Below are 144,179 nucleotides of genomic sequence, written 5' to 3' on the forward strand. Positions count from 1 at the left end.
CAGGGAATTGGGCTTAATGACTTCTGAGGTCCCTTTGGGCTCTGCATCTGTGATCCGGCCTCCGAGGCCCTATCCAGGTCAAAGATCCTTTAACCAGTGTTTTGGTTTTTCCCCCCAATTTTTTTCTGTCAGAAAAAAAAAAAAACAACTTCGTCTTATTTAATCATCTTCTTCATTTTGGGGCCACGTCTGTCATTTGTATAGATCCTTCCCCCCCTTTTTTTAAGAACCTGTGGAAATGAGCAGCACGTGGCACAAAGACTGTTCCCTGAATTTCTCTCCAACCCCACCCGACTCTTGGATTACCCAGACAGAGACTCCCAGAAATGCCCGGTCACTATGGACACGGCCGCGATCACGCAAAGGCTGAATGGCAGGTGAGGAATTCCCGGTGGGAGCACGCCTTCTTTCCTGAAGATGACTCCGGTCCTTTGGCAATACTGACCACGTGGACAAAGAATGGGGGCGTTTCCTTCCTGGCTTGTGGCCGACCTCTGGGCACACCTCCACCTTCGCCTTTTAAGCCTCGCCCACACTGAACCCTGCAACCATGAGAGTATGCTCTTTGCCATAAGTTACAAAATGCAAACCCCAGCTGCCCGAGTCCCCAGTCTTTGGAAACCTCTGAACCCTTGCCTCCCGGAGCAAGTTTCTCTTGTGCCAGAGGTGAGCTGTTTCTGTTGAAAACCCTCCAGGGCTGTCAGCAGTTTGCTCCTTGGAATGGTTTTATTTTCAGAGGTGGGGTAGAGTTGCTACAAGCATGCCTGTGTGGGACAGGAAGCCTGCCTGTGGGTGGAGACCTTGGAAAGCTACCTGTGTCAGGACTGGAGCTGTTGACTTAGTTCTTCTTTTAAGCCCTAGCAAGGAACACAAAGAGGGGAATGCCCGCTTACTAAGTAGAATTGACCGCTAATGTTGCTAATGTAAGTACAGACCATCATTTCAAATGTGCCTCTCGGTGACTCGGTTTGTGTGTAAGCCTGTCTTGGCTGGACTTTCTCGTTTTGCTTTACTAGATACCAAAAAAGTTTTAAAAGAAAGCATGTATGTGGGCTGGTGAAATATACCCTGCCGCCTGTCAGTTTTTTTCTTTTCACTCCCATAGGACTTGGTTAGAATTATAAGACCTGAGTCTTAAAGTGGGCTGTGAAAAGTTTACTTTGCTGTAAAGTAGAAAAGTTAAGAAATGTATTTTAAAAATAAAAAATGGACCATTCTAGTAGAACATAGAAAGTCAAATTAAATTATCCATAAGAAAGCAAGCAGCCTCTAAATTTTTGGATTTTAGCAATGCAGGCAAACTGTTGGTATAATTCCATGTTTTTGCTATCAGGGTGCTAAATACTTTCTGGATTCTCTTCAAAGGGGAATTCTCAATGCCTTCAGCTAAGTAATAGTTCAACTTGTCAAGTCAGTAGAATTAGTCCATAAAAGTACATTTCTTTTGTGGCTTATTCAGATGAGCTGTATTGCTTGGTACTTAATATATGCTATTCAAGCCATCTAATTATTTATGGCATTATGGATACAAATGGGCTAGTTATTTGCATGAATTAGCTTTTAAGGAGTGATTTTAATGCATTATCTATCTTATCACCCCGACGAAGGAAGACGCTGAAATTTAAACATTTTTTCAGGTGCTGTTTTTCAACTCTAACCTTCTGACCGGGAATGATACCACTTTCAAAATAAGATGCCAACAGGTAATTTCTTGTAAGTTTATATTTTTTAAATCAAACGTGTAAAACGTTTCTATAAGCATTTGCTATATTTATAAAACTAAAAACATTGTCTTGAAATGAAAATCCACCTTAATCTGAAGTTGGTTGGAATAGCTGGAATAATGAAGGTTTACAAAATCATCCTAGGTACAGTAGGAATATTTGAGACTTCGATATTTTATTGGGTTTACTCATAAAAGTAACTTCTAATTTATTCTATCTCTGATACCGGCTTCCTAATCAGCAAACTAATGAAATTAGAATAAAACTAGATTCAGAGATAGTGATTCAGGTTAGATCAGTTTTCTTTGTCGGGAAAATATTCGGTGTTCAGACATGTCTGGTTGTGATCTAGGAAAAACAAGAATGCAGATTTTTGACTGAGAAATTGTATATAGTTATTTTCCACCCTCACTGGAATACTTATAGAACTTGGCTCCAAGGATTCCAAATTAATGTTAGCTCTACTATGCAATATTTCAGATATCTATTTGGGTTGTTAAGAACATTCAATTAAGAATTTATTTAAGAGAATATGATATCTTTGTTTAAAAATAAACTTGCTCATTTAGATTCTCCTCTTCTGGCTTTTAACTTTTGGGGTAACTTTGACCAGACAACATATACATTGTTTGTGGAATTGCTGATTTGACTTCTATTATTCTCTTCTTAAATTTTTACCCCTTTACACTCATAATATAATGAACCGGATTCTCCTCAGTGTTCAGGTCTAGGACTTTCATGTATTCTACTTTTAATTTAATTTTCCACCAGAGGTCATCCATTTTTCAAAACTTGGAAAGTTTTGCCTTGAATAATAATTATAAATCAGTTGACTCCTCAATAAGTATTTATTGAGTACTATTATGTGCTGGGTTCTAGGTTAGGCACTAAGGCTACAAACCTCAAAATGAAACAGTCTATCCACAGAGAGCTTCCATTCTATCAGGAGAGACAATAGGCACACCAATAACAAAATAAACTCAAGGTAATTTCAGTGAGGGTGAGCAGCTGGAGATCAGCAAAAGCCTCATGTAGGAAGGACAAAGTGTTGTTTGAGCTGAGCTTTGAAAGAAGCTACAGATTTTTAAGAGACAGCCATGCATTCCATGCATGGGCATAAGGATGGGAGATGGAGTGTCAAGTGTGAAGAACAGAAAGACTGGCTGGACAATAGAGGGTATAACATATAGGATGTTCCCAAAGTCTTGGAACAGTTTTGTGATTAAAGTTTACAGCTGCACTGAGACTTTTGGGACACCTGATATAACAAGCTTGCAAAAATATGTTGGAACCAGAACATGAAGGGCTTTAAATGACAGCAGAGTTGGTGTGTTATCCTGGAGGTAATAGGGTATTGTCAGAATTTATTGAGCAGGGAAGTGACATAGTCAGAAATGTACTTTAGGATAGAACTGGTGAACAGCGGATTGAGAAGGGAAAGACTTGGGGCAGGGACAATGATTAGGAAGTAGGCTATTGCGGTAGTGCGTGTAAGAGGTGATGAGGGACTGAATTAGGGTCTTATGAGTGAAGAGAAGGACGTAGATGGGAGATACATTGTTGACTGTAAACCTGGCAAGGCTTGGCAACAGACTGGATATATGTGGTGAGGGAAGTGAGATTTCCAGTACTGCAAACTTGAGAAACTAGAAGGATCACGCTGCCTTGAGAAATAGGGAAATTCAGATTGGGTGTTGGTTTGGGGGGGGGGGTGGTTAGGGAGAGTTAATGAATTCTGTTTCCTATTTCAGTCATGTTGAATTTGAAATGCCTACAGGACATCCAATTCAAAATGTCCAATAGGCAATTGGTGATGTGGGACTGGAGCCCCAGGGAGAAAATAATGCTGGATGTGTAGATCTGGGAGTCATCTGTGTAGAGGTAATTGACCCTGGGGAGATAATGAGGTCACTGAGAAAGAAACTTGAGAGACAGAAGAGAAGGGAGCCCAGGACAGAACTCACAGTTGGCAGGGAGGCAGTATGGATACTATCCTGGGAGGTAGGAGGAGAAACAAGACAGAGAAATGTTATGAAATTCTAGAGAGAAGAGAATATCCAGGGAGAGGCAGTAGGGCTGCAGGGAGGTTGAGAAATGTAGGAAGGGGAAAAGACCATCAGATTTGGCAACTAAGAGACGATTAGAAACTTTGGAGAGAGAAGTTTCGTGCTGAGGTCAGAAGTCAGATTGCACAGAGTTGAGTGAGAGGAGAGGAAGTGAAGCAAGCTGTAGCCCAATGTCCCTCCTCCCTTTTCTGGCCAACTCCTAGGAGAAGCCTACTGCAGATAGGGTCTCCACTCCCTCTCCTCACTCTGGCTTCCCACATCATGGATCAGCTGAAACTGCTTTATCCAAAGTTGCCACTGATCCTTTAATAGCCAAATCCTATGGCCTTTTTTCTCAATCCTCATCCTTCTTATTGTCAATCTAAGCTCCTGGACACTCCCTCCTGTCTGGGTTTTCAAGACACTACTCTCTCTTGTGTCATCATCCATTTCACAGATACTTCCTAACTGGGGGTGTCCCCCAAGGCTCTGTCTTGGACCTTCTCTTCTCATTCTTAGTCACTCTCCTGAGCTACAGTCCCACATCACCTGCACCCTATTGGGCATCTCCAACTGGATGTCCCGTGGACATCTCAAATATGACATATCCAGAACAAAGCTCATTATCTTTTCCCCCAAATTATTCCCTCTTCCTTATTGCTTTTAAGGGGACTGTCAAGTTCACAACCCTGGATCTGTCCCCAACTCCTTAACTGTCCTTCACTGTAGACTCTGATCAGCGGTCAGTTGTACATCTGCAATACATCTCACATCTGTCTCTCTCTCAGCTCACTCTTTCTCCTGATAGAATGTAAGCTCCTGCAAGACTGGTTCATTTTTGTCTTGGTATACTCCAGTGCCTAGTACAATGCCCGGCACATAGTAGGCTCTTAATAAATGCTTATTGATAGATTAAATGCTTAAATCTAAGAAATGGATTCGTTTTTTTTTTACCATTGTGTTCGGAAATAATTAATTGTCTCTCTCCCCCAAATGTCTTAACTGTCTCTCTGGGTTCTGTGTATGTTTCTTTTCCAGATCATGAAGAGCCCTGTGGCCTAAGTCACAGGTCATTTTGCCTGAATGGGGGCATTTGTTATGTGATACCCACTGTTCCCAGCCCATTTTGTAGGTGAGTGAAAGGTATTTTCGGAGTGCACTTTGTAACATTAGCTTTTACCTTTTTTTTTTTAAAGCAACTTGATTAGTTAGAGACTTGATTAGGAATAATAATGAGCGTTTAGATCGCAATTGGAAACTTGCACTCTAAACATCATTTTATTTGGTCCTCACAACAACCCCGTGGGGGTAGATGGCATCTTACCCATTTTGCAGATGACAAAGGAGACTGAGAGGCTCAGTGACCACCCAGGAACACATAGTTAATAAGTATCTTAGGGAGGATGTGAACCCAGGTCTTCTCCACTCCAATTTTAGTACTCTATCTGCTGTGCCAGTGTGCTGAAGGGAAAGAGCTTTGGATTTGGAATCAGGAGGCCTGATGCTTGCTAGCTTGTGTGACCTTGGTCAAGTCACTTCACTTTTCTGAGCCTCAGTTTCTTCATCTCTAAAATAGAGATAGTAATAGTTTCACGACTTGCCTAAAAGGGTTGTGATGAAGAAAGCAGTACGAACTTGGGAACTCTCATTTCTAATAACAAAACAAAGGCCAAGAAGGAAAAGTACAAAGGGTTACTTAGGGCATTTCTGTAGAGCAAAATGTGTTTTTTTGGGGGGGGAAAATCACACTTAATAATTATTTCCACCTTGCTATCACATGCTCTTTGAAAACTGGAGATGGAAAATTACCAGTACTATCAAATTTTTTTATCCTCAGTTACAGTGAAATCTCTGTAGATTTTGGCAGTTTCCAAAAGCCACACTATTTTGGGCATTAATGATTTTCCCATGAGAGAATTCAGCAGTGCAGACAGGCCCAGAGTGAGTAATTTTCCCATATGTTCAGTATTCATCAGTGTAAGTGCCCTCTGGTGGTCACTATTTATCAACACAAAAAGAAAGAAGCCTGTTTCAGAAAGAAAATGAACTGAGAAGAAAAGTAACTGCATCTCTGATCATCAGCAGTGTAGACAGTAGGCCGGTGCCTCAACAGCTAATGTATTTTTAAACAATAGGCTTTTCTTTAGGAGTTTTTTTAAAATGATGGGTGGGGGGCACAAACTACAAAGTACGGAAGGGCTTTCTGTGAACACAGTAGCAACAGGTTTAATTCGTTGACTAGAGAATATGATTCAACAATGGAGCACTGTTGTAAAAAAAAAAAAGTGAATGAAATAGATCAGAGTATAAATAAGATGATAGTAGCTAAGTGCCCCCAGGTTCTTTCGAATGCTCTCGTTGGTGGTAGACAAGCGCTTACTCGCATTTATTCTGTTTAGGCTTCCATTCCTGTACTCAGGGGAGCTATAGAGGGTTTGGTGTGGGTCCAGAAGATAATGATGAAAACTTTTTCTTTTAAAGTAAATCATGAAAATTTAAAGAAAGTGGCATTATTTAGGCTAGAAGGGAGAAAGACAGAGAAATCACCTAATCATTATCTCAATAATAGTTTAGAGTCTATCCTATGGATAATAGTGTCCTGTATTTCTAAAGAGAATAGAACTACAAAGAATTTTAATTGCATCTCCTTGGGTGTGATATTAGAAAGTATTTAAGGGGGGTTTTAAGTTAAATCTCATGGAGGAAGTTGTCTACCCTCCTTCTTTGAAGGCTTTATTAAAAATAGGAGAGAAGCACATCTTCCCAGAGTGGTTTAATTACTCTACAAAGCCAGGGTGACTTCCTAAGATTTCTCCCAGCCCTTTGATTCTCTCTATTTAAATGTCTCTTTAGTCTTAACTACTCTCATTCTAGTAAGTGTTTCGGTTTATTTTTAGCAGCTACTTTAATTGAGGCTTCTTGGAGAGGTAGAGAAATGTTGATGAAAACCATTTGGCCAATCCCCTCAAGAAGGATTCAGAATTAGAATAATGTAGCCATCACCACAATCAGGGAGGCAGATGAGATCAGCAGTGAGGGTGGGAAGGCAATAGCTACTGCCGCTGCCAGTGACCTCAGTGAGGGCACCAGTCTCTCCCACTCTCTGGCTGCCCATAGACAGTATGAAAGAAGCAGGGAGAGGCTTGGCTTCTTGGCTGATGCCCCTTAAACTGGCCTTTATATATACGCCGTGACTGGAGAGATAATGATGGTGGAAGAAAGCAGATAAAGAGGACTGGGTAAGATGTTGGGGCCAAACACCGCAGCCCTGTGGAATCTGGCTATGTAGATGGCTTTCCCTTTGTGTTAATTTTTATGTTCCCCGGTGTTGTTTGTGTCTGTATGGAAAGTGCTGTGCATCAGACTGGGCTCTGCAGTAGATGGGAGAGAAAATGGCTGTATGGTGATGGCTCTGTTTTATAAGGTCAGCTACCACTGCATCTTTGACAACATCCTAGGACCCCTTTCCTATTCATCTTCAATACAGCTGCCAAAGTCATATTCCTAAGCTGCAGGGCCTACTATGTCTTACCCTTCTCTGTAAATAAGTCCACTGGTTCTCTAATACTTCCAGGATCCAATACACTTTCCTCCTTTTGGCTTTTAATGCCCCTCACAACTTGGCTCCAACCTATCTCCAGATTTATTATACATTATTCTTCCTCACATCCTCTTTAATCCAACCAAACTGGCTTCCTCTGGGCCTCTGTCCCCCTAGATGTGGGATGCACGCCCTCCTTCCCCCCACCTCTTAGCATCCTTAGATTCCTTCAAAAGCTCAGCTCCATCTCCACCACCTGCAGGAGAACTTTCCTGATCTCCCAGCTACTAGGACCTCTTCCCAAAAAATGATCTTGTATTTATTTTGTAGGTGTTTTGCACAAAATTATTTTTGTGTGTACATCTGAGTGTGTATGAGGTCTCCCCCTGGAGAATTTAAACTGCATGAGGGCAGAGACTTTTATTTTTGTATCCCCAGCAATTAACATAGTGGATGACAGACATTTAGCACTTAATACATACTGTTGATTGGCTGATTCTACCAGAGGGGCCATCTTAAGAGATTATAGGACCTTTTCATTCAGTGACAGTAATAGGCACATTGTCTATTTAAATGAACATACTGTGGCACTTACTGCTCATTTAGGGGTAAGTCACAACCGTAAATGATGGGAGATTTTTGATTTGGCTTGTTTTTTCTGGCTTCTTGGTTTAATTGGTGTTAAGTGTGTGGAGATGGGCTCCTGATCTGTAACTGAGTGTCTTCTAGAACTGGGCAGGGGTACTAAGCAGGTAAAGAACTTGTTCATGGTTACATAGCTAGTATGCCAGAAGCAGGACTTGAAGCCAGGTCTTCTATACTCTGAGGCTGGCTGTCTTTCTATGCCGGGCTGCCTTTCTAAACAAAGTTAAAGGAAGAAATCTATTGAAATTAAACAGGCTTTTGTAAGTGATACTCAGTCACATCTGTGCCATTTTGTAATTAACTGAAAGATGTAGAGTCTACAAGATTCCATTATGATTATTGGTTTTTGATTATGAAAAAAGAACATTTGATTCAATAGAATGAAATGATACCTGCAGGCTCTTTTACAAAAAGGTTTCTGCCGTTCACTCATCAAAATCATTCAAGGTTCCTTAGAAGCTAGAACATCCGAGAATCCCATTTGATGAGTAAGCCTCTCTGCTGGAGGAGATCCATCATAGAATCCATGTTGCAGAGGGCCCCCAGATACTCCTTTTTGTAGATAACATTGTGTTGGGTGCATTGAGCCTCTGCAGAACTTCCTGGAAGAGCTCTAGAATCCCTTAAAGGAGTTTGGCCTGGCCATCTACACAGGAAAGACCACGTAGATGAAGAATGTCTATCATCTAGGCCTCAACATGCATTCAGATAGGTGCCCTATAGAGCTTGTCCATCCATATGTAGATATGGGACTGACAGCTCAGAAAGACATTGAGTTGGGTTCCAAGTTGAATAGAAGAAAAATGGGCTGGATTTTCTTCGGGAAATTGTAAGCCTTCTTCATTGACCTCAAGCCCTTCTTTTAAATGCCAATGTAGCTGGGTAGTTAGACTTTCCCCATAGGCAGGAAAAGACTTTGAAACTTAACTGTGAATTCTGGGAATTGCAGCCCTGAACAGATAGCATTTTCTTCTCATCCTGGGAGGGACTCTTGGCCTTCCACCACCCTGGGAGTTTTTGGTGGCTGAGATGACTCATCTGGCAGCAATGCCATATTTAGATGTGAACTTGGTAGGACCGGTGTCATGTTGGAACCGTGTTGAGTCTGAGTAAACTCTACTCGGAGTCTGAGTGGTATAGGGGAAAGTATGTCCCCCAACAGTAGTGAGGGGAAAGACGGGGGACAAATTGTTTGTACTTCTGTTCTTATTGTATCTTTGAAATAAATATTGCTTTGTAAAAGCTAACTGGTGTTAATTGGTTAAATGAAATGGACTAGCACCGAACAGGGGTAGGAATACAGCTGGAAAAGGGGCTCAAACCAATGGCAATAGAGAAAAGACCCTCAGACTTCTAAGGGGCATCCCTAAAACCCTAAGGGGTAGATGTGGCTGACCTGGCTCTCGAGAGAGTAAGCTTAAAGAGCACGCTCACTACATAAACTACGATCAGTCATAACTTCTTTGCGATTCCTCTCTGTTTAATGAGTGAATGAAGAAAGGCTGGGATGGAGGAAGCCAGTCGGTAGCGTGTGGTATAGACATTAGAGGGCAGAGAGGATGAACGTTCTCATCTGACTGTCAGAGACCTTCTTTTCCACCCTGTAAGCCCCACCAAGTTGGGGCTGAGCCGATTGAGAGAATCATACGGTATGGATTTTACTAATAACTCTTATAAGCTCATAAATAACAGGAACAGACAAACTACATGGCTGAGGCCGCAGCCCTAGGCTGTGCAGTCATTGGTCAGCCAAAGTCTGGTGACTTATGCAGAGCAGAAATCATTCCAATGAAACTTCTAGCATCCAGAGTGAGGGGCAGAATGAAGCCAAGGGAAGGTCACTCCCCCGCCCCGCTCCCTGTGTGGAAGAAGTAAGGTATAGCCTGGGAATGTTGGTATGCTGGAGCCAGCTCTAACCAGATCACAAAAGCCAATTGTTAAATTTTCAGTGTGAGCATTTATATTTTGAAAACCAGTAAACTCTACAAATCAGGGCATGATTTATTGTTTTGTGGACTGTCTAGAGTCTAGACTTAAGAAAGTGATGAAGAAAATGTAAAGGCAGTTTAAACTGAAAAGTATGTTCTGCACATATTTTTGGGAGAGCCAGTTGTTAAACATTTACCAGCACATCTCTAGGTAGGCCCCTCAAAATTCCAAGGGGTAGGTGTTACTCCTTCATGTATACTGCCAAATCCTGCCCCCATACATCCACCAAGAAGTTGTCAGTGTTACTGTATATCATTGAAACATGGAAACAGCCCCTGGGGAGTTAACATGAGTATCTCATAGAGGGCAATGGAGAGATGCGTGGTGGGTATGAGCAGGTTGCAGCATGTAACCACTGAATAACTCTGCTGAACAGGAGTAAAAGATGTAGTAAGGGGAAGGGATGACAAGTAGACAACTGGAGTGCTCTGCTAAATTAAAAAAAAAGGTCAGGAAAAAGTGAGAAAGGTCTCCAGCTCATGGTGTACCCCTGGAAGTGAATTTCAGTAAGGCTATAGACAAGAGTCAACCAGGATGGGGGTGTGTGTGTGTATGGGCCATGACCTACATGACTGGAAGAAACTCTTGACTGATGACATCATGGATTCATTTAAATCTATCTTAGCATTAATCAAGCTTATGCTAAGGATGCTTTAATCATAGAATCATCTTTGAATCACATAAATGTTTAAAATGTCACAAATGAACCCTTTATAAAAGCTTTCTTTTAAGATATATGCAGTAAATTTCTTTGGGTTCAATTTTTATATATTGACTCGTACATTACTATAATGCAGATTTCTTTGTGATCATCTTGAAAGCAGATTCTGTAATATTATTATAGTCCTATCCACTGTGGTATCAATGTATCAGTGTTTCAAAATGACCATGACTTCAGCGTTATTTATTCCCATTTTACTAAGGTCATGTTAGCAGTCAATAAGCTCATGCATGAGATTTTTATATAGTGTTAGCCGGATGACTGACTTATAGGGAAATGTAGACATTTCCAGGAATTAAAATTTTTCTTAGATTTCTGGAAGCTCCATGAACCGAAGGTAGACAACATGTTTTTACCTCTTCCATTTTGTCTTTTCCATGCATGAAATGAGCCCGTGTCCCCCATTTTCAAATGTATATTTTGAATTATATGTAGAAATCACAGAGGTGGTGGCACAGTGTGAAGAATGATAACAGCCAGCATTCACATAGTACCCACTGTGCCAGGACGGTGCTAAGCACTATTTTTCACATATTACATAACCCTGGGAGTCAGGTGCTGTTATGATCCTCATTTTACAGTTGAGGGGACTAAGGCAGATGTTCACAAGCTTGCACAACCAGAAAGTGTCTGAGGCTGAATTTGAGCTTAGGTCTTGAGCCCTCTATCCACTGTACCACCCGCCTGCCTAGTTTGGATAAAACGGTGGATAGATTTCTGAGCTTCTATTCCCGAAGATCCAGGTTCCAATTTTGCCTCTGACAATTATAAGCTGTGAGGTTCTTGCCAAGTCACTTGATTCATCTAAGCCTCTGGTTGTTATAGGCTACGGTCCTATCTGTAATGATGCTTTAATTCCGGTATAGTATATTTGTTGAATTCTCAAAGATGTTTTGGGGTTTATGTCTGGAGTATGGAGAAATGGCATCTGTTAGTTTATAAAGGATAGTAAGCTTTGAATAGATAAGTCTAGCCACTTGATTATGTCTTCCAAGGTATGCAGTAGGTGCTCAATTTTTGCAACATGTGTTTCACAGTTTCCACCATGTCCATTCCCCAATGCACATTAATTAATAATGCCGGGGATAACTCTTTTCTGTAATTTCTGGTGACAATGACCTGACCCTGAAAAGAAATCATAAACTTCTCCATTTCTATAAACAAATTCACATGACTCAGCCATTTGTCTGATGTTCCTTGGTCAACATATTGTTGGTTCAATTAATGATGATGTCATCTGTGAAGTGTCTTTTCCACTCTTGGCTTTTATCTATTTCATAGCTAGAGAGAAACCATTTTTTGGCCACTTTCAACCAATCCACTGCCATGTATCTGCTGTCAGCCTTTGCTTTGGCTTTGTGAAATGAGGTCTATCCATCCCAAATGTATTTCTACACATTTCTAACCTATTTATCATATGCTATGGGAACAGCTATTAATCTTTTAGATGAATGTGTTATTTCTCTAGAAGACACCTTGGAGGGATGAGCCTTGTGTTTTCATTAGCTTCGTACAGGATGAAAGGTAGCCTTATCAAGAAGGGCACAAGCAGCTAGAGGGATGAGGAAAGGTCCCCTCCAGGAGATGGTGCTTGAACTGAGTTTTAAAGGAAGCCAGGGACTCTAAGCATTGAAGGTTGGGGAGGAGAGTGTTGCAGGCATGAGGAAAAGCCAGAGACATAGAGATGGAATGTCCTTTGCGAGAAGCAGTAATCAGGCCAGTGTGGCTGGACCACAGAACGCGCAGAGAGGAGTAATGTGTTAAGACTGGAAAGGTGGAAGGACTAGCTTGGGAAGAGCTTTAAATGCCAATCAGGAGTTTATATTTGATCTAGACATAATATAAAGGCTTGGTCAGTTCTATGCTGTAGGAAAACCACTTTCACAGCTCTGGAGAGAAAGGATTTTAGCAAGAGACTTGAGGCAGGGAGATAAATTAGAAGGCTATCTCACTAGTCCAGGTGAGAGGTAATGAGGCCCTGAACTACAGAGGTGGCTGTATGAGTGGAGAGAAGGGGACATATGTGAGAAGTGCCATAGAGAAAAAAATGACCAGATTTGGTAACTACTTGGAAATGTGGGGTGAGTATGAATAAAGAGTCAAGGACAACACCAAGATTGTAAACCTGGGTCACTGGAAAGATGATGGCACCCTCAATAGTAACAGAGAAGTTTATTAGTATCACTGTATTTTTACAGAGTGTATTTAGAATCCTAAAAATATTAACTTTCAGTGGTATAAAACTCTCTTCTATCTTGCCTTTCAAGTGGTATGTGTTTCTATACAAAGTTAATGTTTATTCCTACTGCATAACTGAATCAGAATTTTTGACCTTCATTAAGAATCATTTCAGTGTGTTTTGCCAAATTGTCTAAAAACCACCAGATATGATATAGATAAATACTCCCCACACATTCCTGGAGTCTTGGAAAGAATGTTTGAAACTAATAGGTGGGTCCAGTTAACAATTATCCTTTGAGTAGAATTATTCTAAAGAATAATTTTATACAATAAAGTGATATACTGGAAAGTACTGTAGGAAAAAAGTATCTACACCCAGCATTAAATAGTAAGATATACATCAAACCATGAATACATGTATATATGCATACATGTATATATTTTATATGTGTGTATATATGTATATATGTGTATACACATATTCAATTCCTTCTTTGCTGACCAACAGTTTTGTCCTCCTGCTCCACTCCTAGATGCCTTGAAATTTGCCATGGGAGATGGAACCATGGTCTTACATGGTTGGGTGGATCACATAGGGTTCTCAGTAATCAACATCAGTGACTCTTCGAGAAGTGTTAAAATTGATTCACTAAATTTTACTTTGGATGAGCCATTTCATACATCTCCAATGGGTGTCCTATACCCTTATGATACTCATAATAAGTAGAAAATTCTTTAGGAAAATTTTAGATTAAAAATAGTAGAATATAGGAATTTTTACAGGCTCTTCCAAAGAAACCCAGAGCACCTTGCTCTCTTAACTGAAGCCAAGATGGCCCTGCCTTTGTTTGGTAACTACTAGGAGGAGGAGAACAGAGATGGAGTACGCAGAAAAGAGGCTGGTAAGAATGAATTTGTATGGAGTTTTGTTAATCTAATTAAATTTAAAAAAGGAAGCAATAATAAAAAAAAGTTGCACGTCACGCCAAGTTAAGTCTCCTAGAAAATAATTGTAATGAAGGATAAAGAACAGTAGTAAGGATGGCCAGAAAGTCAAAATAGCAATAAAGCCCTTGACCTCAGATGTCTGTTCCCAAAGAATGGGCAGGTTCCCATATACTGCAGTTCTATGGAGGAAATCAAACCCAAAGAGAGGATAAGCTCTGCACCTACAGTCAGGAAGACCTAAATTCCTATCTAGTCTCAGATACTTACTAGCTGTATGACCATGGGCAAGTCACTTAACTTCTGCCCCAGTTTGCTCAACTGTTAAATGGGCATGATAATGGGCACCTGTTTCCCGGGGCTGTTGTGGGGATAAAATGAGATAGTATTTGTAAAGTGCTTTGCAAAATTTAAAGTGCTCTACAAATGCTAGCTATTAATGTTATTATCAAAAGATGAAATTTTGAAGAGACAATTGTAAAAGCGGGAGTTGTCTACAGAGATGAGAGTGGCTGAACTCATCAGGCAGCTGAGATTGTAGAGATCCGGATGAGGTAGAAGCCAGGGCAGGTGACAGGATGACCACAGAACCACGGCAGGGTCTTTCAATAAGAGGGTCAGGGAAACTAGAGCTCATTCTAAGCTGAGGCTGGCGACGAATGCCAAGGACAACCAGAAAGGCTTTGAGCTTCATGGGGAAAAGAGGGAGAAGGTCAGAAAAGGGATAAGACTATTATCTCAGGGAAATAGAATGATAAGACAGAATCATTTAACTATGGTTTTGCTTCTCTTTTCTCTGGACTGGGAAAGAAAGAAAAAAAATGGCTGATAGGTGGCTCGTGCCCTTGATAGATAGGAAGATAACAGGGAATCACCCAGATGCCCCAAGTGAGTTCAAGTTACCAGGCCTCCAGATAAACACCAACTTAGGGGACCGAGGGAACTGGCAGGTGTGATGACTGAGCCACTGTCAGTGATCATCTACACACACATATACACACATATGTGTGTGTGTATATGTATACATGTATGTATATGTATTATGTATATGTATATTTAACTATAAACAATTTAATTCTGTAAACAGTCAGAACTGAATTTGAACAGAGCCTGGTTATGTTATTGGATCAAAGTCATCATGTAAGAGCCTGGGTCATACCCTAAGCACTCTGTGTAAAAGGGAGAAGCTGTTTCAGAATCAGGAAAGAAGAAATTCTGAGCATCTGGATTCAAGAGATTGGAGCAAAGAGAAGACTGAGTTGTGACAGAGAAAGGGGGAAATCAGGGGAGTCCTTGGCTCTATGGGTCTCATGGACAAGAGAATCAAAGCTGAGGAAAGCACCAAGAAAAGGGTCCTTGTTTCTTCAACTTCTCCTCCCGTTGCCTGGACATTTGCAGACCGTATAATATTATCTGCTCTTTCGTTACCCAAATGTTTCCAGTAAACTGAATTTTGCCCCAACCACCAAGAGGCCAGGGGTTCACCTGAGACAGACATAGAACTCAACAGTTTTTCCTCACTAGAGGCTCAGAGGGATTGTGAAGGAATTCAGAACTTTTCATTTAAAATAAAATTCCCTAAATCTGAAGAGAAGGAAACCTTAGGGGACATTTCTTGCCCCCAGGCTTAAAACGAGCTAATTGGTCTAACAGGGTATTGTGGTGTTCTATATGGCATTTTAGAGAAAGTCTGGGAGAGGAATGAGGACATGGCTGGCTTGGGTGTCCTTCTTAAAATGGAGGATCTAGGAGGGGTCTGTCAGAGGGAGGTGCCCAAAGGGCACAGGATACTTTCAGTGAGTGAAGTTCAGGGTTGGAGCAAGTGTCCAGAGTGAAGGTTTCTGGGATATTGCTGAGGAAGTCAAGGAGAATCAGGAGTGCAGGTGGGAGAGTAAGAATATTCATAAGATGTACATCTACTTTGCCCTCTCTCACAGACCATCGAGAGTATAAGCTGGCGGCCTTTCAACTTGTGTTCATGATCATTATGAGTGCCGTGTGACAAGAGACTTCTTAAATTTGTCTTTGTTTTATGGATGGTCATGACCAAAGAATTCATCTCGTGGCCAACCTGCTGGCAAACGAGCTGCCTTTATTAATGCCCTATTAATTAGGCCAGTCTGTTACATATAACTGTGTTTCTTTTTTTCTTTTGGGAATTTAAAAAGATGACCAGATTGTTTGCTGTAGTTATCTGTGTTTGGGTCTTGTTCTCTTGCTAGATTCTCAGTAGATTTTCCAGGTTATTTTTCTTAGCTAATCTTTGCCGTTCTCCCAAGTCCTAGCACTGTGCTCTCTTTCTGCACATGCCTAAGAAAACTATCAAATGAATGAGATGATTTTAAAAGAAACCAGAAAATATTTTTCTCTTATGATCTTGTTTTTTTAAAAAGAATTAATAATGCCATTTCCTGAAATACCCAAATCTGAATGATTTTGGAGGAATGAGCCATACTTGCAATTTTGGAATCATGGAATCATAGATTTAGAGTTGGAGGAGACCAAACTCTTCTGAGGGAACAAACTGAGGGAACCAAGGCTCAGAGACTTGCCTAGAACCACACAGATGTTAAATGACAGGGCAGCTAAGTGGCACAGTGCATAGATCACTGGGCCTGAAGTCAGAAAGACTCATCTAAGAGCTGATTGTTCAATTTTCAGTGTGAGCATTTACCCCTTGGAAATCAGCAAATGCTGCAAATCAGGGCTTGAATTATTGTATTGTAGATTTTCTAGACTTAAAAATATAATGAAGAAAATGTTAATGCAAATTTAAGGGAAAAGTGTGCTGTCCATACATTTTTTGGAGAGCCAGTTAAACATTTAATAGCACACTTCAGTGTTTATCCAACACCAATGTTCTTCACCCACCTGACTCCTCTTGTTGCATAGTTAGGTTGACTCCTGAGAGTAAACACAGAACTCATTTAGGAGGCTGCAGAGTTTGAGTCCATCATCATGCCATCTGAAAATAAAAAAGCATCTCAAAGAGCTCACCTTCGATAGGTTAACTCCTCATTTATCTGGATTCTGGAGGTGAATAAGGTGAAAGAATACTGGAAAGGTTGGAAAGGGCCAACCCGTGTCCTAAACCAGCATCGCCCTTGACTGGCACCTCACTGTGTGGCCAAGAAATCAAGCATTTGCTGGCTGAGGTGGTTTCTGAGCTCTTTTGTTCTCTTCAATTGACATGTATCTGTTAAACTTCCTTAGTAAATAGTCTATGTTGATGTCAATTCTTCTATGCATTTCCCCTTTTCAAATAAGCCAGGTTGGAGTTTCCTCAATCATATGCCATCTCTCAAACTTTCTTCTCTCTTTTACACATACAAGGATTTATTCGCTATTTTTCATTTGACAAAAAATTGCCACATCTACTTAGTGTAAATCAGGGCATCTGTAAAATATGATAAGAGGCCTGCTTCCAAATTTTGTGATCTAGAACTAGACAAACAATAAACGATTGGCCAATAGTAGAGTGAGTTATGATCATCGCTATCTGCCTGTTAGCGGAAACTTCTACTAACCTCACCAAGAAATGGGTTTAAACAGTCACTGGAAGGAGAGAGAAGCACACAGGCATACTGACGACTTTCCCCCAAAATTTAGAGGACAAAGAGTCTAATAAGAGGGGACAAAAAGAGCCTGGCAGAGACACGTGTGGAGCTGGACTGAAAAAATGTTCTGCGAAATGGCCTGATTACAAGAGAGCAATCACTTCCCCACCCCCCCGCCCCGATTTTATATGAGGGATCTCTGAGATTTTATGTAATCACCAAGATGTGTTTCGTAATACTTAGTCTAGCCGTAAAGGTCCAATGGGATTTTCTCTAAATTTCATTTGCCAATGTACTGTTTCAATATCCGATTAGCAACTAGCTTTTTTAAAACTTCAGGCAAAAAACTGGCCCTGATTAAATACAGTAATATGATTTGAAAAAATTCCATAATACTTAATTACAAGTTAACCCAGATGTATACTTGAAGAGCATTAAGCCATTAGAAAATGTCTTAAAGATACAAGTAAAGCTGTTGAGCAGAAAACCAAGATTTTCCTGTGATTTGGTTGGTATTGTAGCAGGATTGTCATGGTTAGGTTACAGGAATGATCTGCGTCAATCCTAAGCCTGTCTTTATCACTCTTCCATCGCTCCATTCAGAGCCCTTTGCCACCCTGATGGATTCTAGCCAGGAGGGTGCTGGGAAACTCTTAAAAATCAATTCTCTGGAGAAAAAAACACACACCTGGCACACCTTTAAGGTTAACCTGCATTATTAACGTTTTCCCATTACTTTTAGTCTAAACAATCCACAGAACAATAAATCAAACCATGATTTTTAGTATTAGCTGATTTCCAAGGTATAGAATGCTCAAACTGAACATTTAATGATTGGTTCTCAGAGCTGACTCCAGCACATCCACCCCTGATCCCAGCACATACTGGTGCTCCTTCTTTCATCATTGCTCACACTGAAAATTTAATGGTTGGCTTTGGGGAGGGACTTTGAGCTGGCTCCAGAACACTCCTGAATAGGCAGTTGGTCTATCAGCCTCTCTCTCTCTCTCTCTCTGTCTCTCTGTCTCTCTCTCTCTCCTCTCTCTCTCTGTCTCTCTCTCTCTCTCTCTCTCTCTCTCTCTCTCTGTCTCTCTCTCTCTCTATGTCTCTCTCTCTCTCTGTCTCTCTCTCTCTCTGTCTCTCTCTCTCTCTCTCTGTCTCTCTCTCTCTCTCTCTGTCTCTCTCTCTCTCTCTCTGTCTGTCTCTCTCTCTCTCCACACACACACACACGCGTGCGCACACACACAATTGTTTTATTAATTCCTCCTTCTTAGTAAAAATTGATATATGATACTCATAGACTTTCTTTTCACTGTTTTTCTCTTTCTCTGCCTCTATCTGTTCATCTATCTGTTCTTCTATCTATCTATATCTCTATGCATCTTTCTTTCTGTCTGCATTTGTCTCTCTCCACCTGTCTACCTCTATCCATCTATATCTATCTCTATCTCTATCTCCCTATCTATGGATCTGATGCTATATATAGGAAATTAGCTGAATCCAGAATTGAACAGGAGGGGGAAAAAGCAAGCCGGACTGTGTTTGAATTACAGAATTCTTTTAATGACCCCCAAAAGCTTCTCCCCTTTTTAAACAGTATTCTTACAGTGATACTTCATGGCCCCAAGTCACAGAATACCACAGTCTCCAGAAAACTGAAGTGGAGGGTCACCCAAAGTCAAGAGGCATGTGGAAGGATGAGTAGACCGGAATACATGGCCAATGAAGAGTTGCACAAACGTGGTATAATGTCATTAGAGACATTTGACCAGAAACAGAAGATAAATGTGTCATGTGGTATCACATGCAGGAAAAATCCCACGTGCTGACTGCACTGAGCTTCCTGTTTGTTCCTCAGGGCCTCCAAGATTCTGGATAATGTATGGTTAAAATGCTCTGGCTACGGCTTCCCTCAAAGATGGAAAGGTATAGTGCTAGACTTACTAATCCCTGCTAACATTCTCACCTCCTTGGGTAGCAAGTAGCATGCTCGTAAAACCTTGATCTTGGTCAGAGTGAACCTTGGCAGAGAAGCCATTCAGAGAAATACTTTTTATCCATGACCTTAAAAACAGTGGAAACTCTCTGGCTCCAGCTTGGTTAGAGCTGTGTGTATCGGATGAAATCGTAATGTCATCACCAGGAGATAGGTCAGGTTCTTATCTCTTTTCAGGGCTAAAAGCCTGTTGGTACCTAATCTCTTCAGATAAGCAAAAGGGCTCAGTTGCACTTTAAGTCCATTGGGCACAAGTCTTAGACTTCCTACAGATGCCTGTTGTCCTTTTCAGCCAGTAAAAAGGTATGACCAGCTCTCCAGAACTCTCTTGGCCCAAGCATCCAATTTATCACAGAATTCTTTCATGGATGTTTTTTTACATGTTTACGTTGCTCTCTTGGACCTTAGTCATGGTCTGATATAGTATCCCACTGCATATTGTCACCTTTTTCTCAACAGTGAGAGATGTCCTCTCAGGAACAAAGCTGGAGTCTGAAAAGTCACATTCATTTCTTGACCTTTGTTAATTTTCATAGACTTTTAGCATGCAGTTGTCCCTGTTGCCAGTCACTGAAGGACCAGCAGGTGTTATATCAATTAAGTTGGGACTTTTTTTACTCTTTTAGAATGATAAATTAAGTGTCTTTGATTGAGCCTTACTAAGTGCAAAGCCCCAGGCCCAAACCCCTATCTACTAGGTGCTAAGCCTATGTGGGTATGAAGCCCTCAGGGTCCTAAGGGGAGCTGCTAAGACCAGAGCCAATAGTAGGAGCCTGAGTTCTGGTCATTCAGATGACATTTGATGACAGCTAAAGAGTGTATAAAAAGAGAGAACAGAGCTATTTGCTTGAGGCTCTCACTTACTGGAAGAGTTTTGGCGTGGGACTCTGGGCAGCTGCTGTAAGAGCCTCCTGGCTAGTCAACCCAGACAGTTTATTGGTAACTATGAATTGTATTTGGTCTGTTTACAATGTATGTTTATAATTTGTTTGTATTTGCTCTGAAGTTCAGGGTGCTGGCTTCTTCCCCTGAACTAAGTGAATGATATTTGTATGTTGGATTGAAATAAGATTGTTAACCCCTTAACGTTGCTTTCCTTACTAACGCAGATCAAAAGAACCTGTGCTGGCAGCGTTCTTGTTGGGCTTGTGTTGGTCTTTCACCCCGCCAGCAGCTGCTAGCCGAATTGTTGGAACAGCAGGTGAGGGAGGAGTAGCCTGAAGCTCCAGAATTTAAGTTCACTGATAGCACACTCTGAAGGAGGAATTTCAACTTTCTGCTACAGGCTCATGTAGCTCAGCTGCCAGATCATATTAATCTCTTCTGCAAGAATCACCCTGGATTCAGTCATAGCAGACCTATAGGAGAGGGCATTGGCTTCCATGATTATCTCCTTTGGATGGCAATAGATGATGGACTCAGAGTTCTCTATCGCTGCTATCCACCTCAAGGTTTGTCACAATATGGTGGTAGATTGTCCACCCAAATTTGAAGTCACATGATATATAAATAATCTAGGAACTCACCAGGGATAGCCCATTTCAAACCAAAGACTCCAGTTTGTGGGTAGAATCACAAGTCACAATGACATTAAGTACAATAGCCTTCTGGTGGTCATCACTCTCCTGGCCTAAGAGTTCAGCTGTAGAAAGAGCATCATCAGGAGAATGTTGGTGTTAAAATGTCGTAGTAGGGTTCTTTTGTAGAAGCATCCAAAGCACTATGCAATCTCCCAGGTATAAAGCAGGTGGATACTCTTATCTTCTTTCTCCTCTTCAATCTTGGATTTGGTTAATTGAGTCAAAAGGCAGTGTGGTATGGTGAGTGGATAGAGCCGTAGGCTTGACGTCAAGAAGACCTTGTTTCAAATTCCACCTCAGATACCGGCTGTGGGAACTTAGGCAAGTCTCTTCACTTCTCTAGTCTCAGTTTCCCCATCTGTAAAATGAGGTGATTGGATCGATGATCTCTAAGACCCTTAAAGCTCTAATTTTATTGTATTGTATTGTGATCATTGCCCACCTGGAGTTCCTGTATATGAATGGATGGATGGATGTGCTCCTAGAAGTGTGTTTTAATCTAGACAACAGATGTTTGTGGAGTAAGGTTAACAGCCAGCCTGAGTTTTGCATAGGTACTCATGAAATACTAAAAGAATCAGAGGAAGACCTCCAGTGAATGTAGTGGATTGTCTATAGAAGATTTATGCAAACACAGAGATACTAATATTCCTGAATGAGAAGATATCATTAGTTGTGAACTATACCAGTCAAGGGAGTACCCCTACTGGTTAGAACATAGATCCTTGCAATTTTTTGAGACCATTTTCCCCAAAAGGATTGTACTAACCTGCTTTGAGCTAAATCATGCTGTTATAATTAAAGATGTATTTATTGTCTTTTGAAGTTAATTCTAGGTATTAGAATGATTAAAACTAGGTGAAGTCAATGAAAAAGAATTCTTTTTGGACTCAGCAGCCTGATCTAGTGTTTGAGTGTGAATCTTGTTTCACTACAGTTAAATTTTGTTCTGTCACTGAATTTGGCAGACACTTTGGGAAGCCCTCAATATAGGTCTTTTCAAACTTGCTTCCAAAAAGTTGTATCTGCCAGTTCCCTTGTAGGATGTTTTTTTTCTGTGCTGAGAATCATAGCATTGTCCTTCTTGGGGGCAGTCGGATGAGAGGGATAAGCAGCCATCTTGACTCCCCCTTCTTTGCCAGTTGGGTTGTCGGTTTGTGACTTTAAATTGAGACCAGATATTGAAGGCAAAATCCAAAGTTCAAATTCTTGGCGTGAGGTCAGGTAGGGTGAAGAATATCACTCTGTGTACTTGGGACTTTGGACTGCATTGTATGGGGGTTTGTTTTTTTGGCATTACCTGTAGTGTTCCACAGTATGAAAACAGCAGAACTCAGGCAGGTCTTTACTTTTCCTTTGACACAAAAATGTTTCAGTCTTGAAGGCTGTGGTGGAGTCACAATGACACACCTCCATTTAGCTGTGAGGTGTGATATCACATATCCTCTCTGTTTAGGTCATGCCTAATTAGAACCAGCAAATATGGAACTTGAGGAAGGTTTTGTATTTTGCCCACATCAGCATTCTCTTTCCCAACTATGTTGTAATAATAGCAGGATACTTTAAAGAACAGTGAAGACCAAACACTGACTTCCTTCATTCTGCTCATCCACCCACCAAGTCTCCAACTTATGGGTTTCATTGGCGTGTCTTAGAGCTCTAGGAGCAAATCTGGGGCATGATCAGAAAGGACCACGCTTCAAGGGATCCATTTTCTTCCTTTGCATTTGAACCAAGAGGTTTCATCAGCATCGGCTTTTGCATCTGGACACTGGCTGCCCACTTAGACAGTGACTAACCAACCACAGGACCACCCTGCTCCTCTCTAGCCTTTGAAAGCGGAGGGAGAAACTCTGCATTGTCTCACACCTAATGCTTGTTTCCACTACAGGAAAACCATGCAGAGTGAGAACTGTAACTTGCCCAGCTCTAATACTTAAACTTCTTTTGTCAGGAAGTGAACTGATGCTGGCTTCTCTTTGTCTTATTCCAAGCTGGGGCATGAGGTTTTCCCTGCATTAGAAGGTTGTGCGTGAAGCCTGGGAAGGTAAGATGCCAGCCTGAATGTTATCCATATCATCATTCTCTCCAATTGGTATCTATCTGGTGACTTGTTGACGAGCTTAAGTCTCTATTTGCTGATGAGCAGTCTTGGTCAGCCCTTTGGGTTTTACTAAAGAGCAGGAAAGGAGACACACCCATATTTGGATGATTCGGAAAATATCATTTTATACTTATTAAAAATCTGGGAATTGAAATTATAACTAAAAAGAAAAGCCGAAGCGACAAGGACTCTTTTCCCTCTCTCACTTACAGCAACATAGCTACCCATACCTAGCCTTTCATTCTCGTCAAATTCAGAAGAGCAATCTCAAATCATATCAATTCATGACGACATCAACTCTTTGCATATTGCGGTAGATTCTATAATTTCTTTACCAAGCTATGGTATGTCGTGTGTCTTGTAGAATCATGGAGTCATAGTGTAGGAAGAGACATGAGAATTGACTTCTGGATCAACTTTTCCATGAAGTATTGATCACCTTGAGAGCATCCCAGAAAAGTGACTGACCAACCAACCTCTCCTCAAATGCATACAGTGATAGCGACTCACCATCTGCAAAGGCAGTGAGCTCCACCCTGGGATAGCTTTAATTGTTAGAAAGTTCTCCCACATGTTGGGGAGAAAGCTATTTTCTTGTAAATTTTACCCACTATTCTCTATTCTCCCTTATGGAGCCAAGAAAAATAGAGTCCCTGATTTAAAAAAAAATAGGATTGAGAAATAGATGAAACTCCCTGTTTCAAGTTTTATATTATATACTTTTACAAATGCTTAGGATATGACATGTAGTTTGCTTAATGGAGGAAGATAGGGTTTTTTAAAAAAATATGAGTTGGACATGTAGCCTAGATTTTTAGAAAGCAGATTTCAAAGGGTTCCAAAAAAGGTTAGATCAAATCTCATGAAGAAATATTCTACAGGGAAGCTGAGGAAGGAAGGAAAGCTGTCAAGAAGGCAATTCTGATGAAATGATAATAGTAACAATAATAGCCAGCTTGCACAGCGTTTTAGGCTTGCAAAGCACCTTCCCTATATTATCTCATTTAATCTTCATAAAGCCCCGATTTCCTCTGTCTAGAAGAAGACACTGAGACTGACAGAAGTTACTCGGGGTCACAAAACTAATATGTATTCAAGACAAGTTTCAAACTCGGCTCTTCTTGACTCCAAATCCAGCACTCTATCCACTGGGTCACCTGGCTATCTCTAGACATAAAAAAAAAGAATTCAGTGAGGAAGAAAATGGAAGGGTTGTGCAAAGAAATAAATGGGAACGTGCAGGGTACTTATCCACCAACTTAGATCCTTAAAAGACATGGAACAGAGGACAAATGTAAACCTTTGGCATGGTCCTGTGAAAAAGAGAATGTCAGGGATGCTAAGTCTCATTCTGAGCCAAGGCTGATGGTGAATGTTAAGAAGAATAAAAAGTGGGTTTTAGTCATACATAAAGGTAGGTGCTGTCATTATCCCTATAGGTGCTATTATTTGACAGATGCAGAAACTGAGGCAGACAGAGGTTAAGTGACTTGTCCAGGGTCCCACAGTTAGTGTCTGAGACCACTTTTGAACTCAGGTTTTCCTGACTCCAAGTCCAGGACTCTGCCCTATGGCACCACCTAGCAGCCTCTGATATAGGAAGCCCTCCATCCCAGCGTGGAGTGTCCCTCACTCTGTGCACTATGGCACCACCTAGCAGCCTCTGATATAGGAAGCCCTCCATCCCAGCGTGGAGTGTCCCTCACTCTGTGCACTATGGCACCACCTAGCAGCATCTGATATAGGAAGCCCTCCATCCCAGTGTGGAGTTTCCCTTTAATGAGCTCAGTTCACCAGGCCCAGATGTGCTGTGTCCCAGGATACTGACAGAATTGGCAGATGTGATTGATGAGAACCTTTCGGGGGTCTTTGAAAAACTGTAGACCATGGGGGAAAGGCAATGGGACTGGAAAAGGACCAAAACTGTCCTGATTTTTAAAAAGGGAACAAAATAGAGTCTGCAAACTACCATCCAGTGAACTTGACACTGATTCTAACGGGCAAATTTTTGAATGATTATTAAAGGTCAATGGACAGCTAGAAGTCAGTGACCAAATAGAGCCAGCCAGCACTGCTTTATCGAGACCATGAAGGGTAACCTCATTTTCCTTTTTGACATGGCTGCTAACTCTTTCTTAACTACTACCCTACCAGGCTGACAGGTCTGGGTAATATTGTGTATATAGTTAACCTAGATTTTAGGAAAAAAAAAAGCTCAACAGAGATTTTCATGCTATTCTGGAAATAGGAAAGCTGTAGTAGGCTCACAAGTAGTACTATGAGATGACTTTATAATCGGTTATACAACTGGATCCTAAGAATAGTCATCAATGGTTCACCAACTCTGTATCTCTTTAGTAACATTTGTCCTGGTTTTTTTTTAAAAAGGGAAGAGAACAGAATCTGTAACCTATAAGCCAGGGAGCTTTGACTTTGATTTGGGGAATTCTAGACCAGATCATTAAAGAAACGGTTGGTGAAGGAAATGGAAGCATTGATTACAGAGAGCCAGCCAGGGTTCAGCAAGAGCCTGTGATGCCAAAGAACCCCATTTCCTTCTTAGACAGGATTACTATAATAGTAGACAAGGGGAATGCTGTGAATATAGTATGGCTAGGTTTTAGCAAGGCTACTGTTAAAGTATCTCATACTTTGGTTTTTTTAGTTAATTTATTTATTTTTAGTTTTCAACATTCATTTCCATAAGTTTTAAATTTTCTCCCCCTTCCTCCCCACTCCCTCCTCAAGACGGTGTGCAATCTGATATAGGCTCTACATATACAATATACATTCTTATTAAACATATTTTCACATTAGTCATGTTGTATAGAAGAATTATAGTGAATGGGAGAAACCATGAGAAAGAAAAAATCAAAACAAAACAAAACAAAAAGAAAATAGTCTGCTTCACTCTGCATTCCAACTCCATAGTTCTTTCTCTGGATGTGGATGGCATTTTCCATCATGAGTCTTTTGGAATTGTTTTAGGTCTTTGCATTGCTGAGAAGGGCTAAGTCTATCAAAATCAGTCATCACACAATGTGGCTGTTACTGTGTACAGTCTTCTCCTGGTTCTGCTCATGCCACTCAGCATCAGTTCATATAAGTCTTTCCAGGTTTTTCTGAAATCTGCCTGATCATATCTCATCCTTTTCTTGTGGAGACGATAGGTGTGGGTTAGAAGAGGATTCAATTAGATAAATTGAGAGCTGGTTGAGACTCATTTTAGAAATTAAAACCTTTAGGTGATTAAACAGTGTCAAGCTTTCTTGGCATAATATTTACAAACTAGAACTTCTATAGAGCCTGTCCCCAAGTGCTGCCAGGGCTATTCAGCTCTTAAAGTCCTCATTCCTTCTTCTCAGTTGGTCTCACACATGGTACATTCGTTTAGACCTCCAAAGAGTGATTTAATTCTGTTTTCTGGCTCAGAGATCATGATGGTCCCAAATCATTCTCAGGATGCTAGTTTCTCTGAATTACAGAGTCCAAGATGCCAGTCAGTTCTCAACCCCCTGTACCATTGAGAGGATACAAACTAAGTACCATCAGGGAGGATGGCAGAGGATTCTCCCAGCTGATATAGAGTTGTAAAGATGGAGGGAAAGGAAATACCAGACTTAGGGAACAGAGCAAGCTAAGGGGTGTGCATAGAGGCAGTACTGGACATATTTGAGTGAAGGAAGACTTATATGAAAGGGAAAATCATAGACAAGAAAGCAGAAAAAGTACATGGCTTAATTCATGGAAATCAAAATAACCAACATACAATTTTGTCTTAGCTGTTACCCTGCTAAAACGAGCAATGCCCTTTATCTTTCTCTTTACATCCTCTAATGAGAAAGGCTTTCAGTTAATAAAGGCCCTGTTTACACTTCTCTTGTGAACTTTAACAAATGGCTTGTAACCTTTCTACAGATCTCCAGTATTATTTATTGGCAATATATGTTAATTAATTAATTCATGTTTTATTGATTTTAATTAATTTTTTTCAAGTTTTAATTTTTTCAAATTAAATTTTTTCAAAATTTTCAAAATTAAATTTTTGAAATTTTTGTATCTTCAGATTTCCACTAATACATTTACATTTTAAAGCACTACATAGAAAGAGTAGCTGACACATTCACAGTTTCATATGAGCACTTATAATCAGGGAATAAGATCTCATTTTGGTGACAAATGATTATCCTCCACAATAGAACTACCAATAGTATCCTAATTAATGAATGTTATAATTATCCTGCCTTGTTATAGACTCTGTAATGCGTCTATGTACATGTTAAAAGTCCAAACTCCAACTAAAGTCAACATTCGGAGGAAGTACTCAGTCTTGAGAAAAGTAAACTTGGATTTCTGCTCATTAGCTGTGTGGGCAATATCTTACTAATAATTTCTGGGATTTAATGGTGCTGATTTAGGAATACTTCAAAAGAATTGTGATTTGTATTGGTGTAAATATTCCCTTCAGTAACACATGCTTTACTAGAGGGTTTCCTGAATTGCTATGGTCAAAACATCTATCACTTTAAAGCTGGACTTCTGATGAACCTCTCTGAAGTTAGCTAGCTTTGTATGTTTGGATGACAGTCCATTGTCTGATCACCCTTGATGCCTTTCCAGTTCAATGAGAGCTGACAGAGCTAACATTCCATTAATATAGCCTTGAAGAACCCAGAGTCACATCTGTATCATGAAGAGGCATCAGACCAAAAAAAATGCACAGAGGAGGAAGTGAAGGAAGTGAGCCGGTATACAAAGACAGGGGCTCAAAGACAGATTTGGGAACCTTCCAGAGGAGGAGGGAGCTTGGTGTTCTAAGGCAGAAAAAAATCTTCTTGTCTTCCAAAGAATTGTAAGAGTAGAGCTATGTACACTGTATGGGGCGGGGGGGGGGGGGGAGGAAGAAGGGTAATAGCAATTGGCAGTTCCTTTCTCTGGGATACTGAGGCTGGTGTTTATTGATCTGAACATAATAATCATAATCATAATAATAATAATAATAGAAGTCCTTTGTCTTCCTCCAGTATTGAAGACAGAACTCTCCCATAAGACTCCCAAGACTTACCAAAATAGATGACAATAGGTGATTCACAGGAGGCACAAATGAGACTGTAAGAAGGAATCTAAAAAGTATTGTCAATGATCATGAAGTCTTGGGTAAGAAACTAAAGACCACAAGGGCACAGGTGTTTTCTTCATGGATGTAAAAGAGAAAAATTAATTTGGGAAGTGAAAAGGTAGATAAGAAGGTGGTGTCTAAGAAGGTGATTTGGATTTCTGGACCATAGTTTAAAATATAGGTTTGACAGATTCCTGGCCAGAGATGAAGGATACCTAACTAAGCTTAATAAGAATGTACTTTCCTGGGTACTTGCAAATTTAATCAAAAGGGCTGTATGGGGGAAAGAGAAAACTGCCAGTGTGTATCCGAAAGTCAGATGCCATTGAGAGTAGCTACATAGAAAGCAGCTGAAGCATCTACAAGTTCAAAGGAAAAATCCAAGAAAAGCCAAGAATACCACCCATGGCCTCAAATGTCTATGTAGAAATATCTAAAGGTTAGGCAAAAAACAAGAACTAAAAGTCTCAAAGGAGCAAATGTGACTTCAAAAGTATGTATCACTGAGACTTGGTGTGATGAAGCCAGTGGCAGTGCTCTGGTTCTAGATAAGTATATCTTATTCAAAAGAAAATGGAAAAGTGAGAGGAGAGGGAGGAAGGGAAGGAACAGCATTGTATTACAAAAAAGCTCTACACGTGTGAGGAAACCCAGGAACCAGGGGAGGGAAATATTTGGGTGAAGGTCAATAGAGGGAGAAGCAGAAGTGGTTTTTGTCACTGGTATATACTAAAGACCACTGGACAGAAAGAGGAAATAAATGATGAATTCTGGGAACAGATCATAAGCCCAGCACAGAGGCATGGTTAAGTTCAATTATCCAATCATTAGCTGGGGCTGTCTCTGATAAATTTTTGGATTGCTTTAGCAATAATTTTGTCCCTCAAAAGATGGAGGAACCAAAAAAGGTAAATTCTATTTTGTATCTTGTTCTCACTAACAAGGAGAAATTGGTTTCTGGGATGGAAACTATGGGAACTCTTGGTGGGGGAAATGACTTTCTTCTAGAGTTTTTGATAGAGGAGAAGAAATCTGGGCAGAGACTGATGTGCTCCCTAGATTTTGAGAAAGAAAGGTGTTCAAAGGAAAGATAGGTAGAATTTCCTAGATGAAAATAGTACAGGGGAAGTCAGCCCAGCAGGTATGGGAGATGCTCAAGAGTAAAACTCTGATGCCACAAAGGGGATTAAAACAAGGAGGAAAAGTGAGATTTGTCTGCATTAGTGTGGATGCAAGGCAATTCACCAATAAGCATAGATGATAAAAAGAGATGAACAAAAGATGGAATCAATAATGAGTACGAGCGTAGTGCGGCGCTATAGAAGTGGCGTCAGGAATGGTGAGGGAAGCTAAGGACCACACAGAGGTTTGCTTTAGCCATATTAGGAGAAAAAAGATCTGAGAAGGAAGAGGACCTTTGATTGGGATGGCTGAGACAGTTACTGACAAGAGAGGGAAGGTGTTGCTCCTTCCTTTTGATGGGACTTCTGTTTTCTCTGGGGAAGGAAATGGTGACAGAGAGTGTTGGGCTAAGGAGATGGGAAGAGAGCACCCAGTTGTCCTGGATGACTTCAAGTCACTTGACCCAAATGAGCTACACCCTTGGGTTCTGAAAGAATTGGCAGCTGTGATTTTTTAGATATTCTCAGTGGTTTCTGAAAGATCAGAAGAAACAAGAGAAGTACCACAAGATTAGAAAAAAGCAAATTTCCCAATTTTCAAAAAAGGGGAAAGAGTGGGGTCTGCGTTCTACAGGCAAATGAGCTTGATGTCAGTCCTTGAGGAAATTCTAGAATAGATCATTAAAGAGATGGTTGGTGAACACACAGAAAGAGCCAGCATGGCTTCATCAAGAACAGGTCATGCCACATTATCGTGTTTCCTTTTTTGCATAGGAATACTAAATTGGTAGATGAGGAAAGTGCTATGAATATGATTTACCTAGATTTTAGCAAAACTTTTGTTACAGTATGTCAAAATATTCTTGTAGAGGAGATGGAGACATATGGATCAAACAAAACTGCAGTTAAATATATTCAGAATTAATTAGATGGCCAGACTAAAAGAGAAACTTGAAATGGTCAGTGGTGCAGAAGGTCTCCATTGGAGTATCACAGAGATCTGTACTTGGTCCTGGGCTGTTGGACATTTTTATCAAGGACTTGGACAAAACCATAGATGGCATGCTCACACAAAGCTGAGAGGAATAGGGAACAAACTAGACAATATTTGGGTTTCAAAAGGACCTTGGCAGACTGGAGCATCTAGTAGGATGAAATTCAGTAGAGATCAATATAAAGTCTGAACTTGAGTCCAAAAAAATCAACTCCCCAAGTACAAGATAGGGGAAGTATGGGGAGGCAGCGATTATGAAGATGATCTAGGGGTCTTGGTAGACCACATGAGTCAGCAGAGTGATGGAGCAGACAGAAGAGCTCCTCCTGGGCTGCATTACACAGCTTCCAGGAATTAGGTAGGGGAGAGTCCTTGTCAGTCCTCATCTGAAACACTGTGTTCAGTGCTGGGCTCTGAAGTTTAAGAGGGATGTTGATAAGTTTGACATTGAGATGCAGAATAATTTGGTGGATGGAATGCTGGACTTGGGGTCAGAAAGACTTGGGTCCAAAGAGCCTGAGACACTTATTGTCCATGTAACTTGAGGCAAGTCATTTAACTTTTCTGTGCCTCAGTTTCCTCATCTGTAAGATGAGAGGGTTGGACTGAATGGCCTTCTAAGTTACTTTCTAGCTCTAAATCCATAGTCTTGTGATCCTGTAAGCTGAGGAGTGTCCAGAGAAGGGCAGCTGGGGTTATGCAGGAACTTGGGTCCACATCACACAAACACTGCTTGAAGGAACTGGGCACATTGAGCTTGGAGAAGACTCAGGGGACACATGACTGTCCCATCAAGAGCCAATACCCCTTTCACCATACCATGCCATGCACACTATGGATGCCTTTCTCTGCTGAAGGGCAGGCCCAGGATGACGTAGTGGAAAGGTTATACAAAGGCTTTGTGTGTGTTAGACATTTGTACGATGCCTCGTCTTTCAGTGCCTGACCCTGCTTAGCACTATCTGGCTTCACAGGCACTTCAATCTCTCTGATTTCCAAAATGTAGTAAATCAATTGTGAGCTATCCCCGGTTTGGTATTTCTGCTGCAGCTGAAGTCATGATATATGAGCTGGGGTCGGAAAAGCTGAATGCATGGTTGATATCCTCAATCAGCCATATTTACTTGTGACTTTGATAGCATATCTGAGGTCTGCACCATTGACATGGAACCATGTCAAGCTTCTCTTTTAGTCTGGCCACCTAACTAATTCTGAATCTATCTAACTGCATTTTTCATTTAAGCCATATGTCTCCAACTCTTCAGCAAGAATATTTTGAGGGGGCAGAGCCAAGATGGTGTCTGGAAAGCAGGAACTTGCTTAAGCTCTTCCCCAGGTCCCTCCAAACACCTATACAAAATGACTCTGAACAAATTCTAAAGCTGCAGAACCCACGAAATAGCAGAGGGAAGCAGGGCTTCAGCCCAGGAGAGCCTAGATGGTCGCTGGGAAGGGTCTATCGCACAGAGTTGGGAGCGGAGCCAAACAGAGCCCAGTGTGGGCTGCGCCAGGGCCAACCAGACTGGGAGCCAGGCGGAACAGGCCCTAGGGCCCTGAATCATTGAGCTGTGGCAGTTACCAGACTTCTCAACCCACAAACGCCAAAGACAACAGAGCAGGTTGGTAGAAAAGACTGCTGGGAGAAAGTGAAAGGAATTCCTTGTTGGCCACTGCCCTGGAGGCAGCAGAGGTGGTGCAGCTCTGAGGCTGCTTCCAGAGCTACAGCTGCAGTTGCTTCCAGCCCCAGGCCCACCAGGTGGGAAGAATTAAGCAGTGGATTAGAGTGGGAGTGCAAAGCCTGCTTTGCCCTGCCCGGATCTGGGCCACAATCCTGGTTGACAGTTCTTGGGGGAGAAGGAGTGCTGGCATGGCAGAGCTTTCTGTGTAGAAGTAGCTCTGAAAACAGCAGTGCAGCCCCTCAAGGTTGGGACAAACTACTCTCTACTCTACAAGCAGTCGTACCCCGACAAAAAGCTCAAGGGTCAAGTAGTTGGCTGGGAACATGAACAGGCAGTGAAAACGGACTCAGATTCAGACTCAGACTTTGGAATCTTTTTTGGTGACAAAGAAGACCAAAACATACAGCCAGAAGAAGTCAACAAAGTCAAAGAGCCTACATCAAAAGCCTCCAAGAAAAATATGAATTGGTCTCAGGCCATGGAAGAGCTCAAAAAGGATTTGGAAAAGCTAGTAAGAGAAGTAGAGGAAAAATTGAGAAGGGAAATGAGAGCGATGCAAGAAAACCATGAAGAACAAGTCAACAACCTGCTAAAGGAGACTCAAAAAAATACTGAAGAAAATAACACCTTAAAAATAGACTAACTCAAATGGCAAAAGAGCTCCAAAAAGCCAATGAAGAGAAGAATGCCTTGAAAGGCAGAATTAGCCAAATGGAAAAGGAGGTCCAAAAGACCACTGAAGAAAATATTACCTTAAAAATTAGATTGGAGCAAGTGGAAGCTAGTCACTTTATGAGAAATCAAGATACTATAAAACAGAAGAATGAAAAAATGGAAGACAATGTGAAATATCTCATTGGAAAAACCACTGACCTGGAAAATAGATCCAGGAGAGATAATTAAAAAATTATTGGACTACCTGAAAGCCATGATCATAAAAAGAGCCTAGATATCATCTTTCAAGAAATTATCAAGGAGATCTGCCCTGATATTCTAGAACCAGAGGGTAAAATAGAAATTGAAATAATCCACCGATCTCCTCCTGAAAGAGATCCCAAAAAGAAAACTCCTAGGAATATTGTCACCAAATTCCAGAGCTCCCAGATCAAGGAGAAAATATTGCAAGCAGCCAGAAAGAAACAATTTGAGTATTGTGGAAACACAATCAGGATAATACAAGATCTAGCAGCTTCTACATTAAGGGATTGAAGGGTTTGGAATATGATATTCTGGAGGTCAATGGAGCTAGGATTAAAACCAAGAATCACCTACCCAGCAAAACTGAGTATCATGCTCCAAGGCAAAATATGGATTTTCAATAAAATAGAGGACTTTCAAGCTTTCTCAGTGAAAAGACCAGAGCTGAATAGAAAATGTGACTTTCAAAAACAAGAATCAAGAGAAGCATGAAAAGGTAGAAAGAGAAATCGTAAGTGAGTAACTGAAGTTAAACTGTTTTGTTTACATTCCTACATGGAAAGATGATGTGTGTAATTCATAAGACCTCAGTATTAGGGTAGCTGAAGGGAATATATATATATATGTATATATATATATATATATATAGACAGAGGGCACAGGGTGAGTTGAATGTGAAGGGTTGATATCTAAAAAAATCAAATTAAGGGATGAGAGAGGAATATATTGAGAGAGGGAGAAAGGGAGAGATAGAATGGGGCAAATTATCTCACATAAAAGTGGCAAGAAAAAGCAGTTCTGTTGGAAGGGAAGAGGGGGCAGGTGAGGGCAAATGAGTGAATCTTGCTCTCATCAGATTTGACCTGAGGAGGGAATAACATACACACTCAATTGGGTATCTTACCGCATAGGAAAGAAGGAGGAAGGGAATAAAAAGGGGGGGATGATAGAAGAGAGGGCAGATAGGGGGTGGAGGTAATCAAAAGTAAACACTTTTGAAAAAGGGACAGGGTCAAGGGAGAAAATTGAATAAAGGGTGACAGGATAGGAGGGAGCAAAATATAGTTAGTCTTTCACAACATGAGTATTGTGGAAGGGTTTTGCATAATGATACACATGTGGCCTATGTTGAATTGCTTGCCTTTTTAGGGAGGGTGGGTGGGGAGGGAAGAGGGGAGAGAATTTGTAACTCAACGTTTTAAAAGCAGATGTTCAAAAAAAAGTTGTTTTTGCATGCAACTGGGAAATAAGATATACAGGCAATAGGGCATAGAAATCTATCTTGCCCTACAGGAAAGTAAGGGAAAAGGGGGATGGGGGCAGAGTGGGGTGACAGAAGGGAGGGCTGACTGGGGAACAGGGCAATCAGAATATATGCCGTCTTGGAGTGGGGGAAGAGTAGAAATGGGGAGAAAATTTGTAATTCAAAATCTTGTGGAAATCAATGCTGAAAACTAAAAATATTAAATAAAATTTTTTTAAAAGGAATATTTTGAGATACTTTAATGAAAGTTTTGCTAAAATCTAGGTAAATCACATGTTTCATGTTGATTATTAATCATATCTCTGAGCTAGCAAATATTGAATATTTTGAAATCTGTGGTTTCTTTTCTTTGTGTCTTGGTGCAGTTGATTAAAGCAACAGGAGCTGCTTTTTACCTATCATGACTCTTGCTTACTTTACTTTCCTTAGTTGGATTCCTTCTTCTGGACAAAGAACAGACATAACATTTCTATTTGCTTTTGCGCCATCTGAAATCAGGGAACACCCTATTCCTCATTGGTTCTCTTTATGTGCCTTTGAATGTTTGATCAATTCTTGCTCTGGCTTTCATGGTTTATTTGTCTTCCATTCCCTTGATTTCTTGTAGTTTTTTTCATCTTTGTTGAACATTACTTACCAATAATTGCGTCAGCAAGGTAGAGTTTGGGTTGATTTTTTTTTGGCATGAGGTCATGTTTCTGCAGTTCCTTCAAATCTTTCCTAGACTTGCCCAGCTCCAAGAATCCAGTGTTATGCTTCCTTGTATATGTTGTAAGTCTCTTTCCCTGATGGGGTGTCTGACCCACTTAAGCTTTTTTAAAGAACTTTCTCATTATTAAGAACAACAAAAACAAATCTCTTTGAAGAAATGTTTCCTCAGTACTGATAGTTAGTGTCCTAATTGCCTTTTCAGTTTTGAAAATCAGCCTTTCATTTGAATCTTCCTTTCAGAACTCTAAACTTTTAGTTTAGTCTAAACTGTAGTAGGATTTTGTTTCAGTGGTTAATATATTTCTTTTAAAGCCCTTGAAAGTATAAATTATAACATTTCTGTATTTTCCAAAGCTGCTGTCTCTCCAAAAATTGTGAGAAGTCACTTATCCATTTTTGTTTTTTAGAGATAAACTTAGGCGTTTTCTCTTTGACTAAGTTTTTTTTTTCTCTTTTTTTTTCCTCTTTGACTAAGTTGACAACTCATTTCCTTCTTATTTGTTTTGTGGTGATAAGTAGTCTCTGAGGTCCCTTGCAACTCTGGGATTCTGTGTCCAGCAGTCACTCTGTAACTGTCTCCATGCTGACTGGTGGAATTTTAAATTTTTATCTTTCCCTCTTGGGGTGTCTGACCTGCTTACGTTTTTTCTTTTCTTTTTTTTTAACAACGTTCTCATTCACAAATTCTTGTTTAACTGACCTAAACTTATGTATCTCTCAATAAGCTACAGTACATACTTTTATTTTGGAATTTATTCTAGATATGAATGAATGGAAAAAGCTTTTATTAAGTGTTTACTGTGTGCAAAGCACCGTCCTGGGGATGGCCCTCAGTAACATTCTAATGAAGGAAACAATACTTATGGAAGATTCCATCTGGTCCCATGCTCTTTAGGGTACACCTGCAAAGCAGGTGGTCAAACCTTTTCTTTGTATCATTTATGCTGATAAGATCTTATCTGATGATGAACCGTTTGATAGTGCCAAGGACTTTGGGGGTAAAAAGTTTCTTTTCTGGGTCTTCACCTGCATAGATCCTGTCTTGTGCAGGGTTGGGGGGGTTGATTTTGGGGATGATGGCTGCTACAGAACTGATGGTCCTGGGCTGCTGCCATCCCAGGGCTCTTGAGATTCTCTGCCCATTGGTGGCAGTTGGTGTTGGTGGTAGGTGGTGTAGGAGGAAGATGGTCCCTTCTCCATAGATAATTGCCCTCTTGATGATGGCTGATGGGCCTGGACTGGAAGCAGGGGCAGTAGCACTGCTCTTCCCAATGTTCTTGGGTTCAGGGACTTGGTCTGTCTCCATTATTGTCTGGTAGAGAGGTGGTGGTTTGGCTTGCCTGGAATTTGCTGCCTCTCGTCTCTCCCTCAGGATGCTTTTTTGATTCAGTTAGGTTGGTCCAGTGAGTAGTCATTGGTTGCTAGTTGGTGGGGATGGCCCTGTGATGGTTATGTGAATTTAGCTAATATCGCACCCATATTCTACAAGCTCTAGAAATTAGATTACTTCCTCAGGAACAAATAGGACTGCTTCCATGACCACAGTGACTCTCATGGTGAGGAAGAGGCCTAAGCCAGTCAGTCCTGAGGTATAGCTATTTTTATATCTCTGTCAGATCTAAAAATCCCCTTTGGCTTTTATTCATTTAATAGGCTAATTGATACTCACTGCTTGTGTAGTGGGCCAGCACCAGCCAAGCTGCTTGTTTCCTCTCTGTTAGAACCTCGGGGCACCTGGGTGTCACCTATCCCTTAGTTCTTGTATCAGTAGACTTTATCTAGGGATATGGGGTTTGTATTTGCACCAGACTGTCCAGCTTGCTCCAGTCCACTGCTTAGCCATGTCCATTTATTCCTTCCCTTTCATAAGTCTCATCTAGCAGCTTTACCAAGGTCATCATCCCTTCTGGAAAGTGTTTCATGTGGAAACAGGATTAGAGATAGAGTGCTGGGAAGCCCTCAGAAGTGATCTGGATGAGGATGAAGAAATTAAGGCCAGGTGACTTACATCCTGATCTACCATAGGGCATATCACAGACCCTTGTGAAGCCCAGCTCAGCGCAGCTACAACGTCCCTAAGGGTGACAAACAAAATCCTGCAGGGTCAGTTCCTAGCTCAGATCCTAGTTGGAGTGACTCCTGGGATTCTGCTACCAAATGCCTGGTACCGTTTCCCAAAGCCATGTATGCTGAGGCAAGCGACAGGTGGCTGGAGATTATTTTTCCCCAGCTCCCTTGGCTGTCCATTGGTCTTCTCTCTCCTTGAAGGTTGGGTGTATGCATCCTTCTGAATTGATGAAGTCAGTTGGGTCCCCCAAACTCCCACAGAGCACTGCCTCTGCACCAGAATCTCCCTGAAGGCACGAATGGCCCCTTGTTCAGTGTCTGAGTCTTTCCCCCATCTCCAGGTTCTCTTTCCAGATGCCAGCCCCTGCCATGGGGATGCTCTCTCTGGTCATGAATGAGTAGAACCCCACGTAGAGAGCTTTGATCCTCCAAATGCTAGATTTTGATCAGTTGATCACCCTGTTTTCTTTAGCACAGCCAACCTCACAAGGATTTATTCAGAAAGCCCAAGGAAATGCCTTAAGGGGAGAGAGGGGACTTCGTTCTGGACAGAGGACAAGGACACAGCCTGCAAGACATTGCTGTGCAGCACTAATTGGCCACACAATTATCACCCAGTCTTAATGTCCCAAGATCCCCATTGTCCCATTCAGTGAATGTCTGAGGCTGAAATGGGGTGCTTGGTGGCCATCAGAGCTAGTGCTTGAGGTGATCATTCATTCTACAAACATTTTATTGCTTATTACATGCAGCGATTTGGAGTAGTGGCTGAAGAGCCAGCTTCAAAGACAGGAAGATCTGGGTTCAAATCCTGCCTGTGACATGTACTGGCTGCATGACCCTAGGCAAGGCACTTAATCCCTCATGGCTCTGGTCAACTCAAAGACTCTAAGATGAAAATCAAATGCCAACTTGTGTTAGTGGAGAAAATTTCCTCACCTGGAAGTTCCTTATAAACATGAAATCAAAGGCCGATTCCCTCTACCTGTGGACTGACTGTGCACAGAATACTACTCTATTAACTGCCCAAGCACCAATTAATGGCAGGTGTGGGTATGACTTGTTCTATGTATGAGGTGTGGCTGTGAAGTAGCCTCACGCCTCATTCTTCCAAAGGTCTCTGTTTTCATTGATAGGAGCATTTCCTCCACAGAGGGAGGATCTCAGAGGTCCAACCCCCTTGTTTACAGATGGGGAAACTGAGGCTCAGAGAAGTTAAGTGATTTGCCCAAGTTTATACAGGCAGTATGTAGCAGAGCAGCATTTGAACCCTGGTCCTCTGAGTCCAAATCCAGTGCTCTGTCCACATCACATTCCCCCAGCAGATCGTTCTGTGATCTCCCCCACCCCACCTGCTTCAGTCTTTGGGTGATCAGCCCCTTTGACTGGACTGGTTTTCAGTTGCCCCCCGACTAGTGTGTGTGTGTGTGTGTGTGTGTGTGTGTGCACTTGTGATCTCATTAGTACAAGGAACTGCCAGTGAAGCAAACTCCCTTTAGCAGGGCAGGTCCTCTTCTCTGAGAGAGGTTCCTGGGGACCTAAAGAACGGCCTCTGAGGTCCCTTCGGGCTCGACTTCCATGACCAAGTCAGTATGTGTCAGAGGCAGAATTTGAACCCACGTTGTCCTAACCCACGACCCCACCTCTTGCTGGCCTTAAAGTAAAAATCATTGCCTTGGACGTCCCGTATTTTACCGGGAACGTGAAAATCTGCCTGCGGGAGGGAGGACTGAACCTCAGAATGTGCCCCTTCTCTGTAGCGTAGCTGCTGGACCAGAGACGTCATTGGTCTGTCACGCTTTATTTCGCAGATGTGTTGAGAACTACACGGGGGCGCGGTGCGAAGAGGTCTTCCTTCCCAGTACCAAGACTCAGGGTGAGAGCGAGCTGTTTGGGGCTTTCCTGACTGTGGCTCTGCTCCTAGGCGTGCTGACCCTCGGGGCCGTCTACCTCCTTTTCAGGTAAGCCTGGCTTCTGCTTCTGGGCGGGGGGCGAGGATGCGGACCTGAGTTAGCCCAGATATCGATACCGATCTGTCCCCTGGCCCAGGGAACGGGATGATGTGATGCGTCGGCTCTGCCCCGACCCCCGGCCTCCTCTCGTCCCCAGTGTCTCTGTTGTTGTTCTTCAAGTTTTCTGTTATTTCAATTGGTTGTTTTTAAAAGGCTCTAAAAGTGACGGGGGCCATGGGCAGCTCTGCGGTCGGTGAATCCCGCTCCAGTCATTCAGCTGCCAGGGTGGGATCCCCGGACGGAGCAGATTCCCTTCTTCAGGACGCTGGCCTGCGTGCGTGCGTGCGTATCTGGCCCCAGACCGCGCATCCCATCCCTGGCGAGTTCTGTTACACTTTCAGAAGTTAAGAACGAGCTGCTCATATTCACGATCAAAATAATTTGAAGAGCCGGCTCAAAGATTAAAGAAAAGTGCTTTGCGTAGAGTAAAACCACGCACAGAAATTAGAATCGGTGCCTCCTTTCTTAGTGTTTTTTTTTAAATAATAACTAACATCTGTATAGCACTTCATGGTTTGCAAAGCGCTTTACAACTATGACCTCATTTGACCCTCACAACAACTCTGGGAGTCAGGGGTTATTACGATTCCCATTTTACAGATGAAGAAGCGGAAACAGACCTCAGGTAAGTGACTGTCAGAGGCAGCATTTGAACTCGGGTTTTCAGATCCAGCACTCTATCCATATACCTACTCACTACAAAATACTTGATTAAGGAAAAGTAGATTTCTAGAATATTCACAAGCATTAGCAATCTAATGCAGTAAAGAATTTTGGACTTGTACTTAGCCTGGGGTTCAAGTCCCAACCAACTCCATTGCTTATTAGCTTTGTGACCCCTAGAAAACTGACCTCACCCTTCTCGGTCTCCGTTTCCTAACCTGTAAGACGAGGCTACTACTTGCATGACCTTTCTCAATGCTTCATTTGTGGGTGAAAATCAAATGAGAAAATGAGTGTGAGAGTGTTTAGCAGTGTACAGCATCATTCAAATGGAAGCAGGGACTACGCCTTGCTCACCTTGGCATCTAAAGCAATATCTCACCAGTGGAGAGTCTCGGGTCTTCACTAAAATGTGTTGAATGAATGAACCACCATCACCTAAAATGTATCCTGTGCCCCCATTTGCCCTGTGCTAAGTACCCAAGAAAAAACTCAATCTGCAAAGAGTTTCAACTTTAAGTTTATATTCTAGGGAAGACAGACAGCATTGAAGGAAGGATACCTGCATCTTGTGAAAAAATGACAAGAGAATTAACTAGCGGGAGCGAGTGGCCTTTAGGCCCTGGGAGGACGTAGTTTGCTTTTTCAAAAACATGGCTACAGAAATTTCTTCATCAAGTATTTAAGCCAGTACGCTGTGTTTGTCATGATTTTGTCTCATCTTTTGGACTTCTGAGAGGGCATCTTTATGCAGTAGGATGTTTTACGAGTTCAACTTACTCCTGACTTGAAATACTTGAGAAGAAGATATTGTAGCTTATATACTATTATTCTTTGTTCTTTGACTAAAGGAAAGAAATGGAGAGATGTGGAATTCAGCACCTATCAGATTAGTTGAATAAATGGACCTGACCGTGCTGATTAAGGGAATGATGTCAACTTGGAAGGAGTCTCTAGTGGAAGACCTTGGCCCTGTTCCCTTCCACATTTTTGTCACCGAGCTGGAGGAAAACGTAGGATAGCATCCTTATCAAGTCTTAGGATGACTCGAGCTTAGAGAGATAGCTAAAACATTGGATGATGGAATCAGGGTTCAAAGAGATCTCAACAGGCTAGAACCACAGGCAAATATAATAAATACAGATCCAATACAGACAAAATATAGATAAAAGTAAAATTGTGCATTCAGAAATTGGTTGTCTAAGCCCATGGGATCATAGATTCAGATCTTAAAGGTTACACAGTCCTACCCTCTCATCTCACAGATAAAGGGACTGAGGCCTAGAGATGTCAAATGACTTCCAAGGTCACACATGAAGTAAATGTTCAAGACATGAGCCCTGTTCTGGATAGTCCCAGGCAGGCCAATGTACCTGAAGATCCAGGGCTTAACCTTAAAAACAAAACAAAACAAAACTTCCTGACACTTATTACTAAACTAGAATGGGTTGCCATGGAGAAAGGGACAGGATGTGGAATGCTGAGTGCCTGTCACTGGAAATATTTAAGTGGAAGCTGGGTGAAGTGGAAGTCTTATATGTTAATAAAACCATATATCTACATTCCTCATGTATCTCCCTGTTAATTTACTGGGAGAGTACCTTACAGGTGTTCAATAGTAAACATCCTAGCTGTTATCAAAGGGATTTTAAGGTAACCTAATATTTACACATTCAGACAGTGATTAGAATGTTTACATTCCCGGTGTTTTGGTGTTACTCTGTCTCCTTTCATTTGGAAACTTTCCCACCCCATTCTTCACAGTCAGGAGGCTTGTGTGGTCTGGACCAGGACTCCCCTGAGTGTCTTCAAGTCACCCACTGGGAGATGTAAGGTATAGTCAGGAGAGAGTCAGGGTGGTGGGGGCAAGGAGAAAAAGCATGGAACGAAGAGGAAAACACATGAGAAAATAAAGTAAAAAACCCTGCACTTGCTTTATTCTCTAAAGCTAGAAGGCTGTGTGTCATTCCTGCCTAACTCTAGAATCAAAGAATCCCAACACTAGAAAGAACCTCAGAAGCCATCTGGTAAAGCCATATGTGCCAAAGGAGCTCCTCTCCACGTTCCCCAACAGCTGAGCTCTGCTGGAATACTTCATGAGGGGGAGTTCACTCTACCTCAGACAGCTCTGACTGTTCGTAATCTTTCTTTGTTGCTGTTCAGTCATTTTCCAGTCCTGTCTGACTCTCCATGACCCTATTTTTGGGAATTTTCTTGGCTAAGATTCTGGAGTGATTTGTTATTTCCTTCTCCAGCTCATTTTACAGATGAGGAAACTGAGGCAAACAAGGTAAAGTGACTTGCCCAGGGTCACACAGCTAGTAAGTGTCTGAGACCAGATTTGAACTAAGGAAGATGAGTCTTCCTGACTCTAGGCCTGGTATTCTATCCACTGTGCCACTCAGCCACCCCAAATCTTTCTTTGCCTTAAGCCTAAATCTGCCTTTCTGGAACTTCTCCCCATGATGCTTGGTTCCACCCTTTAACCCCTCTTCCACATGGCAGCCCTTTGAATGCACCACCATCACCATCTCCTCCAACAAGTTTTCTGTTTTCCAGCTGCTTTCCCCAGTGGATCCCCATAGGACATGGTGGCTAGTCCTCTCACCATCCTGTTTGCCTTCTTTGGGAAACTCCCTATGTCCCTCCTAAACTATAGTATCTAGAATTAAGCACACCATGGGCAGTGTAATTATAGATGGGTACAATAAGGAAATACAATAAACATAGAATAGGTTTTCAAATGCTTTGCTGAAACCTATGGCTTAGTCTAAATGGTAGCATGTCCATATCACAAAGTGGTCATTGGTGGGTTGATGTTCACTTAGACAGAGGTCCCTAATGAAGGGCTCCAGCTTTATGCTGTTCTAAATGACTTTGATGGAGCCACAGGTATGCCCTGAGGGTAGGGCCTCTTTTGTTTTATCTTTGTATCTCTAGGACCCAAAACAGTGCCTTGCAGTAGGCAATCGATAAATAATTCTTGAATGAATGCATAGATGAACAAATGTGAGCAGTTGAGGAAGATAAAAAGGTTATGAACCTGGAGGACTAGAACAATAGCGGTGTTTTCAACACTGATAGGAAAGTTAGGAAGAGCCTAAGTTTAGAGAGAATGAGGCTTTGCTTTCCTATCTTGGACATGTTGAGTTTGACTTGCCAATGGAACATCCAAGTGAGGATGACCACCAGGCAGCTGGAGCTCAAGAAGGAGAACCGGGGCCTAGAAGTGATCATTGACGGAAAGTACTAATGACCACCAATAGAAAAGATATAGATTATCTTCATGTCTCCTCATTACCAGGCACAGTATATCAAACTTAGTAATGTTTGATATACTTATTCAATATAACTTATTAAAGGTGCTTATTACATGTATATTGAAGAAACTAATGAATCTGGGTAAAAAAAAAAAGAGTGTACTCAGGGATTTTTAAACTAGCCAAAACACCCCCCTCTAGGACGGCATTATTCCATTTGTCTGTCTTTTGCCTGTTGAGAAATGAGACCATTGGCTAGAATCTATTTGGAAATTCTTACTAAAGGCTAATAATTAAAATGTTGAGGCAGACATGAGATTCTGAGAAATGTTCTGTCACACATAGGGCAAGAAGAGGCAGACACTAGATGTATAAGGGCATTTCTTTGGATGAAGAAGGAACAACAGTATGTTCCTCCAAGGATGAGTGGTAGGGTGCCTCTAAATGACCAGGAAGAGGGTGTGCATTGTGACGGGAAATGACAGACTGAGAATGAGAGGACTGAATGGGGGTGGGTTTCACAAGTAGGCAAGTACAGGATGTGAGGCCCAGTGGGCCCCAGGCACCTTCCTCATTAATTTTCTCCACTCTTTTCCTCTACATAAAAGTTCCAGGACTTGGCTTTCTGGTGCCCTCTTCTGTTTCCTAGCTGTCATTACCTGTCCTTTCCGAACCCCAACCTTCATCCTCACAAGAACACAGTTCCATGAGGTGACTCTGGGTCAGGCCCATGAAGGCCGATGGAGTTTCTTCATTGGGAGTTCCTTATACCAATGAAATGACAGGTCCAGTTCAAAAGAAAAAAAGGGGCCAGGTGGGGTGTAACCATGGAGTACTCCAGGGAAACAGGGTGAGTCTAGCAAATCAAAGAAGGTTTCTACAGGTGATCCCAATGAATCCTCCTCTCGAATGCTCACTTACAGGGAAGTTAGTCTGGTCAAACTGACCTTTATCTTTGGAGGGTACAAATGACTGGGAGGACTGGGGTACCATTTGAGAAGTTAAGGGGTAGGCCAGGTGTAGGGGCAAGGTAAGTTCTGTTGAGTTCATGTTCTGTTGAGTTCATGTTGAGTTTGAGGCTGGAACCATCCTGTTGTGAATTTATGAAATTTTGTCTAATAATTCTTTTCATCTTACCTCTTTTAAGATTCAAATTTGGAATTTGACAAACATTCTAGGATAGGAATTTGACTACATGAGGGACTGGATCCCCAGAGAAAAAGCAGTTCTCACCTTTCTACCCAGAGACATGCCTTCCATCCCTACCCTTTGCATTTTTTCTTGAATCTTGTCCCTTTCGTGGGCCTGGATCCCTTGGAATTCTTATGGCTTGATACTACTTTAGAATAGCTTGGCTCCTCTCCCCTCTCCCCTCTCCCCTTCCCTAATCTCTCTATCTCTCTATGTGGTACCCTAACCATGGCTGGCCAGTTTGCTTGGAAACAAGGAAGAAGGATTTTCTCAAAGCCCGAGGGCCCTATTGGTAGAGCTGAGAGGACCTTGGCTACACATTTAAGGCATCACAGGAGCTAGTGCTGGGACCCTAGGAGTCATCAAGTTCAACCCTTTGTTTTCCAGATGAGTCTATTGTACAGACTGTTCTACAACTTCCTCTTCATCTCTTTAGTAACTCAATGACTTAGACAGATTCTGGGATGGACCCACTCCTATGGAATTCTGGTCAATGGCTCAATGTTAAAGTTTTAAGGTTCCAGGGCCTGTAGAGATAATGCATTTCCTTTTGCTATAGGAAATGTGGGTTTAGGTCCATTTTCATTAACTTAGGGTCATGTTTCTTTGAGCATTCAGACACTGATGGGACGTCCACTAAAGCCTTCTGCCAATGCCTCTTTATGGTGTTCTGGTGACTCTGGGTTTTCAAAAAATATGCCAGTGGAGTCTGTCAACCTGAAATTGTAATGAAAATAGTCAACACAACAAAATGGAGGTCTTTAATTGGGACAGAGAACTTGTAGCTCACTGGAGTACCCAAAGAGGAGGGCTGGGAACTGTGTTTATATAGAGTACTAAGGCAGAGAGAATGACTAGGTTGCTGGTGGGAGGGGCTCTCAATTTCACCAGAAAATGTTCTGTATACCATGCAAAAGTCCATAAAGAAAGCTTGGGAATATGGGGTGGAGACAGTTTGGGAGATTTACAAAATAATCAAAATAATTTACAAAATGACCAGAGTGACAATCTCTGGTCAGCTAGGCAATTCACTGGCCTGGAAACAGAAACCAGGTCAAGATTAGTAAGTTCTCAGTCAGTTGTATTTGTCAAGTCCAAGCTCTGAAAGGTCCCACCAAGCTGGAAAGGCTCCAACCAAGGGCCCAGTAGTATGTCAGACTGGTTGTCTGATCCCTGAGGACCAGCCTAGTGAAGTGAGAAGGGCTCAGCACTAAAGGTTTGGTTACGGGATGATGAGTTGGTTGGTTGGTTGGTGTTTTCTGGCCATGGTGACTCATGGATGCCATCTTCTAAGATGGGAGTTATTAACCTTTTTTGTAACATGGACTGCTTTGGCAGTAAGTCTAGTGAAACTTATGGATCCCCTCTACTCAAAGTAATGTTCTTAAATGTAAAAGTAAAATACATAAGATTACAAAGTAAATCAATTATACTGAAATATACTATTCAAAATATTTTTTAAAAACAAGTTCATTGATCCCTGTTTAAGAAACTCTGGGTTAAGTGGTACAAGAGTTGAGATTTATATTAGTGGAAAGATGACAAGATCACAGAAGTAGATGCATGTAATAAAAATAATTTCAAAATTAATCTATTCAATTCAATAAATGTTTATTAAGTGCCTAGTATGTGCCAGTCACTGTGCTAAGCACTGGGGATACAAAAAGAGGCAAAAGAAGGACAGCCCCTGCCCTGAAGGAGTTTACAATGTAATGGGTGGGGGGGAAGCAACATGCAAATAAACATATACAAAGCAAATCATATAGAGGATGAACAGAGCTATGTAGAGTTAAATGGATCACTGACATGTGAACGGTGGGTTGCAGAGTACAGCTGGAAAGAGTGCTCCTGCCTCTGGCTTCACAACCTGCCTCTGTCGCCTACTCCCAAGTTGCTTGGGATATCTGGGCCTGTTTCCTTCGCTGTAAAGTGAGGACGTTGAACTAATGGAACCCCGGGGCCCCTTCTAGCTCTAAATCTCCGTCCTTCTAATTGTTGTTTCTCCCATTCCCCAAAAGGGACCAGTCCAGCAATCTGAAGCAACATAATACAGTCTCTTAGAGGAAACAGAGGCATCATTATCAATGTTTGAAGACCCCTACATGGAGGCTGATGGGTGGCCCAGTGGATGGAGGAGTGGGTGTAGAGCAGGGGTGGGGAGTCAGGAAGACCCGAGATCAAATCCTGCCCCTGACATTTACTAGTGGTGTGACCGTAGTCTGACTCCTCCCTGTGCCTCAGTCTCCTCAGCAGTGGGATGCCATTGCCTTTAAGGTCCGTTTCAGACCTAAATCTATGGTGAATTTTCAAAATCGTGTCATTCATCCAACAACAACATTTGATGACCATTAAATGCCTATAACGTGGTCGGCACTGTGCTAGGCCATGGGGACGCACCGAGATAGTTAAAACCGAGTTCATTCATCGAGGGCTATATGCAAGGCACTTTGTCATGCTATAGGGCATACAGAGAAGAGAGACACGGAACCTCTGCCTTCATAGAAGTTACAGTCCAGTAACGGTGTCTTCAAGTATGGACAATTTCTCAGTATCTGGTATTATTAACTCTTAGCAGTTGAGGAGGGACGTCCCAAAAAATTCAACCTAAACTTTTCCCTCTCATTTCTTTTTTTTCCTTCTCTTTCTGGTTAGGAAAGGCCACCTCCAGAGGGCTAGTTCAGCCCAGTATGACGTTGGCCTGGTAGAGACCAGCAGCATCAACATCTACAACAGTGAGTAAACGTAAAGTCTGTTCACTGTCCACCTGCATTTAGATCTGCCCTGTGTGGTACCCACTGGGAGTGTTTGTGTTTGTGTTGTGTAGTAAGCAGTGAAATCACTCACGTTTCTTGGGGATATATTTATTGCTTCAACATAATGCCTCAGACAGGAGTATCTTCCACACCTTCATACTCTGTCATTTAATCTGTGGGGAGATTTAGAAATGGGGGGGGGGATTTTAAAGGCTGCAAAAGCTAAGGTCTGTAGAGGCTCAAATACAGATATTCAACGGTAAAAAGCCCACAGGTAATAGACACCCTCCAGCCTAGAGGCTTAAATACCTTAATTGAATATGAAGAGGCTAGGGAGCCGATGAAGCAGCCTCCAAAGTATCAATTTCCTTTCCACAGAAGTCCCTGGACACTCATCAACATAAGATTCCCAAAGGAGTATGGGAGGTGAAAAAACACCCATCACCCTAAGAGAACAAATCACTGTTTACAGAAGGCAGAGCCTTTTAAGGAAGGAAATATTTGGCAAAAAGGGAAAACTCTCCAGGTGTGAAGTCTTTAGGGTCATCTCTAAAGCTGGCTGAGGTGCTCCTATACGTAAAGGGCCATCGCCCAAACCCTGCTCCCCATCCTAAGCAGCAGCTAGAGATGGAGACTAGCGGCTCTCAGAAGGCTCAGCTCCTGCATTTCACTCCTGTGGCACTTTGGGTTTCTGCCCATCCTTTCCTTCTCTTTGTGGAGAAATATGCCCCTGGTGTCAGGAAGTGATTTGTAATTCCTATTTTTGCTCCATTGGTGAAAGAGGTGGTAATATTGGCACCTTTGATATGTGCTAAATTCATCATCTCTGGCCAACCTTCTGATGATGAGCCTATCTCAAATTAGGTAAGATAGGACCAAAACCAAAAATAATTCAGTCTGAGGACCCATAGCTTGAAGGTTTTTGTTTGCTTGTTTGTTTTTTTACTTGGTATTATCTGTTGACATAGCCTTTGTGACTTTCTATACCATGATAAGATATCACAGGAGAATTTTAGTGGAGGATATACATGGCGTCCCAAAAATCTGAATGCAGTTTTAAGCTACTAAAGCCTTAAACTACACTCAGACTTCTGGGACACCTTGTAGTCAGCTTCACTCCATGCAATCATGTTCAAATCCTATGGAATCGACTACTCTCTGAACTGCCTTCAGTTTTTGTTGGTTTTGATTTTTAAACAAAACTGCTAGACCAGAGCTTCCAAAGAGTTGACATTTCCTGTTAGAATTGGTTACTTTACCAAAGATCTGGCAGCCCTCTCCAGATCCCAGGGGAGTAGAAGGCCTCCTCATTCCAATGATTATTTATTCTAGGATGGGTTTGGCTGGGGCACCTTAACTTGCCCAAGAGGCTTTCAATCTATCGATTGAAGGCATTTAAACTATAAAGCTTGAGTAACTTTTATGATCCTTTTAAATTTGTAATAACTCTGTCCAGATTCAATCAGTCGATAAGCATGTATTTAGTCCCATGCTCAGGGTATTAAGACAGCTAGGTGGTGGGGCAGCCAGGTGCAGGGCGGATGGAGCTCTGGGCCTGGCAGTTGGGAGGGTCTTTGTTAAAGTCCACCCTCAGACACTTACTGGCTGTGTGACCGTCGGCAAATCACTCAACATCTGCTTCAGGTTCCCCATCTGTAAAACGGGGATAATGATAGCACCTGCCTCTGAGAATTGTTGTGAGGAGGAAATGAGATCATGTGTGTAAAGCGCTCTACAGTAATAGTGACACCCCAGCTGTACACATGTAGCTAGACTGTGAATCCACTTTCCCGAAGCAAGACTGGATACATGTCCAGCTCAAGACTCCGGGGTATCTTTCTCTAATGCCATCAAATCTTCCTGACTCCAGGTCCAACACTGTCTCCTGGGCCCTAAGTAGCAGTCTACAAGTAAAAGAAAAGCAGAGAAATGATGATTTGAGAGGCAAAGGAAATGCCTTTGAGCAATGTAATGTTGCTTTTCCTAGAACATGGAGAGAACTGAAGAAGCACCAGCCAAGTGAACCAAGATATTATGTCTGAGCTACGGGGGAATAAACGAAGCCACAGAAGGTAGAGGGTGTGTGTGTGTGTGTGTGTGTGTGTGTGTGTGTGTAATTAAAAGCTTCTTTCCTCTTCCTTCATTAAAGGAACATGTTGCATTATGTCACCTGACAGGAGTAACATATACAACTGGTTAGGCTTTTCTATCTTTCTTGATCTAATCAGGCATCAGCAGTTAGGAGAGAGGAAGGAGGCTGTTTTAAAATTCTAGAATTTCCTGTTAACTCCTTAAAATCATATTGAGATGCAGCTGATGGCAAACTTTATTTCAGTACCTTCTGTGATCATCTCCCCAGCCCACAGTGGAGTGGGTCCTCATGAGCTTCTGGGGCCATCATCACCCTCCTGCAACCAAGCTGGGGAAGAGGAGCCCAGGACTTGCAGAGTAGACACATAGCCATCCCGAGACCCAGACTCAGGGCATTTCAGGACCCAGGGTACCTGTACTCCTCGTTGAGTCATCATTGTAGGACAGGAGTATGATACAGAAAGGGCTCAGGAAAGGTTCTCTGGAATGAAGGTCATTCTTTTTGACTAAAGGTTTGGACCCTCCGTGACACTATGACTTGAGTTGTTTTGCCAAAAACAGAGCAGCTGATAAAGTCTTGCCTCACCTTTGGAATAATCTCATCCTCCCCAAATTGGAGGAAGCATGAAGGGCAGCTGCGGTACTGGACATGATTCTGACCCACTGGCTACTGGCTCTGAAAGGATGGAAACCTTTGTAGGGAAAGTACAGCAGGAGAGTCTGGGCTTATCTGACACGGACCTTAGACTTCAGGAGAGCAGATTTCAAGGGGTTCAGTCAAAGGATTCCATGGACTAAAATTCTATGGGGAAAGTCAGTCCAGGAATGATGGAATGCAAACACAAATGGACTTCCAAAGTCCCAAAGAGAAACTCTTCCAATGGGGAGGAAGAAGACCCAAAGGGATGTACAGGAAGGTAAATGAGCAATTTACATTTTTAAAATGACATGTACAGAGAAGCATGGGGAGATTTATATGAATTGATGCAATGTAAATAGAACCAGGAAAAATACATATGCGTATGTATATATGTACGTTCGCAATATATAGTGACTACAACAGTGGGAATGTAAAGAACAACAAAACAATCGAGACTAAGTACTGAAAAACAATGATGAATGACCAAATACGGCCCCATTGAAGAGATATGAGAAGGCTCTTTGCCCTACTTCTCTGCAAAAGCGGGGGACTATGGATGCGAAATCTTGTATATAATACCAGACTTTTTCAACATGCTGGTTAGTTTTACTAAACTGCTTTTTTCCCTTTTTTTTAAATTCTTTGTTATAAATGATTATAACAAGGGGTGGCAGAGAAGGGATATAATGGGTACATGTAAATGACGTAAAAACAAAAGATATCGATAAAAAAAATTTTTTTAAAAAGACATATAGAAAAGATACCGCACAGGGATGATTTTCTAATGCCTTGTCATGATACAGATGGAACTGACGGTTCCCAAAGGCCAAGCCAATGAAATACAAGATGTGGGAGGTTCTGTTATACTTGAAAGACTTGGGGTATAGACCTGGCAAGAGACTCTGCATTCCAAGGACCAGATGAGCTAGATATGTAGAGGTTAATCACTGGTACATGAGCTATTAGTAAATTGCTTGTCCATTGCAACCCATGAAATAAAATGGTGCCCAGACCTACTGTGCCCCTCTGCTTCTTCAATGATGGTGACAGAGTGGTATAATGGGAGAAGAGAATCCTAAGAATCACACCATCCTTAGATCCCCTATAAACATTAACTTGACCATTTGTATTCTAAATGTGAGATCCAATGACTAGTGAGTGGGCATACTCCTAGGGGAGCTAAGTTGTGTCAATATTGACATTTTTGCTATAAATGGAACCAGATGGTAGAAGGAATCTACAGACAAATGAAGGATGATTCACAGGTTCTACTTGGAGAGGCAAAGAAAGAAGTTGGTTTTACCTTGTTCCCAAAAGCAGTGTAGAAACATTTCATGGGATGAACTGTGAGAAGAACTGTAGTTTGTGCAGAGGCTAGTGGGTAGAGACATTCCACAGACAACTCATTAGGACCATCGAAAGTAAATCAGCATATGGCTTTAATATTCAGTGGCATCTGGGCAAAGGTAATATAGGGAAAGACAGTAAAAAAAAAATCATCACTGCTTGGCCAATATGGTGATGAGCTTATCTGAATTTGACTAGACTTGTTCTTAGATGACAGACATATTCTAATCGCTGGACACAATGTGAAATTCAGGCTTGGTTCTTTGGATGTTCATTTTACCTGTGTCATTTTCCCCACTTCACTTTGGAATTTAGCCAAAAGATTTGGGCAAGGAAGAAACAGATGTAAGTGGTGTCTTTTTTTGAGTTTTCAAAATAGACCTGAGGGCAAACTCCCCAGAATGCCTTTGAGCCTGACCTGGGGTGGGTGAGAGGAGGGAGAGGGAATGGGGAGCTGAACTGTGGGCAAGAAAGGCAGAGGCCAAGCCTAACAGGACAAGGAGAAAGCAGAGACTGTGATGAGGAGATGGGAGACCAGCAGCAGCTGAGAATGAGCCCTGAGCCACGGTACTAAAAATGGAAGCGTGAGCCATGTCTGGTGGCAGGCCCTGGACTGCTGTTCTAGCCTGGGCTGAAGACAGTGATCGATGCCTTCTTCTCCTTCCTTTTTCTAGAAGCTAATGGAGCAAACATGGAATAATCTTACTCTCACTTTCAAACCACCAGAGAGCCATCATTTTAAGAACGCAGAGGGCTTTAAACCAAACTTGGGAACTTGGAGAGAAGAGAGCCAAAAGACCTTCCTCCATGAAAGGAGGGAGACAGTTTCTCTTCTTCCCTTCAACCCCTGAACCTTCTGACCATTCAGCTTGCCTTGCCACCAGATGCTTATACATCCACATTCTATGTTCACAGCCCCTGCCTCTCTGGTCAAGGAGGGGGATATGATTTGTTATCAATTACCTAAAACCTTCACTAGTTTTCAATTATTGAAACAATTTTTATTCCGAATCTCCATCTTTTATTCATTAAAATAATGAAGTAATGTCAGTAGAGATTCTAGGAAGGTGCTGAATAGTGTATCTTTTAGATGAGGGGTTCTTAACTGAGGGGTTCAGACTCCCCAAGGGATCCATAGATAGGTATCAGGAGGTAAACTGGGGTGGGAAAATACATCTTTATTTTCACTCACCTTTGGTTTCCTTTGTAACCATAAGTATGCTACGTTATGCATTAAAAATCATTGAGAAAGTATGAAAAGTATGAAAGTATATTCTAAAATATACAGGGAACTGAGCCAAATATATAGGAATACAAGCCATTCCCCAACTGAGAAATGGTCAAAAGATATGAACAGGCAGTTTTCAGAGGAAGAAATTAAAGCTATCTATAGGCATATGAAAAAATGCTCTAAATCACTACTGATTAGAGAAATGCAAATCAAAACAACTCTTAGATGCCACATCTCTCCTGTCAGATTGGCTAAAATAACAAAACAGGAAAATGATAAATGCTGGAGAGGATGTGGGAAAATTGGAACATTGTTACATTGCTGGTGGAGTTGTGAGATGATCCAGCCATTTTGGAGAGTAATTTGGAACTACGCCCAAAGGGCCACAGGAATGTTCATACCCTTTGACCCAGCAATACCACTTCTAGGATTGTATCCCAAAGAAATCACACAAGCGGGAAAAGGACCCATATGTACAAAAATATTTATAGCGGCTCTTTTTGTGGTAGCCAAGAATTGGAAATCAAAGGGATGCCCATCAATTGGGGAATGGCTGAACAAGCTGTAGTATATTAAGGTAATGGAATACTATTGTGCCATAAGAAATGGGGATGATATGGACTTCATAACAACGTGGAAAAACCTACACGATACAATGCTGAGTGAGCGGAGCAGAGCCAGGAGAACATTGTACACAACCACAGATATATGGACTCCGTGAGGACCAACCCTGACATACTTCGCTCTTCTCAGCAACGTAAAGTGCAAGGACAACTCCAGGGGACTCACGATGGAGAATGCTATCTACATCCAGAGAAAGAACTATGAAGTTTGAATGCAAATTGAGGCACACTTCATGCTCACCTTTTTTTCCTTCTCTTTTGTTTTTGGGTTTTTTTTTTTTTTTTGGTTCTGTTTCTTCTTTCTCATGATTCATTCCATTGGTCATAATTCTTCTCCACAACGTGACTAATGTATAAATTAATTTAATGTGAAGTTATATGTGGTAGTTAAATGAGATTCCATGCCGTTTTGGGGAGGGAGGGGAGAAAATCTGGAACTCAAAATTATGTAGAACCGTGTGTTGTAAACTAAAAATTAAAATTAAAAAAAAAATTAAAAAAAGAGAAATACAAAAAAAATCATTGAGAAAGGGCCAGTAGACTTCTCCAAACTGGGCCAAAGAACTCCATCAACACATAGACACACAATCTTAGTGTGCCACATGTAAAAGTTGTTCATCAAGCATTAAGCCACAAAACGATTACTAATCTAATCTAGGAATAGCCCACATTTAAAACAATCTCCTCACAGATCTTACAAGGTAACAGAATCCCTAAAATCATCTCATTTTACAGCCCAGAGTTGCATGCCCATGACTGCACTAAGTGCTGGGCTTGCTGATCTATTTGTAGGGATGGGGTTTTGCAAGGGACTTCACTTTTCTAAAAACTCAAATTTCTATAGCTCTAATCTCCAAATCAGAATTGATAAGAGACCCGAGATATTTTCTGATATGTCATGTTCAGATGGAAATACTGGTGAGAAACATAAGTTATTTTATTGTGTATCAGAAGACAAGATTCTTTTGTTCTGATTCTTCCTTCATGACATGACTAATGTAGAAATGTTTAATATGATCGTACATGTATAGCCTATATCAGATTGCATGCTGTCTTGGGAGGGGGGATTTTGGAACTCAGAAGACGACATGGGTTTGAATTCTGATTATGGTGTTCACTACCTATGTGCTCTTGGGCTAGATATATGATTGCTCCAGGCCTCAGTTTACCTAGACATAAAACGAGGCTCTTGAGCTCAATGATTTCTAAGATTTCCTCCAGCTCTATTTGTGCTCTGAAGAATATTGTAAATATCATATGGAGAGAAGCTATTCATGTCCAATTCTTATTAAAGTTACACAAAAAAAAATGCTTTGGGGCTTCCTCTCACCCAAAAAACTGTCCATCTTTAATATTTGCATCTGTATATATAACAGGAAAATATTTTAGCTGACAAGACGCATGAAAATTTCTTTTGTATTTTAAATTATTTTTAGGGGTTTTGCTGAAGCAGGTCCTGAGCCAATCTTCAGTGCTTTATAAACAAGAGCTGACTGCTTCTATCATCTCCTGCTCCTCAAGTGTTTGTGGCCACATGCATCCATCTGTAAAAACAAGGCTTACCACAAGGTCTCTTTTGGCCAAGGACGTCTGGTGGACACTAAAACCCACAAAAGCTCAGTTTTATCCTTCTGGAAGTTTTCTGCAGGTTTCATGCCTCCTTGTCCTTAGCATTGGTCACAACTTTCTGTGTTGGCTCCCTACTTCATTACGTGTAATAGCCTAAATTCAGCTGATTGGGGGTGGTGGGGTGAGGGGAGGCTCCCATCTGGCAGTGACCTGGGACCTAGTGGGCTTGGTCCTTTGAGGAGTAGAGTGGTGATGGAAAAGGTCTTATTTGCTCATACTTCTCTAGCTCCTTGAGGTTCCCAAATCACTGCTGCAGCCCTTGGAAACAGGACTGCATGTAGCCCCATTTGATGGAAGGGAAAGTGGTGACTTGTCCAAGGTCACCCATGGTAAATGGCAAAACTAGGACTCTAGGCCACATTTTCTGATTCTGAGTCCAGGACTCTGGTTGCTTTCTGACAGTGCTTCAGGCAATGGCATTATGAGAAAGATTCAACCAAGCAGACTTTGGGAAGAAAACCCACGGGTGAAAAAGAAAGTAGCCAAATGGATCAGGTTTGATTAAGTAGTGAACAGTCCCACAGTAAGTAAGTAGTCCTGCAGAAGAAACACAGCCAGCAGTGTGGGAGACAAGGCTTTACTCCTGCAACTGTTACTCAGCTGTGTTCTCACTGGGCTTTCTTCACATTCTCTATACATGGGTAAGGATTTCATTTTGGCTTCTGACTTTGAAAGCAACCTAGGCTTGGCCTAAGCCCAAGTCCAAGGTCCGCAGAGGGGACCTTAGAGACTTTCCAGGTCCATTTGACATTTGACAGATTGGCCAAAAAGAACAGTTCACTCATTCATTGTTATGGCCAGGTTCAAGATGAGGCAGAGGGTGAAAATGTGACTTATCTGTCACACGTAGCTGATCCTTGAGCCCAAGCCCTCCAACCCAGAGTTCAAAGCTCTCACCACCACCTCCCTAATCTTCCTCCCTGTGTTTGTCCACAATTTCTTCATACAAACATTTGTGATAAGCAGTGTCTATTCTTTAGCTGAGGCAGTACGAGTTATTCCTTTATTGGCAATCTTTCTTATCTAAGCCGAGGGTGTTTCATGATTGCAGCCAGCCAGCCAGCCGTCCTAGCGTAAAACCAAGTGTTACATAATCACTGAACTCAGGGCTAGTCCTCTCTCAGGAGCAGGTAGGCAGTGGTAATGCTCTCCTGAAAGCTCATTTTCTTTCCAGTTCAGCTTCCTCTTCTATCTTTGGCAATCCTTTCTGCCCTGGGACAAGGCTATAAACACACAAGAAAGAGGTTTAGTCTCAGATGGAAAGGGATCCTCTGAATATCCTATTGCTAGTCGCTGTAACAGCAGAATGAATGTCCCATATGCTGATTTGTATAAATAAAATGACCAATTCAATTCTTGGCCTTATTCCTTGTATAGAATTTCCTAGGTAATAGAATCTGCTAAGGGTGAGGGGTTGAGTTTCATGAAGATGCACTCATCTGATAGAAGATACAAATAGTCAAAAAGGTCAGGGAGGAATGTGTGTGAGACACGATGCTTGCTTTGGGGTAGAACAAATTCACTAGAATCATCATAAAAATAGTGTAGAAAATTAGCAAGGGTATCGGCCATACCAATATATTGGCCAATAGAGTTAGTAACTGCAGAAGCCAGGGAATCTGCAAATAAACTCCAGACCCATTTTGTAGAATCTGAGCTAGCTAGAATGGAAATGAGAAGTCACCTGGGTGGATCCTTCTCTTAAAAGGAATCCTTTGACCGGTGGTCATCCAGCCTCTAATCAAACACCTTCAATGATGCACAACTCACTACCCTACAAGATAATCCATTCCATTGTAAACATTTCTCCTCCTGGTTTAATTTGAAACCAGTTTCCCCAACTTCCTATTGGTGTTAGTTCTGCCTTTTGGATCCAAGCAGTCTGGAGACTCCCTTGGAGCCTCTTCTCCAAGTTAAACGACCCTCATTTCTCCAGCTAATACTCATAGGTGATGATGGTCCCCCTCGATGAGCTCATCCATCAGTGTCCTTCACCGAACGTGGTATTTTGACATGAGCTGGGCAGAGTAGTCTTGGTCCTTCCAGAAAAGCAGCTCCTTGGGTTGGACATGCCACTAAAAATGAAGCCTGTCCTCAGCCTAATTTAATCAAGGGGGCTAAGCATGGGTTCTGAGGACCCCTAGATATCCCTTTCTAGATAGAGTTCATCAGGATTCAGAAGTGGAAGGAACCTTGTCAACCTAGTGTGAAGCCATTATCAGTTACAAAGCCAGACTGCCTCAGGTGGCCTTTGAAGCCAGTCTCTTTCCACTGTGCTGTGAGCTTCCTCCCACTGCTACTGTCCATGACCATGGCTCTGCTGCTGCTCAGTGTTTGCTGTGGAAGGTGTGGGTACTAATCTCCCCTTTCTCCCTAATGGATTATACCATCTAGCTGCAAAGCAGTTATGTCCAAGTTCATTTCCAAGAACGGAAATGAGAACTTATTCTTGGGTGTCTACTGTTCAAGCTACAAAAAGAAGGGGAACAAAAGAGCGTTACTCGTGTTTTCTTTATTGACAAATGGAAAGGATAGCTTTCATGGATAAAGTAATACTGTTGATGACTCTTGCAAATTTGTTCTTCAGGCTGAATAATTTAAACAGACCAACTACCACCACAAAATATTTTATTTTAACTTATGCAATGAGTAAAAATAATGTAATAACTTTATTAAAGTGTCTGAAAAACAGGTGCAGTTGAGAAAAGGTCTCCCTTAAGGAGACAACAGACCAATGTTGTATGTTTTTGAAGAAAACAAAAAACTTCATGATTATGGCCCCAAGGTGATCGCTTATCTGACAATAATCACACGGTTCTGTAGCACTTTCAGGTTTACAAAGAGCTTTACACACATTCCATTTTAGCCTCACAACAACCCTGTGAGTTTGGTAGTGCAAGTCCATTATGCAGATGAGGAAGCTGAGGCTCAGAAAGGCTCTGTGCGCAACTGCTGAGTGGCAGCAGGGGGGCCTGGACGCCAGTCCAGTGCTCTCCCCTCTCAGTCACCCATCACCCTGGCCCTCCATCTCCCCCGAGCTGGCCCAGTGATGCCCTCCACACACTATTTATCTTACACACAAGTTCTGTTAGACCTATTCCAACATTATCTTGAGAGCATTAAACAAAGTTATAAAACAGATACTTCTAAAGGTACTTTCATCTGAAATATGTACACACCCCCAGGTGCTGGGGGATAGTGGGTGTGGGCACCCCAGAGCATGAGTGCCTCACTTGGATGGGCCGAGGTGGATGAGAATCATGACAGTGGTGTAGCTATGGAGCAATATATCCTCTACCTCACTACACTCCCTCAGGATGAAGTTCCCTGTCACTATTCGATCACACCCTATTTCTCCGTTTCCAAAGAAGCCAAACAAGGGGACATTCGGGAAGAACTTCCGGAAGGCATCCGCCTCTACGTTCCGGCGGGTCCGGTAGTACTGGAAGCCTCTGCCCACGCAGGCGAACATGAAGCCAAACGTGTTGTACTCGGGGATGTTGGCGGCTTTGAGGCGCTGCATGGCAGCCTCGGCGGTCTTCTCATCGTTCACATCCTGGTTCAGCAGAACAGACGCGCTCTGGATCTGCGGTCCACTGAAGGAGAGGCCGACCACACCACAGGCCTCATTGGTGGGGGGGTTACTGAAAAGTAATGGACACGTCAGCACAGGCCCCAGCACCGGGACAGCCTCCAACTTGCAGGCAGCCAGGGTGGGCCCTGGGGCTGTTGGCTCACCTGAGCACCCCCTACCCTGCCCCTGACTCTGGTAGTACTGAACAGACTTGCAAGTGAATGTCCAAACCTGCCACCGAGCTACACAAGGGGGTGGAGGTGGGAAGTTTCCTGAGCTGCCACCTCAGGGCCAACCTACTTAGGTGAGGAGCCTCTCTGCCATCAAGTACGGCTGGCCCAATTCTGAGTCAGAAAAGTGACACGGCCCCAGCTGTTAAGCTCTCACAGGTCTATGGTTACTTTTGTGAGAGGGAAAGAGGAGTTGAGGAAGCATTAAAGACTATCACTGATGTTCTTTTTCCTCATGTATTGAGAAATACTGAAAAGGCAAAAAAGGGTGAGCACGGGAAATCCAGCTCCTGCCCCTCAAGTAATATTTTATGTCATAGTACTAGTCAATTTGTCTATTCTTGGGCACCTCTACAAATTATCCTAGGGAATGAGAAAGGTTATTTTGTACCATTTCTTACTGCTGATCACTACTTCCCAAGATCATTCTACAAAGATTCACAAGGGAAATAAAAAACTCTCATAACATTCAAACAATAACATTAATCTTATAAATCAATGGTGTCAAGCTCCTTGAGGGGAACATACTGACTTAGAAAACCACAAATTAACATTATCTATGGTGTACTGTATCATTTTGTTAAAATATTTCCCAATTACATTTTAGTCTGGTTCTACTGTCACTACTGTTCCTTCCCCACAGAGCGTTTTGACACCTCTGTTCTAAATGGCATTTCTGCTAAAGAAATCTACAGTCTGGGATACCATCTGACAAAAAGATTAGTACTGTAACCTTCCCTTTTAATGACACACAACACTGGAGTATGAACAAGTTTCACTGTAGGTTTTTACACAGAGTATGTATAAAGAGTAAGTTAAACTTTGGCCTCAGAGGTCAGCAAGACTGGCAGAAATTACCTCAATTTTTGAAGTGGAAGTAATGATCACATCTGGACAACAGTAACCAAGAGAATGGATAGACTGGGGTAAAGCAGAGACAGCTACAGGGAGCATGGAGGAAGACCAGCAACAGTAGCGATCAATAAAGGTACATTCTGAACTAGCGTCTGGTCCAAACTCTGCCTGCCCAATGTTGGGTGAGTCAAAGAATTGGGCTTTTGAGATTCTATTATGTAGAATTCGTTACCCTAGGCTTTCTTCTTCCTTCCTGTCCACTTCCTTGTGAAGTACTGGCTATACCCCTCCATTCAAAACTGCTTTTCCATCACTATTCAAACCATAGGGGTCATCAGGGACACCACTTTTGTGTAAGGGGAGGAGAATATAACTAACTCAGTTAATACAATCTTTTATATGCAAATAACAATTATATTCAAAACAAAACTGAAAATTAATTTTAAAAACTCCCATCTCTGGATGGATGCTGTTCTGAAATTAAAGTCTGAATTTGCTTTTTCTGGACCCTCAACTGCTTTGGGATTGTGCAGAGGCTATGTGGGGGATGTAATCCCAGTCTAACAATTGCAGTGAGTTCAGAGGTCGTTCTAGGCTCTGTGAACACCCAGCATCAAGGAATATGCTCACATGGATCACTCTCTACCTGGTGCATTATAACAAAACAAACAGGTATGGAATGGTTCCCACAAGAGAGAAGCAAATGCTGCCATCTCTGAAGACAAATAAAAGCTTATAATAATGAAATGTTCTTGATGAGAACCAAATGAAGATGTGTCCCTAGGGAAGAAAATCTTTCAGAACCAGGATGTTCTGGTTTTTAAAAGCTTGTTATCTTTCCCCCCAACCCATTCCTCTTCTGAATTTCCCTATTCCCAAGGAGGGCGCCACCACTCCTGCCAGCAGCCCAGATCGGCAACCTTGCTGGGACCTTCAAAGCCCTCCTCTCACTCATTTGTATCCAAACCCTGTCATTTCTGTCTGCACAACATTTCAAACAGCCCTCAGCAGCTGTCCATCTGGTCTCCCCAACTCCCTTCAGCCAACAAAGCTGTTTGCCTAAAGCTCAGTCTGACCACATCAGCTCCCTTTTCCATAAACCCCACTTGCTTCCCGTCATCTCTAAGAGCAAATACCAGGTGTCCCAAAAATCTGAGGGCGGTGCTAAGCTATGAAAGCTTTATAAGCTGCATCTCTACTTTTCCAGCGGACGTACTCCTCGATCACCCCCCTCCATGCTCTCTAGGGTTCGGCCATCCTGGCCTCCTCACTATTCTGCATCCATGATACCCTCCACCTCCCCAGTGCAGGTCTTTCCATGGGCTAGCTTTTTTGGTCACTCCTATACTCTGCTCCTTCCAGGCTCAGCTCAAACACTGCCCCTTTCTACATGAAGTATTGTCCGATCCCACAAGCTCCAACTAGTATCCTCACACCACCTGCCACCAACAGACCTTCCCTTTGGCAGCTGAGGGTAGAGGAGTATTAGAGCGGAAGGAAGCTTGAAGCAGGAAGCTGTCCAGAAGGTGGGAGGTGACAGAGGGCTTGTAGCAGAGTCGAGGCTGGGTGAGTGGAGAGCAGGCCAAATGCCAAGATGTGACAACAGATTAGAAATATGGGGTGAGTGGTGGAAGAAGTCAAGGAGTCTAGGTGAGCAGGAGGGTCATGGGAAATAGGGAGGATCTGTGGGGGAAGAGAACGTGTTTGACTTGTTGGATGTCCACAAGGCAGTGGGTGATGTGGGACTGTAGCTCTGGAGGAAGATGAGGGGGCAGACAGAGATCTGAGAACCATCTGCACAGAGAGGGAGGAGAGAAGACGGGGGCAGAATCTCCATGGTTAGTGTGCACAACCTGGAAGAAGAGTCAGGAAAGGAAGCTGAGGAGGAGCAGGCGGACAGCAAGTGACAGAACAAAGGCTGTCGAGAGGTCAAGAAGTCCAACGGGGACTAAACAGAGAGGAGGTTCAGGTGAATGAGGAGGTCAGAAGCCAGGCTGCAGAGTGTGAAGAAATGAGAGGAGAGGAATGGAAGTGCTGTCTGTGTACAGACCATTTTGTCAAGGAGCTTTGCCTTTCTTTGGTTCCTGAGCACTTAGCACAGAGCCTGGCCTACAGTAAGTGCTGAATACATGCTTACTGACCACTGACTGACCCAGCCTCAGAGTACTCTATTTTCCTTTAGGAGACCATGCAAGCACGAAGCCCTTCCTGAAGCCTCTGACTGCAGCTCTGGGAGTCTCTCCCAAATGTCCTTGACTTTGACCACTCTGTACAGATGTGTGTGTGTGTGTGTGTACTCTGCATACTTCATGTGCCCCTAGCAAGGAGAGATTGTTCCCGTATTGTTCTTATAACCCCAGTTCTCAGCACAAAGCCCAGGGCAGTCAGCAGCCAACACTTGCCGACTGGCAGGGATGGCTGTTCAAGTGATGTCTTTTTAAGGCAGGGGGAGACACAGGCATGTGTGGGATGAGGCGGGCAGTCTGCTGGGGATGACGGGATGGAATAGATCACTTGTGCACGCTGAGGGCTTTGCCTCGGCAAGGAGGACTTCTTTAAGTGAAGGATAAATGTAGTATCCACCCATTCGTAACTACCCAAGTGGCAGGAAAATGTTTGAGTGAACCTGGAAAAGGGATGACCCGCAGCAGTCCTGTAGTGAGGGCACACCACTGACCTTTGCTAAGTGACCTCCCAGAACTAGAGCGGGGGATAGCCAGCCACCACTCCCTAGGCCCCGGTTTCCTCACTGGAGAAATACAAGACGACCTCTCAAGGCTCTTCCAGCTGTGATCCCAGAGTCCTCTCCTTTAACAGATGGGCAAGTCAAGGAATCCCCTAAGCTTAGGAGCTGGGAGGTGAAACTGGGTATGGAAACTGATTGTTCTTAGGCGGGTAGGTGGAACAGCAGTTAGGAGTCAGGAAGCCCTGCGTTCAAATCCTGCCTTAGACTCTTACTAGGCAAGTCACTTGACCTTTCTTACACTCAGTTTCTGCATCAATAAAATGGGATAACAGTAGTACTGACCTCACAGGACAGCATGAGGATGCAAACCTTAAACCACTACATAAATGCCAGCTGTCATCGTTGTTTTCTTCAGTCTATCAGCCTCCCTGTCTACTAAAAAACCAGGTCAATCATGCCAGCAAGTCTGGAGGTGAGGGCCGACACCACTCCCCAAAACTCCCCCGAGAGTGCCGAGATCTTGATGCTCCTCCTCCCCTCCTCCCACCCGGGACAGAGCAGCACGAGCACAAACCTCTCTGACGTCAGCGAGGTCAAGCGGTCCACCTGGCCACCAGCCAGCATGACGCTCTTCTCATTGAGAATGTTGACTACTTTTTGAAGAAATCCAGCAGCTCCTATTTTCCAAGAATTGTAGCCAAAAATAAGGACCACCCTGAGTTCAGGATTGTTTTTAAGACCTGTGATGGACAAAAAGAAAACCAACTGTCAGTCAGTCACAGGCCTGGGACGCTGAGAGATCACTTAGTCTTACCTTCTCTTCTCCTTTTACAGATGAGGAAACTGAGGCCCAGAGAGCAAAAAGGATTTTCCCAAAGTTGTACTAGAAGTCTGTGGCAGAAACAAGGCAAGACCCTCCCCTCCCCTGCCCCATATCATCATCTCCTCTTATCAGCACTCTTTTCAGTTCAAGTGTTACCTCTCCCAACATAGAATTCTCTACTCCTGTGGAAGCCTGCATGGGGGCTTGAACTGAACTGGCCTCTGAGATTCAAAACAAAAAGATGTAGCAAATACTGGAGACCATTTTAAGTCTAAACACACAAATACTCCTTAGAACAACAGCAACCAAAGTGCACTCACAATGGATTTAGGAGTCAGTCGTTATTTGAAAACCCCAAGTAACATACAGGGAAATTGGACCAATTAGATTGTCAACCGTCTTCTGTCTGAAACAAAATGACTTTCAGATTTGGCTTTATATGTATAGCTGAATTTATTTAATAAAGTGGTAGAACTTCAGGATTCACCATTAAAAAATAAAATTGCTGTACACTAAGACCATATGCAGATTTAGGAAGCCAAATGAAAAAGTATTCCTATGACGGCCAGGCCTAAAGTGAAAGCACGAAGTTACTGACATCTGGGAGAATGTATATTCTTTTTAAAGAAACAATTCTGAAGTTAACTGCTCAAGGACTCATTTTGAAGTTATGTAACCCAAGCATATGGAAAAGAGTGCTTTACAGAAGACTTTCATTAAATAATTTAATCATGGTTAAATAATTCCTAGCACAGTTGGTGCTTAATGAATGGTCTAGAGAATTAATTCATCAACCATGGAAATGTACATTTTATATCTTTACGGATTTCATCCTCAACCCCCATCCTGTTTGTAAAGCTAAAGCTACCAAGATCCCAAAGGGCTTATGGGAGACAAATGAATACTGGTCAATCCTGAGTCTGATAGGGAGTTCTGGTTAGCTTGAGCCCTTAAAGAAGAGGCTATTTATCACTTTAGTCCTACTGTGTGCCTGGTACCAAGAATACAAATTTAAAAGTGAGATAATCCCTCCCCTCAAGGAGCTTTGTTCTACAACGAGCTGTAGCTCTTCCTCAGACTCCCTCACTTCTTTTGAGATGTACCCCCAAATGCCAATGACCCTACATACCTTGTCTTTCATTATTTCAAATTCATTTTGTATTATGTATGTGTGTATATGCATGTGTGTGTAGGTATATATATGTGTGTACGGGGAGATATGTATATACATGTGCACGTGCATACACACACACACTTCCATGTTGTCTCTTCTAATGGAATAGAACCTCTTTGGGGGGAGGGGAGATTTTTTTTTTTGTCTTTATCTTCAGCACCTGATAGGCAACAAATAAATGCTTACGGATTTAGGGTGTGGGGACACAACATGTTCTGTAAATTCAGAATATTTAGGAATAGGGCCTGGAGCCATGAATCATTACTGACTTGCCCATTTAACACATATAGAAAAGATCAAGGCCAGAGCCTACCAGCACCCTCAGCAGCACCCCATGGAGAGTGTGGACTTCACTATCCACTGCCACTTATTATTACTCATCTTCTCTGATTTCTGTCCCTATCCCTGTAATAATCAAAATCTGGCTTCAGACACTTTTCAGCTGAGTGACCCTGGGCAAGTCACTTAATTTCTACTTGCCTCAGTTTCCCTCATCAGTCAAATGGAGGTGATAATAACACCCACCTCCCATGGTTGTGATTAAGATTAAATGAGATACTGGTAGAACACTTGGTATGGTGCCTGGCACAGAGTAGCTGCTAGTATTATTATTATTATTGAGGAGAAAACCATTTCCAATCCCCACATGCCATTCTCATGCTCATCTTCCCTAACCCAACCCCACTCACGCCCCATTCCAACCCGAGTCTTCCCCTCCACTGTGCCCTCTGAAATTCCCATTCTATAATGAAAGACTTTCCTTCATCCTGGATCTTTCTGACAATGCTATCTACTCTTTCTCTTATTGAAATCTGGCTCCCCTAAAGGACAAAGCATTCCCAGATATTCTCTCTAGCTCTGGCTAATATCTTACGAGACTGAAGGAGACACAATACACTGACACTGGACAGAGAGTCTAAGGCCTCCTTCTGCTCCTCAATTTCCATTACTCAGCCTCTCCTCTTCCGAAGCCAACTCACAATTTTCTGCCCAACCCAAACCACGTCGGCTATTGTGCACTGTCCCTTCTAGGTTGGGGGGGCTGCCTTTCTCAAAGACTTAAAGCACTTGGATGACCACCATTCTTTCCTCCACAATTCCTGCTCTGAGACACACACACAAAGATGCTCATGGAGGGACTTCCACAGTCACAATGATGGTACTCCTTAATCTCCCGATTCCTCTTCAATTTCATCCTCTACTCCTTTACGCTGTTTTAGGAACATACAGGGATGGTCCCACACTGGATCTCATCGTTATCCACAAGTCTTCCATTTCCTTAATTAAAAATTCTGACGTACTCTGTATGATCCTAACTTCCTTTCATCTCATTTCTCCCTATGCCTCTGCCCTCCTAAACCTAGTCTTCCCCTTCAGTGAGTCCTCCAAACCTGCCAGGTCTCAGAACTTTCACAATTAGCTCTGCTTTGACTTTGCTTTCCTCCCTTGTCACCAGTGTTAGCTATCCCTGTTTTCCAATCTCCCTCACCCCTAATTGTCCTGTCGCAGCTCACCGCTAATCATGTGATTCCTTCTCTACTCCTCCCACGCTGCTGAATGGCACAGTACAGAACAGGTCAGCTAGCCTACTTCAGCTGGGCCCTCACTGCTGCATGGCAGTCCTTTTGTTCCTCCCTAACTGGTTCCCTCTCTCACCTCCTACAGATGCTATTTCAGGTCACTTCCCTTCTTGAGCCTCCAGTTCCTTCCTCTGTTAAGGGAGCTGGACTAGAGAATATTTTTTTTCCAACTCTGACATCCTAAGAGTCCACTCGCCATCAGAATGACAGAATCAAGGCCCAACATGAATTCCCAACTAGACTGTAAACTTCACAAAGACAAGGCTAGTGCCTCAACTAAACTTTTTATCATCTCGTTCCCCTCCCTCCTCCATTGCTGAGCTCTCTGCAAACTTAAAAATGTTTGCTGAATTCAACTTAAGAGATATACATCTTCAAAAAGTGAAAGAACTATCCAGTTACATGGCCCTTAAGTGTTGGGAAGCTGTTAATGTGGGATTTTTTTGGGGGGGGAGGGTTAGATCTGTGATTCATCCATTAGACTCAGTCCAAATGGGGTCATGATCCACCATTAAAGAAGCGCTGAAGGGGTTGCGAGTGGAAAAAAGTCTAAGAAGCCCTGCGTTGGAGGACCTCCCTCTATTCATGCAGTCTTACAATTCAGTCTGTATTGAAAGGTCTTAGAGGGCTGCTTATGGCACTGAGAGGCAAGACTGAATTAGAATCGTCCTGACTGCAACGTGAGCCTCCTGGCCACTATGCCCTGCTACCTCTAAAGGACAGACATTAAAAGAATTTAGTACTGCCACTGAAATGCCACTGTCTCTCACTTGATTATGTTATAGGAAAATATTACTTTCTATGATTATATTAGATGGAATTCACTTATATAATCTAAAACCTTATTCATCCAATTTTTAAAAAACCACATTTAATAAGTACTAAAAACCAAGTGTGTTTTCCCTTCCCTCTCCACACTAATGCCCTCTATTGAACAATTCCTTCTCAACCCTCTTCTCTGGGTCAGACATCCTCTAGTTCCTTCTGGCTTTGAAACTAATTATAGCTGATTTCCTGAATCTGAACTTTCACCTCCACAAAAAGAACAGAAACTTAGAAAGTCACTTCTTCCCAAAATTTAATGTTACAAAGCAAAAAGTTGATGTACTAACCAGAAGACTGTCTTAGATAGAATGGAAGAACATGGAAGAATATAGAAAAAGGAAGTACTAACAGATTGCACAGTAACAAATCCTAAGAGCAAGAAATATTGAGGACCTGGATAATATAAATCTGGATTATTTATAGCTGAATAATTGAGAACTGGGCTGAGCTGTGACTTGGTTTAGACATTCTGGAAAGCAATTTTGAAGTCACTAACTTGTACATACTATTCAACTCAGCAATACCTCTAACTAGACCTATATCCCAAAGGGATTAAAGAAAGAAGAAAAAGGCCCATGTGTATAAAAATATTTGTAGCAGTTCTTTTTGTAGTGGCAAAGAATTGGAAACTAAGGGGGTGCTCATCAATTGGGGAATGGCTAAACAAATTCTGGTTTGAAAATGTAATGAAATAATACTGCTCTATAACAGATTTGGAAAGGAAAAGAAACGTCTGTATAAATTGATAAAGTAAAGTAAGCAGAACCAAGAGAATTTATATAACATTGCAAAGAAAAACTTTTTGAAAGGCCTGGGAACTCTGATCAAGGTGATGACTGATAATTTAGAATTATGATAAAGCATGCCACCCACCTTGTGAAAGAGGTGACAGACTTGTGCAGAAAAAGACATGCAAATATGTGGATTATGCTTGTTTTAAGGTTTGTGTTTTTCTCTTTTCAAGTGTGGAGGACATTAGGAAAGGAGAGGGAAGCTAGCAATTAATGTTGCGAAAGGGAAAAGGAAAAGGAAAGAAAAGAGGGCCATTAAAGCATTTTTTAAAAATGCACAGAAGAAAAAAGAAAGGAAATAGCTATGTATAAGCAGGATGGTTTCAAAAGTAACAGGTTGTTCATTTTCTTATTTATACCATTTAAAAAAGTAAATTGTGTGTAACAAAAAATTTGCAGTTACATATAATCCTCTTTCTACTTGGTGTAAGGAAATATCCAAGGGGAACTGTGTTTAACTTCAGAATAAAAAAAAATAAACATTAGGGAGAAACCCCACTTCCCCTGAGAAATGGCTATGCTATTTCACTAACTACTCATCATCCAAAAGCTATTTAATTAACATTTTAAAAAACACATGTTCCATCAGACACACCTACAAAATAAAGATCCTGTCAAAGGCCCCAGGCATAAAATAAACATACTTGATTGTAAAATTGTCAAAGAGCAGTCCAAATGGGTCAAGAAAAACATACTCCCCTATTCAAGGATACAAAAAGTAGTAAAATTTTTTGAAATTGCTTTCCCTATTAGAAAACACAATCACAAGAAGTTATCACTTTAATCCAAATTTCTGCTAACTAAACAAAATCTAAGAAAGTAGCCTCCTCTAATGTTGGAGAAAAAGGAGGAAAAAGCTGGTTCAATCCAATCATAGAAACATCTCAGATTTGTTGCAGTATGTGCTGAAGGGCACCAGGAATAGAGACTGATAGGTACATGCCGTACATTCCTCAAAAGAAAAGGGCCTGGCTTAGTCTCAATGTTGGATCCATGATGTCCTCCTCACCTCTGTGGGTACTAGTCCCAACTCCGTCCACCAAAGCCTTTCCAACCCAAAGGATTACTGCCCATATCTTTCTATAAAACCTCTAGAAGTCTAAGATTCACCAAATGTACTGGAGATTTTCTTCTTCGGAGTCTTCTTAAAAAATGTAAATAATTACAAACTTAACATTATATAATATTGCAAGCAAATATATCTGCTTTGAAACAAAAAAGGATTTTTAAAGCTATGTTGTGAGAAAGAGGATCGAAGGAGAGAGAAAGCAGAACTGCTTAACTCTAACTTAGCCTAGTCTTCTCTGCCAAGGACGGTGATACGTGAACTTCAAAGGACAGAACAAAAATGGCTAAAGGGGAACTGAAACTGAACAGGAAACTGAAAGATATGTAGGGAGATAGGATGCCCTTGATTAGATCAGGTCCTCAGGGCCACACAAACCAAGGCACTGATAGGACTGAGAACTCTAACTCTGGAGTCACTTGCAAAAGAATGGAGAACGCGGTGTCCTTGTGCATCACTGATATTCTCAGGAGGGCAGGGCTGTGTGCCCTGTGACTACAAACTTGGTCTGGTCTTGTCTGACCCTTTGTGCACATCCCTTTCCTCTCCTTGTCTAGCTCCTTTCCGTGGTCAATGTGTGGCCTACTGCCAATAAATGAGTCTATTCCTTTTCTTTCTAGTCTACAAAGTAATTTTTGCTCTGCACCATTCTTAGTTACTAGAAGGCTGACTGTTGTCCAGATAACAAAGGCTGAGTGCACATTGAGATTTTACCAAATGTGAAAACATTGATATAAACAACAGCAGCCAACTCACCTGCTTCAATTAATTTGCTTTCATGGATACATTTTCTCAGATCCTTCAGAAAATGAAAAGTCTCAATTTTTACTCCATCAATTTTGGGGAACAATATTGCAAAGCCGGCTTCTCCGTCTTCTATTTCTTGAGGTCGATTGCTACCTGATCCCATCGGAGTCACTGCAAAATAAACACGATGCAGAGCATGTCCTCCCACTTAGTTTTAGTCCAACCTTCAACTACAAACCCCACCTTCTGCAGAAGGTCTTTGCCAACCCATCTGCACTACACTGAAGTAGGAAAGTCATTTATCCAAAGGCCTTTTTCTGCCTCAGTTCAGTTGACAATCACTTCTAGAGGTTTCATCTTCACTCTCCCCCAAACTCTACTCAGTCACTTTCTTTTTGAACATCTAAAATGAAGCCAAGACAGAACGAACTAAATTCAGCAGCTTACCTGAATGCATTAACAACCCTAAGCTCACAAATGAATGCTCACCTCCCCCCAAAAGGGGAAAAGGCCGCAGCACAGAAGTTAACGGTTGTTCCAGAGATAACCACTACATTTAAAAGGCATCTGCACACCTGGATTAAACACACCCCATTAAACCAGGCTGTTTAAACTGTCTTCTCTGAGGGCACCCAGACAGCTGACGTCAAGTCTATCCATCTATATCGAGCTGTTTCATTTTCTATGTGCAAAAGACCTTAAATTCTGCCATCTATTTAGAAGAATGTGCAGCATTAGTCCAAAGGGCTAACCAATGTTACTATTTCACGAGAAAACCCCAAAGTTCAAAAGGGAGCTCAGTAAGCTTCTCCTCACGTTGAGACACAATCTGCCTCTCCGTACTGTCTCCCACGGCTCAAAGCTTCGGCAGTCTGAGCCCACTGGGGGTTATTTTCAAGTACAATTACGTAATTACCCAGAGAGTGAATGTCCCGTATGAGAGGGATTATAACTGGCTGCAGAAAAACCTATGAGAGGTTGCTTAGAAGCAACAGCAGAAAGTCAACGAGGCTAAGGCTAAGCTGACTCTTTTTTTTGACAAAGGGGTAAGGAGACGAAAGAGGGAGGATGAGAACAGAAGAGGATGCATCTAGGTGATGTGTGATCAGATGCAGTCTGACCAGGGCAAAATACCTCCCCCTTTCTTCTCACTGCATCTCTGTTAATGAAAAAATTAAGCCAACCACTGTGTTTGCTTTTGCTGCACGGCACACTGTTGATTCATACTAAGCTCAAAGTCAACTAAATCCACTAAAATCTGGGCTTTTTATACCTCTGTCTTGTTATCCTCACATATCTGTATCCTCACTCTGTACTTGTACAACTCTTTTTTGAAAAAGCAATGGGGCTTTATATTAAATTCAGTGCATTACAGCTTGTCAAAGACAGTTTTTGGATCTCAACTCTGTTGGATCATCTCCAGATTTGCTAAGCAGGACATCTATGTCTTGATCCAAGTCACTGATTAAATATTTCAAGCCAGCATTTTAACTTACACTGCACATTTACCAGTCCCTCAGATTAATTTTAGAAATAAACTGATTTTTCAATATTAGCCATAATTTGAAATACTATTTATGACAGACATAACTACCATTTTTAGACCCAAATAATTTTGCTTTTAAAAATCTATACATCTCCCTAGCTCCATCAGAACTAATGACCAAGAACAGAGAAGGAACGATGCCAAGTGAAATACACAGAACCAGAAAAACAATAAACCCATTAACCACAACAATATAAAGACTCTCCCCCTCCAAAAACAGCTCCATGCTACGTAATGAGAGTGATAAATAAAGCCCAAAAGATATTTTAAAATGAGCCTCTTCTGCCGAGGTGGACAGAGGTCCTCGGCACTGCCCACAAGGCGAAGTGCGGCAAATGCATTCCTTTGGCTGAATTGCTTCTCTCTTCTTTCCTGTGATTCTGCCATGGGGAAGCTCTTCCCAAGGGTGAGGGAGGGGAGAACATGTTTAGAAATGAAGGGATTGTAAAACCAAAAACACTCAATCATAGATTTTCTTTTAAGAAGAGAGTCAGACATGTTTGTCCCACCTCGGTGGGTTCTCTCACCTATGACTCCTGGGGTTATGACTCCGAGGACATGGCAGCGTTTTGGAAACAACTTCTCAATGGCACGTGCAATTTCCTGGGGGTTTCTCTTTCGTGCTGTAACAAAATGATAAAGAAACTGAGATATGAAGGAATCTTTGCAAGTTTTCATTTAATGCAGTATGGTTTTTTAAAAAAGAGTTTATATCAGGAGCCAAGATGGCGGCTGGAAAACAGGGACTTAATTAAGCTCTCCCTCAAATCCCTCCAAACACCTGTAAAAAATGGCTCTAAACAAATTCTAGAACTGCGGAACTCACAAAATAGCAGAGGGAAACAGGTCTCCAGCCCAGGAGAGCCTGGATGGTCGCTGGGAAGGGTCTATCACATGGCACTGGGAATGGAGTGCAGCCCAGCGTGGGCCGCACAAGGACAGACCAGACCGGGACTCAGCTTACCAGAACAGGCCTTAGGGCCATGAATCATTGAGCTGTGGCAGTTACCAGGCTTGTCAACCCACAAACACCAAAGAGCAGGTCACAGGGAAAATGTGGGATCAAGTTCAGAGTGGTCTTATCACCAGCCCTGGGGGTGGCGGAGGTGGGGCAGTGGTGGTGGTGGCAGCAGCAGGAAGCTCCTGAGGCTGCTTCCAGAGCTACAGTGTCAGCTGCTTCCCGAGTCCCTGGCTCACACAGTGGGAGGAATCTAGCAGCAGATCAGAGCAGGAGTGCAAGGAGCATTTTGTAGGCACAAAGGTACATTCCCTTGCTGTGCCCTGCTTGGGTCTGTATTTCAGTCCTGGTTGGCGGTTCTTGGGAGAGGAGAAGCACTGCTGTGACAGAGCCTGGGGTGACAGTGTAGAGTAGAAGTAGCTCTGAGAACAGCAGTGCTTGGACCCTAAAGCTTGGGACAAAGCACTTTGTACTCTATGAGCAGTCATATGCTGATAAAAAGCTCAAGGGTCAAGTAGTTGGCTAGGAACATGAACAGGCAGCAAAAACGAACTCAGACTCAAACTCAAACTCTAGACTCCTTTTTTGGTGACAAAGAAGATCTAAACATACAGCCAGAAGAAGTCAACAAAGTCAAAGAGCCTACATCAAAAGTCTCCAAGAAAAATATGAATTGGTCTCAGGCCATGGAAGAGCTCAAAAAGGATTTGGAAAAGCAAGTTAGAGAAGTAGAGGAAAAGTTGGGAAGAGAAATAAGAGTGATGCAAGAAAACCACGAAAAACAAGTCAACAACTTGCTAAAGGAGACCCAAAAAAATACTGAAGAAAATAACACCTTAAAGAATAGACTAACCCAAATGGCAAAAGAGCTCCAAAAAGCCAATGAGGAGAAGAATGCCTTGAAAGGCAGAATTAGCCAAATGGAAAAGGAGGTCCAAAAGACCACTGAAGAAAATACTACCTTAAAAATTAGACTGGAGCAAGTGGAAACTAGTGACTTGATGAGAAATCAAGATATTATAAAACAGAACAAAAGAATGAAAAAATGGAAGACAATGTGAAATATTTCACTGGAAAAACCACTGACCTGGAGAATAGATCCAGGAGACATAATTTAAAAATTATTGGACTACCTGAAAGCCATGGTCAAAAAAGAGCCTAGACATCATCTTTCAAGAAATTATTAAGGAAAACTGCCCTGATATTCTAGAGCGAGAGGGTAAAATAGAAATGGAAAGAATCCACTGATCGCCTCCTGAAAGAGATCCCAAAAAGAAAACTCCTAGGAATATTATCACAAAATTCCAGAGTTTCCAGGTCAAGGAGAAAATATTGCAAGCAGCCAGAAAGAAACAATTTGAGTATTGTGGAAACACAATCAGAATAACACAAGATCTAGAAGCTTCTACATTAAGGGACTAAAGGGCTTGGAATATGATATTCCGGAGGTCGAGCTAGGATTAAAACCAAGAATCACCTACCCAGCAATACTGAGTTATCATGCTCCAAGGCAAAATATGGATTTTCAATAAAATAGAGGACTTTCAAGCTTTCTCAGTGAAAAGACCAGAGCTAAATAGAAAATCTGACTTTCAAACACATGAATCAAGAGAAGCATGAAAAGGTAAACAAGAAAGAGAATTCATAAGGGACTTACTAAAGTTGAACTGTTATGTTTATACTCCTACATAGAAAGATGATGTATGTAATTCATGAGACCCTTCTCAGCATTAGGGGAGTTGAAGGGAACATACACAGAGGGCACAGGATGAGTTGAATATGAAGGGATGATATCTAAAAAAATGAAATAAATTTAAGGGGTGAGAGAGGAATATATTGCGAGGAGAAAGGGAGAGACAGAATGGGGTAAATTATCTTGCATAAAAGTGGCAAGAAGAGGGGGCAGGTGAAGGGGAATGAGTGAATCTTACTCTCACTGGATTCAACTTGAGAAGGTAATAACATACACACTCAATTGGGTATCTTACTCCACAGGAAAATAAGACGGGGATTAAAAAAAGGGGGGGGATGATAGAAGGGAGGGCAGATAGGGAGGAAGTAATCAAAAGCAAACACTTTTGAAAAGGGACAGGGTCAAGGGAGAAAACTTAATAAAGGGGGACAGGATAGGATGGAATTAAATATAGTTAGCCTTTCACAACATGAACACTGTGGAAGTGTTTTACATAATGATACATGTGTGATCTATGTTGAATTGCCTGTCTTCCTAGGGAGGGTGGGTGGAAAGGGAAGAGGGGAGAGAATTTGGAACTCAAAGTTTTAAAAGCAGATGATTAAAAAAAAAAAGTTGTTTTTTGCATACAGCTGGGAAACAAGATATATAGGGAATGGGGCATAGAAATCTATCCTGCCCTACAAGAAAGTAAGAGGAAAGGGGATGGAGGGGGTGTGGTGAAAGAAGGGAGGGCTGACTAGGGAACAAGGCAATCAGAATATATGCCATCTTGGAATGTGGGGGAGGATAGAAATGGGGACAAAATTTATAACTCAAAATCTTGTGGAAACCAATGTTGAAAACTAAAATATTAAATAAAAATGATAAAAAAAGAGTTTACATCTTAAAGATGACTCTATAACAATTAAGTAACATCTCCACACCCCGCCTACCCCCGCACCCCCCCACCCCAAACTAACATTTCGGACTTTAAGCTCTAAACGTTTTCATGAGCCATTTCCCTTTCCCTAACATACTGACAAAAACTAGGGAAGCCACAATGAACTTGAAAACAAGACCTGCCTTCTCCCCCTATCTGGCTGATATTACAGTGGAACTACTTTTTTGGCTAAGTAATCACTTTGGAGAAATACTCCATTCTATTGGTAAAACTCTATAGTTCAATATGTGTGTCATTCAACACAGAGAAGTAATCACAGCATGAGAGACTTCATGCCTTAGAGCACCAAAAAGAATGTATTAGTAACTTCCACCAAGAAAAGAGAATCAATGACTCAATCATTAACAGTTCTCCTGGCCAATATACATCCAGCATTGTCACTACTAGTTTCATCCATGCTAAGTTACATGTAAGCTATTTCAGGAGAAAAAAAAACCCTTCAAATAACTTGGATGAGCTATATATTACTGGGCTTTAAGTTATCTGAAACCAAGTGGTACATACATGATGACTTATTAATGCATTATATGACACACCCACAGGGCTGCAATGCTGTCAACAGCTCTCAAGTTCAGTTTAATATTGAGAACCACTTGGGAAAGCTATTCCCTTATGTTCTGATAATCACCTTTCTTGTGTCCATGGCCATCCTCCTCGCCAACAAAAGTATCTTCATCAGCCATGTAGAGGACAGTCTGTGGTAACGCATGAACCTTCTGCAAAAAAGCAACAGGAGAACTCAAGCTGGAACAGCCACTCACAAGGACTGCTTAGGGCACTGAGTTAGCTGACTCATCTTCCGGGTGACTACATTACTTCAATTCACCTTTGGCCTTCCACAATGATCTTCCCCTAGTCACATTATTCCTTTTAGAACAGAGATTTTCCTGCTAAAAAACCTGTCACCCAAGGATACAACTCAGTTGTTATCAAATAAATCAAGAACACAATGGAACTTGAATATGATCTATGAATATGTATTAAGTGCTGACACGCATGTGGCACTGTGCCAAGCATTGGGGAAACATACAGAAGTGAGACAGTCCCTGATTCAAAAAGCTTATATGCTACCACAATTAAAATAAGTTTATCAAAAGTGGTGAACTTCCAGTTTGTCATTAAGAGATTTTTCCATTAGTAAGGAACAAAACACATGTCAAATGAACACATGGTCACCATTAGTTAAAATTTAAGTTAGAATCCATTTAAAATATCTTATATTCGTTCCTATGAATAATTTTATTTTACAGTAAACATGGGAATGAACTTTTTAGTTTCTTTCCTATTAGACAGTTTTCAAGTTTGAATAGACGAGCATAAAACTCTATACACAGGTTTTTAGACTGAGATCCATGAACTTTTAAAAAAAATACTTTGGTAACTATTTTCAATATAATTGGTTTCCTATGAAATCCTATACATATTATTTGATAAATTTAAAACATTATTCTTAGAAGGGATTTCTGACACAAAAAGGTTAAGAACCCCTGCTGTAGAGAATCTATCCACATATTACCCTTACTTTTTAGTTCAAAAATGTAATTATGGAGATGGGATATTTTTATAGCTTTTGCACAGATACACAGATAAAAAGGGACAAGACAGAGAGAGGGAGAATCTTGGCTGAGCATTCTTCACAAACTCACATTTCATGGCACCAAATCTGAAAAATGGAAAGTTACCACTGCATTTCCAACCTTAAATCTTCATACCTAACCTTGCTTTATTGCTCAAAACACAGCCATCAGTTCATACAAACCTTCCCAGGTTCCTCAGAAACCATCCCTTTCACTGTTTCTTAAGGTACAATGATGTTTCATTAAACTCGTTCATCCCTTTAGCCATTCCCCCAGCTGACGGGCACTGCCTTAGGCCCCAATTTTTTGCCACTACTCCTACTATGTTTGTACACAGGGTCTTTCTCTACTCTTCAGGGTATAGGCCTAGTAGTGGTATCTCTGTCAAAGGACATGCAGTTTAGTAACTGGGTTCTAAAGAGAGCCCTAACGTCTTTCAAAGTTATTTTCCTCTAACTTGTACAAATTGTTCTAGCTCCGCTGACTCTCCTCTGCACCAGTTTCCTCTGAGACTGTCCATTTCATCAATTCCTGCGGCACATGAGACATTCTATTAATTCACATACTTCGATTTGTTTCAACTGTTAACATAGGATACCTCTGTACTTTACAACTTTTGGCTACCAGGAAAAGAGCTCCCGTGAATCATTTTTATAGAGGTCTTTTCTCATATTCTTTGATGTCTTTGGAATACAGGTTCAGAAGTGGTATAAACAAGCCAAACAGTATGCATAGGTGAAGAACTTTTGAAACAGTTCCAAATTCCTTCCAGAATACAGTAGCTGGGCCTATTCATAGCTCCACCAACAATTAAACACTAACTAGCATACTGGGCTTAAGTCTCTCCCTTCCCCCTCCCTTTTTCTCTGAAAACTGCTTGCTTGTTCATATCCTGTGACCATCTAACTCTGGGGAATGATTTTTAATCATATAAATGTTTCAATCTTACCAAAGTCCATTTTAAACTTAGATATAAGATTCTTATCAGAAAAATGTTTCAGATTTTTTCCCCTAGTTAACTGTTTCCCTTTTAATTTTTAGAATTTGTGCAAAAAATTTTAATTTTAAATAAAAACCATTCATTTTATCTGGTATGATCCTATTACTTACTTATCCATGAACTCTCTCCTTTTCCAGAGATTCAAAGTTCATTTCTTCTTCGTTCCTCTATGTGCCACCTCTTGTGCCTGAGGCACGTACGTTAGTTTTTCTTAACATGAGCTGCTGCTGGTTTCTGTCAATCTGATGTTCAGTTTTCCCAGAAGGTTTTATCAATTACTGAATCCTTTCCCCATTAACTGAAGTCTCTGGGTTTGGGCCTAGCAAACATTATACTATTTGCTTACATACACTGCAAGTCCAATCCACTCCATTAATCCTTTTTTTTTTTTAAATTAGTACCAAGTCACTTTAATTACTGCTTTGTAGCACACTTTGAGATTTGGTATACTTTTTTTCATCATTACCCTTGAGAGTCATCTTCTCTTCTGCCATCTGAATTTCATTACTATTTCTAGCTCTCTGAAATTTTTCTCTCCAGTACACCACTGAGAAAGTTAATTCAGGTATGGCCATTTTTATTATCTTGGCTTGATCTACATGAGTATTTAATGCTTCTCAGATTATTTAGGTCTGCATTTCTGCAAAGTGCTATCATGTTGGATTCCAGTAGTCTCTGCATGAATCATGGCAGGCGTATTTCCAAATATTTGTTTCTGTATTTTAAATGAAATTTTTAAGCTGTCCCTGATGACTTCTATTAATTACATGTAGGAATACTGATGATTTGTATGGACATATCATGTATCTTCATATCTTGCAGCTGTGCTTGTTAGTTCAATTAATTTTGTTTGGTTCTTTAGGATTCTTCAAATACACCATCAAATCAACTGCAAAAAGCATCGTTTCCTCTTTTTGCATTGATTCATTGGTGACATTGGTCTGTAGTTTTTGTCTCTCCCCAGCTTATCAAAACACTTTTATCATAGAAAGAGTGCCATAGTATTGGAGCTAACTGTTCTTTGAATGTTTGAATTCATGTGCAAATCCACATGATTCCCGAGTTTTTTCCTTTGGGTATTCATTTATGGTTCATTCAGGTTTTCTGATACTGGATTATTTATCTATTTCTTGTTAACCTAGATTGTTTTTAAAGTAAGTATTCATCCATTTCTTTTAGCAGTTTTGTTAGCATGACTGAACAAAACAGTTTTTGGCATTTCTTTTATTCCTTCTCTGATTATTTTTACATTCTTTTCTAGTTTTGATATTTTTTCTTTCCATTTAAAGAATCAGTTTAGTTTTTTTAAAGTGGCTTCTAGTTTATCAATTTAATGGTCTTTCTGCTTTCAATTTTATCTATTTAATTTTCAGAATTTCTACTTTGTTAGTTGAAGTTTTTCAACTTGCTACTCAATTTTTTTTATGCCCAATTTGCTGATGAAAACTCTTAGATATAAATTTCTCCCTCAAAACTTAGTTACATTTCCTAAGTTTTAGTGCATTTAGTTCTGTCAATTTCTTTGGTGAGAATGTTTATATAATTTGCTTTGACTCAATAGTCTCATTTTTAAAACTTCACTAATGGTCTTAATGGAATTTTTATTGCATTGTGATCAGTAAATAAATGTAGTATTTATTTTTCAATTTTTTGTTTTTATTGCCCACCACCCCCACACATAGCCAAATCTTAACGTGCCTTGTACTGCTATAAATTTCATTTTAACCCCATTCACTAATCACAAGAGAGCTATTTCCTCTAATTTTTCCCAAGTTCTATTCAGATCCACAACTTCTTTTCTGCTTCTCTTACGGCTAGATTTGTTTCAGAAGGGGTACATCATCTTCCCCGCTATTATCATTTCTACAACATCTTCAAGATAACATAAAATATTGGTTTGTCTCTTTTAACCACAAGAATATTTACTATAGCCTTACCTGAAATTATGCTGTTTTAAATTCAGCTGAAGCATGACTTTGCTCCAGCTCATTTTAATCCTATGTGAATCCTAGTGTTTTAAATGTGTTTCCTGTCAGCATACTGTTAGATTCTGCTTTCTAAATCATTGTGCCAGCCTCTTGAGTTTTGTGTGAGTTTAGCTCATTCAGTCATGATTGTTAGCTATTTAACTCTCATCTGCCCTCTTATTCGTCTTCCTTTTGGTTCCCACCTCCCTCTTTAAAATGTGGTAGAAGAAAGGAGTACGTGTCCAACCCTTGTCATCTTATGTTTCCTCTATAATGCAGCTCTTCTCTTGACCTTACTTCATTCAGTCCTAACATCAAGCTTTGACTTTCTTCCCTTCCTTTTTATCTCCTACCCCCCAATTTTCCAGTTTGTTTTGCTTATGACTGCTCCCTTGCTATCCTGCTCTCCCTCTCAGACTCTTTTCTTTCCTTCCCCTTCTCCCTATCTTCTATTTCCCCTCTGAGTTTAATGTATATCAAAATCTGTTACGTGTGGATATATTGTGTTCTATATTTCTTTATCATGTTCAGATGAAAGCAAAATTCATAGGATGCCCATTTCCCTCACAACTTCTCCAGGAGAGTCCTCTGTCTCTCTCATTTTTGTCGTCTTCTAGGACCTTTAGAATGGAAGAATATCACCTATGGACCATCTACCATTTTAACCTTCTTTATAAACCTTTAAAAATATTAGGATTCTGAGAAGACGTTTGTTTCCTGTCCTCCTACAAATATGTAAATAATTCATCCCCACATATTTTCTTTCCATTTTTATTTCTCTTGGACCCTGCATTCTCATTTAAAAATATCTACATATTCAGTTCTATACTTTTCACCAGGAATGCTTAGAAATTTTCTATTTCATTAACCTCTTCCCCATTAGATTATATACATAGTTTTTCCAAGAAAAGGTTATCCTTGGTTATAAACCTTTTATCTTTTTACTTTCATAATACTGTATTCCAAATTCTCCTCTCCTTATCAGTCTTGTGGGAATCTTATTGTGGTTCCTTGGTACTTGAACTCCTTCTTAGCTGCTTGCAATATTTTTTCTTTGATGGAAGCTCTGAATTTTGGCTATGCAATTCTCATAATTTTTTCATTTTGGGGTTTCTTTCTAGAGGCGACTATATTGTTTCTATTTCCATTTTTCCATCTGGTACTGAGAGTTCTGGGTTGGTTTGCTGTTTTTTTGTTTTTAATATGTTATCTAAGACATCCTTTTTCCTAATGATGGTTTTCAGATATGTTAATTCTTAGGTTTTTTTCTTCTTCACCTGTTTTCTAAACCAGTTGTTTTTGCTATTACACTTCTTACATTTTCTCCTATTTTTTCTATCTTTTGGTTTGGGTCTTCCTAATTCTTGTCTTCATCAGTCCTTGTTTTCTGCCTGACCTATTCTAATTTTCAGGGCATCTAGTTCTTGGGTGGAGATGGTTTCCCACCATCTCTATGCCAATTTTCCTTACCATTTTTTCCTTTCTCCCTTTTCCATTCTATTTATCATTTTATTTCTTCTTCCTGGTACTGCTGCAGTCCCTATAGCCAAGATATGTTTGTCCAAGTTTTACTTTATGTTGGTCAGGGTGCTATTTTCCTTGGGGTTTACAGATGTCTCTCTCAAACTAAGGTAGTTCTCCCATGGCATCGTCATTTGCTCATCTCATCTAAATCAGTATTTAGGTTGAGGGGTGGGAGGTGAAGGGTACTACACCTGGTCAAGCTCCACAAATAAATGATCCCTCCTTCAAGGGATTCTAGAGCTGCTCTAATGATGGGTTGAGGCAAGGGGGAGAGGGAAGGAGAAGGGGAGTGCCTCTTGTGACAGGGCTCTAGGACCTCTCACTGCCATTGATTTTGACCAGTCTTTCCCCCTTGTTGCTGGGTTCCAGGAAGGTTTCAAGGTCTGCTCAAGCTGAATTTTGCCTAGGGTCTTTCTCACAGATGGCCTCCGGAACACCCCAAGGCTGCTCCTACAGCCACTGACTTTAGGGAAAGCCTGGGAGTGATGGACTAGCCTAAAGCTACCAGGGGTGGCCTGGACTCCTCACAACCACCTGGATCCCCTAGAGATTCTGGGGTTGAATAGGAAAAGGAAGTTCAGAGGCGCTTCTTTTCATTTCTGAGCCCCACTGGAGTGTTTGACAGATCTGTGCTCCTCTGTATCTTAATACGCCCCCATCTCACCATGCTTTAGGACTTCAAACAGTCAATTCTCTTACATTTGTTTTTTTTGCCCAATCGCCATCGTGTCATTCTCAAATGTGCATTCAGACCAACAAAACCTCACCGGAAACGTGTCACCAAGACCGAACTCCCACTTCAATGACCTGCAGGGAGGTATTTCACACTTAACTGGTCAAAGGATTTCCACAAAAGCTAATTTTGTAACTAACAGTGACCATGTCGCAAATAAGAGCTCAAGAAGAAATGAGACAAAATTTAAGCACGAGCCCCGCAAGGAAGACGCCATCCTCCGCAGAGCGCCAATGTTCAGTGTGTCACAGACTGACCACAGGGAAGGCGGAGCCTCATTACCGGCTGACCAGCACTTGCCTCAAGCTCCTTGGCTAACACCTGGACCAGCGAGTGCATCTCTGGGGTCCCAGGCTCCATCGTGGAGATCCAGGCCATGCTCTGCTGGGTCCTCAAGGTTCTGCGCACACATTCCTTCCACAGCCGGGACACGCTGGAAGAAGAAAATCAGGACAGGTTCCAAACTCATCCCAAGCCCCCATTTCCATCTGCCTGGTGTCAGGCTGGGACTTGTAGCTCTGAAGTGTCCACAAGTGAACTCGTCCAAAAGCTCCTCACCCGGGAAATGGGAACAACACAGCTACTTCTCCTCGCATCAAATGAATCAACCATACAGCACTTACCACGTGCCGGCACACCGTAAGCACAGTATAAATGGTGACTATCAATCCTCCCCAAACCCTCTCTCTCTCCACACAAACTTGTCTTTTTGTACAGAGAGAGCACCAGTCACCAGGTCTTGGAACCCCAGACTCAGCGCTGACTCTTCTTTCTCCCTACATTCAAATGCCAAGGTTTGATTCTTTCCTTGCAGCATGTCTGATCCCGTCTCTCCACAAACACTGCTAGCACCTCCTCCACGGCTCACTTAACAGAATTCCAATCTTAACTACTGCTGATGCCTCCAGAGTCTCTCCCGTCAGAAAATTAAATGTACCTCTACTACTGATCTCCCTAATAAAAATCACCTTTGACTCGACAAGAATCTCCAACAGACCCCGCTATCTGCCAAGCAAAGTATACGCGGCTGTGTCGCAGGTTCCCCACGATCTGGGCAGTTTCCAGCTCCCTGTGTCATCTACACTCCACGAGCCCGAGCTCTCTGTCCCCTCCCTGCACCAGCCCGCTTCTTTGATTCCCTGGTCACTCTCCGTCCTCCATGAAGAGCCCTGCCCACTTCTCCTGAACCCCCTCCGCCTATGCTGCCCCCTCCCTCGGGAGGTCATTCGCGGTCACCTCGATCTGCCACCTTTAAGACTGGACATGATGGCATAGGTGGAGGATGGTCGGCCCCCCCACCCCCGGGGGCCTGCGGGGAGCCAGGTCTGCTAGAGGCCGGCCTTCTGCGCAGATCGGGCCAGGCTCAGTCCCAGCTCACCCGGAAAAGAAGCCTGCCTCCTCCGTAAACTGGGGGTGAGGAGGGGTCTGCCAAGCGCTTTAGGCTCTACACAAATGCCAGCTGTTTGTTAAAGTGGGCCGGGTGGGCTCCAGGGCTCCCACACACTACCCCCGGGGCGGAGGAGGCGGCGGGCGTCAAGGCGCTGCGGCGGCCCTGGGGCCCAGGCTCCCAGAGCGCGGGAGCCACGCGGGCCGCCGGTCACGTGGTGGCACGGCCCGCCTTCCTCCCCTCCCCCAGCCCCTCGGGGCATCCCTCCCTCCCTCCGGCTCTCGGGCTCCCCGGGGCCAGGGCCTGGAGCGGCTGGGGGAGGGGAAGCGGCTATCGAGCCCCGTGCGCACGCGCGGCGGCTGCAACATCGCCAGCGACGGCGGCGGCTCGGGTGGGGGGCGGGGCAGGTGCAACCCGGCGGGGGTCGCGCGCGCCCGCTCAGGAGGAGGAAGCGGCAGCGGCGGCCAGGGCCCTATGGGTCTGCAGGGGAGGAGGGGCAGTCTGGCGGACCGAGGCCGCCGCGCGGGAGCCCGGCCCTCCCCGCGATCCCCGGGGCTCCTCACCCGGCCACCCGCAGCAGCGCTTTGGTGGGCAGGAAGGCGAGGACGCGCTCCACCACCTCAGCCAGGTTGCTCAGCACGAAGGCGGCCTGAGAGTCCACGGAGGAGGAACCGCAGCTCCCCGCCGGCTCCATCGCTGCCTCCGCGCAGCCGGCCCTCTCTCTATACCGCCGCGACGACGGCAGCCGCGAGCGCTCCAACGCACCGCTTTGAACGCCCAGCGCGGACACACGCAACTTCCGCTAGCGCCCGCGGGGGGCGGGGCTACACGGGGACGCGCACGGAGGCCCTGCCCCCTGCCGGCCTCACTTCCGGTGTGAAGTCTAAACCGCAGCCACGTGTCGCCTCCCACCCTCCCTCCCTCCGGCCGTCCAGCCTTGGAGGGGGGGTGCGCTTCTTGGGGTGAAGAGGGCCGGCTTCTCGGAAGGCCTGGCAGGACAGTTGCCCTCGGCCTGGAGGCAGGAATCCCTGAGCCCAAATACGGCCTCAGACCCTTACCAGCTGGGTGACCATGGCCTGCCTAGGTTTCCCCTCCTGAAAATGGGGATGACCAGAATAGCATCTCCTTCTAAGGGGTGCCGTGGGAACCAAATCAGATAACCTTTGCAAAGCGCCTAGCGCAGTGGGGGCACTGGGCGATAGAACCCTAAATGGACACAATTAAGGGTGTGGCTTTTCTGATAAACTGTTATCACTGAGGGGGCAGGGGTGGACCATAGCAGAAAGGCCCCGTCTGTGCCAGGCTCCTCGTCCATTTCCGGGGTACAGAGACCTGGCAGTAGTGAACAAGCTTCTAAGCTGGTGTAGCGATGGGCCCACAGGGACATTCCTAGTGACCGCGGGCCTTTGGGTCGGACTGAAACGGTTTCGGATTGCTCCTTGGGACCCCAGGAGGCTGAAGGACCTCGAAGCTAAGACCATAAGGTGGCGTTTGACTGACTCTATCCACTGGCCTGCCACGTGGCTGGCTGCCCCGCACGCCTCCACCCTAGGCTGGTCCACACCTGCTTTGTAACTCTGGGGGTACAGAGGGTAGAAGTGATCTGTACGGGGCACCTCCAGGCCGGTCCAAGGCAGAGCTGGAACCCGAGGATCCCTGACTCCAAAGCTGGCTCTCACTTCTCGACAGAACAGGGCCTCCCATCGTTCACTGACATTTAATTTTTAAACGTGATTAAAAAAAAATTAAATCCCATGCTAATGGCACCACTGGATGCCAAGAATTGGAATCCAGAGTCTGGATTCTGAGGGTAAGTGGGTAAACGGTGTGGTGTGGTGTGGTGGATAAAGCATTGGACTTGGAGTCATCGAGACCTGAGTTCAGATCCGATCTTGAACATTCCTGTGACCCTGGACTAGCCCCATAACCAGAGCAACTGCTTCAGAGGGTCCTGATGACAATCAATAGAGATGATGTGTGGAGAGTTCTTTGCACACCTTAAAGTGATATGATTAGTCAGCTATTGATTAGTCCAGGGGTTTCCAAACCTTTTCCTTCCTGCTCATTGAATGGTATTATCCTTTCATGTGGGAACTCAAGGTTCTAGAGACTAAGAAAAGTAAAGTAAAACAAAAGAATGTCAGAAGATGTGAACACCAGGGTAAGTTCTGTAAAATTCTTGGGGCAGCAGAGAACTGGTAGCCCAAGAGTGGACCTAACCACACCTTTCAGGAGCCACTGATCTGATCCAACCTCCTCCTGTTGGAAACAAGCCCAGAAAGGGACCTGAAGGGGAACAGCAGCCCAGCAACCTCCTCAGGGTGGTGGTGTCTGTGATCTCACAGATATGGGGATTCTCTTCAGCACACAGAGTGCTTGTTGATTGAGCAGTCAACAACAGAAGGCCCCCAGCTTGGGGAGTGGGGGGTGTGATCTGCATCCCTGGAGCAAATACCCCATTAAGATATATACACAATAAATTGGAGGCAATCAGCAAAGGCATTAGCACTGAGAGGGATTGAGAAGGGCTTCTTGCAGAAGGTTTTAGCAGAGACCTGAAGGAGCCAGGGCAGCCAAGATGCAAAGGCGAGGAGGGAGAGGGCTTGCAAGCAGGGCAGACAGCCAGTGAAAATGCCCAGTCAGGAAAAGGAGTGTCTGGTGTGAGGAACAGCAGCAAGGAGTACATGGGGTGGGGGTGGGAAGGTTTAAGGTCAGAAGGCAGGAAAGGGCCAGGTTTTGAAGGGCTTTAAAAGCCAAACAGGATTTTGTATTTGATCCAGGAGGCGATAGGGAGCCACTGGAGTTTATTGAATGGGGACAGGAGTGACTGTCAAACTTGCTCTTCAGGAAGCTCAGTTTGAGAGCTGAGTGGAGGAGAGAGACAGGGAGACCATCCATGAGGCTATTGGAAAGTCCAGGCATGAGCTGATGAGAGCCTGTACCAAGGTGGTGGCAGCGTCAGAGGGGAGAAGGGGATGCATAGGAGGGATGCTGCAAAAATAGATACCACAGGATCTGGATATGGAGGGGTGAGAGTGAGGAGTCCAGGAGGATTCTTAGGTTGTCATCCTGGGTGAGGGGGAAGATGGTGTCCTCCATCAAGTTAGGAGGAGGGGAGAGTTTGGGGGAATAGATTGAGTTCAGTCTTCAATATATTGAGTTTAACATGTCTAAGAGTCACCCAGCTTGAAACTTTCTGTAGGCAGTTGGGGATGAGAGACTAGAGAGGGAGAAGATGGAGATGGAGTTAGAGATGAAGAGATCAGGAGAGAGGTTAGGGCTGGATCAATAAATCTGAGAATCATTTTCAAAGCGATGACAATTGGATCCATGAGAGATGATGAGATCATTAAGTGAAATAGTATAGAGGGAGAAGAGGGTCCAGGACAGAGCTGAGGGGAGGGAACAGGGAGATACCAATGGCTAATGGATGTTGCCTAGATGAAGATCCAGCAAAGACCAAGAAGGAGCAGTCAGATAGGCAGAAGAACCTGGAGAGGATAGTGTCTCAAAAACCTAGAGGAGAGTATCAAGGACAAGAGGATAATCAACCATGTCAAAGGCTGCAAAGGTCAAAAAGGATGAGGATTGATTAGAATTGGTAATCAATAGATCATTGGTAACTTTGGAAAGAGAAGTTTCAGTTGAATCATGAATTCAGAAGCAGACAGCAGAGAGTTAAGGGATAAGAGGAAAGGAAGTGGAGGCATCAATGTAGATGGCTTTATCAAGGACTTTAGCCAGAAAAGGGAGAAGAGATACATGACAATAGTGAGGATGGATGGATCAAGTGTGTGGTGGTACAGGAAATCCTCAACACTGACCCTGGCACCGGTAATGCAGCCTCCTAGTGATTTTACTACTGATGACCCTCACCCTTGAGGAGATTGGTGACTGTCCATAATCTGTGCTGTTCCTGGTGCTGCTTTTGCTTATCCCCACTCTTTTACATCACGACTTTCAAGATGTCCCAAAGGCAGTGGTTTATGTGAGATGATAGCTCAAAAGATAGACTTGGGTTAGATACAGAAGTGCAGGAATCTTTGGTAGGTCCCAGCACAAGAAGCCCAACATCCTGCCTCAGCAGTGGCAGCACCAGGCCAGCAGAGAAGAGGGCTCAGGCCCTATCAACGGCAGCATCATCATCAAGATCCTGGATTTGGTGCTTCTGAAGGAGGGAGGTGAACGTAGCATTGGATTTCTGGTCTCTTCTCTCTTTCTCATTCCGACACTGCTTATTTGCTGCATGTTGTTGTTTTTGCTTGTTTGCAGTCCTTCTGTTTTTGGTTTTTATTTTCTTCTTCCAAAGGATTTTTCACCCCTGAAGTCAGGATTATTCATTTACTGCCCTAAAGGCAGATTTTCCTTAAGAAGTATTGAAACTGCCTTTAATGGGTTCAGGGGGTTATGGCTCAGACCATCGATATAATAGCTTCCTTGTGTCTTATGTACAAAAAAGTCAGGGCATCAGGACAAGAGCTCCTCCCTCCAGCATTGGTCGCTGAGCATGAACAACACTGAGGTGGGGAATGCATGCCTAACTGAACCAACGATGCATCCCCCAAATATCTTCTCATTGCTAAGGCTAAGTAAGCCTTCTTTTGTTAACTATTAGATGGACTACACGCAGTGGTATGCAGAGCCAGTTAAATTTTCAGGATTTTTGTGAGCCACTTGTTGAACAGAGCCATTATTTAAAGTTATGTTATAAAGGTAATAAACACTCAAAACTCATTACTTCCTAACAATTTTACTATTCTTTATGCTCTCGACATGATTTATGTCTACTGTACCTGCACAGTGGAAATACTAGATAATGATGTTACTTTCCCAACTTTGCACTCAAGTGATGTCATGTGGGTAGGTTGACATCCACCATAGTGGGTCTGTTTACAGTATGGAAATCGGCAAATGCTACAAATCGGCTTGGTTTATTGTCTAGACCAGGGATTGACAAGCTACTGTCTGATTCAGTGCTGCCTGTTTTTATGCAGCCCAGGGGACTAACACTGCTTTTTACAGTTTAAAAGACAGTGAAACTTTATTTAAAAATGTAAAAACTATACTAGCTGTGTGACCTTGGGCAAGTCACTTAACCCCAATTGCCCAGCCTTCCCCCCTGCAAAAAATAAAAAAAAAGTAAAAACTACTCAGCTTTCTGACCATACAAAAACAGGCAGCAGGCTGCGTTTGGCCTGCAAGCTGTAGTTTGCCAACCAGTCTGGACCAAAGATACAGAGAAAATGTTCTGGTATTCCAAAGCTATCATTGAATCCAGCAAAGAAATTTGTTCATGGGAGTCACTGACCAATGAGTGACGGTCTGCCAAAGGGCAGTGTTGTTTCACTTTTGTCTTACTCGTTACCAAGAATACTCAACTAGGAACTACACTTGTTCATCAATGACAGTGAATGGCTTTTCTGCTGATCTTCACGATAGTGACTGAGCATTTGTGCTGTGTCTGATTTTGTGATACTAATCATGGTGATAGAAATACAAAAACTGATAGTGGATTTTGCAAGAAATTCAGTCACACTGAAGGCATAGGTACAAATGGAAAAAAATGAAGCATTCTAGGTTAAAAATTGTTATTTCTAAAGTTATATAATCAAATTTTTATGGTTAACCCTCAAGTGTTAACTGTTTTACTAATGTAATGGGAAATTATTTCTTCAGATTGTGTTCCCTAAAATGCCAAACTTTAGGCATTGTGATCCATTAGGATTTTTAAACATGAAAAAAGTGAAAACAGGCACAGAAACTGTGAACAAAAATAACTGTGGAGTGCCCAAACCTATAGAACCACATTTTGAATCTGTTGAACAATCTATCACTGAAGAAAACCCATCATATTTCTCAAAGAGTTTCTCTTACACTTCCAGTTTATTAAAATGACAAACTTTTCTTTTTATAGAACAGTACAGGACGTAAGGATTGTTTGACAAGTTAGCACTTAGGAGTCATAGCAAAAAAAGCATCTGTCCCAGGTACGGAGGACAGGTTTAGTAACCCTGAATGGCGGAAATAAAACTAGTAGGCAAACTTCTCCAGGGGAAAAAAATAGGGAACATGATGCTTCTAAAACCCATACTAGAATTCAAGATTTGTTAAGAGTTGACTAATAACAATTTCCAGCTTAGTGAATAAATAACAGAAATACTGATCCTACAAAAGCTTCATTATTGTCTACTTTAAATGAATGCAGCCTTAATAATATTTGAAAGCAAATTTAATTGTATTTTATTCTCATGGTGCTAACACAACATTGGGAAGAATTGCTATAAAGTTGTTAGGATATTTCCCCCAAATCATCATTTGGTGCAGTAAAATGCAACGATCATTTGATGATTCAGTATTTCAAGGTATCCTTTTCATTTTCCATCTGGCTGTGTTCCTTTGGATTTTTCCATCATGACCCCTGGAACCTCTCATCTTGCAAGATCACATCAGCCCTAATACTCAGAGGTCATCAGTACCCTCTGTCCCTGGGCCCCTCTGACTGGAGGGCTGAACAGAGAACTCCTCCCCAAACTTCCATTTAAGAAATGTGTCCAGACATCTGTTCATTTTCCACTTGGCTTTACTCCTTTGGACTTTTCCATGTTGCCCTCATGCTGGATACTTTCTCTCCCCAACCAACCTCTAGCTTCCTTTTGTGTGTTGTCTTTGTCCATTAGATTGTAAGCTCCTTTAGGATAGGGGCTATATTCTTTTCCTATCTGCACCCCCCAGCACTTAGCACAGTGCCTGGAACATAGCAGAAGCTTAATAAATGTTTATTGATTGACATTTGAAGTTAAAAAAGTTAATTTTAAAATATTTCTGGATAAAATTTATTCCCTTTACCACCAAAGTAATAAAAAATCAAATTGAATTAAACCTTGTAGTTCAAAGAACTTAAAATTGAAATTATTAAAATTTGTCAAGTACTTGAACTCAGATGGGTGGCATGTATACTGTTATATGGTGTGCATAGCCCATGTTATATATGCCTTTTTCTCTTTCTTATTCTGGTTTGGTAAAGAGATTAGCTAACATTAATTTCTTGTAAGACCTTGTGTTAATGACTGACAGACTTGAGGAATTTTCATTACTTTCCACCACACTGCAGAAAAGATCAACTGGCATTCAGAAAGTGCAAAAATTAATCAAATGTACCATAAAAGCTTCAGAAAATTTAAAGATTGGTACTGGAAAGCATACATTGTTAGATAATCTAAGATTTGAATAAGTCAGATAAATTTTAAAACATTCCATTTAATGAAAAAATTAATTTTATGCTCTTCCTAGAAAATATGATTCAATACAAGAACACGTATCATTCATTGGATCAAAAAAAGTGCCAAAACTTTTAATTATTTTGATTAGAACCTCAACATGGACAGCTGATACAATCTATATCTACATACATATTTAAGTGAAATTTCAAAATGTGAAATTGATTTGAATGATTTTAGGGATTTTGTAGAGTAATAATACAGTATCAATGTTCCAACCTCTACAACTATACAAAAGGCTAAAAAAAATGGTAATTAACACTGTTGCTACCAATAGTGCTAAAGCCAAAAGGTTTCAGTTTAAGGAATATAATTTGTGAGAGGGTAAGGAACAGGTGATCATATATCAGATTTAATGACAATAAATTTGTTGAAGAACTGGCAGATTTATCAAACCATACTTGAACTGCAATTGTGACAAATCTGGCACAAATCAACAGAAGTATTCTGTGACAATCAACTGGGTATTCGGAATTTACAATAAAGAATGCTGTATATTTTATTATTTGTAAATTGTGTGCTACACATCCTTTGTCAGAAAAATTACAATAAACTTATGTACACACACACCCCTACATTCCCCACTACCCCACGCTAACAAGCCAGTTGAAAAAACACTTCCCAACACACCACTGACTCCAAGTGTCTCCTTTCCCTCTAATCTTGAACCTTAATTACCAGACTGACCTGAGTCAGACCTGGCCTACATTTCCTGACCTGAAGTCCAGCCCTCATTCCATTCTAACACAGTCTCTTCAAATATTTCTAAAGCAAGAAAGATGGAAACATGGTACATTACAAAAATACATAACATTACCGGCATATTCTAGGCTCTACATAAATGCCCCTTCCCTCCTTGCTAAATGAAATCACAGGGGAGGGTTACATCTCCTGTCACTTTGTTAAAATAAGGCCTGTAGTAACCACTTTTTCTTATCTTCAGACACTCGAGTATCAACTAATCACCAGAACTCCAGGGATCTCCCTCCCAAGCCCGGCATAAATGAGCACTGTTCTAGGACCCTGAGCCTACACACTAGGTCTGGGCTTCTCCCTCCCACCCTGATGCCTGGTCCTGTCTGAAGCCGCCTTTAAAAACCCAGCAGATTTTTCCGGTTCCAGCATGCCTGACAGTACCATCCCTCCCCCTCTGTGATAACCCCCCAGCAGCCCTGTTCTCAGCCTCCGTCTGCCCACCTTTACTGTACATAAAAGCTGGCTTGGTTTCCTTTCTTGCCGGCCCCTGTGCCATACTTCCGATCCTGAACCTCACTCACTCAGGCTGCATTGAGACAGGGATGAATCAGCAGTGTGCCATGACAACCGAAGCCTTCAGCTCTATTATAAGAGGCCTATCATCTAGGCAGAGGGCATTAAGCCCACTGCCCCCAGCTGGCTGTCAGCCCACATGTATAGTAAGTAATGCATTCAGAACGCCTGCCACATTAGGCAGCACACAATGACAGGGTCAAGATTTTCCAGAGAAGGACAGTGAAGGCTCAAAAAACAGGCCATGTGAGTCTTTGGGAGAAGGAAAAAACAATGTTTAGCCTGATGGAAAAGATTGAAGGAGTGTCTCATTGCTGGTTCTGCCTATTTGAGGGGTATGTCCAAGGCAAGAGGGATTAGACCTGCTCTGTCTGTGCCCACTGGGGGCAGATCTAGGGGCACTGAGCGGAAGTTGGCAGAGGAGAATCTTGAGACAATCTAAGAAATCAACTTCCTAGGACAGCTGTCCAAAAGAAAGGGACTGACTCAGGAGGAGCCGGGTTTTCCGTCAGCAGCCATCTTCAAGCAAAGCCTGTTTGCCTTGCTAGATGTTTCACAGAAGCTTCTTTGGGTTTGGATTGGGCAAGCCTTGGAATTATAGTCCAGTCTCTGCTTATTACTTGCTATGTGAGCCTAGCCAAATCCCTTCTCTTCTCTGGGGATCATTTTCCTCATCTATAAAATGATACTTGGTTAAGTCAGATCTCATAAAAGTTGTGTCTTTTTATGTTCTCTGAATCTGTAGAAAGTAGCAAAATCTGTAGATGTGAATTGACAATGGCATGGGACTTGAGGGGGTAGATGGAAGCTAAGCAATACACTGCTATGTTTTGGCCAATCAGAATCTAGTAAGGGATCAATCACAGAAGGACAGCAGGCATATTTCACTTCAAGCATGCCCATTAGGATTTCTGGCTTTAACAAAGACATAGGATGATTCAGTTTGCAAAATCTTTATGGATTTCTTCAAATCTGTTTTTGTCTTTGCATCCACAGAGGTTAGTATGTAATAGGTCCTTAATAAATGCTTTAGTTGAAAACAATACCATTTACTTGTGTTATGGAAAAACCATTATCAGAATGGCTGCAAAAACTTCAAGTCTACTGTTCAAATCAATGATTGTCAGTCATGTTAGGTGCAGAAAATTGCACCTCCTGCCACACCAGGTTGCTCTTTTGGTAGACTTTAAATTTTTCCTTGTTACAGTGTAAAAAAGCAAAGTTATTGATTACACTATTAAAAACACTACTTAAAATTCTATCACTAATAAATAGACAGCTAATTCTCTGCAGGATAACAGACTAGCACTTGTGGGCAATGTTATAACCAGGTGTTTTTGGTCTCCAGCTGGAGATCTTACAAGTAGTTTTCTTTTATGTAACTGCCGTAGAGATGCCTTACTTTGGTCAGTTCTCTTGGTACAAGCAGATGAAGAGTGCTTCACAGTCTTGTGACATTATCAGCACCATGGCCAGGGATGAGTCCAAATGCTATTCTAGGAATAGGGAAGTATAGAGTTAATATGACTGGCTGTTAGTGACCATCCTGAGTTGGACCATGGTATGCCCCTGCTCTGGGATCAAGTACTGATTCCCCTGTGTGGTACTCAAACTTTTTCACAACCTGGCCCCAACATAACTTTCTCGGATTATTCAACCACAGCAATCTTCAGTTGAGCCGAACTGGCCTTCCTTGAACAAGATGGCCCTTCTGCTGCCTGGATGCCCTTAGACAGGCCATCATTCCTCTTGTCCACGGGGTGCTCCTTCCTCACCTCCAGCCCTTAGTATTTCTAACCTGCTTTAAAGCACTACCAGCAACATTCCACGAGCTGCTGAGTGATCTACCATCCCAAATTATCTTGTGTCTATTCAGCATATGCGCATGTGTATGAGTTATCTCCCCTCCAGGGCAAGGCCTATTTCGCCTGCCTTTATGTTCCCAGAGTCTCCCACAGTGCTTGGCACTTTGCAGATGATTAACAAATGCTTGTTGGTCCAGATGGCTTGGTTGTGGGCACAGATCCAGGAAAGCTCCCAGCTTCTGGAAGGGCATGGCAGTTTTGATCTTTGGAGATTTTCCCTGACATGCATGCTTCTCCATCTCTCTCCTGGTGAATCAGCCCTCAGGAGGGTGTCCGTGTGTCCCCCTAACCATGGCACCTCCCCACTGCATTGGGGAACATGGACATGACCTGGTCATAAGGACTTTCTAAGGCAGTGTAAGATGCATTTCTGATATTACAACTGTATGACATTATTCTTCTATCTTGGCCCAAGTCTGAGAGTTCCAGACATCAGAATCTTAAAAAGTTAACCCCTTGGGGGGGGGTGAAGCCAAGATGGCAGCTGGAAAGCAGGGACTAGCATGAGCTCCCCACCGAGTCTCTCCAAAAACCTATAAAAAATGGCTCTGAACCAATTCTAGAACTGCAGAACACACAAAATAGCAGAGGGAAACAGGGCGCTAGCCCAGGACAGCCTGGATGGTCTCTGGGTGAGGTCTATCCCACACGGAGCTGGGAGTGGAGCGGACCAACCAGACCAGGAGCCGGGCGGAGCATGCCCTAGCCCCCTGAATCAGTGAGCTGCAGCAATTACCAGACTTCTCAACCCACAAACACCAAAGACAACAGAGAAGTTAGTGGGAAAAGCTGCAGGAGTAGAGGGAATAGAAGGAGTTCCTGGTTAGGCCACCCCCCCCCCCCCCCCCCCCCCCGGGCAGCGGAGGTGGGGCAGCTACAGAACTACAGCTGCAGTTGCTTCCAGCCCCAGGCCCACCTGGTGGGAGGAATTAAGTGGCAGATCAGAGCAGGAGTGAAGGGCCTGCTGAAGATCTAAGTACAGTTCGGGTTGGGGGTTCTTGGGGAAGGAGGAATACTGGTGTGGCAGAGCTGGCGCATCCCCCCAGGCTTGGAACATAGTTCTCTTAACTCTACAAGCAGTCATACCCCGCTGAAAAACTCAAGGGTTAAGTTAGTTGGCTGGGAATATGGCCAGGCAGCGAAAATGCACCCAGATTCGGTCTCAGACTTTGGAATCTTTCTTTGGTGACAAAGAAGACCAAAACATACAGCCAGAAGAAGTCAACAAAGTCAAAGAGCCTACATCAAAAGCCTCCAAGAAAAACATGAACTGGTCTCAGGCCATGGAAGAGCTCAAAAAGGATTTGGAAAAGCAACTTAGAGAAGTAGAGGAAAAATTGGAAAGAGAAATGAAAGTCATGCGAGAAAACCATGAAAAACAAGTCAATGACTGGCTAAAGGAGACCCCCCAAAATACTGAAAAATATACTGAAGAAAACAACACCTTAAAAAATAGACTAACTCAAATGGCGAAAGAGCTCCAAAAAGCCAATGAGGAGAAGAATGCCTTGAAAGGCAGAATTAGCCAAATGGAAAAGGAGGTCCAAAAGACCACTGAAGAAAACACTACCTTAAAAATTAGACTGGAGCAAGTAGAAGCTAGTGACTTTATGGGAAATCAAGATATTATAAAACAGAACCAAAGGAATGAAAAATGGAAGACAATGTGAAATATCTCATTAGAAAAACCACTGACCTGGAAAATAGATCCAGGAGAGATAATTTAAAAATTATCGGACTACCTGAAAGCCATAATCAAAAAAAGAGCCTAGATATCATCTTTCAAGAAATTATCAAGGAGAACTGCCCTGATATTCTAGAGCCACAGGGCAAAATAGAAATTGAAAGAATCCACTGATCACCTCCTCAAATAGATCTCAAAAAGAAATCTCCTAGGAATATTGTCACCAAATTCCAGAGTTCCCAGATTAAGGAGAAAATACTGCAAGTAGCCAGAAAGAAACAATGAGTATGGTGGAAACACAATCAGAATAACCCAAGATCTGGCAGCATCTACATTAAGAGATCAAAGGGCTTGGAATACGATATTCCGGAGGTCAATGGAGCTAGGATTAAAACCAAGAATCACCTACCCAGCAAAACTGAGTATTATGCTCCAAGGCAAAATATGGACTTTCAATAAAATAGAGGACTTTCCAGCTTTCTCAGTGAAAAGATCAGAACTGAATAGAAAATTTGACTTTCAAACACAAGAATCAGGAGAAGCATGAAAAGGTAACCAAGAAAAAGAACAAGAAAAAGAAATCGCAAGGGACTTACTAAAGTTGAACCCTTTTGTTTACATTCCTACATGGAAAGATGATGTGTATGATCCATGAGACCTCAGTATTAAGTAGCTGAAGGAAATATGCATATATATATGTTTATATACATATATGTGTATGTGAGTGTCTATGTATGTATATGTGTATGTGTGTATATATATATATAGAGAGAGAGAGAGAGAACAGGCACAGGGTGAGTTGAAGATGAAGGGAAGATATATAAAAGAAATAAAATCAAATTAAGGGATGAGAGAGGAATATATTGAGAGAGGGAGAAAGGGAGAGATAAGATAGAATGGGGTAAATTATCTCGCATAAAAGTGGCAAGAAAAAGCAGTTCTGTAGGAAGGGAAGAGGGGGCAGGTGAGGGGGGAATGAGTGAATCTTGCTCTCATCAGATCTGACCTGAGGAAGGAATACCATACATACTCAATTGGGTATCTTACCCCACAGGAAAAAAGGAGGAAGAAGACAAAAAAAGGGGGGATTGATAGAAGGGAGGGCAGATGGGGGTGGAGGTAATCAAAACGAAAGGGGACAGGGTCAAGGGAGAAAATTCTTAGAAAGGAGCAAAATATAGTTATATATAGTTAAAATATAGTTAGCCTTTCACAACATGAGTATTGTGGAAGAGTTATACATAATGATATGCATGTGGCCTATGTTGAATTGCTTGACTTCTTAGGGAAGGTGGGTGGGAAGGGAAGAGGGGAGAGAATTTGGAACTCAAAGTTTGTTCAAAAACAAAAAAAAAGTTTTTGCATGCAACTAGAAAATAAGATACACAGGCAATGGGGAATAAAAATTTATCTTGCCCTACAAGAAAGGGAAAAGAGTATGGGAGGGGAGTAGGGTGACAGAAGGGAGAGCTGACTGGGGAACAGGGCAACCAGAATATATGCCATCTTGGAGTGGGGGGGAGGGTAGAAATGGGGAGAAAATTTGTAATTCAAACTCTTGTGAAAATCAATGCTAAAAACTAAATATATTAAATAGATTTGAAAAAAATAAAAAAAAATTAAAAATAAGAAAAATAAAATAAAAAGTTAACCCCTTATATAAATAAGCTCACAATATTGTACTCTAAAATTAGGAAAGGATGTTTTATAACTCAGGGAAAAATCAATGATTATTTGAGATATATTATCACATAAATATATTACTACATCTGAATATATCGTACTCAGTTTCTGAAATCTGAAAGGTAGGTAACACTGTAGTTAATTTAATGGTCTTGAAATGTCATATAATGAAGATTTATTTAAATTTACCTTTATCATGAACTCAACCTTATATAAAGCAGCTTATCTTCCAAGGCATAAATGAAGAAACTTTATCATTTTTAAAATGGTTCTTTATTCATAAACTTGATGCAAGTTTACAAATTGACTTTACATTGCCAAATAATTCTGCAATGAAAAATGAAATCCCAAACTAAGCATGCCAAATGCACAGCTGTCAACCTGTTATCCATCTGAGTATTAAAGAATTCAATAATGTATTCAATATTTTAGCCTCAGGTTTAAGGAACTTTAAAATGCTTAAAAAGAGATCTGCCTTAACACTTAAGGCTGTTATCTGAGCAACAAGATATCAGGACTTTATACAAATAGAAGCAAATAAGCAAGGAGGCTAGGACATCTTCATCTACCTTTAATTTAAAACAAAGAACAAACAAACAACAAACAACCTAAAAGGTAATTAAAAACAAGATATCAGAAGTAGTGCCAAGTCTTTCCGATGTGGTTTTCAAAGTGAAAAACTGGATCTTAAAGCAATTGCCTGGTAAGAAAAAAACCATTTCATGTTTCAACTGACAGGTATGGAATACGAAGATGTGCTGCTCCTGGGTTTCTTTTAAAAAGTGCTTAATACTTAAATTACACCTTTAGTTTAAACCTGGGGTACAAAAGGTCTGTTAGTAATCAAATACAACTGGTCAAGTAAGGCAATAAAATGAAGATATTACACCGATTCATACCATCTTTTAAGAAAGAGAAAAAGCGTTCACATCATGTGTATATTCCCACCAGTCTTTCAACATCAAACCTACGGCTATGACTCTGGCAACATTATTTTAAGATTCTTCAGAAGTGATGTCTTTTCATTCTCTGATGTACTAGAGAGTTTTTGCTCAAGGACTGAGTTTTCTTGTGCCAATCACTTTAGAAGTTCATTAGTTTACAAATGATTGCAACACCCCGTTAATAAATGGAACGCCCCCAACGGCTTTTAGTATTTTAAATAACTTCAAGCTTTATATCGTGGTTCCTCTTTGTAAGGTAAATTGAACCAACAAGTAGCAGGCACAGCCCAGCAAGACTGAGGCCCCAGTGGAAATGTCGAGTTCCAAGTTTTTAATCGGCACAGCCTTGCTCTGCTCAAATACAACATAATCCAATTACAAGTATCTCTTGGAGAAACAGTTCATATATTCATGTAGCCATTTTTAAACAGTGTAATGACAACATATATGTGGGGTTTCCTAAGTCATTAATTTGGCAATACTATAAATGTTTTAATTTTAGACCAGGAAAAAAACCAAACCTGTGATTTTACAAGACCTAAAATGTCTAAAACAGTATTAAACAATGATTGAAATTTTACTGGCTCTAAATGAAACCATATATTGCAAGTCTTTGTAGTCCGTTATCCTAGGAAAAGTAAGAATCTCAAACTCCATTACAATTCATCTAACGTGTGTGTGTGTGCGTGTGCATGTGTATGGGTGTTTGTGTGGGCAAGTGTGTGTGTGTGTGTGTGTGAGAGAGTGTGTGTGTGTGTGTGTGTGTGTGTGTGTGTGTGTAACTTGATGCTGCTGACTTGCCTGCTTTCGAGGTTTCACTTTTGATGAAAGGGAGATGGGAAGAAATGGACCAATAATGGCCCCAAACTGCTCAGTCCAAGATACCTATAAAGAGCAGAATGGAAAGGCTGCAACCTACACTGGATGTCAAGTAACATTTTATCACTAACACATTTAATAGCTAGTCTTCAGCACGGCTGTTAGAGGGGCACTTGTAGCTTATTGTCTGCTGGCAAGAATGTCATTAGAGTGACATCGGTCCAGGCAAAGAATGGTCCACCCACTTATCCATCTTCCTTCGGAGGTGTGTACCAGCCTGAGAAAGGGAAAAACAAAGATGGTTTGATGAGCTGCTGCCTTCAACAACTCAAGGCTTCTGCACAGCCTTTCAGAAAAGAAAGCTTAATGCTGTCTTTACCTTTCACTTTAGTGTTTAAACTTGCTATAAAACTTGGAGAAACCTTCGCCTGTATTGGTAACAAAAGCAATGCAAAGTCCACATAATGTAAGATAGTTATCAGCAACTGACTTTAAATTATAATGGAAAATAAAGTCTCTACAGTACTCAAGTTCCCAGCAACCAGGAGCCCTGAATGTCAGCCCAACGTCTCTCCAATGTCATCTCACTGCTACTGAGTTTCACCCACCCACCCACCCACACACCCTATGGGCTTTCAAATAATCGAAGTATAATCAATGCTGTGTGCTTTCTAGAACTTATATTTATGGCTGTTATCTTCACCCCCACCAAAAAAAGGTAAGAATACCCACTGGTCTAGATAATTAATACTGGATCACAACTGTAGCAAAATGCAAGATTTCTGAAGTATCTGAATAAAACATTTGGAAGGAATGGAGTCATCAAGGCTGAGGTGTTTGGGGACCACAGAGTGGGGGGAGAAGTCATTTTTGGTGTGTTACACAGTAGGGGCTGGCAGCTGAGGCTCCTTCCCAGCCTAAAAGGTTCAAATTATTTCCTCACCTACAGCAGAATTACTACCTGTTTTGTAGTCTTATTTTCTGTAGAATGACCGTAGTCACTATGTAGGGAGAGGTCACAATAGGTAATATCTGTGACACAAGGGAGGCCATCACTTCTCACCAAAGGCCTAGATTTTTGTTTAGGATTCACAAAAACCAGTTATGTATGAAAACAAAATGGTTTACTTTGTAAACACTAAACAGCCCTCACTTAGACTAAGGCCAAGAGGAATCAGTAAAAGGTCTGAATTACAGAATAACTTAGACATCTCAGAAGCTTTAAGCCAATCTGTTTACTTAAAGTGGATGGGAGGGCCTAGACCTGAAGGGGACTTGGGGAGAGAAGTAGCTAGGCCACTCTCAAAGAGGGGAAGGTGTTTGCCACAAGTGACACGAACATCAAGTGGCAGAATCAGGACATATTAACTGCCACCCTTCATTTATATGGCGCTTTGCTAATCTGTCTCCATTTTAAAGAAGAGAAGACAAGAGTTTTAAGTGGCAGGGTCAGGATTTGAACTCAGGTCTCCTGGCTCCAGATCTGGTGCTCCCTCCTTCAGTTTCAGTCCTCTTCTGAAAATGGCACTGTGACCTCCAGGAGCATAGAAACTCTCTGAAGACACTGATGGTGTCTCCCTCTTCTCTGTATCCCCGGAGCCCAGCCAGCACTTGGTACTTGATGAAGGGAATTTTGCTTTTATCATTAATGTGCCTAACAAATGCTTTTTTTTTATCTGCAAAGGTAAACAATGGTTCAACAGTTATTCTGATTACCACAAATACAAAACTGCTACAGTCTGAGTTAAAAGATTTTGCTGAAATTGCTGCAAACCATTTGTAAAATCCACACGATGAACGCATTTACGACCACATAGCTCCAAAATGACAATTTAACATACCATTCTTCTCATGTATCTGTACTAGGGATTTATAGGACTGTTGTGCTCTTGCTAGATTATACTGATTCTGAAAGGAAGAGTTTTAAACATATTTTAGACCAAGAAGTTATTAGGACATCACTTATTATAATACAATTAATTACATATAACCAACAGTGCCTATGATCCCCAAAGAACAGCTGGCACTAAGAGTTCTTTCACATTCACAAACATCTCATCTGACTCTTCAGACAGAAGGAGTTCCCAGGACCAGTAACCTGAGGCTTCATCTCACAAGCTACCCCATTTCCTCCCTTGGTTTCACCTTCCTCCCGCCTCCTCAAAATGAGGACATCTCAGGATCTCCCTTTGCGAGGACTTCTACCTCATTTGCCTAATTTTACAAAGTGCTCTCCCTATTACAGCCCTGAAGAGTATGTTGTAGAATTATTATTATCATTCCCATTTTAGAGATGGGAAAACTGAGACCCAACAGTTGATGTGACTTGCCTGCATTCACACAGCTGGGATTTGAACCCACGTCTTTAGACTCCCAGTCCACCACAATGCCCTGCCTCTGCCACTAGACCAGTACTGCCCTGGTGTCCTTGTTCCAGAGGCCTGAGTCAGGGCAGGCAAAGACTGTGGGTGTAGACACAAACTCTCATGTTGGAAAGGGTCCAACTCCTGGCCCAGGGATCGCCTGAGCATCTCTTGTGCCAGGATTGGCCCTGCCAACAGGGGAAGAACAGCCTGTCACCAGGAGGCTCATCCCCTTCAAGGTGATCACCTTGAAGTCATGATGACATCAGAGATCAGAAGGGGCTGTGATCTTTGTGGAGAAGGTACCCACATTCATGAAATCACGGACTCAACACAACTTTTCATTTAAAACAGTCTTTTCTTCCATTTTAAGTTATTGCAAAAAAAAAATCTCTGAAAGAAACAGGGAACATGGGAAAAGGCTACTGCATTTTATTTCTCCTGAAAAACTTACTATTTATGACCTTTTCCTTATCTTTTGCTTCTAAACAAACCCTTTGTGCAAGCTTACTTCCCCCTGCTACCCAAATACCACAACTATGAAGGCTTCTTTCCCAATAATCCCCTTATATCACAACTTGATAACATTTAGATGAAGGTAGAGGCAGCTAAGTGGTTCAATAGATAAAGCATCAGGCCTGGAATCAGGAAGACCCGAGTTCAAATGTGACCCCAGACACTTCCTAGCTGTGTGAGTCTGGGCAAAGTCACTTGTCTCAGTTTCCTCATCTGTAAAATGAGCTGGAAAGGGAAATAGGAAACTGCTCCAGTATCTTTGCCAAGAAAACCCCAAAAGGAGTCATGAAGAACAGGACACGACTGAAAATGACTGAACAACAGTGACAAGATGAATACAGAAAGACAGTGTGGGTCAGTAGATAGAAAGCCAGACTTGGGAGTTGGAAAAATGCCCTTCAAATCCTGCTTTTGACACTTATTACTGTATGGCCCTGGGCAAGGCCCTAACTGATTTGTGCCCAGAAAGACTTGCAGACTCTCTGGGCAACACTGAGCAGGGGTGCTCCCCACCCCACTGGAGGCGTTTCCTCATACAAGGACTTCATAGGTCTGCTCCAAAATTGTTCTTGTTAGAGTAAGAGCTCCTTGGACTGATGTTTATAAGAAATCCAAATAAAAGCAAATTTCCTACAAACCCTCTTTTACAAAAAAACAGTATGTGGAAGACCAACTTTAAATTAGAGGGTGACAAAGTGATTCATAAAGACTCTTCTCTTTATGGAATGCCTTCCTGAAAAGTTACTTTAAATGGGCACTCCATCCCTGCCCCTCACTGACTTGTTTAGTCGTGGCTTAGTGGAGAGAGCACTGAACTTGGGAGTCCAGAAGCCCTGGGTTCCAATCCTGCCTCAGGCACTTACTAGCTGCAGAATTCTAGGTAAATCTAAGTCTCAGTTTCTTCATCTGCATTAAGATCTACCTCACAGGCTTGTCTGGAGGATCAAATGATAATAAGACTTTCCTCAGAGGGTTGTTTTGAAGATAAAATGAGATAATTAATGAAAAACCACGTAACATATAAGTAACAACAATGATAGCTACTTGACAGATTTCAGTAGGGAAGAATGACAAAGTGCACAGGCCTAGTCAATTAAAACCAATCTGAAATAAAATCTTTCTGACGGGAAGGTCAAAAGGAAAATTATTCAACTGACAATTTTATCTACATGTAACTTTCCAGAACCACATCCGTTATTTCTTATGAAATAGGTTCATTTTGTATTCTGCATTTGGTGGATAAAATTACCTTATTAGCTCCAAACTGTACTCTGGCTTTTCCTTTGACTAAAGTGGCGTTGATCTGCATGATGACCGACTCTATTGAATAGGCACTACTCCAGCCCTAGGAGAAGAAGGAGAGATGTCTACAAACATGTGGCGGTTCACTTTGGGATGTCTAATTGGACAGACATACCAATTACTGTAAATTCCTTTTGTTATTCACCAAGGAGAAGAGGTATAAATGAAGTCTGTCAGTTTAATAACTGGTTAACACATGAAGTTTGTAATGAAGAGGAAAAGGCCAATTTGGACACATTTCCACACTTTCACAAGACAAGAAACTACACCTAAACAGGTGACATTTATAAATAACTGAAAATTAAAACTCGCCTTTAAAGCTAACTTTTTACATATGATTCCACAGTCCTGCATGAAGGTCTGAGGCCTCATTCTTCTACCTGAGGGAGCATAAAGACTTTCCAGGTTAGGCCCAGAGGAAGGCCCCAGGGGTTTGGCTCCACCCTCGGGGCCCAACAAGAGGCCTTCCTTGTTCTTGGCCACCAGGCTGCCAGGGCAGAGAGGTCAGAGATCGGGCTGCACTGATTTAACCATGGGCCCTTTAGGAAGATGGCTTCAAAGCTCTTCCCAGGGTGTCAAGAGGGCCCACATTGATCACGATGGAATTTATCTGGGGCTATCTCATTTAAAACTACTCAAAGCTTATACTGCATGTGACAAAGAAACGGAACACGAAATACATTCATTTACCTGTTTTGTGAGAAGTTCCATGCATAACGCACCGCCACCCAACACATACCTTAAAGAGAGACTCAGAGTCAGACTGGATTCTCTACTTGCCTCCATTAAAAATTATCTAAAATCCCTTTTCCCTAAGGTCTATATTATGTCACAGCCTAAGACTTTAGTCAGAACTTTAGGAACAGGCCAAATGTTGGCATTATCTAATGAAGTTTCAGTGTTCCCTTTTCACTATTAACATTTGTCCTCTCCTATACCACATTTTCTTTTTACACTCAACTCTTCTATTTACTTTTACAAAGCTCAACACATATGGATAATTAAATTTAAGGATGGGAAGCCTGAATTTTCTTTTAAAAATTCTGAGCAAATCAGTATGTAGCACATGACTAACTTAGGTAGGGGAAGTTTCCTAAGAAAATGGAAAAACAAAACCAGATCTGATCCAATCATCCCTCACTCTCCCCTCACCAATCAAAACAGAAAAAAAACAAACATAAACAAATCTGAGCCATCTTTTGAGGGTTAATGACAAAATTTGAAAAAACTTGGGAGTTTTGTGAAAACGGATGTGCTGATCAAAGACAACTGAGCGTTACCAAACCTATTCTCTGCCTCTCCTTCCCTGCCTCCCCTCCTGCCAGCAAGTTACTTTGTGTCATTCAGAATTCACAAGTTTTAAGTGAGATGCAAGGCGGAAGTCCACTTGGTCAGGAAATAGCATCCAGAGAGATTAAGAAGAAAAATAATCAAACTCTTCTCCACAAGAGGGAGCACTGGGCCTAGTGTCTGGGTTTGAATGTTACTTCTTATTCTTTAATAGCCACATAACCATGGCATGGGGGCCTCAGTTTCCTTTTCTGTAAAATAAGGAGGCTGAGATGAGCAATTTCTAAGATCTCACCCTCTAACATTTTAAGCACTTCTCCCATATAAATGCAGAAGCCCCCAAAGGGCTGAGTTTCAGCTTTGCCACTTTCTAGCCAAGTGCCTCTCAGCGAGCGGCCTCCCCCTGCCCACCCCCACCCCTCCACCCCGGGCCTTGGTTCTCCCATGTGTAAAATGGGAGGTGGAGAGGACCTCGTGCTAGGGCCCAGGATTCTCCCTGTGACCCCCTGCCTAACCAGGAGTTAGAAATGCCAGATGAACCACCAAAGAATGCAAGGACAGTAGAAGAGGAGCACAAGTCCCAGAGTCCCCTGCGTGGGTCAGCTGTATAAGACCCACCAGGATCCCCCACAAGAAGAATGAAAGCAGCAACTCTAAGAGGATCCAAGCTCAGCTAAAGGGGTTAAGACATTCCTTTTAAGAGAGATCTGTGTTTCTGAGCAATTTTTAGGGAAAGGAAGAGCTGGCCAGCCTTGCCCCTCAACCTGGAGGACAAGTTGCCTTGGTTTAGATGAGTGGATAATGGAAACCTTGACTCAGTGCTGGAAGTCCAACAGAACACGATTTAAAGTAAGGATGATAAGATTATTTTAGTCCACAACACCGCAGAGCAGCAAAGTGGGCCATCCAAATCTTTTATGACACATGGCAAGTGGATCCCTGATGGGGCTAATCACCATCCCTGCTCAGATGGCTGGAAGGAGCCTGAGCTCAGTGACAAGGCCACGCTCTACCCACATGGCCTCCCACAGGGAAAGCAAAGCCTCAGGCCACCGGACAAGTCCAACAGCAGGTCACTGAGGATCGTCTGCTAAGCTTCTGATCATCTACACTGCGGAGAATCAGGTGACCACACTGCAATAATGATGATGGCGACAACCTTCAAGGAGTGCACGGAGATCAGCAAAGTGCTAATCATGGTCATGTTCAGATGAGCGCACTAAGGCTCAGGCAGACCAAGTGACCCGCCCAGCATCCCCCAGTTGGAGTGTCTGAGGCACAGGGCGCACCCAGGCAAGGCCTGCCTGACTCCCAGTCCCCTGCACCAGACTGAGTGAGGCCCTGTTCTGCCGAATAGTTACATATGTCACACCATCCTCACAATATGCCAATGAGCTGGGTGTGGAAGAGTTAATATGCAAAATGTTCTGGGTCAAGGATTACTGATACAGGATCCAAGGCAGACTGTGTTCTGGGGTCAGGAGCAAAACCATTTCTGGTCAGTCAGCAAAGCCTTTGTTGAAGATGTAGTTTTAAAGTTAGATTCTGAAGTTGAGATAGTTGTGTACTAGTATGCAGAGAAAGCAAGCGTGGCTCACTTAAAGCTGAGGAAAACAGGAGTCAGGATAAAACAATGTGCTCCCCGGCTGTCCAAAGGTCTGTGTTGCAGAGCCAGGACTGCCCAGCTCAGAAACCAGCAATTAACTCCTTCCTGAAAAGGGGGGAGGGGTGCAAGTCCTGAACCTGGCCACTAAGGCCCTGAGCACACTCTTCTCTCCTTGCCTCTGCTATTTTCTTACATGTATCTCTACTCCAACCTGGCCTAGAGTCTTCTCCAGAGCACGTGAAGGTAGAAACTACAAGATCTGGCAATAGGTTGGGTATAGGTGGGCTGGTAGATGGTGCCATAGTGCATAGGTGGCGGGGCTTGGAGTCAGGAAGACTCTTCTTGAGTTCAAATCTGGCCTCAGATTCGTACTAGCTGGGTGACCCTGGGCAAGTCACTTCACCCCATTTGCCTCAGTTTCCTTGTCTGTAAAATGAACTGGAGAAGGAATGGCAAACCACTCTGGTATTTTTGCCAGGAAAACCCCAAATGGGGTCATGAAGGGTGGGACACACTGAAATAGCTGAGCAACAACGGATATGTAGAGTAAGAGTGGGGAGGTGATACCAAAGTTGGGGGTCTTTGTGACCAGGAGGTTGGTGATGCCCTCAAAAGTACAAAGGGGAAAGGTCTGGAGACACCTCTTAGACACAGGGAGTTTGAGATTCCTACAGGACATGCGATGGGAAGTGTCCAAGAGGCAGGTGAAGATGCATGACCGGCTTGGCAGAGGCGCTAAGGAGGGTACGTAGATCTGGCAATCATTTGCACAGAGATGATGGCTGAATCGGGGGAGGGGTGGGGGGCTGATAAGATTTCCAAGTAAGGGAGCCCAGGGCAGAGCCTTGGGGGACAGTCATGTCTAGTCCACATCTCTTCATGTTTTCCAAAAGAAGAGTATGAAATACTTGACCAAATTTTTCATTAAAAGCTAGATTAACTCATAGGCTACAGCATTCCCCTCACCTACCAACTTAGAGCTGGTGTTTAAAAAGGACTCAGACAAGCCTGGCAGTAATAAGTAAAGAGTGTAGGCCTGCCTTTAATCAAGTCTCCCTTAACTGGCCCCACCTGAGGTCTATTGAATGGGTGGGAAGGATCTTTAATCACTGACTGACATCACAGTGGGGCCAAGCACTGTCTCAATTATAGAGCATTCAGTTCCAGTTTGTTGTTGTTTTTTTTCTATTTGATTCTCCTTGTGTTCGCAGAAGTCTGCCACATGCCTCCCTATACTCATATTTCCCAAGTTTTTACTGTACAGCAGTACTCCGCATTTGTATACCACAATTTGCATAGCTTTTCCTCAGTCCTTTGTTACTTTAAAAAAGTGTCACTATAAATATTTTGGCATTGGTACATTGGACCTTCTATATTTTATCACCTTGCAGCTTCTCCCCCAACACTCAACCCAGAAATTTGTACATAGTAGATGCTTCATAAAAGTGAATTTTCAGGGAAATGCTGTGGTGGGGACACTTAGAATCCTTCTGCACCCTCCTAAAAAGGCTAATTATAAAGCCCAGAAGCCTGGAAAAGCAGGGCAGTTGGAGAGCCTAACTCACCAAAGATTCAGATCGAAGATGGAGTTTTTAATTCTACTTTGAAGGATGGAACATTATGGTATGGTGGACAGGGAGATTGCATAAAAGGCCACAGAAGTTAAAACAAACTGATATTTAGAAGTGTTATAATTAAAACTGCTACAGCTGTCGAAGTGTCTGGAGGACTGGGGTGAGGCCAGCCTGGGCAGGAACAGGCTTTGGTCCAAAGATGCAAAGTCTGTTACCACAACTTCAAACTTAAAGAAAACTGTGAAGACTTTTCCCCTGGCTCTGTTCCTTCAAAACAGTCACAGAACTGAAAAATACAGGAAAGCTTTCTGTAGTGTATCTATTGCTCATTTAAACTAAATATTCTCACAATATTTAAAGGCAACAAAATGGAATTTAGAGAAATTATGCTACCTTGAATAATCTACATGACATCAGATGGTTGCTGCTTTCCATTCTGTGGTCATCTGTAGAAGACTTTTTCTTGCCATGTCTTTTGATTCCTCCATTATATTGTCAATGGCAGACTGACCTTTTTTTAATTTCTTATGGCTCTCCTGTATGGCCTATGCAAGAGCTATCCCAAATTGGAATCCAACTAGAACCAGACTGCAGCTACAGGTGAATGAACGTTTCAAAAAGCAATGCTATGTCGTCTTGCACTACTTATTAAAGGAGAAACAATACTGAAGGGACTCTGCACAACCATGCCCCCCACCCCCTTAGCTGAGCCTGAGTAGACACCATGCTCAAACAAGTCCAATATCATGTCTCCAGAACAGCCCATAATCTGAACATAAAGTCAAAGTCTACAACATGCTAGGATCTCCTCAGACCCAGAGACGGGCAAGGAAAGTGCACGTGCTGAACACCTCTGCCCAGCAGGCTCCAGAAGCCGTTACATGAGACAGTGGGGAACACACTTAGGAGAGAGCAGCTGGAGTCCAGGTGCTGATGCTCCCTGGCTACATAAACATTCAGGTCAAGGCAATCTCTTTGAGGCTTAGCTTCCTTATCTGTAAAATGTTTTCTGAAGGAAATCTTCCCATTCCAAATATAAACTGTTAACACAGTCTTTCAGCAGTCAAGAACACCACCCACATAGTTTATATTATACAGTACTTTAAGGCTAATATTTTTTTGCCCTTATGCCAACACTATAAGGTGAATAGCTACAATTATCATTCACATTTTATAGGTGGGAAAGTTGAGGCTAAGATAGGATGAGTAACTGGAGTCCAATAACCCAGCCAGGAACTGAGAGAGCAAAGAAGAGCCTAAATCTTTCCATTCTAAGTCCTCTGGTCATTCCACTACTTCATATTTAAGTAACTGTTGACATTCCTGAAGAATTATATGCAGGGTTCACAATTCAAAGCAAGCTTAGTAGATGGAAATAATTCTCCAAAGACAGCATAACTGTTACTCCTCTAGGTCCCCCCCCGAAAACTCTTCAAAAGCATTAATGTCATTAAGTCAATTCAGGAACACTAACTTTCATGACCTTCATGTAACTTCTATCTGCAATGCTGAAAAGATAAAAATTCTGACCAAACTGAAAAGGCCACATTTGTGGGGTGACTCAAGCACAGCTCCTGAGCCTCATGGTTTTTTTTCTCACAACCCAAAGCACGAGGCAGTAGGAGAGGACGTGAGGGAGCCATTCATTCACTTTCAAGTTACTCCCCAACTTTTCCCACCCTCCACATCACAAATGAGTGAAAATGTGAAGCCCACTGAGTCTTGACAAACGCACACAGACACAGACACACACACATTCTGAACCCTTTACAAAGTCCAACCCTCGACATGTAAGTGAACCCAGAGAAACTTACCCTCCTGAGAGGACAGGAGCCACCACTCGGACAAAAGGTGGATCAAAAGGGAAGTTATCCTAAAAAGGAAACACAAGCAAGGGGAAAATTGGGCTCCTTAAAACACTCACATTACAATACAGTTTGAAGAAACAGCCACTAGGGGGCCTGAACATTTTTTTTTTTTTAAGTTTCAATAATGGTGTTTAGAGCTTTGTCAGACTCTATTTTCTGGTAAGTGAAGGCCAGACAAAACAATTAAAGATTAAAATACTCTAAGCCAGATACTAAGCCAGCAAACTCTGTGAGGTGCTAGTGCACAAGGTGTATCAAGAGAGGAAAATGAGGTTTTTCTTCTCCAATTAGTTATAAACCAGTATCTGCCACCTCCCCCCACCCAAAACAAAACAATTTTGCCTCAATAATTGAAGGGTCCGATTTTAACTCCCAGGTATAAAGAAATGTCTAAGACTGTGTGCTTGAGGATTAGGGAACAAGAGAGAAGAGTGGAAAAAGCCACGGCCAGACATGAGGAGTCTGCTTCCAGGTGCATAGGAGGCCAAAGGAGGTTGTCCCTTGCTTCTAATTAAGGCTAGGTTTAATTGTTAAAAACTATCCCCAGGAAATTCTCTCAGCACGGATTTCTTAATCTCCCTCCTGATTCTTGCTTTATCATACAGAGGTTTCCTGGTGCTCTTTCCCCTTCATCTCAGTCTCTTGAGACTGGCTGGGGACACTGAAAAGAAAAATTCTAACATAAAATACAAAGACTATTAACACAGAAAGGGATAACAGTTTAAAAAAAGTTTAAAAACAGCCATAATCTTGCTTGTTTGACTAGAGGAGAAAAACCATAAAACCTGTTTACAAAACAAGCCCCTAATGATGTAACTGCATCAGTAATTCGGGTTGGAAAAGCCAAAGTCCTCATGATCCTGAGAAACCATCTGTAGGTCCCTGGCCATATTTGTCTGGTAATAAGGCTCAAGTGAACACACACTGAAAACAAAAGGTAAAAACAGGGTAGGGGGTAAAACACCAGTGTCTTCTGAAGCTACAAACACACACCCCAGTAGGAACGTGTAAAGACCTAGGTCTGAATTCTCCTTCTGCCAATTACTAGCTGCATGTACAATCTACGTCAAAAATAACCTTCCTGTGCTTCTCAACCTATAAAATATGGATAATGATATTGGAACTACCAGGAAGTTCTGAGGATCCAATGAGTTCATCACATTAAGTATTTGTAATCATTAAATCACCATATAAATGTCAGCTACTCTGAGAGGGTGAATGTATTGAATTTAAGCCGTAGATTAAACTATTAAAAGATGAATCTTACTCAATGGAAGATAAAGGTAAGTACATCAAAGACAAATTGGCCCCACAGAACTATCTCAAGTTCATGTAAGTCAAGGGTGTGGAGCTGTTGACACCTGACACCAGGCGATAGCTTCACAAACCTTTATATCTACATAGCAACAACCCGAAGTCTGCATTCCCATAGTGCTTTGGCGTTTACAAAATGCCTTCCTCACAACCACTCTGTGAGGGAGATGGGATGAGTACTGCTCCCACTTTACAGATGAGGAAACCAAGGCTCAGAACAATTAGATGACTAGAATACGGTCATACAGCAAAATGTTACTATCTCTATTTTGTATCAAAGTACTGACACTGATTTGGATTCCAGTGAGATTTTCTTACCTTAAAAGAAAAGTTAAGCAAAATGTATTCTACACCTTCTTTTTCTTTTAAGACCTGAAGATCGTGATGTAATGGACTGTCAGGATCAACCCTAAGGTGAAAAGACAGTCCATTTCAGTTAGGAATGAATCACAGAATTAGTGAGCTGCTCATCCAATCTGGCTTCCTGAGAGGTGGTTATGAGGGTGAGCTGGAGGTTTTCAGCCTCGCTCAGACAAGTGGCCACAGCGTCATCCAGAAGGTCCAAAGTTGTCTGTGGGAGGCTGAGGAAACTGTGGCCATCAGCTCAGTCTCACTGGTTAGAGCCTATCTACAGGTCACCATAAAAGGCCAAAGGGTGGCATCCTTCCTGCCTCTATCACAAAGCGCTTGAGTCTTGTCAACTCCTCTGTCTGCATCAGCAACTGGCTATTGATTAATGGGAAGTTCTCTAAAGCTGCTGACTACCACTGAGAATTCAAACGTCATTTGTTTCGCACACAACTTTTCTGTATCTTATTTTACTATGTCAAAGTAATAATATTAATAAGTCACTGGCTTCCCCTTCCCCCAAAAGAGACTAAAACTGAAATAAACAATCTGAGGAAGACTACAGTTATAAGGCTAAATTAATTCCATAAAATAACTTGAAACATTTAGCATTCCCTACTAACATTTTATCTGGTACTGCTTAAAAGCACCTTCGATGGCCAAACAGTTTTTGGAAGGGCTGTGTTTTAACCACAGAAGGGGCCACAACCACAGAGGAAGTTCAGTACTTCGTGTAATCGAAATCTACATTGGTGGAAGGTGATCTGACAGCAATGAGATCATAGGTCCAATCTCATCCCTAAAAGTGCCTACAACTGCTCTCAGGGTTGCCAGCTCCAGAGCACACTTGCTTATGGCGGTATTTTGATGCTCCTGTTTAATCTTATTAGAAAGCAGGTGATCCCATACATTGGCTTTTCAGCTCTGCCCCACCTCCCATCCACTTCCTCAAACATGAATCTTGTCATGATAGTCCATTCTCTTTTTCTTCATCTCATGCTTTGCTGGGTTGATTTTGAGAAACAAATTCTTTTTCAAGTGGTAGGAGTAGTACCAAGTTCCATCTACAGCACAGTTTTGGTTTTTAAGGAGAGGTGATATAGGATTATATTGCCTTAAAATTAAATATGGAAAGCTACAGGGCATGGCATTATCATTTAGTATTCAAATAAATGAACATTTAATACGAAGCTACTGTGACCAAAGAACAGTGAGCCAGACACTGGGAATGCTATAAATAGAGCTAGATAAAACACAGTCCGCTGCCTTCAGGGAGCATACAGTTCAATGGAGAATAAGAGATGTACTTCTTTTCAGCACTCTAAGCTTTTTGGTTTTCACACACAGCACTCCATCTCCTATCCCCACATTACCCTGGCCTGGAATGCACTCCCTACTCATCTCTGCCTCAAAGAATCCTCTCTCCTTCCTTTAAGACAAAAATTCAAACACTACCCTTCCTCCTACATGACCCCACCACTTACTAGGGCCTTCCCCCTTTTCTCTACCTACCTTGTATTGATTTTGTACAGATGGAACAGAGAGAGAGAGAGAGAGAGAGAGAGAGAGAGAGAGAGAGAGAGAGAGAAGACAAATAGACACAAAGACACATATACACATTGTCTCTCCTCATAGACTGTAAGCTTTTTGAGAGCAGACACTGTTTCATTTCTTACATTTGCATCTCTAGCACTCAGGATACTGACTAGCACAGGGTGAACATTTACTAAACACTTGTTCATTTACTGGAATGATTAAAAATAAGACATCACAAATTGATTGGTGAGGTATAAGTCAAGTGCTTTACGAAATCTAGGGTAGAGAGAAAGGTTACTGTTGACCGGGCAAACAAAATCAAACAAAAACACTTACTTGAGAAGTTTAATATGCCACTCATATAAGCTGTCATTTACAAGTTCCACTGAATAAATTCCTGTAGAGATATTAAAATAAATTCATTATTCTTCATCTGATGAACTGTATCCCTTGACAGAAGTTAATACTATAAACATTCATCAACTTCCAAAAGACTGCAGTTCAAACATGGGTCAGCTACGCCTTATACCTCTATTCCATTATAAAGATAATTAGGCCCGTCTGATTAAGAATGCATTCTTTCAACCTTTATTTACTATCAAATCAATAGCAAGTAAATGGAGAAATGGAATGAGAAAGATTATGAATACACGGTCGTATTTGTTTCTTTATCAGTTTTTTGGCTTTTGGTTTTCAAACCAGGTAAAGTGGCAGCACTGCACCAGGAAGACACCAAGCACGATCTGATGCCATGTTTCTATTCCCTTATAAAACAGGAGTAGGATTCACCGGAGGCACAGGTTCTGAGATCACATCGGTGAGCTGCAAACCATCAAGGAAACTAAAATACTGATATCGGTTGGGTTTTTTTTTTTTAGAGGATTGGCCCCAAGACCCTAAATTTAGAGGCGACGCTCCCTAACACTCTACAGCAATGGAGTGTCTAGAGCGCCCATGCTGACCGACAAGGAGGCCACGCTCGCTGAGTCGCTGTCAGTGACCTTGAAGGCCCATAAGGCTGGTACTGAAGAACTCGAGATGGCCAAGGGGGTGTAGCAGCAATTCAAATTTGAAGATCTTTCCCACCCGTGAATAGGCCATGGACCTGCTTATGTCACATGTGGTGGGAGGAGCTTCCTGACAGGAAATGCTGAGACAGCAATAATGGCCGCTCATGGCCACCCTCGTGAACACGCTGTCTCAGCTGTACTGTGAGCTCATCTCTGGGAAGGCCCCGCAGGGGGTCGGAGCGGTTTGCGCTGGCAAGGCTCCATGTGGTGATACTGTGTGTGGAGTGTGTTCCTGCTGTGTAGATGGCACAGACGGCTTGTGGTGCCTGAATGAACGGCGCACTGCTTCTCCCTCCTCTGTGGGGAGCCTCGTGCACTTTGTGACACAGAACCACACGGGCGTGTTGACAGCTGTCATCTACGATGTTGTTACTGCCTCACTGTTACAGGGGCCCTGATTTTTTTAAGAGGGGAGAAGTGTGGAGTCAGCAAACCATACGGGTCAGTCAAAGTCAATTCCTGGAAAAATTTTAGAGAATATTATTAAAGCGAAATAGTTCCAAAAGATGAATTTCATACTATTGACAATTCCATGAAAGCCAGTTCCAAACTACTAATAAGAGAAACAGAAATCAAGACAAATCTGAGGTCTCACCCCATACCCAGCAGATGGTCAAAGTGACAAAAGCTGGAGATAGTTTATATTTGGGGTACTGGAGGAAGTAGGCATACTAATAAAACTGTCGGTGCACCTACAAATTAGGTCAACCATCTGGGGAAGTGATTGAGCACTGTGCTAAAAAAGTGACTAAAATATCGTATCCTCTGCCTCAGAGATTCCACAGTCAGGCACGTACCCAAGATTGAAGACAGAATGGTCCCACACAGACCAAAATATCTACAGCAGCACTTGGACAAGAAACACAACAATGAACAAGTCAGAAAAACATACAAAGATTTCTATAAACTGATGCAGAACGAGGTAATCATTACCGGGAAAACAATACACGTGACAACAATATAAATGGAAAAGAACACAAAACTCAAAGTTAACATTGCCATTAAAACAACCAAGTTTGGCCCTAGACAAGAGTTAACAAAATGCACCTCCCTCTCTTCACTGTAGAAGTGGAGGACTCCGTTGTAGAAATTTGCATACAATGTCAAATGCAAGCAATGGGTTGGTTGCTTTTGCTAAACTGTTTCTTTTTCCTTTTTAATAAAATCTTTGTTGAAAGGGAACATTTACTGGGTAGGAGAAGAATACAGTCATAAATAAATCTGATATAATAACACAAAACATCCATTAAAAAAAAACTACCGTAGTGGCTTTGATTAAATACAGGCCAAGCCAAACCAACTTTTAATAGGGTTATTAATTTGATAGAACATGGAAATTTCGTAGATGTAGTTCACTTAGATTTACGCAAAATATCTGATAAAGTCTCTTGTGCCACGTTTGCAAAAAAGCTAGGGAAATGTGGGCTAGAAGTTTAGATGGATTCAAAACCATTTGAATGACAAGACCAAAAGAAGAGTCTTCAACAGTTTGATTAGGCCTCCATTAGAATGCCACAGGGACTGGTATTTGGCTCTGGCCTGTTTAACATTTTTGTCAATATCCAGGATAAAGGCAAAAATGGCTGCCTTAAGCAAAGCTGAGAGGAGCAGCTATGTTACAAAAGAGGATTCAGAAAAATGTTGAACGTTCAGAACATTACACAAAGTTGGATAAAGTTGAAAAGGGATACATGTCAAATCTTTCAAGAGGATTCAAAAAATCAACTTCACCAGCACAAGATGCTAGATGGCAGAATGAAACAACAAACAGGAGTCAGAAATAGGAAAACAGCCTGGGTGGAAGGAAAAACTTCCATGACAATTAAAGCAGTTCCAAAGTGGATGATGCCTCCAGGGTGGTGAGGTCTCTCCCTCCCTGGATGTCCATCAAGCACAGGTGAAATGACCACTTGTGAGCTCTAAGGCAGGGGGAACTCTTCTTCAATCATGGCTTGGACTAGACTTTGACAGGGATGGGGAACCTGTGGCCCTCTCTAGGTCCTCAAATGCAGCCCTTTGACTCAGTCCAAACTTCACAAAACAAATCTCATTAATGAAAGGATTTGTTCTGTAAAACTTGGACTCAGTCAAAAGGCTGCACCCAACAACCCAGAAGGCCACGTATGGCCTTGAGGCCACAGGCTCCCCACCCCTGGACAAGATGGTCATGGAGGTCTTGTTCACTTCTGAAATTCAGGGAAAAATAACTGAATTATATAAATGATTCTTTAGCACACCCATCTTTGAAAGAGCAGCAGGTAATTGCACTTTCTCTTGTGAAAGATATTTCCTAGGACTTCATCTAAATCCTTTAAAAAAAAAAAAGTTGCTCAAAAATTCTAAGCCAAATGTTTCTCAGTAGCAGTTTTAAGTGGGGGGTGGGGGGGTGGGGAGTAAGAAGGATGAAAGGCCTTGTATTTTCCCAAGACAACGCACTGAGAAGTGAATCCTTACAATGGGAAAAATACAAATGCAAGATAATTCAGGACACAAATGCATTTTTAAGGCCTCTATAAAGCTTCCTGTAGAAAAACGGATCAGTAAATTCAAAATGCTAACCCCAGAGAGGTGATGGAAAGCTGATCTGATCCTTTGCTGAATAGGCTTTTTTTTTTTTTAACAAAAAGTCACATGATTTACATCTGGTCACATGGAACTTTCTGAATGTTTCAATCTTATCTTCACATAACTAAAATTACAATTCACTTCTGCTTTCTGATCCTTAGTGTTTTTCAGATTTGCTGTCTCTACATTAGAAGCAAAAAATGTCAGAACAGAGTTTTTGATATAGACTTCTGCAAACCCTTGCTGGATAAGACAAAAAATGGAAAAATTGCTTTGTAATTGATAGCAAGCAGAGAAAAAATGCTTAATTCTCCTAAATGACTAAGCAATATATCAAGATCCTCTTCTAAATGATGTGGAAAAAAATAAGTTAAAACCTCAGATGTCAACTTATCTGGACAGTACACAAAACAGAGCCAGAAAAGTTAATGACGTTTTACTTGCTAGATGATGGAAGGATCATCCTTTACGTAACAGTCCTTCAAGCAGTTTAATCCACATTAGGATTAAGATAGGACACTGGAGCAATATCCATGAAAATAACACAAGAGTTTAGCTCATACTACTCAATTACCTTTATCTGCTGGTAAAATATTTAAACTTGGGTTTCACAGACTTAAACACAAAGTTAATGAAAACGTCTAATCTGTCATCTTAGCTTATCACAAATACCACAGAAAGGGCAGCAGGAAAGGAGTGACATGGAGGGGTCCAGAAGGGCCATGGAAAGTTCTTTACCTGTTTTATAACTCTGTGATCGGTATATATCCCTGAGCTCTTTCATGAGTCTGTCAGAAGCCTGCACTGACCCAGACACTGCGCCCTGAAATGGAAAAATCAAATGAACCTTTATTGGGACTAATAATTCAGAACTCTCACTTTGAGACTGTTAACAAGAATGTACCATAAACATATGTGAAGATGGAATAGATCAATGCTAACAAAGAAGTCAGAAATTAAAGCAAATGTCAACAGGTAGACGGCCCTGGGAACGAGGTTGAGTCATTTAACGTTTCCTATATTAAGAAGGCAGCCAATATTTGCTGAAACATAATCTATAATTGCCTAGAACTTTGTATAACACAGGTCTGCCCTATACCCTGTACAAAGGCTTTCACTTGCAGAAATACTAAAAAAAGCCTTATTTAACACATTCTGAAGCCCAAGGACGGTGTTGAATGACATTCTAGTGGGAAAACAAACCAACAAACACAAAGCCAGCTGTTTTGTGACTACTGTAATCCATTTGCTATAGTTTGCTCACATACATGAGGTTAATATTTCTCTTCACAACATTTCAAGGACAGGTGACTTCATCCATATGGGTATGTCCTCCATAAAGGCTCCTTGGCTTAGAAGCCCATTTTAGGTTGTTGGAGCCACAAAAAACAAAACCAGAAACACACATACACACACACACACACGCCCACTGAGCATATGCCTGGTGGTCAATCCTCTGGTGACTAGCCGCCAGGCAGCTTGGCTATGACAGCTTTTACAAGGCACACCTGGAATCCATCATTAGGCCCACACTTTACAAAGCTGAGCTGAGGCTGCCAGAGCATGTATTCCCACAGAATGCCCAGTGAGGTTTGTCAAAAGAACTTTGGGGGAGAACAGCTCTGCTTAGCATCAACCTAAGCTCAAATACTACCAGCACACATCAGAGTGGCTCAGTTTACCTTTTGATCAAAGACGTTCTTCCCACTTAAGAAAGACACACATACATGCCACGAGTCTGGCAGAAAGAGAAGATACGAATTACAACCCATTTTAAATCTGAATCTGAAGCAGGGAAGGGCCAGTCAGAGATTCATACCCCACTATGTACAGTTTTCTTATAATCAGCCAGGGACTGGGCTAAAATGTACACTTTCACAATGAAAAAAGGGTTTGCTGAATAAATTAACATTGAAAATAAAAGATTCAAGAGGATATGCCTAACTTAAAAGAGCCAACTATTTTCAAGTGTCCAACACCCAAACATAAACACACACACACACGTATGTATTCATAATTCTTTGGAACATGTCTGCCTAGTTATCTGCTGGGCAACATTTTGTCAACCATTACTGTGCTTAACTCTATCCCTGTGTATGTATGTATGTGTATACGTACACGTATGTACATGCAAGTTTTAGAAAAAAAATACACTTCTCCAAAGGGATTATTTAAAATTCTAACTTTCCATAATTTGAACTTTTTTCTCCCAAATAAGTGAGCTGTTCCTTGCTCTAAGCTGTGCTTATTGTTGGTCCAGTAAGTTGTTCCAAGAAATAAGTATGGATAATAACAACTTGCAGTCATCAGATCTGTTGCCTTCACTTTATAAAATCAGGAGAATCCAGTCAAGAGAATGGATGTGACTCACTCAAGGTCACAAGGCTGGTTAGTGGTAGAGCCCAGAGGAGACATCAGAAGCAGAGTAAACCAGACAAGACGGAGCTGGATTGTGAGTTTTGACCCAGCCTTTTTAAGCCTCTGTTTCTTCATCTGTAAAATGGGGTTAAACAATACTTCAAAAGTTCTGAGGATGAAACAAGACATGGCCAGGAATGCATAAAAACACATTCTGTACAAACTACAGAATGTAGGCTATTTTAACTTCTTAAGTCATCCTCTCTTTCTCTAGCAGAAAGCATGGTGATCCCCTATCCTCTGGCAATTCCCCTGGCTTCACCTGCACTATGCAAAGTCCAAAACTGCCACCAGTCTCTCCTTTCCAAGTCCTCTGTTCTTTTCTTGGCAATGACCAATGTGTCTTCATCATTCCCAACTGGTTTCATCCCCTCCAATCCTCTCACTTTAATCTATAGCTATGGACAGAGATACATGAATTAATCTGGCTGCCTCTGACTACCTTTGGCCAAAACCACAGAGCCTCTCTTTCCCTAACCTTGCCCCAAAGGCAGGGAATCAATTTCTAGTGAAAAGATAGTATGTACAAGGCCTCTCACATCCCCCTCCCCACGCTGGTGAAAAGTTTTTTTAAATTCAACTGAGAGCAAATGAAAGAAGCAAATCCTCTACCTGATTCAGGTCTTCTTGTGCTTATACAAAACCTTTCAGTGATTCCTTAGCAGCCTTTAATTAAAAAGTATAAATGACATCTGTAAAAAGTGAACTGTGTGTCTGTTTCTATCCTAGTCTATGATCTATGATGTTAGCAGGATCTTACCTCAGCAATTGAATCTGTAGGTGGACCCCTTGTGCTTACGGAAGATTAGATGGTGATTTTTCAAGGAAAAGTTGAATACAATACTCTACTGTAAACTGATTCTTGAAACTGCTTTTCCTAAGCCTATCCCAATCATTTACGTCTCAAACATCAGTCCCTGTGTGCTCTATTCTAGGGGATAGCACTCAAGAGAAATCCGAAGGCCTCTGGGGGGACTGTACATTTACAGTACTAGCTTCCAAGTTAGTATGATATTAGTGTCAAATTCCTAGGTAGGGATGCAAATCAAGAAGTTTCAGACATTTCCAAAACCTAAATTAATTTTTCTTATTTATTTAGAAATCAATTTATATATATAATATCAATCATATATTTTCAGTCAAAGAAAAAAAAGACAGTATAGCTTTTGTGTTGTTTCAACTGAACAAGTAAGGAATTTATCTGGTCAATTCTTTTAAAGTAAATTTGCTTTAGAAAAGAAAAAAGGCTCAGACCTTCCTGAACATGAAGTTGGCACACCACCTTGTATGTCATCATTGCAAAATCGCTTTTCTCCTGTCTTCCCAAACCCTGTTTTGATCATTTATTTGCTCCCCAACATGAAACCGCATATAAGCTGAAGTGTTCACATGCAAAAGAGAAGAGCTGATCAACAGCTAAGGTCAACACTATTAAGCTAAAAAGAAGCATTTCAAAGTTCTAAAACTAGAGATTTTTGTTCCAGGATGCTAAAATGACGCATTTAGTGCTCAATAAATGCTGCTTTTTGACATGAACACAGGCCTAGGTGCCCAAAGCCCTGGCCTGGCAGCTGGACTCTCCCTCTCTCATGTACTGTGTGATCTTCTCTGCACCCAATTTTCTTGTCTCTAAAACAAGATCACCAGGCCAGTCCTCTGAGGGAACTCTTGACTGCTGTTGCTGTACACAAATGTTTGCCTAGACATCTGACTTGTCCTATTTCAGGGAAGACATTTAAAAAGCTGGAACATGTCCAAAAGAAGATAAACAGGATGGTGAAAGGACTGAAGACCATGTAATACAATACGAGATGAATTAGGCTTTCTTTTCCAGACTGAAGAAGTAATTGAGGAATCGTGAGATCATATATTTAGAGCTGAAGGGGATCTCAGCAGCTTCACTTTAAAAATGAGGAAACTGAGGCACAGATGGCTGTCATGTGGAAGAGAGATTAGATTTATTTTGCTTGGACATTAGAAGCAGGAAAAATGGGCAGAAGTAACAGAGGCCTCCCATAAGGAAAAACACCTAATGGCACACCAAAGTAGAAGGGGGTGACTAAGTAAGTGGGATGAAGATCACACAGAAAAAGCCTGGGATTTTGGGCTTTGCATCAATTAAACAGCCTCTTCCACTATTCATCAGTGTGAATCCTCCAGTCTAGCCAAACACGCCGTGCTAATTTCCACCTCTCATTTCTGGACCCTTTCCTTCCTTGCCTCTGCCTCTCCAAATCCTATCCATGTACATGGTTCAGCTCAATTCAACACTGACCACAGACCTACTATGCACAAGATAGTGGGAGGTACAAGGAATTAAAGGGTAAAATGGACGAGTCAGCAAATGGGAGGGGCAGGAAGGGAGAAGAATTCCATCCCAGAGGCAGACGTAAGAGTGTCAGAGCCAAGACTGGAGTAACAGCGGACATCATGACAGTCTGGCATCAGGATGAAGGCAGGATTACCAAGGGAAGTGATGAGAGGATGTTCTAAGGATTAACGAGGAAGGTGTTAGGAGGACAGATGCAAAGCCAGGCCCATTAGCCTCCTCCAGGAGGCCTCTGCTCAGACTGCCGAGCCTTCTCACCTGTATCAACGTACCTGGGAACTCAATGATTTTCCTGCCATCACTCTTTGGCCTGCTGCCTTCATCTCTGAAGTCTGCCACTCCAACCACAAGCATCTTCTCATGTCTCTTGGGGCACCATGCCATTTCAGCACCTTGTTCATGTTCTATTCCCCTGCTCTTCTCTAAGAATCCAAAACCTGCCTCGACTTCAGAAGGCCCCTATTCTCAGTGATCCATCCCTGGCTGGCTCTCCACACAGTCATTTCTGCCTCCTCTCAATCCTGAAACAGTCACCATCTGCATCCACCACCTGGCCCTCCTTACATGGACATCCAACCTCCAAACAGACTGTAAGCTCTCTAGGGCCAACACTATGTTCTATACCTCTTTGTACCCTCCATGGTAGCTTCCATACTGTGAGCATTTAATAATTGTTTGTTGCATGAGGAGAACAATATTTTGATATTTCACAACTACAAATTAAACAATTATCATAGGATCTTAACCAGACCTGAAAGGGACCTTAAGTCATCTATACCAACTCCTTCATTTGACAAGATTAATCAATTGGTAATTAGCCCAAGGTCACAGAAGCAAGCTTTAAGTTCTACAGGCTAAAGAGAAAACTCACAGTTTTACCCTACTAAGCACATAATTTTTGTGTTATTGGAAGACCAACGAAAGGTTAAAAGAACTATTATTACTTTTCTAGTAAAACTGCAGCTTTTACCATTCTTATACCTCAGGGACCAACAAAACACACCGACTAAAACATCAAACAGAAGGCCACAGAAAAAAAGGAACTTGGCTGGTGTTTGTTTTAATAAAAAGCCATGATAAAAACATCACTTCATTAGGTTCTCTTTAGCCTGGGGAAGTGCATTGTTTTAAAAGCCAATCACTGAAAGGGGTGTGTGTGTGTGTGTGTGTGTGTGTGTGTGTGTGTGTGTGTGTGTGTGTGTGTGTCTGTGTGTCTGTGTGTGTGTGAGCTCTCGCACTCGAGGAGTTCAGTTCAGAGATGCTGTGGCAGACACACCAACCCAGATCAGAAAAAGAAGTGAACTAAACTGATCTTCTGGAAGAATGAGAAGTCAGCAGAGAGCCAAAGGGTGACTCTGGTACATATGAAAAGGCCCAGCTGTGGGGAAAGGGAGGGCAGATCTTCTGGTCCCATGGAGCTGGGCTCTGCATGGGGCAAAGCATATCCACACCCACAAATATCAAGGATCAAAGTATAAACAGGATAATGACCAAAATTTTCCCTTCACCACTAAGACAAATTCAGATGAAATGAGGTTACAGGAGGGATTGAAATTAAATGGAAAAGGAAGCACTTCTGGAAAAAAACAGCCGTCAGACGGTGGGTGGGAGTCTATGCAGAAAGATGATGGCTCCCTATCATAGAACAGGTTCTTACAGGAGGCAGGTAAAACAAAGACCGAGTATAAAGAAGGCACCCTGGTCTCATGACTCTGAAAAACAAAAAGAAGGGGCTACATTCGCACAATTACAATGACATGAACTGAGGTCTTTGTGACTGTGGACGTGTCACTTAGCATGAGCTACTGCCCTCTGTGAGGATCAGGTGGCCATGGGTAAAGCACTTTCTAAATCATGATGATGTGTCTAACACTTGATTCTTCTAGACTCTGACAGTGGTGCTTCTCTCCCATTTCTCTCTGTGATAAGGGCATGCTACACATTCACCCACACTTCAGGACAGAGCCTCTCTCTGGCTTGTTGTCTGCCTCTGTCCCGTCCCACACTCCACCTTGCCTCATGATCATCCTGGTCTACGTGCTAATGACCTTGGCCTGGATCACCGTGACAGGCCACTGACTTGGCCTCCCCTGTCCTCCTATCCAGTCCTTCAGTTGATCCTCCACACTGCAGCCATCCTGAAGAACAGATCAAACTATGTCCCTCAGCCTCCGACAGAACTTTTTACTTCAACTACCCAAAGCCCTTTCCAAATTTCTCCCTTCTCTGCCCTTGCTCACACTATGCTGTATACCTGGAATGCCCTCACTCCCTCCTTGCCCACTCGATACTTGTTAACATCTAGGCCCAATTAAGGTGCCACACTCTCTTCCCCCACCCCCACGGTCTGTTATCTCTATAGCAGCTTCTCCCTGCTCTAAGTTAATGACACTCAGATCCTGGATCACACTTGTATAAGCTTTTAACTTGTACTATATTTGAGTATATACGGCCACCATCCCCAAAAGACTATATAATCTCCCAAGAACAAGGACTATGTATTATTTAGGTTTGTATCTTTCCTTGAGCATCACGTAACAGTGGGCTCTGAACAAATGTCTGCTGGTTTTTTTTAAATGTTTTGATACCTTTGACTTTCACACTGCCTAAATTTCCCATTATATTTCCCCCCATTCCAGAAAGCCATGACAAGTGTCTAATGAATGAATAACCTGTGAAGAAAAATCAGACATATCAGAAAGGTTTAGGCTGGTTTTTTTAATACACAACTTATTCCTTATTAAAAAAAATACTTCATACAAACAAACACACATGTACCCACCTTTCCCCTGTTCTATCAATAGTGCTATTACAGTAGGCTAAGAGGCTGCCTTCCTCCCATGCTCACCCTGACAGCCTGTGTGCCAGACACCCCATGTGGAGGTGTCTGTGCTGTCAACACAACACTCCATGGAGGAACTGGCTGATGTTATTGGGAAGCTCTTTAATACTATTGAAAGCTATTGTCTATAGACAAAAACTTGAAGGAAGGATAATTTAAAATCAAGAAGAAAACTAACTCAGAATTCTACTCACCAAGGAACAATCATCAGGAATTTTTATAAAAAGAAATGAGTGGAAAAAAAAGAACAAAATGTTGAAAGACATAAGCTTTTCTATCCCACATTCAGACAAGGTTCATGATACTAACTTACTTAGATATAGAGGTAAATCACTTTGAATCCAAATGTCTACGTGTACACACACACACACACACACACACATGCACGCACGCACTCACATATCTATGTGTGTACTGACACACCTATGTGTGTGTTACGTGATGTAGTAGGCAGAGAGCTGGCCTGGAAGCCCCGTTAGTCTTAGATTCAGGCCTTTCCTCTGACACCTCCTGGCCTGTGTGACCCTGGACAAGGCTCTGGGAAACTCTCTAATGCCATGATTTTCAGAGAAGGCGCCCACCTGTTTTGGTAGGGGCAGCTTTGTCCCCTCTGTCCCTCAAGAGCTCCCCAAATCAATGCAGACCTGAATCCTGTCCTTATCCCTACCACAAAGGGCAGTTTTGTAAGCATACATCTCTCTAATATCTTACTGCCTTCTCTCTTCCTCCCTCCCTCCTTCTCTCTCTCAGTGTGTGTGTGTGTGTGTGAGAGAGAAATATTCACATTGTGTGTGTGTGTGTGTGCAAATACTCACATTGAGATGGTCTTGCCTCTGATTCTTCCTAATTTTCTCTAATATTGCCAGATTTTCTTTTTCAATGCCTTCATCCTCAGACTTTTTCCCATCAACAGGCTCTTCTTCCTTCATATCATAGTGATCTAAGTCTTCAATGTCCTTTAAGGAGACAGAAAATGTCACTTTATTCTAGGTAGTTCTTAGGCTTACTCCACTCAAGAAGAGGAAAGAAAAGACACAATTTTATAATTTTTTAAAAGACAATCATCAGATTGTCTTCATCTTTAACTTCACACCACAATGCTTGTTTTCATTTCAGCTCAACTATTACCCTCTTTTAACCTTCTTTTAAAAAAGAAGATAGAAAAGGCTAGGAGCTTTGAAAAAAAGGGGATAATGTAGACTTGTATCAAAAATGCAATGGTAGCAAAACCAAAAAAGTGCCAGCTCTTTCAAATCTAAGATTAAAAGGGACAAAAGGAGTATGATATAGTAGGTAGAGAGCTGGCCTGGAAGCCACGAAGTCCTGAATCTAAGCCCTGCCTCTGACACTCGGACACCTCCTGGCCTGTGTGACCCTGGACAAGGCTCTGGGAAACTCTCTAATGCCCTGAGTTTCAGAGAAGGGGCCCATCTATCTTGGCGGAGGCAGCTTTGTCCCCTCTGTCCCTCGAGAGCTCCCAGCATCAATACAGACCCGAGTCTAGTGCCTATCCCTACCCCGTTTTTGTAAGCACGACTCTCTACACTTCTCCCTGCCTTTCCTCCTCTCCAGATGCACAGGTTGCTCTTGGCTCCATCACATGATCCCTCTTCAATTACTTTCTTATTTCTTACTCTGATCTGACCCCTTCCATAGACTATTTCCTCACCACACCCTGAGTCGACTATTCCTCTGAAACTTCTTCAGTTATCAGTGACCTTCTTTCTCACCAAATGGCACAGTCTTCTATGTCCTCATCTTGGTGAATGTTCTCCATCTGACACTGTTCATCAGCCTTTCTGCTCTTCATTCTGCCACTCGCTACTCCTCCAGATCCCCTCCCTCCCGGTACATCATCCTCTGAGGGCACTCACTAGATCTGATATCTCCCCGGCTCAGCCTTGTCTGAGTGCTCTTCTCTCTTCGCAAAGATAATCCCCTTTAAGGAGCTCCCAACATCCCTTCATTCTCAGTACACTGAAAGCTATACTTATCATTTGCTCAAAACAGCTTCTCCTTCCCCAGTTCCCCATTTCTTTCAGTGAAATCCCATCTACTAGGTTCAAAACTTTGGATATGGGTGAACAAGAATAAGAGAGAGTCAAAGATGGTACCAATCACCGAATCCTGTACACTTTTCTTTGGGAATGTTTGATAGTCATTCTCTCCGCTTTCTTATTGCCATCATTTAAATCCTTCATGCTTAAATACTGCACTATCTTTCTAAATGATTTCTTTACCTCTAGCCTCCCCTACTTCCAATCTATTAGGTGGATCAACACAAAATGATTCTTCCTATAACATCATTTTCAGCACATCACACCCTGGCTTAAGAATGTCCCCATTACCCATCAGACCAAGTTGAAGTTCCTCAGCCAGTTATTTGAGGTCATCTGTCAGCTCAGTCGGTCAGCATGCATTTATAAAACATCTACTATGTGCCCAACACTGCTCAGTGCCTCAAGGAACTCACAGACTATTAACGGGGTAGATGACAGGCAAACGACTATGTCCAAACAAGACACACACAGGATAAGCTGGGGATAGTCTCAGAGGAAAGGCACTAAGCCTTAGGCCTGGGAAACGCTTCTTGCAAAAGGTGAGGCTTCATGTGATTTAAAGGAAGCCAGGAAGCAGAAATGAGGAGGGTCAGCACCCACTATAAACAGCTGGGATCGGAGAGAGAAATAGCAAGCCAGGAAGGTGCTATTATCATTCCCAAGGTGCCTTGTCTAGAGTCGCCTAGCTAGTTAAGTAAGGCTGAAGCCAGATTTGATCTCTCTCTTCCTGACTCCAGGTCCAGGGCTCTACGAGCTGTGGCCCCACCCAGCTGCCAACGGGGACAAATGATTGCTATTGGCTGATCAAAACAAGTTAAAGGAGCATTTTCCATGTTAAAATAGAGTATGTAAGTAGATGTTTATTAATAAGATGATTAACAAAATGATGTTCCTTCTACATAAAATACATACTTCACCCATATCTTCTTCTTCCTCTTCTTCTGAAGTAACTTCATCTGCTGTTCCATTCTGAAGTACAGAAACACTGTCAATGATTGCTGCATGCTTCCATTATATCCTATATTAAACTAAGCACCCACTGAGCATGAGTAAGTTTAGATGATGCTTCAGTTAAAGAGTCTGAATAACATGATCTCAGACCTCATTTAAAATAAGGGCAGTTGATGACACAAATTTTCGTTAAATTAATTTTTAAAGCTCAGCTTTGATTACTAATATATATTTAACCAGCTTTTATAAAACACTAGTTTTAAAAATTGTTTTTTTAAACCTATCATCTTCAGCTAATAACATTAGATACTTTCAGAAAAAAAAATCAATATTCAAATGAAAAGAAAACCCACATCAGCTGTCAGAAAAACTCTAGCCTGCTGCCTTTCCTTTTCATTTACTCCAGAAAGGTTCCATTCATACAGTTCTACTGGTTTTCTTTAGTTATAGAACCAAAAATCACAAAAACTTCTTCAAATTACTAATTCCTTTAAGTGTTCTAATTTTTCTACTGTGTAAAGTCTCAATCTTTTTTACAGTTTTTCCAATGCTTTAAAATTACACGAAAAGGGTGTCACTGTTAGCTTAATTTATGTCTGGGTGAAGTCTTCCCACTGAACCTTCTCCCGTGGTGTGCACTGAGTTTTGTTCACAGACTTGTGTTTCCCTTAACTGCAAATGTCCTGAGAGTTTCAGAGATGGGAGGATCCTTAGTTGGCATTCTATTATCTAGCTCTGTGTCATGTTACAAGAGAAAAAGCTTGGCTCCAGAGAGGTTAACTGACTTGCCAAAGCTAGTTAATTCAAAGGATGAACACATTAAACAACATAAGACCAACACTCTCCTAACAAGGGATAACTATTCTCTAAAATTTCATGCCATTTACAGAAGCCTAACTTAGGCTGAAAGGGTCCGGTGAGCAGGTGAAACTAAACATTCCTTTAGGACCCATTAGAAGGAGGATTCTCAGAAATTTAAACAAGATTGGGAAAGAAAATACCCATTTGCCAACTACTTAGAAGAGGATTTTCCCTTGTCTGAAAAATTTGAGATTGCAAATACGTGTGGAGATTCTAACCAAGGGCCAGGACATCAGTATGCTAGAAAAGGGTAATTCTTCAGCATTTATAAAGAGCAGTAACAAAATCCAGGAGGAAAAACACAAAGGAAAGTCCCATTCAAATAACTACAACATGCATAAGATATATGCAAGTCAATCTACCAAGACACACTTGAGACTTACAGAAATGTGAGCTTTGCTGAAGGAATCAATGAGCTTTACTTTAGATTCTAAGCACTAAAGGAATGAGGAGTTTACCTGACCCGAAGGCAGAGGCTGATCAAGCATCTCAACATCAGGATGCTGAGGAAGGTTGTACAATCTGCAGAGGTCACATATTAACCGCTTCAGCTGCTGAAGAAGCTATGAGAACATTATGGCAAATCAGTGTTAAAATTTGGGGGAAAAAATCCCTGGAGAAATTTAGTATATTTCAGGTGAAATAAAAACCTAACATGACTTCAACAGAAATCTTTCTGTTTCATCACTAACATCAATGGTCTAACATTATTCAACTTCTTCCAACAGCCATATAAAAGAAAATGATCTTTAATAATATTTTCTTAGGGTGGACTAGAGAAGGCTACAGCATATACATGGATATTATGATGAATTATATATGATACAAAACAAAAAGAGAAAAAAGGGAAAAAGAAATTGAAAAAAAAAAATCTCTAGACCAGGAGGTTGTTCTTAGCCTTTTTTTGGTCCTGGACCCTAGTGGCAATCTGGTGAAACCTATGGACTCCTTCTAAGAATCACGTTTTTAAATGAGGATAATTTTTTTTTTCTCATCCAAATTCCCAGGCTTCCCCTCTCCCCCCAAATCTTAACCTCTGATCTAGGCAGTACCCAACTCCAACTCCTGGTTTTTTTTCCTTTAAAAAAATCAGTCTCTAGTATATTACTGCAACATTGAGATGTTTATAGTGCTTTATGACAGCTTAATGGAAAAGTTCATGTCTCCTTTAATAAAATTACTGAGATTGTTTATAAATCACATACTTTTATTGTGAAAGTTTTAGTGATGTATTTTGTTCCAATAACATCACACTCACTCACACACACACACACACACACACACACACACACACACACACAAACGGCATACTTCCAGCTCTGTAGGTGTACAAGACTCTGTCCTGGGCCCTCTACACTATCTCACTGGGCAATATGTTCCCATGGGTTAATGATTAAATTTATGCAGATGACTTCCAAGGCTCTTCCACTTCACCTCTACTGCGCAGATTTGCTTGTTTACTCCAAAATGCTGCTCAAACACCACCTTCTATGTGAAGCATTTCCAGATTCTTGATTCCCTCACCCTCCACTAGGGTCCCTTGTATTTATTTTGTACATATTTTTATTTCCTTATTTAATGGACACTGATTCCTTCACAGAACATAAAGTACCTGAGGACAGGAATGGTTTCATTTCTTGTCTTTTTGTCATATGCGTGTGTATGTGTGTGTGTGTGTGTGTGTGTGTGTACATATGCTTGCTGTTGATTGAACAGAGAAGTCTGACTGATAATCACGCAACTTCACACTTATCAAACACTCTCCAAAATCAGTACCAAGGTTGTCCAAAATTTTCTCCCCCTGAGTTTTGTTGCCAATGAAAAGTTGTTCTCATGGACAAAGCTATTATGATGGTATAAACTGTCCTTCTGGTTCTACTTTAAGTAAAATACTTTAAAAATCCACTGCTAAGAATCACATGGTGACCACTTTTATAAAGCAAAGAACCATCCCTTAATTATATCTTTTGCAAATCCAAATTTTCATCAATCAGACTTTCTTAAAGCAAGGTAGAGTTGCATTTAGTATCCTTATGTGCAAGGTCCTGTACAAAGCAAGTTAAACATATATGGCTTCTGACCTCTAAGAGTCTCTAATTTGCAAATCTAATCAGAGAGATTATGAAATTACTTTAGAGAGCATCCATATATCATTTGTATTACATCCAAGTTTAGGCTTTGTGGTTTAAAACATGCTAATTGTGAATGCCTGGCTGGCTTCAGAAATAAGAGGGTAGAGGCTGAGGATAAGAAGACACTTACTTAATCACATCAAACATGAAGGATCTCGAGGCAGGCAGAAGAGATCTTAGGGAGGTCAAGGCCCAGTCAGAGAACTACATAATAGGGCCAGGATCTCTCCTCTTTCCAACCACCACTTCCTTCTGCCTAAGCTTAGATCTGCTGATGACAACCGTAAGTAATGCTTGTAGTCAGGACAAAACCTCTCTGACTATGGAAGGAAGGACACAACTAAGAACTGAAACACTGGACAGCAAAGTAAATGGACAAGGTTCCAACCGAAGTCTAAAGATAGAAAAGGCTAATGGCCAGTGCCCCCAGGATGAACCAACCACGCTTACAGGTCACTGTAACTCTCAACATAATGTTCAGGATAAAGAGAAATTGCTAGGTTTGGGTTCTCACCAAGGTGTTGCTCTTTTTAATGTCTTCAAGACGTTCCAGAACTGATGCCAAATTTGGGTCATCGGATTCCACAAACCATATTGGTGATGAAGATGGATAGGATTCCTATTATGGAAAGACTTGCAGTTAATACATTTGGCTACATCCTGAGCACAGTATTCAGTCAGAGTCTAACACCATTAAATTAGGAGAGGGACCCCAACCAGGTGAGAACCTGCAAAGGCAAGCTCCACCACCACCAACCGCCACGATCCACAGCTCCTTCAGTACCACAACTGTACCTGATCAGGTGGCTCTGGTCTTGAACACTCTGCAGAAACACTAACACCTCACCACTGTCAGAGTGCTCCAGTGCAGAAACCACCACTGCTTTCCTTGACTAACACCCAATGGAACTTTTGGCTATGTGTCAGTCTTTTAAAACAAAAAGGAAGGTGCAGCCACATAAATGGTGTCTTTTTATATCCAAAGGCCTATGAATGACATGAGGCCACATGCTTCTCTTCTCTGCTGGGCAGATGAGCCATGACAGCCAAAGCTTCCATCCACACTGAAAACAGACTTCTTAGCCCTTAAATACCTTACCAATGCCAGTGCTTTCACATCTCCAGGGAATTCTAAAGAATCCCAAGAAATGAAGAAATGCCACGACAGATTAACTTTTTTTAACCACCTACCCCAGATGCAGAAATGCGATAAGAAATGCCTTCGTATTCTGTAATCTTTCAGGAAATCAGCATTAGCAAGAGATACTTTATCTGATATTTTCCTTGGGGGGAAAACTATTCCTAATTACCTTTGTTTTCTCCCAATCCAATAACCATTTCCCCATTCTACTTAAACGTTGAGGGAAAGGTTAGACAGCTTTTGAAAAGTGACACAAGCTTTTAAAGCAAAATAAACATCAGCATGAGGACTTTTTGATAGTACCTCAGTTAAGAATTGGAAACAACCTCGGAGCTATCCCAACCAGATTGTCAACAAATGTAAACCAGGCCGAAGAAACCAACGAACAGAGCACAACAGAGACTGTTTAAAAGTGACTACAACAATGTAAATGGAAGGGAATGGGAGGAACACAAAGGAAACCAAAGGCTGTTCCAGTATAATGACTGAGCTTAGCACTGAAAAAGGCGCTGGAGGTGGTGTCTGAGTGTGGAACACTGCACAGAGGGTCAGCCTCTGCTCATATATATGCTGGTTAGCTCTACTAACTCTCCCTAGGTGTCAGAGGGGAAGAGATAATTTAGAAAATGAAGATTACTCAGTCAACAAGCATTTATTAAGTGTTTATTATGTGCTGAGCACTGAGCTAAGTGCCAGGGATACAAGGAGAGGCCTAAAATCCAACCCCCCCACCCCAAAAAAAACAGTCCAGGTTCTCAAGGAGCTCACATTTTAATGAGGGAGACAATATGCAAATCACTACTAACACACTCAATAAATATGGTGCAAGTGGAGGGTAATCTCAGAGTGGAGGCAAGACTCTATATATGTATATAAATATATATTTATTAATTTTTTAAAATAGATGTTAAGAGGTAAAATTAACATCCACCTCAAGGGATGACCTTATTCCAATTGGGTTTGACCCTGTATAGTTATTCTTTCAGAAACAGAATTTGAACTACAGGTAGCTGACTTCCTACAAGATGCTTTGTTATAACAAAAATATGGTGTAATGAAACCGCTTCTCCTTGTTTAATGTGCCCAATGAAACTTGACAATAAAGCCTACTTCATCTGGCACTGGAAGGTCAGAAATCTGTGGAATTTTAAAAAAAGAGGAATCATATGGCACCTGAATCTCATTAAGAAGGATACACTCCATTTATCTTAAACAAAGATGGCCAGATGATGCATGGGATATTTATCAGCCTCATTTCCAAATCTTCAATCCTGAAACTCCCACAATGACCCAAACCTTTTGACAGAACATAATAAAAATAAATTATGTCTTCTGAAGAATTATTTCCTCAGTTTGTGATGACAATTTTGATTGCTTCAGCATTGTATTTTTAAAATTACATTAACCAAGTCCAGAAACCCTGGGTATAAAATTGGCAAACATTAGACAACTTCTGCATTGGGCAAAATCATAATGTCTATGTTACCCTTCTGGACTGGAGGTATCCAATCCATATTAGAAGAATTCACAAGAAGGTAAGATCAGATACCATCTAAGTGCATAATACTGTGTATCTTAAGGTTCCATTTGAATCATTTTTATGCTGAAGGATGTTGGTGGTAAGAGCAACAACTAACATTGATAGAATTTTAAGGTTTGCAAAGCACTTTAGAAATGTTATCAATAAAGTAACATGATCCTCACAATAACCCTGAGATAGGTGCCAATATTATCTCCATTCTACAAATGAATAAGCCTACTGCTTGTAGGGGCAAACTATTCTTACTAACAATGAGTCCAGTCCATCAGAGTGGTGCCTAACTTTATAATAAGGCTAGATACTTAAATGTCACTTAGATATTTGTTGAATTGAAGGTCTCAGTCACTACTGCAGGTATTTAATTTCACTATGAGCCCAGCTCCCTAACAAAAGGTTACAAAGGAAAACTAAACAAGCCTTTTTGTGACCCTTTCTGGGCTGTGTCAGGTCCCCAGCAGCAGCAGGTGGGCTGCTCGTCCAGCCATTTCACTGGGCTGCCCAAGGCCCCTTCCAGACACAAAGTGATGCTACGAGATATTTAGCACCCCAAACTACAGAAATCTACTTTGCTTTTCCAACTTGAGCTTATTCCCATATTCCATCTATGGCCGACCTGAAAGGGCATTTGAAAAATTAATTCTCTCTTTTAGAGAAGTAGGTGTTCACTCAATTTGACAGATGTAAAAACCTTACACCATATGGACAGAACTGAACTAAAGGTTTCACAGACTTGTGACATTTCTCACCTTTCTCTTTCCTTGGGTTTAGACTCAGCCTGGCTAAGGCTCCAAATCATCTCTTTACCAACTGGGAGAGTGGGGGGGGGAGGGTAAGATAAGAAAAAGTTTGCCCCTCCCATCTTTCCCATAACTTTCAATTTTAGTCAAAAAAATCTGAGAATCCTCTATCCAGTGGGCTGCCTGGCTGCCCCTTAATTGTCCATACAGCTCCATGGGCACTTTGCCCTCTGCAGCCTTTAAGATACAGCTATTGAGTTCTTGGATCACTGGTACTCTTTTCTGTGTGCATCATACATGCATCATGTATACAAACACACACAAAATCAATGCATATAAATCACACTGGACTTGGTCATGAAAACCAGAGTTCAAGTGCTGCCTTGGACACTTAACTAGCTGCACGATCCTGGGCAAGTCACTTACTCTCTTCTATAAAATGAGGTCAATAATTACACCTACCTCACAGGGTTGTTGTTAGGATCAAATGAGATGGCATTTACAGCTCTAAGCAAACCTTATAATGCTTTATAAATGCTAGCCATTTTATATCCCTGATCATAGACTCTAACACTCCTAGCGGGCAGAAAACTTGGTCTTTATTTCAACATATCTGTAACAACTGGCACACAGTGCTCAGCATACACATGACACTCTGGTCATCAAAGTCAAACATGCGCCACCCGCTACATTAACTACACAGTGCTGGACTCTGTGGGACATGAAGATTAAATGGCATGATCTCAGCCAACAAGAGGCCCATGCCTCCATGACTTTTCCCTATGCATTTGGCACACTGATCCCTATTCCTCTTCTCTTATTTCCTCCCACGACCTGTCCATCTCCCAATTTCCTCTTCCTCTGGGAGTTCTTCCATCAATGGTTATCTCCATCTCTACTCTGTGCTCTCACAGGATGCTCAAGAGTAACAAAGCAGTCCCCCTCTTATCAATTCAGGCCTTTCCTGTTGTAACTGGGACCAATAACCAAGCCCTCAGAACTAAAATTAACTTAATCGTGGCTCATCAAACCAGGGGATGAGTCAAGTCCATGATTATAGGCAGCTGCAGATATCTGATGATTGAGAGTCTTCCCCATCCTCTGTTCAATTTCAATAAAAATCAATGTCTATGTGTGCAGGGTCCTATGTGAGATACGAGAAGAGAAGTCGACATAAAGGATTATGACCTTGACGGACTGTATAGTGGTAGGGCCATTCAGGTGCTGGGAGTCCAACATGGTAATGATCATTTACCAGTTTGGGTGGGGAGGAGTAGAGAGGGGGTTTGAGGAAATCTGGTAAGGAGGAGGCAGCATCTGAGTTCTGCTAAAAAGAAAACAGAAAATGCTAAAGTTTAAAATCTATGGAAAGGGTACAAACTCTGTAAGAAATTACCACATATTAAGAAAAATCACAGGCACTCTTCCCCTACTGTAACTTACAAACCCCAACCTCAACAGCTGACAAACCAAACTTAAACTGTATTTACAACATCAGAAGTATATCTATGTTTCTGTGTATCTTTAGAAAACAAATTCCATTAAAAATAGGACATTACTAGTCACAAGCAAAGAGCCTAGAAAAGAAATCTATGCAGCCCTTTGTCCTTTTGTTCAGATGAATCCCTAATAGGATTAACAAGTCTTTGTTTGCAAAGAGAAACAAAGATTTAGATCATTATACTGCAAATAGATTCATGATATTAACTTTTTAAAAATATGCAATGAGTTCCAGACCACTGGCCTTCAAATCCAGAGGGAATTTAGTGCTGAATAATAAAGCCTCAGCTGCAAATGTCTAGAAATTAGAGTGCCCAAAGGAAACCAACTCCTATGTGGGAATATTCCAGGCAGATGAAACCAGGGATTTTTCAAAGTATCAAAAATAGCTTCTAGGAATTTTCGAAAACCTACCAAGAGTTATTTTTCTACTTTTCTTCATTAAAATATAATGAGAACAAGCCAGGCGGCTCACTAATTGGAAACAGAATATATGGATTCCTATTCTGTTAAAGTAATTCTACTTATCTAGCTTTTGATCTCTCTTCTAGGTCTTTAAATTTGCTTCATAATAATAAGCCTAAAATTCTATTTGTTTTTTAAAGTGTTTTTTTGAGGTGGAAAGGAAGAGTGAGTTGATGTCTGAATCAGAGATATGCTCAGCCTCCCAGGATTTGAGATCTGGAGATGAAGCTGGGGGTTGGGTGGGTGCTACAAAGTGAAAGGGGAATGGGCCAGGAGAGGAGTTCTGAACCTGGCAGAGGGAGGACCACGTAAGGAAGTCAGAGGGCAAAATGGAGACTAGGGGGAGGTATTAGAAGAATGGCCGTTTATAACAAAAAACAAAACAAAACTGCTTGTCAAATTAATGAACAAGCATTAATTCTGAAAAGCCAGTTGTGAATAACATCTTCAGTGCCAGTTAGTGCCAAGAGATAGTACCAGGCTAACAGCAAAGAAGTAGCCTTCAACAGAAAATTAAGGTTTCACACACACAGCTTTTACAAAGTTATTTTTCTACTTATTTGTCCTCCCCAAATTACTTTTTTCTTAATCAGAAAATGGTTCATCTCTCTTATTTTCTTAGTACTGATGGTAATAATAAAACTTCACATTTTGTTTATTTTCTAATGAATTTAAAACATGATTCAGTTTAAATATTTTCTAATATCCTTTCTTCAGGACAATACCTAGGCCTCAGTTATTTCATGTGTAAGAAATGGGAGGAGCAGTTTTGTTTCCACAGAACTGAAGGTGTACTTGCCCCCCCCCCCCCAAGCTTTAGCAGAAAGCAGGCCTCAGGTCAGTCAGGTGAAAGGTCAAAGGCTTGTACGCATGCTTAAACGAGACATTTGAGGAGGGCATGACTTAGGCAGTCAGGGGAACTAGAGAGGCCAAACCGGTTGAACCAGTTCAAGCTTATCAAGGGTCTGGTCTTGGTCAAGAGTCCAGGCCTACTGATTTGCATAATTTGCATATGTTAAAGAGGGGAGGTAAGGGAAATAAAGAATATAGATTAATCCTAAACTCAGACAAGGAAGATCTAATTAACTTCATTTCTACTTCTGTATCCTTATTATCCTACTTATATAAACTGTATAACCTAGGAAAACTATGTAAAAAGTTGTGTTGGCAATTTCATCTTGCCCACCTGGCACACGATATTGCCTCAAAGTAATTATTTTAGAAGGTTCGGGCAAAGTGATTGGATCATCTTGATTTTCCCCACTAAGACTGCATTAATGCCCATTTTCCTCACAGCAAATTGGTATTTCCCTTCGGGTAAATTTAAGGTCATACCCTTCAATATGTCTATTCCAATGATGTATTCGGGAATAGGCACAATAACCACACTATATTCTTTCTTGGGCAACTGTCCAATTTTCATCATTAATTTAACTTGCCTGGCTGATATTTCAGTCCCTCCTAGTCCTGTAATGGTAATAGGAGTTCCATGGCTGAACTTGTCTGGATTTCCATAAATAAGGGTGGCCTCGGCCCCAGTATCTATTAATGCCTCAGTTACCGTACTTGACCCATTTTTCCAATATATGGTCAAGTTAACGTGAGGTCTGCAATCCAGCCTGTGTATTTCCTTAATTTGGACTGGGGCTCGGCCTGTTCCCTAGTATTCCCTTTCATGTGATTTACTTGGGTATGAAGGTTCAACATCTGTAGCATTTGCAGGAGCAGTTCTTATTTCCCTATCTCTCCTGTTATTGAGTCCTTTATCTCTATACATTCTGTATAATTCATTGGTTGGAATGCCATCTATCATTTCAAAACCTACCCCTGCTCTCAATAGAGCAATAAACATTTCTTTCCTTGTTACTCTCCTTTGGCGCCAAGTTTGCTGGTTATTCACCCTTCTCTCTCGAGGAGATCTATCCCTTCCCCAGTCACCTAAGTCATGTAACTGTAAAATCTTATTTATCACTGTTGTAAGACGGCTCCCTACTTCTCCAAGTAATAAATTCAAAATTAGTTGTTTATAAGCAGGGGGAGCTGTCCTAATTATTAAATTCGTATGAGGCAGTCCCATTGGATCATTGTAATATTTGTCTGCGGTTCCTATCATAATGGCAGTCTTCATCACCTCCTCCTTTAGTCTCATGATACAATCTCTAAGTGAATACCAGGGTCTGTGCTCAGTGGGCCACATAGAATCAGTAGCACATCTCTTATTGCATCCCACAGCGGCTAACGCCAACAGAGTAGTCCTGCTATCACCATCTCCTTGCTGATGATGTTCCCTAAAAGCTTGTTGAACTAGAGGATCGTGGCTGATACCTATGAATCTCATACAGTCTGTCCTATCTACTGATATTCCACTAGGCCCCTTGATCACTGAGCCTTACCATCCAAGATATCAATGGTTCTCCTATTCTTTGGCTGAATCTACTCAAAATATCTGTGACCTCTTGCGGTGAGAAATCTTCCTGAATTTCCCTTGTAACTGAATCTTCACCTCGGGTTTCTGTCTTCCTCCTTTGTATGGGTCGAGCCCTTGTCTGATCATTTAACCATCTCCTATTCTCTGTGTGAGGGACATCCTGAACCCCAGTAGTGTTTTGTGCCTCAGCCCCTAACATTGTCTCATTTTCCCCCCACTCACTTCCTCTGCCACCATGGCTAGGACGAAGCAGGCAGTCAGGCTCTTTCTGGGCTGGGTTGAATGCACTCTGGGCTTTTTTGGTCTCCTGTTGCTCCTAGCCACATTAATAGAAAAGTTCTCATTTGAGTCAGTTTGGTCTCCTGCTATCTGAGATTCCCCTTCTTGCTGTGGGGTAGGAGTGCCCCCATGTCTTTCACTTAATCTCAATCTTTCGTATACTAGCCGGTAGGCTGATAACACTATCCAGCTTTGCCTAGATAGTGATGCCCCTGACTGAATCCCAACTTCTTGTAAACACTTTTCCAAATCCCTAGGATCTCCTCTCCGTAGCCTTGGTTCCCAGTTTTCACAGGGTCCAGCTTTTTTAGCCAATTCTTTTGCTAGGGAGGAATAAAATGGATCCTCCCATCCTGGGATATTCATCTCTTCCTCTGAAATTGTTCTGCTTCTAAATAGAGATCTTATACCTAGCGATCCCATCCTCGTCGCCAAATGTATTAGGAGGGCAGAGTTTATAATCTCAAAGAAGATCTCATACATGTCTGAAAGGTTCGGAACTGCCGGATATAAGAAACTCTCAAAGTAGAAGGCAGAAGAATCAAAACATATATTTAGGCTCCACAGTAACCAACCCATGAACCAGCAACCCCATTTTGATATATTGATCAAAAGCTTCCAGGCCCAATAAGTACGCCTTGAAAGAGTAACCAGGAGGCTACAGAGAAGCATGATTGCATAAAGCAAAATCATGCTTCCCCCTCTATGGTAAAAAGATTACCCACTGGCCTGAAGTCCTTGTTCAGCTTCCTCCCGTAGGTCAGCTCTGCCACTGGCAGCTCCTGCTTCAGCTGTGGCTGTGGCTGTGGCTATAGCAGCCTCTGGCTCCAACGGGAGCAGCTTTTAACCATCCGGCTTCTGCGGGGGGTGTAAGGTACGCGGGGAAAGCACAGGTTCTTTCAATCTGCTTAAGCAAGGTGAAGGGGTTGACCAGGAAAGCACAGGTTCTTTCAATCTGCTTAAGCAAGGTGAAGGGGTTGACCGGGAAAGCACAGGTTCTTTCCATCAGCTTAAGCAAGGGAAGCAAGGTGAAGGGGCCAACAAGCTTACTCCAGTCCAACATACAAACAGCATTCAGTTCAGGGGAAAAAGCCAAACTAGTCAAGGGCACTTGTTGACTAAGTGCTAAGGAGCCCATTTTTGGTTGCCAACACAAAAGTAAAGAATGTAAACTAACCATAACTCAAGCAGGAGTGGAGCTGATGGTCACCCTCACTCCTGCAGCTGTATCGGTGTGAGTGTTCCCAGTGAGCACTACACCTGCTCTCTCGAGGAGTGTAATAAATGCCTTCCTCTGCCCACTCTCGTCCTGAGTTCTTTGGGTGAGAACGGCAAATCACAGGGATCTTCCCAAGGTCATGCCACCAGGAAACCAATGAGCTGCGGAAGCCTGTCTCAGGCTAACTTCCTGACCCTGCCTTGGGGAATCCTGTGATCCCCACTGCAGTGTTAAGAGGGCTACCACTCGGGATTTCCCTGGGGAACCCTGTGGTCTGCACAGCCTTCTTAAGGGGACATCACTTGGGTCTTCCAGCCCTGTCTCGGGAGCCTTGTGATCCTACTGCCATTCTAAGGGTCCATCACTTGGGTCTTCCTTAGGGTCTGACCCCTAGGAGGCCCTGTGATCCCCACAGATTAAGGGGGGCTACCATTTGGCCTTCCTCTGGGAGTCCTGTGGTCTGCACAGCCTTCCTTAGGGATTATCACAGGGTTCTTCCTCGGGACTTTGGCCCTGCCTAGGAAGTTCAGTGATCCCCAAAACCGCGTTTCTCACATCTGTAAAACAAGGCTCTGACCACAAGGGCTTCTATCTAACACCTGTTTCATCGTTAAATATCCTATGAGGCTATTGCTACAGTTATTGTCTATGTCCCTCTCCTAGCTCTGATACCAACACTCCAGATTTCTCCACCTCCCATTGGAAGATGCCTCATGAGCTGCAATGCCTGACAAATTCCACTTGGTAAAGCCCCCAAGTCAGCTGTGTCCACTCCCCTCCCCTATCCACATACTCCGGACCAAGGATGGGGAACCTGTGGCCTTGAGGCCACATGTGGCCCTCTAGGTCCTCAAGTGCAGCCCTTTGACTGAATCCCCCTAATACAAGGATTTGTTCTGTAAAACTTGGACTTAAGTCAAAAAGGCTGTACCCAAGGATCTAGAAGGCCACATGTGGTCAGAGGTTCTCCACCCTTGGTTCAAATATCAAGGGAATTAATGAAAAGAAAAGCAAGGGAAGGTGGCCAAGCCATACCAGATGTTAAACTATTACAAAGCAGCAATCATCAAAACTACTTGGTACTGGCTCAGAGAGTGGTGGATCAGCAGAAGAGATTAGGTATACAAGATACAGTAGTCAATAACTATAGTAATCTACTGTTTGATAAACCCAAAGACTCCAGTGTCTGGTATAAGAATTCACTATTTGACAAAAACTTACGGGAAAACTGGAAAATCATATGGCAGAAAACAGACATAGACCAACATCTTACACCATATACCAAGATAAAGTCAAAATAGGTACACAATTTAGACATAAAGGGTGATTCCATAAGCAAATTAGGAGAGCAAGGAATAGTTTACCTGTCAGATCTATGGAGAAGGGAAGAATTTGTGACCAAACAGAGACAGAGAACATTAAGAAATGCGAAATGGATAATTCTGATTACATTGAAAAGTTTTTACACAAACAAAGCCAATGCAAGCAAGAATAGAAGGGAAGCAGAAAGCTGAGGAGTAATTTTTATAGCCAGTGTCTCTGATAAAGGCCTCATTTCTCAAACGTATAGAGAACTCAGTCAAATTTATAAGAATATAAGTCATTCCCTAATTGATAAATGGTTAAAGGATACCAATAGGCAGTTTTCAGATGAAGAAATTAAAGCTATCTACAGTCATATAAAAATGCTCTAAATCACTACTGATTAGAGAAATGGAAATTAAAACAGCTCTGAGGTACCACCTCATACCTATCAGATTGGCTAATATGACAAAAAAGGAAAATGATAAATGGATTAGAAGAGGCAGGAAAACTGGAATACTAATGCTTTGTTGGTGGAGTTGTGAACTGATCCAACCATTCTGGAGACCAATTTGAAACTATGTCCAAAGGGCTATAAAATTGTGCATACCCTTTGATCTAGCAATATCACTACTAGGTCTGTATCCCAAAGAGATCATAAAAAAGGGAAAAGGACCCACATATACAAAAATATTTATGGCAGCTTTTTGTGGTGGCCAAGAACTGGAAATTGAGGGGATGCCCATCAATTGGGGAACGGCTGAACAAGCTGTGTTATACAACTGTGATGGAATACTACTGTGCTATAAGAAATGATGAGCAGGCAGATTTCATAAAAAGCTGGAAAAACTTAAAATGAACTGATACTGAGTGAAGAAAGCAGGACCAGGGGAACATTGTACATATAACAGCAACACTGTGTGACAACCAACTCTTCACAGACTTAGCTCTTCTCAGCACTGCAATGATCTAAGACAATTCCAAAAGACTTGTGATGGAAACTATGGAGTCCGAATGCAGATCGAAGTATGTTATTTTCTTTTTTCCCTTTCTCATGGTTTTTCACTTCTGTTCTGATTCTTCCTTCACAACATGACTAATGTGGAAATGTTTAATATGACTGTACATGTACAGCCTATATCAGATTGCATGCTATCTTGAGGAAGGGGGAAGGGAGAGAGGGGGAAAAATCTGGAGCTCAAAATCTTACAAAAGTGAACGTTGAAAATGAAAAATAAAATAAAACTGAAAATTCTAGTTCTCCTTCTTTCCCACCCCCCAAGATGGTAAGCAGTCAGATATAGGTTATACATGTGCAATTATTCAATGTTTTTTTATGCGCTGTCTTAATACCACCCCCTCGGAATATAAGCTCACCATGGGCAGAAATTGCCTTCACTTTTGCTTGTATTTGTACTCCAATGTCTGGTACACAGAAAGCGTTTAACAAATGCTTGCTTTGTCTGTAGCACTGGCCTTTGAATCAAGAAGACCTGACTGAGTTCAAATCCTGCCTCTGACACTTAGGAAATGTGTGACCCTGGGCAAGTCACTTCACCTTTGTCTCAGCTGTTGTGAGCACCAAATGGGATAACACATAAGCTGCTGCTTGATTAACATCATCCCAGGCACCCTAAGCAGGTAAGGCTGGGGGTGGCTTTAACAAACTCTTCCTGTGGTCCTTAGCTCTCTTTGCTGCACTTGGAGCATCCTGTGCTTTAGCAGCCTTGATGCCCTTTTTATCGAATTGGGCCACCCTCCTGTGTTCGGCCCTATCCCTGCTCCTTTGAATCCTCTGTATATGCCCTTTTAGACTCTCCATTGGTCCGTGAGCTCTAACCTTGTGTGTTGCTGGTCCTGGGCATCCCCCAACTCCTCCATATCAAGACTGTTTATACACAGTCACATTTTTATTTGATGGTTGTTTTGCTAGGCGCTAAGTTACGTAATTAAGTGCTGGGTTTATCATATGCTGGAATCTTATACCAAATCTGAAGGGGGGAAAAAGCATTTAGGTTACCAATTTTTATTTTTACAAAAGCCGGTTGAAGTAATTAAACTATGGTTAAGGATGCATAGGCCAAATAACGCATATTATACAGAACAGTTTCAGAGAGGTGACTGGGGAGTTTTAACAATATTTACATTCTTACGAAGTGTCAATTTAAAAAAAAACAAGGTTTTATTAATTATAATCAGAGGTAATAAAATAAAATAGCTGGAAAATGTACTTGGAGCTGTCTTCAACAACAATAATCAATAGCAAGTCTTCAATAACAATAAAAACCAATCTGAAGCTCACACAGCACTTCATGTGTTACAGAACTGTTTACATCTATCAATCCTCACGACAAGCCCATGAGCTAAGTGATATAGCTACTAAACACATTTATGGACAAGGAAACTGAGGCCAAGAAGCTAAAAAGTGACCCAAAATTCAAAATCTGGTACTTCGGATTCCAAGGACAGTCATTTATCTACCAGTTCAACCTGGTTGCGCAATTAATGGTTGGGGTTTTTTTGTCCATACATCGGAATTCCCAATCTCTAAAAATATCATTATGAAAAATTCTTATTGACCCTGGCAAAAAACCCCAAACTTTAGTACAACCAGCTTATGGCTCAGCACCATGTAAGAGAGATTGTTTTGCAAAACTACTGGCCCTCTTCCACCATTCCCTTCCAGAAATCTCCTACCAGAAATGCCTTGTTTGAAATTCAATAAACATTTATCATCAAGGTTCCATTATATACAATGTACAACTGCTAAGTGGGAGGGAGAAACACATAAGTAAGGAAATCTGTGCTCTCAAGAAGCTTGTAATTGAGGACTAGAAATAAGACATAAGTGTTGTAATATAAATTAAAATATGTTAAGTGTCTAGGAGGAATAGAAAAGGCCATACATACCCCAAAACAAATTGTGTTATTTTCCTCACAATAATTGTTCAGATGCTTCTGGTCTATCAGCCTTAGGATAAGATCAGACCCCATTAAAGATGTAGTACTACAAGCCCAGGGAATCTAAGCATTTGGTTATTTGGGCCCCTTTAAAACATCACAGAGGCAGTTAGACAAATAATTACCACACATGCCACATATTCAAGTCCTTCCTGATCCCTAGTCACCTAGGACAGATGGACCAAGCTAGCAAGAGAGGAAAATGTCTTTCTTTAATTTTAAAAGTAAACCAGAGCCATAAAATTCTTCCCCCTCCTTTGATACCTTTCAAATTGACTTAGTCAAGGATCCTGATTTTTTCCCCCTCAGTATTTGGGGCTCTGTACAAAATTTCATCATAATCAGCTAGAACTAATGTAGAGCTCTTTTCATATTAAAAGGAAAGGAACCTATATCCCTTAATAGGGAGTCAGGGGCACCTAGGTGCCAAGCCCCTCTTTCCCCCCAAAACAGTAAGCCAACCCTTCTAAAAGGTAATGAAGAAAAAAAGCAATTCAGCAAAACTAACCCAATCAATGGAGTCTGATGGTATATGCTGTGTTCTGTACCAAGTCTCCCACCTCCAAAATGTTTTCGGACCTTCTCTAAGGCCAAGCTTGGTCATTATAACACTGCATTCAGTTTCAGTTTCTTATTCTTTCAATTTACACTGCTATAGTCATTGTATAAATTTTTTCTAGTTCTACTTAACTTCATTCTGCAGAGAATTCTTCCTTTAATTCTATGTATTTTTCATATTCATCATTTCTTATGGCATAATAATATTCCATTATATTTACATAGCCATTTCCCAAATAGGCAACTACTTTGTTTCCAGATATATAAATAAAAGATGACAATAAAAATATACCTTTATAAAAGTAAAGTATTCCTTACAGTTCTCAAAAGAAGAACTGCACACTGTTAACCACATGAAAGAATGTTCCATCACTACTTCTAGAACTGCAAATCAAAACAACCTTGAGAGTTTACTTCATAGCCAGCAAAGTGGCAAAGATGACAAAAGATGGGCATAGCCAATGCTGGAAGGGTTGAGCAAAGGCAGGCACACTGTTTTATTCTTGGGGGGGTGCTATGTGAATGCGGCTTGAGGGGTTCAGGGACCTCCCTGCCAAGATCAGAATACTGAACAGGGTCATCTGGAATGAATTCACAGACTCAAACATTCTTTAAGTCAAGGTGGCAAAGATTTATACTGGATTTATAGGATAAACTATAGTAAAACATGGGCCAAATATTCTAACTAGGTAATTCAGGGTGGGATTAAGGAGAGGTTAAGGAGTAGTCAGTTCTTAAAGGAACATGCACTTTTTATATCTACTGCACAGGCATTTTACCCAGAGTTCACTAGGAAAAACCCAAGGCGAGGCTACAGGGAGGTGTGGTTTTTAGGCCTGCAACTTCACTAAGTCAACTAGAGGTCAGGGCTGACTGAAGAATGTCCAGTCTGCCATCCAATAATGTCTTGTTTGACAAGAGAGATGCAGGGAGTATACATATGTCTAAAATCTAGCATACACATAATGAAGATTTCAGGTTGAATATAATGAGATAGGGAATTGATATGATAGTCCAGTGGGTACCGAATATCTTTATGAGCTAGTACAAAGCCAGTTCAAACTAATAATTCCTACAGGTGTGGTTTGTTACTATACTAGAGAGAGAGATAAGTGTTTGCTGGGGCCCACTCGTGAGTAATTGTTAGGCATAGTGTCCTTGGGCTGGGGAGAAGCTGCCAAAGGACAGTGTTTTGAGGCTAGGGAGAAATGTGACCTTGGAATTGGGGTCTAAGCACAGGCACCTAAGCACTCCATCACAGCCACTGTGGAAAGCAATTTGGAATTATGTAAGAAAGTGACCACCATGCTCATAACCTTTGACCCTTTGATATTTTACCACTAGGCATCAAGGAGATATCATTTAGATAGATCTCAATGACAAAAAATAAAGGATATTTATAACAGCACTTTTTTGTGGTAGCAAAAAACCTGAAAACAAAGTAGATGCCCACTGATTTGAGAATGGCTAAATATATTCTGGTACATGAATATGGAATATTACTGGGTAAGAACAACAAACAAGATGAATGCCAAGGTGGAAA

The 144,179-nt window shown here is 41.9% G+C and overlaps 3 protein-coding genes across 9 annotated transcripts in view; 1 reads left to right on the forward strand and 2 right to left on the reverse strand.

The window, feature by feature from the left end:
- The first annotated feature begins 543 nt into the window (after nucleotides 1-543).
- NRG4 (neuregulin 4) lies at nucleotides 544-55,694 on the forward strand. 7 transcript variants are annotated; one of them, XM_036734364.1, is made up of 6 exons: nucleotides 544-666; nucleotides 1,638-1,713; nucleotides 4,808-4,901; nucleotides 38,713-38,862; nucleotides 46,680-46,759; nucleotides 54,149-55,694. In XM_036734364.1, exons 1-6 carry the CDS (start codon nucleotides 559-561, stop codon nucleotides 54,436-54,438), a joined length of 798 nt encoding a protein of 265 aa, XP_036590259.1. In that variant the 5' UTR covers nucleotides 544-558; the 3' UTR covers nucleotides 54,439-55,694. The 7 variants fall into 7 exon arrangements, 3 of the variants coding, with proteins under 3 accessions (XP_036590259.1, XP_036590261.1, XP_036590260.1); XM_036734366.1 differs by having other exon boundaries at nucleotides 638-666; nucleotides 1,638-1,703; XR_005008930.1 differs by lacking the exon at nucleotides 4,808-4,901 and adding an exon at nucleotides 48,651-48,852 and having other exon boundaries at nucleotides 649-666; nucleotides 1,638-1,703.
- Nucleotides 55,695-56,835: 1,141 nt separating this feature from the next.
- On the reverse strand, nucleotides 56,836-82,840 carry FBXO22 (F-box protein 22). Its single transcript, XM_036734363.1, has 7 exons — nucleotides 82,584-82,840; nucleotides 80,934-81,066; nucleotides 74,461-74,548; nucleotides 70,766-70,861; nucleotides 68,702-68,863; nucleotides 62,261-62,426; nucleotides 56,836-57,985 (listed from the first exon to the last, which is right to left on the reverse strand). Exons 1-7 carry the CDS (start codon nucleotides 82,712-82,714, stop codon nucleotides 57,571-57,573), a joined length of 1,191 nt encoding a protein of 396 aa, XP_036590258.1. The 5' UTR covers nucleotides 82,715-82,840; the 3' UTR covers nucleotides 56,836-57,570.
- A 13,212-nt stretch (nucleotides 82,841-96,052) lies between these two features.
- The window catches only part of UBE2Q2 (ubiquitin conjugating enzyme E2 Q2), a 64,089-nt gene continuing 15,962 nt past the window's right edge, over nucleotides 96,053-144,179 (reverse strand). Inside the window, exons 2-13 of the mRNA XM_036735927.1 lie at nucleotides 129,021-129,125; nucleotides 126,833-126,937; nucleotides 125,475-125,531; nucleotides 123,318-123,458; nucleotides 115,652-115,736; nucleotides 111,615-111,675; nucleotides 109,713-109,803; nucleotides 108,027-108,085; nucleotides 102,433-102,481; nucleotides 101,690-101,785; nucleotides 99,403-99,469; nucleotides 96,053-97,838 (exon numbers count right to left, since the gene is read on the reverse strand). Of these exons, the coding sequence (XP_036591822.1) occupies nucleotides 97,807-97,838; nucleotides 99,403-99,469; nucleotides 101,690-101,785; nucleotides 102,433-102,481; nucleotides 108,027-108,085; nucleotides 109,713-109,803; nucleotides 111,615-111,675; nucleotides 115,652-115,736; nucleotides 123,318-123,458; nucleotides 125,475-125,531; nucleotides 126,833-126,937; nucleotides 129,021-129,125 (948 nt within the window). The 3' untranslated portion in view covers nucleotides 96,053-97,806. The remainder of the gene's footprint in view (nucleotides 97,839-99,402; nucleotides 99,470-101,689; nucleotides 101,786-102,432; nucleotides 102,482-108,026; nucleotides 108,086-109,712; nucleotides 109,804-111,614; nucleotides 111,676-115,651; nucleotides 115,737-123,317; nucleotides 123,459-125,474; nucleotides 125,532-126,832; nucleotides 126,938-129,020; nucleotides 129,126-144,179) is intronic.

The sequence above is a fragment of the Trichosurus vulpecula genome, chromosome 8, assembly GCF_011100635.1.
Source record: "Trichosurus vulpecula isolate mTriVul1 chromosome 8, mTriVul1.pri, whole genome shotgun sequence".
NCBI lineage: Eukaryota > Metazoa > Chordata > Mammalia > Diprotodontia > Phalangeridae > Trichosurus > Trichosurus vulpecula.

Excerpts from the sequence above, each read along its gene's own strand:
- NRG4 (XM_036734364.1), top strand. The coding sequence starts at position 559 with ATGCTCTTTGCCATAAGTTACAAAATGCAAACCCCAGCTGCCCGAGTC. Across the intron at positions 1,714-4,807 it reads ATGCCAACAGGTAATTTCTT|ATCATGAAGAGCCCTGTGGC; the intron begins GTAAGTTTATAT and ends TTTCTTTTCCAG. Across the intron at positions 38,863-46,679 it reads GCCGTCTACCTCCTTTTCAG|GAAAGGCCACCTCCAGAGGG; the intron begins GTAAGCCTGGCT and ends CTTTCTGGTTAG.
- FBXO22 (XM_036734363.1), bottom strand. The coding sequence starts at position 82,714 with ATGGAGCCGGCGGGGAGCTGCGGTTCCTCCTCCGTGGACTCTCAGGCC. Across the intron at positions 68,864-70,765 it reads CATAACCCCAGGAGTCATAG|TGACTCCGATGGGATCAGGT; the intron begins GTGAGAGAACCC and ends TTTATTTTGCAG. Across the intron at positions 62,427-68,701 it reads AAGCAAATTAATTGAAGCAG|GTCTTAAAAACAATCCTGAA; the intron begins GTGAGTTGGCTG and ends TGTCCATCACAG.